General features: G+C 41.2%; 2 protein-coding genes across 3 annotated transcripts; one reads left to right on the top strand and one right to left on the bottom strand.

Annotated features, from left to right (window-relative positions):
- The first annotated feature begins 63,735 nt into the window (after positions 1–63,735).
- On the top strand, positions 63,736–84,696 carry spib.S (Spi-B transcription factor S homeolog). The gene is given in 6 exon segments (NM_001097783.1): positions 63,736–63,794; positions 70,213–70,237; positions 70,881–70,968; positions 74,959–75,161; positions 78,564–78,726; positions 82,279–84,696. Coding segments are annotated over 6 exon segments (822 nt in total). The 5' UTR covers positions 63,736–63,771; the 3' UTR covers positions 82,599–84,696.
- A 2,987-nt stretch (positions 84,697–87,683) lies between these two features.
- LOC108697267 (AP-2 complex subunit alpha-1) lies at positions 87,684–132,328 on the bottom strand. Of its 2 annotated transcripts, XM_041571640.1 has the most exons (23): positions 131,973–132,328; positions 122,813–122,881; positions 119,208–119,350; positions 114,991–115,184; positions 113,988–114,117; positions 111,551–111,652; positions 111,329–111,437; positions 110,172–110,322; positions 107,965–108,133; positions 106,970–107,107; positions 105,833–106,015; positions 105,627–105,724; positions 104,320–104,551; positions 102,679–102,843; positions 101,894–102,051; positions 99,387–99,452; positions 95,968–96,050; positions 94,520–94,609; positions 94,180–94,303; positions 93,978–94,094; positions 93,167–93,236; positions 92,131–92,265; positions 87,684–91,040 (listed from the first exon to the last, which is right to left on the bottom strand). In XM_041571640.1, exons 1-23 carry the CDS (start codon positions 132,037–132,039, stop codon positions 90,963–90,965), a joined length of 2,871 nt encoding a protein of 956 aa, XP_041427574.1. In that variant the 5' UTR covers positions 132,040–132,328; the 3' UTR covers positions 87,684–90,962. The 2 variants fall into 2 exon arrangements, with proteins under 2 accessions (XP_041427574.1, XP_041427575.1); XM_041571641.1 differs by lacking the exon at positions 99,387–99,452.
- Positions 132,329–144,179: the final 11,851 nt, after the last annotated feature.

Here is a 144,179-nt window from a genome sequence, read left to right as displayed (position 1 = left end):
AACTAAAAAAGAAACAAACATTGGTGGCAGGGGCCCCCTTATAAGTTAAAAACAAATTGGGGCCCCAAAAAAAAATTTGAAAAAAAAATTATTTTTTTTTGTAAAAAAAAAACCATTGGCGGCAGGGGCCCCCTTATAAGTTAAAAACAAATTGGGGCCCCAAAAAAAAATTTGAAAAAAAAAAAAATTTTTTTTGAAAAAAAAAACTGGTGGCAGGGGCCCCCTTACAAGTTAAAAAAATTTGGGGCCACCAAAAAGAAAATTAATTTTGTTTTTAAAAAAAAAAAAACAATGGTGGCAAGGGGCCCCTTACGAGTTAAAAAAAAAATTGGGGCCCCAAAAAAAAAGTTTTAAAAAAAAGATTGGTGGCAGGGGCCTATAGAATATTAAAATAATACATTGGTGGCCAGGGGATTAAAAAAAAAAAAAACACAAACTGGTGTTCAGTAGGATTGAACTCATGGCTTCAGTACTTCAACTTCGCCTCCTTTCGTGACTTCGGGTCTTTTCACCGCTTCAGGACTTCAATTTCGGCTGTTTTCGTGACTTCGGGTCTTTGCGCTGCTTCAGGACTTCGGCTTCGGCTGTTTTCGTGACTTCGGGTCTTTTCGGCGCTTCGTGACTTCGGCTTTTTCCGTGACTTCGGGTCTTTTCGGCGCATCGGCTTCGGCACTTCCGCATTCGGCACGCAAGAGGCAAGACGTACGTCTCGGACGCTCGTAAGGGGGGCCCGGATCTTCAAAAAATGCAGCGCTGCCGGGCCCCCCTTCATGCCCGGGCCCGGTACGCTTGTCCCCCCTGTCCCCCCCTGATGGCGGCCCTGCCAGCACTATCTGGTCAAACACAATACTTGTTTATCAAATCCTAGTCTTTTAGACTGTTGGGAAGTATCATTTCTTTTTAGGGTAGTGCACCGAATCCACTATTTGGGATTCCGCTGAATCCCAGAATCCTTGGTGAAAGATTCGGCCAAATACCGAACCGAATCCTAATTTGCATATGCAAATTATAGTCAGGTAAGGAAAAAGTGGAAAAAATTCTTCTTTTGTAACGAAAAGCATGTGATTTTCTACCAGTGTCGGACTGGCCCACCGGGATACCAGGAAAACTCCCGGTGGACCCAGGTGTCAGTGGGACCTCTTGCCTCTAACCATTTGGTCTACTTCAAGGTCATTCCCTATTTACTTATGGCAAAAAAGAGGATTAATAATGGAAGAATAGAGTATAGTATGTAGAGATAAAAGACTAGGAGAATAAAGAGGTTGAGTGAGGAGAGGAGGAATAATAGTTTGTAAAGTGGGCCCTTAGGCTAAGGTTTTCTGGTGGGCCCCTGGCATCCCAGTCCAACACTGTTTTCTACCTGCCCCTAATTTACATATGCAAATTTGGATTTGGATAGGCCAGGCACAAGGATTCGGCCAAATCCTGCTGAAAACGGCCGAATCCCAAACCGAATCCCAAACCGAATCCTGGATTCGGTGCATCCCTACTTTTTTTTTAACCACCCAGTGGGGCTGACATCACGACCGTGCTGATAAGTTCTGTATGAGTTAAGAATTAATAACAAGCAATATTTAATGTGTAAAATAAGCTCAATTAACGTCTTTATATACATCCCAGCCATACCGTAAAATTTTTTATTTTGTTAGAAAGTTTATCAGCGACATGTAGCCCTTTCCCAATTTCCATACTGTTGGTGCTGACAATACATAAGCCTCATACTCTACTTGCTGGTGGTTTTCTCAGCACACCCCAACCTAATCTGCACTATATTCACATGTAATTCTCTCACATCTTATTGTACCTGTTCACTTCCACCTGTTCCTAAAATCACCCCTTTTCCTGGAACTTTCCCTCTACTATTCAGTTCTACTTTCCACTTATCTCTTAAGTTGTACAAATAAAATCAATTGACGCTATCTTATGCTTGTTTACTTATCCCACTTATTCTCCAACTTCCTCATCTACCATATCATAAATAAATAACATATTACACCTACACACAGATTTTATATTTACATGATCCTTGAATCCCAATCAGTCAGGAAACCAATACAGGCCATTTATTTGCATTACTGCCTTTTACCATCTGTCTTCTTATAGCTTTGAACAGAAATGCCTACATCTGTGCTGTAACTATGAACCATCCCTTTTCCTGTTTACGCTTTCGAGGGCTATAGCTAAAAATTCCAGCAATCCCCACACATGGCTTCTTAATAACTTTAATGTAGTTTGGCTGGAGATTGTCAGGACTAGTGATTTCATAGTAAGGAAAGAATATATATGTCTCCCAGAGAGGCAGTACATAGGAGAAAGGACACACAAACCACTTGTGATCTTACTCCAGGTACCTGAGTTGTTTATGTGATGTCAAAACTCCATAAATAAATTAAGGGGCAGATTTATTAAAGGAGAAGGAAAAGCTAAAAGTAAGTAAGCTTTATCAGAAAGGTCTATATAAATACACCAGTAAACCCTCAAAGTGATGCTGCTCTGAGTCCTCTGTGAAAAGAAACACCACATTTCTTTCCTTCTATTGTGTACTCATGGGCTTCTGTATCAGACTTCCTGTTTTCATCTTAAACCTCCAGGGCTAGGGCTTGAGCATGTTCAGTTTGCTCCTCTCCCCCTCCCTTCTCCCATCCCTGCTGTAATCTGAGCTCAGAGCTGTAAGTAAGCAGGGAGAGACTCAGGCAGGAAGTGATGTCACACCAAGTTTATATGGCATCTTCTATCCTAAACAAAAAGAGACAGTGTCTACAGCTGTTTACTCAGATATGGTAAAGCATTCTGCAGAATAAATTTGGACGGTTGATAAATGTGCCTCTAAATGTATGTCATTTTATTGTAACTTGGATAGAGGCCCCAGCTTCCTTTCTTTTAGAAGACTCTACATTGTAGCCTGCTATAACGTGATGACTGTACTTAACTAACCTTACTTACTCTGGTCTCCATTCTGCCTGTGACTTTACCATACTTACAGTATCATTGCTGTCACTTTATCCAGCCTACTGACTTCACTGTTTGCTTCCTAAGCAATACGGGAGTCATAACTCCTACATTGTTTTGGAAGCTAATATGGATGTTAATAGCTTTTAATTTGATAGGTTAATGGTGGAGGCTTGGACTGGGATTCAGAATAGGCTCTGATGTTTCAAGTACACAGAGGCACACTTAAAGGAAAAAATCCTCCCCCCTAGCCTGGGTAGACCCCTCTCCCTCCTCCCCACCCAGACCTAAAGGGGGTCTACATGAATTGATGCAGAATTATATCCAATTGCTTCTATGAGTATGTTTGCAATTTGCACTCATTTTCTGGGATATTTGCATTATTATACTGCTAAAAGCAGGCATGCGTATATGCCAAACCTTAAAGATCTGTTATTTAGGTCTTAAGGATAGGCAGATAATTTATTTTGAAGAGCTGTCGTGTTCCTGCAAATGGCCTGTAGATGTCACTGTGCTCAGACTTATACTGGGCATACTTCCTGGTAGCTTAAAAAGTGAAAATTACTGTTGTGTAATGGCTGCAAGAGTCTGCTAATAAAGCACTGTTATACTCTACTCATCCTCGGCTACCCAAAACATAACAAGAGCTTGCTTTGCTTCTATATCCAGACGGCAACAGTAATTGTCTGGAGCTCTCCCTCCCTTGCACCCTGGAAACAATGCCCTCTCACTCTTTAAAACCATCTAAATAAGAAAGGGTTGCTGAGTCAAACTGGGGAAAATCTGAGGCCATTAAAAGCTTATAACGCTTGTCAATCAAAAAAAAAATATTGATGTCATAATTATACCCCCCATTCTTTTAAACCCTTTAATAAGATGTGATGTCTTCAGATGCCATATGATTAATTGCACTCCATGCAACTTAAGTGTTGCATAATCTCAGAATAAATACATCTGGTTCTGGAAGGTCTGGATAGGTTCTTACGGACTATCGGATTGTTAATTTATGTTGAGCAAAAACTGTGACTGCAAATAAAATGCAAATCTGAGCACAGATATGTACATATAGATAGTATAGATAGACCTGCTGTGCAAACCTTACATCTTGTAAAGTGCAGAAGATCAAACCTTTAAAGGGAATCTCCACTCAAAATCGGTTAATGCATAATGTAAGAAAATGTAATTCTAGGCAACTTTCCAATAACAGTCAGTATCTGAAATCAGTATCTGGCTGACTGATTAGAATAAAAGAATATGTCCAAGTCAGATTGGCCTGGAGGTTATCTCACTTTTGCTACGTGGTTTCAAGAGACTTAACCAGGAAAACAGAAAGGGATAAACAAACACCGCTTTTAACTATAGATTTAGATATAATAATATTGAATTACTCTATATTAGGAAGTCAGTTTTAATTGCATTTTTTTAAGTGAACTTCCCCTTTACAAAGAAAAGGGAATTTTCTTTGCCCTCACTTTGTACCCACAGCTTCCACTTTAAAATGGTTATTAATGCAGGAGAGTACTTCTATAATACGATTAATATCCTGTTTTAAAAAGGGAAATAATACCAAAATAAATGATTGAATACACATAAAGCATTACCAGTTACTATGTCTTATTTGTGTCTTCTTATTAACATCAGTGCCAACATATTCTGTAGCTCTGTACAATGGAAGGGTGTATACATTAAATATACAGATTGCAGACAATGGGTGCCCCTTAGTGCTCACTTACAGAGCACTTCTGCCCTGGGGATGCTGGTCTCTGCAGCAAGTGCTGGATCAAAAAAGGTGCAGAGATCAGCATGAGGAGGAGCAGCAGCATCAGGAGGAGCAGCAGCAGCACCAGGAGGAGAAGCAGCAGCATCAGGAGGAGCAGCTCAGCCCTGTCTTTAGGGAAAGCAGTAAGGACAGGGCCTCAATATGGGCTGCCCCTCCTGAAACTCCCTATGATGTACAAAATAGGGGTAAATAAGGGGCCAGTGTGGCATATAGGGAGTTTGCCTTCCCTCCCTCTAAGATTGAGTGCTGACTAATACAGCCAGCACTCAATCAGGTCTCTGTGCAAGTTACTCAACACAGGTTGCAACCTGCCAAATACAAAAAAAAATTGCATGTTGTGTGTATATATATATATATATATATATATATATATATATATATATATATATATATATAATATATATACACACTTCCAGCCCCAGCATGTCTGAGGGGACCAGTGATGACCTCTTCTCCAAGGGACACGCTTCAAAGAAATATTTAGCATGTGTCAAATGCCACAAACGCTTAGCAGTGGGGCACAAAGATCCCTTTGTTCAACTTGCAACCCTGCAGCTTCAGGCTTGGGAATCCCAGGACCTGCTCTCCTTCAGGTACAGCAGACCTCACAGGTGGGTACAGATTCCACGCCCACGGAATCATCACCCCCTGGGGCTCAGGAATTCCCGAATTGGGCATCCCAAGCTGGCCCATTCGCTGGACAAACTCCTAGCTCGTCTAGACAATCCAAGGAGTAAAGGTGGCCATAGATGCAATGATCCGCCAAACGAGTGGATCTTTCCCAGATATGCCATTAACAGGCATGGCTATATCGGGGGTAATCTGATCCATATGGCCGAACAATCAGATTACGATGTGCCATGAGCTCCGGCGGGATCGGTCGGGTCAAAATCAAACCTGACTGATCAACCAAACGACCGATCTCCGCCGGACTAAGATGTCGGCACACGCCACACATGATCCGAAAATCGTACGAATCCTCGATTCGTATGGCCACCTTTAGACTCATAAGCGGAGTGCCCCATCCTCCTCAGAGGAGGACAGCAACGGTAGATCTGTAACCTGAAAAACAAGAACTTTGAAAAGCTCACTATTCCCTGGCTATTAGAATTCCTAAAGGATGGGCTATCCATGGGTCTCTCCCTAGGATCTCTTAAATCACAGATCTCCGCACTATCCATCCTTTTCCAAAGACGTCTGGCTCTCTTACCCAATGTAAAAACCTTCATGCAAGGAGTAGCTCATTTAGCCCCTCCAATTTGGCTCCTGTACCCTCGTGGGACCTCCCCTTGGTTATACGAGCGCTTCAAAAGCCACCCTTCAAACCCATGGCTTAAATAACTTTGCAGTTTCTCACCTTTAAGGTTGTCTTTCTAATAGCTGTTGCTTCAGCAAAAAGAGTGTCTGAACTCAGTGCATTGTCATGCGAGACTCCATTCCTCACTTTCCATCCAGACAGGGCGTTACTTCGTACTGTACCATGGTTCCTTCCTAAAGTGGTCTCAGCCTTCCACTTAAACCAAGAAATCATAATTCCAACTTTCTGTCCTCCACCAGCCAACTCTAAAGAATGGACATTACACAAACTGGACCCCATCCGAGCCCTCAAGTTCTACCTTCACAGAACCCATCACATACACCATACGCATAAGTCGGATACCCTCTTCATTCTACCCTTGGGCCAGCCCAGAGGCACACCGGCCTCCAAATCCACTATATCACGCTGGATCAAACAAACCATCCAACGAGCCTATACTTCAAGGGGCAAACCACCTCCCCTCAGAATCAAGGCACATTCAACCAGGGGTATGAGCACTTCCTGGGCCTTCCAAAACCAAGCCTTAGCGGAATAGCTGTGCAAAGTAGCTACGTGGACTTCAATCCACTCCTTTGCAAAATTTTACCATTTTGATACCTTTGCGGCTTCTGACATCCGATTCGTGAGGAAGGTACTTCAAGCCAGCTTTCGTACGTCCCGACTGTCCCTGTGTCCCTCAAGCAGATGAAGGAGAAAAAGAGATGTTGTGTACTCACCGTTAAATCTCTTTCTCTCCAATCACTTGGGGGACACAGGGCTTCCCTCCCTGGATAGGCGTTATCTTAACCTGTCAGATGTGGTCGCGTAACCTTGGTTACTAAATTATGATTCTTTTGGTACAAACTGATTAGGTCTCTGCCTACTGGGGGGCTATAACCAGTGGGGAAGGAGCCAGATACTACATTTTTATTGTTGTGTCCTGCCTCCTAGTGATACTAGTTATACCCCACTGTCCCTGTGTCCCCAAGCAATTGGAGAGAAAGAGATTTAATGTTGAGTACACAAAATCTCCTTTTCTCTCCTCTCTGGGGTTTCTATACAACCACCTGTAATGTGAATATTACATTTCAAAGAATAAATAATAATTTAATGTTTGTATTTTTTTTTAACTTTGTATAAAATTCAAACCTAATAACTATTGCTTAAAAACAACTTGAAAGCATTGAAATGACACACTACCTTCCTTTTAAATGTATTTTTAAAACTTGAATAAAATAACTTGAAATTTGAAAATATACATTCTACATGAACTCAACATTTTTCTATTTTTTTTTTCCACTTTTTCCTTTCCTGGCCCTAATTTGAATATTCAAATTAGGATTTGGGTTTGGTATTCGGCCGAATCTTTCACCAAGGATTCGGGGATTCAGCTGATATTTGCCCCTTAGTAGTGGTGAAATTACTATGCTCTGCATGGGGAATAAGATTAAATATGGCAGCGCCCTAGAAGAAATGCTTTATTACTTGGATATCTCTAAGAAGGTTCATCCTATTTTTTTTTTTATACCATTCTAACCAAACTCTTTCTGTCTTCTACTCTTCTAATCTTCTTCATTTTAGGGTTCTTCAAAGTTTTTCTCCATATACACTCTGTCTTTTGGAGATCACCCGTTCATTTGGCCTGGCATACAGCTAATATCTATATATATATATTTTTTTAACTCCTCTTCACAATCCATGGAAATTGTTGCTCCTAGCTATCTCCTCCTGAATTGATCAACACCATTTAAAATTGAGCTTATCAAAAATGAAACAAAATCTGCCACCTCTTAAGGTGGCCATAGACGGGCAATTCAAACTGCTGATTTGGGTCCTTTAGACTGATTCTGCCAGTGTACAGGACCTTCCGACGGGCCTCCCCAACCAATATCTGTTCAAAAATCAGCCAGATATCGATTGGGCATGTTTGATTTTCCCCCTCCAATCGAGGACCTCCCTTTAATAAATAAATTAAATTAAAAACCTTTCAGTTCAGGTTAGCCCTCTTCCTGGAGTTGGCGGCACTTCACATGTTTAAGGATGCCTTGAGCTACTTTGGGTGCATGTTAAGCATCCCATGCTAGAGTCCTACAGTGGGTCGGCTAACCACAAAAAAGGGCACCCTCTGGAATGAGGGGAGGATTTTACTATAAAATCTGAATTTTTAGTGGGAAAAAAACCTAGAATTTTTCGTGATTTGTTATACCCCGAAGCTGCTAAAAGTCTGAACCTGTAATTTTTTAATACTCCATCTCCAAGCTGTCGGGGTCCTGTAGAAGTCAATGGCAACGGTCCCATTTCAAATTTGAAGATATCATGGTCATGGCCAAAAAAAAAAAAAGCTAAAAAATGTCAGCGTTTCGGGCATAAAGCCTGAAAAAAATTCTGTTTTTTTCTGCAAAAACCCAAATTTTCTGAGTTTTTTTCCGAGCCAGTATTATCAAGTGTTTTCAACGATAAATAAGGTCAAATAGTGAATTCTAGTTTGGTCAGATTTTTTACTAAAATCTGATTTTGATAAATAACCCCCTAAATGTATACCCTGTTTTGTGATGAGTTGCTGAGGAAGGATGGGTCAGGCAAATTAGGGCAATTTATACACAAACAAGGGTATATTTATATCTTGCCTCCTTTTTCCTGCTCCAGATCATGCCAATCTAAGGGTTTGCATCCCCTCCCAATGAACAGACAACATTGGGGATAAATGGAAACCAGCTTCATCTGGTCATTGGCAAATTGTTTTTCCAACCAGATAACTATCTTGCTGATCCCCAAAAGTCCAAAAAGCAGTTGTCAAGTGTTGATATTGGACCCTGTATGGACCAACTTTACACATCTACTTGTTTACTAATTAATAAACTCCAGGGAGTAAATTTACTAAGCGGCGAAAACTCGCCAGCGACGGCTTCACAGCCACCGCAACACTTCACCAGGCGAAAATTCGTTCAGACAGCACAAATTTACTAAGATGCAAAGTTTTGTCTCAGCCGACGAACAGTGGCGAATTTTCGCTAGCGTTACTTCGGCAGTGAGAGCAAATAAAAGCGAAGATGCGCTAGTGTTTAATTAAGCCTAGCGCAGCTTTTTTAGTGGTCTTGCGCTCAGGCTAATTTGCATAATTTAATTTTAATTTAAAATTGTTTGGACGTCTTTATGTTACATGGTGCATCTAATACATTACATTTACACTGATAACTACACAAGAGTTATTATAATGCCCTACACATGAGCCCACTGTATAGTTAATGTTCCATATGTTAGAAAATGTATGAAGGAACCCGGTTACTCAAAAAAAAATTTAAGGACTTTTGCAGCCTATCACGCCAGTGTTTTTTGGACTTTTTCCACAAAAATAAGATGTAAGTAACAGAAGACTGAGGAAGATCTATGCACTCCATTGCACTTCGCCTGGTCTGTGCTGGCGAAGTCAAGTCTGGAGAAAGAGGTAACGTTCAGTAAAATCCGCATCTTAGTGAATTTGCGGTGTAACGTCCATTCACCAGAGCAAAAATTCGCATGCGAATGAACGCTAGTGTCTATCTCCTTCACTAGCACCCGTTAGTAAATCGCCGAAGTCCCTGAAAGCGGTAATGGTGGCGGATCTTCTCTAGCGTTAGTCACTTCGCCCTTTAGTAAATCTGCCCCCAGGATCCTTTGTTGAACTGCATCCTCCAATATCCTGACAGGTAACAGCACAGAGATGCTAGAGAGCTACAAGTGAAGGATCTGTATATGATTTACAATGCTGAGGGTTAGTGTGCGTCATTCATTGATCTGGGGAGAGAGTTTTTATACAGTTTACAGTGTCATTAGTCACTCCCTTTATAACGCAGTTAGTATAGTAATGTTAGGTTTGTTTAGGCAGCTCATATACATGAATTTAGTAAAGAAAAGAGGAAATCCAGGTTTTTAATTGCCTCATTTCTCTAAGGGATTATTTTTAGAACATAAGAGAAAAGGCAGCTTTTAGCCCAATGGTGAAACTGCCATGTTGCACTTAATGTTCTGTAAGGCTACACATTTATTGTTATTGCTACTTTTTGTCACTCTTCTTTCTATTCAGGCCTCTCCTATTCATATTCCAGTCTCTTATTCAGATCTATGCATGGTTGCTAGGGCAATTTCGACCCTAGCAACCAGACAGCTGAACTTGCAAACTGGAGAGCTGCTGAATAAAAAGCTAAATTACTCAAAAACCACAAATAATCAAAAATGAAAACCAATTGCAAATTGTCTCTGAATATTACTCTCTACATCAGGGGTGCCCAAACAGTAGATCGGGATCTAGCAGTAGAACTTTAGCTGATACCGTACATAATCTAGTATAAGCCGAGTTTTTCAGACCCCAAAATATGCTGAAAAACTCTATCTCGGCTTATACTCGGGTCAAGCGCAAAAACGGTCGCCGGCGTCCAAGAATGGTCGCCGGCATCCAAAAACGAGACGCCGGCACCTCCAATGGGAGCAGGAACTCTCAATTTTTTGATTGAAACTTACCAGAAGCTGCTGCATTTCTCACTCTAGGCTTATACTCGAGTCAATAAGCTTTCCCAGTTTTTGGAGGTAAAATTAGGTACCTCAGCTTATACTCGGGACGGCTTATACTCAAGTATATACGGTAGATCTCAAGACTCCGCTTGTCTAAATCACCCTCCTTTTTCATGCTTTTCATTCAGATATTTATTATGTTAAAGGTGTTGTTCACCTTTGAGATAACTTTTAGTATGATGTAGAGGGTGATATTCTGAGACAATCATTTTTTATTATTGAAGGTTTTTGATTTATTTAGCTTTTTATTCAGCAGCTCTTCAATTTGAATCTTAAGCATTGCAGAGCATTTGTTTTTCAGAAGGGAGTCAGCGACGCCCATTTGAAAGCTGCAAAGAGCCAGAAGAAAAAAAAGGCAAATAACATAAAAAGCTTTATAAAAAAAAGTCATTTTCAAATTAAACATGAAAACCAAATATTTTTTTTTATGAAAGCATTCATAGCTGTTGTAAATGCATTTAAATATCTCAGCTGTCAATCAATCCAATATTGTCTGCCCTCTTCTATGCCTTAGGCAATTACTTTCAATTTCCATTCAGCACTTCCTACATGTCACTGCTCTCCCCACATTCCCAGTTCTCTTCACCATTTAATTGTGTAACCAGGACATGGGGATGGACATCAGGTCCCCCATTCTGGTGCACAAACAAGATTCTGAGATGAAACAAGACTTGTCTTAGTAACAGTGTCCACAAAATGGCTCCTGTCTGCTTGTTATAATTATGAATTCCCAGACTGAAGGAAACAAGATTCAAATAATTTATACTGTGTAATTAAAGTTAATTTTGCTTGACTAACATGATAAAATAGGATTTTGAATAATTTTTATGGGTGACGGGTCCCCTTTAAAGGTAAACAATCCCTTTAACGTTTTTTAGTTGCCTGAGACTACAAAGACATCAGTCCTTCACTACTGGGATTCACTGTGCTCTGGACCTTGCACCAGATTTCTAACCCTTTGTCCAGAGTGTGAGCAGTCAGTATGTGAGCAGTCAGTACATGGGCAGTCAGTATGTGGGCAGTCAGTATGTGGGCAGTCAGTATGTGAGCAGTCAGTATGTGAGCAGTCAGTACGTGGGCAGTCAGTACATGGGCAGTCAGTATGTGGGCAGTCAGTATGTGGGCAGTCAGTACATGGGCAGTCAGTACGTGGGCAGTCAGTATGTGGGCAGTCAGTATGTGGGCAGTCAGTACGTGGGCAGTCAGTACATGGGCAGTCAGTATGTGGGCAGTCAGTACGTGGGCAGTCAGTAAGTGGGCCAATAATAAATTGTCCATAAAGAATCTATTGACTGACTTGAGCTGTTGCCCATACATGGACCAGTGAAGGTGTAAAGCGTTGCCACTGTTTGCAGTGCCATTGGTCACAGAGCACTCACTCACTTTATGACATTTGTGACAGCTGTTTGTATAGTATTGTTGTGTTTGGGAGTTATCAGGAAGGTCAGTGGGAGCAGCAGAATGTATTGACTAGAGAAAAGGGGAAATTCTTTCTGTATAACTGAATATTATTATGACCGTATCATTGAGCGGGCGGCTTTTGCTGCTGTGTGACACTTCTCTGGCACTGATTTCTGTTTATCCAAAGGTAAACACTCCTATTACCCGTTTCCAGGGAAAAACTGATTTAAAGGGATACGGTTGTCAAAATACAAAGCTTTTCTATTTGCCTGAAAAAATACATAATATTGGCTATAGTTATATAGTATTTGGGAGGTTGGGGAAAAATACATAATATTGGCTATAGTTATATAGTATTTGGGTGTTTGGGGAAAAATACATAATATTGACTATAGTTATGTAGTATTTGGGGGTTAGGGAAAAATACATAATATTGTTTATAATTATATAGTATTTGGGAGGTTAGGGAAAAATACATAATATTGGCTATAGTTATATAGCATTTGGGAAGTTGGGGAAAAAAATACATAAAATTAGCTATAGTTATATAGTATTTGGGGGGTTGGGGAAAAATACATAATATTGGCTATAGTTATATAGTATTTGGGGGTTAGGGAAAAATACATAATATTGGCTTTAGTTATATAGTATTTGGGTGTTTGGGGAAAAATACATAATATTGGCTATAGTTATATAGTATTTGGGGGGTTGGGGAAAAATACATAATATTGGCTATAGTTATATATTATTTGGGAGGTTGGGGAAAAATACATAATATTGGCTATAGTTATATAGTATTTGGGGGGTTGGGGAAAAATACATAATATTGGCTATAGTTATATAGTATTTGGGGGGTTGGGGAAAAATACATAATATTGGCTATAGTTATATAGTATTTGGGGGGTTGGGGAAAAATACATAATATTGGCTATAGTTATATAGTATTTGGGGGGTTGGGGAAAAATACATAATATTATCTATAGTTATATAGTATTTGGGAGGTTGGGAGTTTTACTTTACCACTATAAAAATGATTGTGTAGTTTTGTGCTTTCATAGTGCCTGACACACAACAGCAGGTTACCTGCAATTCAGCTGTTTATTGTGTAACAACACGACATGTTTCGGGCCTATTGGCCCTTTTTCAAGTGTGTACAACCAAGTGTGAAATGAACATATTTATACACCACATGTGTTGCTGTCCCGCCCACCAATTAACAACAAACAGGACACTGAATATTTGGCACACGAACTTTACCACTTAAGAAATTCTCCAAGATGTAAATAAGGACTTAAGGGTTAACTACCCTGTTTGTTGTTAATTGGTGGGTGGGACAGCAACACATGTGGTGTATAAATATGTTCATTTCACACTTGGTGCCCCTCCACATTTGCACCCTAGGCACGTGCCTCTTCTGCCTACCCCTAGTTCCGGCCCTGCAATAAACAGCTGAACGGCAGGTAACCTGCAGTTTTGAGTGATTCCCACATTTGACAATACATTGGATCTATATAGGGTGCCAGAGACGGAGCATCCAGGGAACTATCACAAGAAGCGAGATATGAACGCTAATCAGTGTTAAACCCTCTTCCATTTTATCCAAATAATCTAAATTTAAAAAAATTATTTCCTTTTTCTCTGTAATAATAAAACAGTAGCTTGTACTTGATCCCGACTAAGATATAATTAATCCGTATTGGAAGCAGAACCAGCCAATAAGGATTTATTTAATGTTTACATGATTTTCTAGATCCAAATGACTGAAATATCCATTATCCAGAATACCCCAGGTCCCATTGCTCCTCTCTCCCTCCTCCCCTCCCTGCTGTAATCTGAGCCCAGAGCTATGAGTGAGCAGGGAGAGACTCAGGCAGGAAGTGATGTCACACCAAGCTAATATTGCAGCTGCTATCCTAAACAGAGAGCTTCTAGAATTGTTTACTCAGGTATGGTATATCATTCTGCAGAATAAATATAGTGTTATAGCTTGCACTATTGTGGCTAATCTATTGGCAATAATCTGCCTCCGTAGCTTTCCTTCTCCTTTAAAGTACTAGCCCCATGTGTTTGTCAGCTAATTGAAAATGTGACTTTCCAAGTGATGGTTGCAAAATGTCTGTACAAGTGATTCCAAGCTTTAGCCGTTATGGGGAGTTTGGGCTGATTTAGCACATCATCTGAGATACTGAACACATTGAGCCAGTGTCGAAAGACTTTAATTGCTTTCGTTTTTATTTTCCACTGAACTTGAGCAATACATAGTCTGAACCCAAGTACTAGGTATTCTTCTGGTTTTCTAAGAATAGGGGAAACTTTCAAAATAACCTTTTTTTCCTGTAATAATGTTGGAAAATAAAGTGCATACAATTATGTCGATATTGGAGTGGCCTCGTGATTATTTAATGGAGAGCAAAAGAGAACTGGAAGGCCTAATAGAAAAGAAAGGAACAAAGGCAGAAATAAAATAATGAAAGTGATGAATGGAGTGGAGTAAAGTATCAGGGTAACCAGAGGGAAGAGAGAGAGGTTGTCATAGTAGACAGAGTAGAGAGACATGTAGAATGGAGAAAGTGGAATTAAAATCATTTGCATATAAGATGAAAGCAGAATGTGCAAGGGGAAGAAAAGTCAGCTGAGTTGGTGGATCATGGAACCCTAAGAGCAACCTCCTGAAGGCATGCGTTATATCACTGACTCATTATATCCTGTAATTTGCACTTGCAGCACAGCAGAAGCAACAGGCATTTATAGTGCAAAGCCAAGTCCGGACTGAGATTCAAAATAGGCCCCTGGTCCAATAACAGTTGACTGTCTATGGCATCTTACATCAGCCTCGCTTGCATATTCCAGAATAAACAGATTGCCAGTCCAGGACAGGAGCAAAGCGGAAGCAGGGAGAAGTGTGTTTGGACCCAGGAGAATGGGGTTTAATGGATGCAGTTTTGTGTGCAATTTAGTGATTTGCTAAATGAGACCTTTCATCTATAAAATATATAAGGCCTTTAAAGGAATTGTTCAGCATAAAAATAAAAACTGGGTAAATAGAAAGGCTGTGCAAAACAAAAAAATTTTTCTAATATAGTTAGACAAAAATTGAATGTATAAAGACTGGAGTAAATGGATGTCTAACAGAACACTACTTCCTGCTTTTCAACTCTCTTGGTTTACACTGATTGGTTACCAGGCAGTAACCAATCAGTGACTTGAGGGGGAGGCCACATGGGTCATAACTGTTGTTTTTGAATCTGAGCTGAATACTGAGGATCAATTGCAAACTCACTGAACAGTTATGTCCCATGTGGCCCCCATTAAAGTCATTGACTAACTCAGAGTTAGAGAGCTGAAAAGCAGGAAGTAGTGTTCTGTTCTGTTTGACATCCAGTCACTCCAGCCTTTATACATTACATTTTTGCCTAACAAACTATATTAGAAATATTTTTTATTTTGCACAGCCTATCTACAGTATTTACCCAGTTTTTATTTTTACACTGAACTGTTCCTTTAAATGCCATGCCCAACTACTAGGGTTGCCACCTTTTCTGGAAAAAAATACCAGCCTTCCTATATATTTAACTTTTTTTCCAATTAGTAACATTGGGATCAACCATCATTTTTACCGGTCAGGCCGGTAAAATACTGGCTAGGTGGCAACCCTACCAACTACACCCCAGTGGGAACTGTTGGTTTACAATTTTTCTTCTATTAAGATGCCCACAGTCATGATCTGCATCTGTAGAGATGGATTGTAGTTAATGGATGCAGTTACCATTTTCTGAACTCCATAGTTACTTATAAGGGAGCCCACAATGTTGTATTATATTGAGACTAAAGGTGGCCATAGAGGTAAAGATCCTCTCGTTTGGCGATGTCGACAAACGAGCGGATCTCTCCCCAATATGCCTACATTGAGGTGGGCGATATCAGGCTGATCTGATCGAATCATAATGCATCCGATATGGGCGGATCGCGAGACCGCATAAACGCACAGATCCGAAGGGATTTTTTAACCTGCCCAATCGACATCTGCCCAACTTTCAGCCAGATATCAATCGGGGGAGCCTGTTGGAGGGCCCCACACATGGGCCAATAAGCTGCCGACTTGGTCTGTCGGCATCTTTTATCGGCCCGAGTATGGACCTTAAGCTTTGCCTTTTATATGGACATATGCATTGTGTCAGTATTGGCCCCTCGCTGATAAATGCAGAGCTTTGCCACTAGCAAGAAGTGTCCATGCAAAACAATGAGAAGCATCAGCCGCTGCAAGCCTTCATTTCAAAATACAGAGAGGAAAACCAGACGCTGAGCACATATCCTCCCAATGTGTTTCAAAAGAGGGGACAGATGATCTGTAGGGGGTTGTGTTCACTTATCTTCTCGGAACACATGTTATAGTGTTTGTGTGTCAATAGAGCAGGAACCCGACAACTGCCCGGCTGTCTCATGTATGAACACATTGGGTGCACTTCCACAGAGTAATGCCAAGCATACACTATAAATACAATAAAACAGATGCTAGATCTTCCTAGTACAGGTATGGGACCTGTTAGGTGGAAACCCGTTATCCAGAAAGCATCTTCCATAGACTCCTTTGTATCCAAATAATCGAAATTTTAAAAATTACTTCCTTTTTCTCTGTAATAATAAAACTGTAGCTTGTACTTGATCCCAACTAAGATATAATTAATCCGAAGTGGAAGCAAAACCAGCCTATTGGGTTTATTTAATGATAACATGATTTTCTAGAAAACTTAAGGTATGAAGATCCAAATTACTAAAAGATCCATTATCTGGGAGACCCCAGGTCCCAAGCATTCTGGTTAACGGATTCAAAAATCAAAACTCATATCAGAACACATATCAAAACACCTATCCAAGCACCTCCAAGGGCTTTAGGACCATCAAGAGACCAAATTGGTCCTACCAAAAGCGTTCCTTCAAAGGAGCACTGGACAAAGCGCAAGACCAATGAAGATTACTCTCCTACGGACAGGGAAACAGCGGTAGGGGGGCGCCTTTCTCTGTTCAAAGGAGTGTGGATCCGTACCACTCCAGACAAGTGGGTACACAAAGTCATTTCAGAGGGATACAAAATGCAGTTCACAGCATCACCCCCTACCAGATTTATGCGTTCCAGACCTCCAATTTCCACCGCAGCACGAGGGGCACTACAACAGGTCTTAGGGGACATGCTTGCCACCAAAGCCAACTTACCAGTACGACTACAAGAAAGGCGACACGGGTTTTACTTGAACCTTTTTCTAGGGCCCAGAAAAGTAAGACCGGTACTAGACCTAAAAGCTCTGAACAAGTATCTTCACATACCAACATTCAAAATGGAATCCCTCAGGTCAGTGATCAACAATGTAGAAAAAGGGGCATGCCTACACATACCAATCCACATATATCATCAAAAGTTTCTGAGATTCACAGTACTCGGTGGCCACTACCAATTCCAAGCGCTGCCTTTCGGACTCGCCACCACGCCAAGAGTATTTACAAAAGTCATGGCAGGTCTAGTAGTACATATGAGACTGCAACAGCTGTACATTCTGCCTAACCTGGCCGATCTTCTCCTAAGATCACCATCCCTCGAAACAGCCACCTACAACACTCAAAGGTGCCTTCAACTATTAAGAGATCACGGCTGGATAATAAACCACACAAAGAGCGTGCTAAGCCCTTCTCAAACAACCGTTTTCCTAGGGGCACAATTCGATTCCAGAACACACAATGGGGCAAATTCACTAAGCACCGAAGCGCCGAACGCTAGCGTTAATTCGCTAGCGTTTGTCATTTTCGTTACTGCGCAAATTCACCAACGAACGCTGGCTTAGTTTCGCTAGTGTTACTTCGCACCCTTACGCCAGGCGATTTTTCGCTAGTGACGTAACTACGCAAATTCACTAACTTGCGCAGTGTATTGAACGCTACCTTTTAAGCTAGACTTCCTTCGCCACCTCAGACCTGGCGAAGCGCAATAGAGTAGATAGGGATTGTTTCAAAAAAAGTCAATTTTTTTTCTAAGTCCCAAAAAACGCTGGCGTGTTTTCGAAATGATGGGTGATAGGCTGAAAAAGATCGAAAAAAATTTTTGGGGCTCCCCTCCTTCCCCCCTACATTTCCTGACTCATGGCAACTGACCTAGACAGTGGGCACATGTGTAGGGCAAAATAAAAATTTTATTTGCTGATTTGAAGGTTTTCTAGGCATTTGTAGTGCTGATACGTATTCCTCCATTGAAATTTGAATTTCGCGCCGTATGCAATTTAGCCTTCGCTAGCGTAACTTCGCTTTACATAGCGAATCAACGCTAGCGCAACTTCGCAACCTTACGCTACCCCTGAGCGCAACTTCGGATTTTAGTGAGCGCTGGCGAAACTACGCCTGGCGAAGCGCGGCGAAGTTGCGCCTGGCACAACTTCGCATCTTAGTGAATTTGCCCCAATGTGTCTCTAAAAGACCAAAAAACAAAAAAAATTGTGCTTCCATAGAGCTCGTACCATATGCCCAATTCCACATGCGCTGCCTCCAACTAGAATTCCTTCAAAAGTGGAATACAATCGGACAATGCCACAGCAGTTGCCTATAAAAATCATCAAGGGGGCACGCGAAGTGTGGCAACGTGGCAGGAAGTACATCGGTACTAAGATCGGCAGAAACCCAAACTTGCATCCTGTCAGCCGTCTACATACCCGAACAACTCAACTGGGAGGCAGACCTCCTCAGTCGTCATTTCTTGGATCCAGGGGAATGGTCCTTCAATTTGGAAGTTTTTCTCCAGATCACAGCGCAATGGGGAAACCCACAAATAGATTTAATGGCGTCACGCTTCAGTCATCAGATACCCAGATACTGCTCCAGGTACAGGGACCATCAGACATTCTCGTTAGATGCAATGGTAACGCCATGGACGTTCGACAAAGTATACTTTTTTGCACCAATTCTCATGATTCATCCGATTCTGCATCGACTATGTCTGTTCAACACCACGGCCATAGTGATCACACCATATTGGCCCAGAAGAGCCTGGTTCTCAGACCTTCTAAATCTGTCAATCACACAACCATGGCATCTACCTCTAAGAGAGGACCTTCTTCTCCAGGACCAGTACAGACATCCCAACCTAAAACAACTCTCACTAACGTCATGGCTCTTGAGAGCGCCATCTAGAGGCGTAAGGGATTCTCAGACAGAGTGACAAAAACTCTTTTGCAAGCTCGCAAGACGACGGCCTCATTTTACTACCGTATTTGGCGCACCTTTATGACCTGGTGCCAAAGTCATTCATTGTCTCACTCCACCAGCAAGATACCTATTCTACTTGAATTTCTACAAGCAGGGCTAGACAAAGAGTTAGGACAGGAGTAAATTCTCTCAAAGTACAGGTCTCTGCCCTGTCGCTGCTTTTCCAAACCTCTTTAGCATTTCAACAAGAAGTCAAGACTTTTTTACAAGCGGCATCTCATATAAATCCACCATTTCGACAGCCCACACCGCCATGGGACCTAAACCTCATGCTCAAAGTCCTGCAAACAAAGCCACTTGAACCACTGGCCACTACCAGTTTACAACTACTAACATTGAAGGTAGTCTTTTTGGTAGCTATTGCCTCAGCTTGAAGAGTATCTGGGGGCTTTGAGTCATAAACCACCTTTTTGCATATTGCACCCAGACAAGGTGGTTCTACGTACTGTGCCAACTTTCCTACCTAAAGTCAATTCAGCATTCCACATAAACCAGGAGATAGTGTTGCCCTCACTATGTCCTAAACCTAAGACAGAGGCAGAACGCAGTCTTCACACCCTAGATGTGGCTCGAGCACTGAAGTTCTACATAAACAGAACTAAAGAGTTCAGGATACCAATACACTATTCGGTATTCTGCTGGAGCAGCACTATTAACTGATACGTTTTGGAAAAAAAACATTTTTCCCCATGACAGTATCCCTTTATAGACCAGAAAAGGGAAGCAAATAGTTGTGTTGCTTGTTTGGCACATTTAAATGTACTCTACGGTTTATCCACACAAATATATTTCCCTGTATTCTGATTTTCAGTTTATTTTCCCTACCTGCTGATCAACAAAAAGCGTTACGCTGGGCTGTATTTCTCATCCAGCGCCAACACTCATGATAAAACGGACTGCAAAGGAATAGAGACTGTGCGGAGAGACAACTGCCCACTTGTGGCCAATTTGATTAATACTTGTCTGCAGAAAATTCTGATTGACCAGTATGGAGCCCAGCATTGCAGCTCTCACTGCTGTAACCAGGCCTATAAATCCTAATTTCAACCATATGTTATTAACTAGCTACAGTAGAACCCACATTTTACATTTTTCAGGGGGATCAGGAAAAAATTATGTAAAAATGGGAAAATGGAAAATCAGGGAAATGTGTTAAAGTAACTTTTTCTTCAAGTACTGAAAGGATATAAGCACAGGAGTTTGTTTTACTTTGAGATACAATATTTACTGTGTTAATAACAAGGGTTAAACATTATGGGGACATGTGCAAGACACATACACAACCTAAAGCAACAAGTGATTGGTGCAGGACTGTATAAGGGAAGACTAACTGGAATTAACCATTTACAGGCAGAACCATGGCAACATATACATCTGTATTCGAAACCTCTTTCACAAATAATAACATTCATAAAGGGAAAAAGGCAGTTTTTGGGGAACATCAGGAAATCAGGGAATATTTACTTAAATATATATACCGTATATACTCGAGTATAAGTCGAGTTTTTCAGCCCCCAAAATATGCTGAAAAACTCTACCTCAACTTATACTCAGGTCAAGCGCAAAAACGGTCGCCGGCGTCCAAGAATAGTTGCCGGCGTCCAAAAACGAGACGCTGGCACCTCCAATGGGAGCAGAAACCCTCAATTTTTTGATTGAAACTTACCAGAAGCTGCTGCATTTCTCACCCTAGGCTTATACTCAGCTTATACTCGAGTCAATAAGCTCTCCCAGTTTTTGGAGGTAAAATGAGGTGCCTCGGCTTATACTCGGGACGGCTTATACTCGAGTATATACGGTACCACTTTGATAAGATTCGTTAATATGCCACTTAATTTGATAAAACCTGTATTCATTTTGGGGGTATAGTTTTCCTTTAAGTATTCAGATATAGCTTGTTGTGCCTATGCAAGATTCCTCCTTTGCAAATATGAATTTCTGTATGTGTGAGCTGCCTTATCATTTTTTTTATCCACTAGGCTGCAACATAAAAGCCTAATAAATATAAAACTGGACATACACAAGCAAATCTTTGCCTGATTTGGCCACCCATGTGCAGGTCCATCTAGGGCTGATCTAACTTGGGTCCCTGAGTCAACTATTATATCCTAACACAGACCTACGCAGACCCAACAGAGAATCCGTGCACCCATGTGCTCCTTGCACGAAGGTAACATCAAGCCTGTGTGATTGATGTATGGCGGTTTTTAGGCCATTTGAAAGGGACCAATAACCTGGGGAATGGAATCTGGAGAGGGAAGAGTTGCCAGGTTTTATCAACCCATGTATGGCCAGCCTAAAGGGGAGCTATCGCTAAAATGAAAATTTAATATAAGCTTCAGCATACTGAAATACAATTCTAAATTCAATTCTGAATACAATCAATTAAAAAATCTGTACTGTTTCTGAAATAACCAAGTTCATCTTCACTATCTCTATCAGCATCTGTTTCTCTTTATTTCTTCATGCAGCAGTTGGGAGTCAGATATTCATTGACAGTTAGATCCAATATATCTTATAGGGGGGCTCCTTTTGCCTAGAAGATGTATTAGAGCTCACTCTATTAAAATCACCAGACATCATGTCTCTCTACATGCAGGATTTGTGCAAAAGGCAGTTATTTTGTTCCATTTTGTTGGTACTGGAATCCGTTATTTAAGTGAGCTCTAAGATATATTGGATCTAACTGTCAATGAATATCTGACACCCAACTGCTGCATGAAGACAGAATGAAGAGAAACAGATGCTGAGAGAGGAATAGTGAAGGTTAACTTGATTGTTTCAGAAACAATGCAGAATATTCAATTGATTTACAAAGTTTCTTATTTCATTATGAATATTGTATTGAATTTTTATTTTTGCGATAGTTCCCCTTTGAAGATTTCTAGATGGGGGTTCTCTTCTAGTCTCTGCAAAAAGTGACACCCAAGGAAAGCAACATGGCTGCCCCTAGCGTTACTGCAAATATGCAGAGTGGCAATGTTCACATCCAGAGGTAATTGGTATCTAATACAGAACATATACAGAAATAAACCTGAAATATAAATAAAGTACGTGTTTTCCTTAACAAAACAAAAGTACCCGTTATATGATTCTGACTCTGTGGGGACAGTGCAGCCCCATTATTCCGAAATCTTTTGACTCCACTGCGAAACAAGGCTTCAAGCAACCTCGATAAAGGCTGCACGCACTGATCTGTGACCAAAGGGAAACGCCAAAATAGCATGTTCCACCCAGGGCAACAGCTGTGTCTGTAACTGTCTGTTGTTGGGGAAGGAGGAGGTGGGGGGGGGACTGTTTGGAAACTAATATATTGCGTTGCTTTCCTGTAACACATCTCTTCTGGTCATTGCTCAACCCCAAAGCTCTCTTGCTTTCAGCATCTATAATGGTCATTCAACAAAATGCTCCTATGTTGGGCACTTGAGCAGATCATATGGGGACCACAAAACTCCTCCTGTTACCCAACAGCTCCCAACTTTTTTTATTACCCCTGAGCCACACTCAAATGTCAAGAGAGTTGGTGAGCAACGCAACAATGAAAAAAGTTCCTGGGGAAGCCAAATAAGGGTCGTGATTGTAGCCCTTATGTGGACTGGAAGCCTACAGGAGGTTCTGTTTGGCAGTTAACCTGGTTTTTAAGGGATACTGTCATGGGGAAAAAAATTTCAAAACACCAGTTAATAAAAAACAATAGGCAAAAAGTATGTTCAGCACAAGCCCTATTCACTGAACCCACGGTGAACAAGGGGTGTACTGACTTTTTATGCTTCTAACGTCTGGAAACCATTCAGGGGGTTCTCGCTCTTGCACAAGATTCCTGACAATAAACGTATTTATAAAACCGCCGGTGTGTGGCCATTGCTTTGTCTTTATCTGAGAGTTATAGACCATCAGCATTGCCGTGCATTTTAGTGTCATGTTTATTTTTTAGTCTTTTTGCAAATGCTAAACTCTGAGACAAAATGGTGTCCCATGAGGTTCCCATGATTAAGCTGATCAGCGGTGCCAGTAGTTTCCTTTGCCCAAGATGGTTTATTGCTCTGCCGACCTCGGGTACAGACGTGCTCTTTTTTCCACTCATTGCTCCTGCTGTTGATTGGGGCCACACACCCAAAATCTTGAGGGGGGCACATGTCCTTCCTGTACACACTTGGAACAGGTGTCTCTCCCCCTCCCTTCTGCGGTATGGCAAGTACCTTCAGCACCTTTCCTCTCCCACCCGCCGCTTGTGTGGGTGTGGGCCCCTTTTGCCCTGAAATTTTGCGCTCTATTGCCTTTGTGTACAGGATGAGATTCCCTTGGGTATATGTGAAGGTCTGAGCCAGATATCAGGGGAAGCAAGTGACATAGATCTCACTTTGTGAGTTACATTCCCAGACTCTCATAGTCTCCGGCTGTTGAGAAGAATTTTAAAGGGGAACTATCACAAAAATTCAAAATTAATATAAGCCTCAGCATACTGATATAAGGAACTCTATAAATACAAAAATAAATATAGAGCAGGCACTCAAATGAAGGCAAATCTTCCATCAAATAGTTGAAACAAAGTGAAAAGATTTATTACGCGTTTCGTGTTATGAACACTTAATCATTGGCTCTGTAAATACAATCAATTATAAATTCTGTACCTGAAATAATCAAATTTAGCTTCACTATTCCTCTCTCAGCATCTGTTTCTCTTCATTCTCTCTTCATGCAGCAGTTGGGTGTCAGATAATCATTGACAGTTAGATCCAATATATCTTATAGGGGGGCTCCTTTTGCCTAGAAGATGTATTAGAGCTCACTCTATTAAACTCACCAGACATCATGTCTCTCTACATGCAGAGTTTGTGCAAAAGGCAGTTATTTTGTTAGATTTTGTTGGTACTGGAATCATTTATTTGAGTGAGCTTTAAAGGAGAAGGAAAGTCTTCTTCCACTTAGGGGTGCCAAATGTTAGGCACCTCCCAAGTGATTAAATATACTTTCCTCAAACCCCGGGCAGTGCTCCTATCAGCAGAAAACTGCACAGGCGCTGGGTTCTTCCAGCGAGCACCACGGAGCGCTCCTCTTCCTGCTTCTTCTTTCTTCAAATTTCCTGGGGCAGACGCATGCGCAATAGAAGACTATAGAAGACAATAGAAGAAGACTTTCCTTCTCCTTTAATACATCTTCTAGGCAAAAGGAGCCCCCCTATAAGATATATTGGATCTAACTGTCAATGAATATCTGACACCCAACTGCTGCATGAAGACAGAATGAAGAGCTTATGATTATGATTAAGGGCGCATGCGCCCGAAACGCGTCAAGCTTGTGTGATGTGTTCTCGCTTTTAAATGGATTAATAAAGAATTTGGATTTTTACTGAAGCAGTGTGCGGAAAATACAACCTTATCTTCCTTCAGAATGAAGAGAAACAGATGCTGAGAGAGGGATAGTGAAGATAAACTTGATTATTTCAGAAACGGTGCAGAATAGTGATGGGCGAATTAATTCGCCAGGCGTCAAAATGTTTCTTTCGAAAAAACAGATGCCGGCGTCAAAAATGGGCGCCGGCGTCGTTTCGCGAATTTCGTAGTTTTGCGCGAATTTTTCGGCAAAGCGAAACAGCGCAAATTCGCCCATCACTAGTGCAGAATTTTTAATTGATTGTATTTACAAAGTTCCTTATTTCAGTATGCTGAAGCTTTTATTAAAATTTAAATTTTTCGTGAAATGATCTGTGGCTCGCATCACGTTAGCTCACATGCCATTAGTACATGACCGTAACTGCTTGGTTCCTGACTGTTTGAATCAGTAAAAAATAATATGCGAAAGAAGTTATAGGCAGCCTGAACTACAACTCCCTTTCCCTCAGCCGCAGGATACCCCTATCTGGGTCTATCCTATAAGCCAGTTCTGTCAATAGTAACTAGGATTTAAAAAGAACCCTTGCAGAAGACTCAAGAGAAGACTGTTTATTCTGTTTAGAAATAACTTCCCCATCTCAAGGTTCTCAACAGGAAAGATACTGGGGGTCATTTATAAACACTGGGCACATTTGCACCCGGGCAATTATCGATGGCAACCAATCAGATGTTTGCTTTCAGTGTTTCATATGTATGCGATCCATTATCCAGAAAGCTCCATATTACAGGAAGGTCATCTCCCATAGACTCCATTTTAATCAAATCATTCAACATTTTAAAACATTTTTTTCTCTGTAATAACAAAACAGTAGCTTGTACAGGTATGGGACCAGAATGCTCGGGACCTGAGGTTTTTCAGATAAGGGATCTTTCATACCTTAAGCCTATTAAAAAAATATTAAATAAATAAACCCAATAGGCTGGTTTTGCTTCCTATAAGGATTAATTATATCTTAGTTGGGATCAAGTACAAGATACTGTTTTATTATTACACAGAAAAAGGAAATCATTGTATTAACAATTGTATTATTTGGATGAAATGGAGCCTATGGGAGACAGCTGTTCTGTAATTCAGAGCTTTCTGGATAACCGTTTTTCTGTTAAACGTTCCCATACCTGTACTTGACCCCAGCTAAAATATAATTAATCCTTATTGGAGGCAAAACAATCCTATTGGGTTTATTTAATGTTTAAATTATTATTTTTTTAAATAATTAATGTGTAATGTCTATGGCCACATTAAGAAATATGGACACATGGGGTGATGGTACTTAGCTAATATAACCTTCATCTGCAATAAGGGATCCCCTGTTGCCCCTTCCCATGCAGTTCTGAGTTACACCTGACTGGCCATAACACTCCTAATCCTTTATTCACATCTATGACAAATGGCTGAAAGCACTGGTTGTACTGCTGCTCAGGCATGTTAGATATGTGACAGTCCGTGTTTCCAAGGAACAATCCCCTTATAAGCCCTTTAAAGGACAAGAAAAGTTTAAATAAAGAAGTAGGTCGAAATGTTGTACATTATGTTTGTGCTTCTGTACCAGCCCAAGGCAACCACAGCCCTTTAGCAGTAAAGATCTGTGTCTCCAAAGATGCCCCAGTAGCTCCCCATCTTCTTTTCTGCTGATTCACTGCACATGCTCTGTGCTGCTGTCACTTACTGAGCTTAGGGACCCACTCACAATATACAGTACACATAGAATAGAAATGTCACAATATAAGGCTGATTAGTAATTAATACAGATAATTACTACATGGCAGCACAGAAACCAGTGCAATTAGCATCAGAATTTAATAATCAGCAAACCTGTAGCATCAGCTTATATTACAGCCAGGGAAGCTCATTTTCTGCTGGATAATTAGTGACGAGCCCTAAGCTTAGCTTCTCAACAGCCAATCAGAGCCCACTGAGCATGTGAGTGTCACAGACACTTTCCAAGATGGTGACCCCCTGTGACAAGTTTGAAGTCCTGGATCATTGCTGCTATTGACAAGCTGAAACTTTAGCCTCGTGCAATAAATTCACTATATAAAACATGGCATTTTTACCCCTATTCATTTCTATGGTTTAGTTCTCCTTTAAGCAGGGGCATGACTACAGAGGAGACAGATCCTATGGTTGCATGGGGCCCAGGAGTATAGGGAGCCCAGTAAGGCCCTAATTTATGAACAATTTCAGTATATCTCGGTAGAATAGGTTTACCTATCAATGTTTTGGGACCCTAAATTTAATTAGCTGTTTGGTTCAGTAACATCTAGTTACACCACAGTAGATAACAGATAAGTACTACTATAGTTTATATAAACAAGCTTCTGTGTAGCCATGGGGACAGCCATTCAAGCACAGGATACACAGTAGATAAAATACAAGTAGTACTATAGTTTATATAAACAGCTTGTTTATATAAACTATAGCGGTCTTTCTGAAGCAAAAACATTGTTATTGCATACTATTTATATTTTTGCAATACAATTATTTGCCTGCTGCTTTTACCTCTCTGATCCCCTGTGTTCCTCTATGAGGGGGGGGGGGCTGCCATATTTGTACAGCAGGAGTCCACTAGTATATATTAGAAACTCTAACTGACAGACTGAGAAGGGACAGTCAGGTTGGCAAAACAGTCTGGTTTAGGAACTTTAAGTAACAATTACAAAAGCAGCCCTATCAGCAAAAAATGACCCATTAGTAACTTTTAATGTACATTAATATTTTGAAGAGGTTTTTTTAGTGTCAGTTCCACTTTAAACTCAATAGGAGCTTTTCCATGCCTTCCTCAGTAAACACCATGTAATAGAGTGTGAGCTCTGGAGATCCCTTTCCTAGAACTGCTGCTATGGAGCTTTATGGAAAAAAAACATTTGATAACTTCAGTCTGTGGCCTGTGAATCGGAGTCTGAACTGTCTAAAGCAGGGGTCCCCAACCTTTTTTTTACCTGTGGGTCACATTCAAATGTAAAAAGATTTGGGGAGCACCACAAGCATGAAAAAAATTTCCTGTAAATGCCAAATAAGGACTGTGATTGGCTATTTGATAGTTCCTATGTGGACTGGCAGCCTATAGGAGGCTCTGATTGGTGGTACATCTGGTTTTAATGCAACTAAGATTTGTCTCCAAATCTTAAATACAAAAATAAGCACCTGCTTTCTGCCCATGGGAGCAACATTTAAGGGATTGGGGAGCAACATGTCACTCACAAGCAACTGGTTGGGGATCACTGGTCTTAAGAGGCCGGGGGCATTTTCTGCCAGACTCCAGCAGTGGAGCAATAGTCACTAATCATGAGACAAAAAGGTTTTTTTCCCCACCACATCATCAGCCACCCTCCAGATGCTCTCACTTTATTTGCATGTGGTCGGCACAAAACGGAGCTTTTAATTATGCTTTTATTAATAGCACCATGTCAACATTTTGTTGTTTGCTGAATGACTGAGCTTGAAACACTCCATTAGCCTTTACGGCACAGCCTAGGACAGGGCCCACATTGGCTTGATCCTATCTCAGATGCACAAGTCATGTTTGTGTTAATAGGGAAAGGCTCGGAAGCCCCGGCAAGTTTCCATAGAGAGCAGTGGCCCACCTGCAAGCCTCAGGTGCACCATGGGAGAGAGTGAGCTTAAACACAAGTTGCACTTCCGCTTTTTTCATTTTTCAGAGCCCGATCTAACAGGGAAAGTGGTTCCCTCTCACCAGGGTCAGGCGGCTGCTTTCTTCTCTACAACTTCTGCAATCCACCTATTCATTGAGCTGAGTCAATATCTGACACAGACCCTTTTGTCTTCATGGTTCCCCCTGTTCCCCTGCTCTAGAGGAACTACATTAAAGGGATTCTGTCATGGTTTTTATGATGTACTTTTTATATATTTATTATAAATTACACTGTTTACACTGTAAATAATTCACTCTACGATATAAAATTTCATTTCTAAACCAGCAAGTGTATTTAGTTGTAATATTGGTGTGTAGGTGCATCTCAGGTCATTTTGCCTGGTCATGTGCTTTCAGAAAGAGCCAGCACTTTAGGATGGAACTGCTTTCTGGCAGGCTGTTGTTTCTCCTACTCAATGTGTCACAGTGGGACCTGGATTTTACTATTAAGTGCTGTTCTTAGATCTACCAGGGAGCCGTTATCTTGTGTTAGGGAGCTGTTATCTGGTTACCTTCCCATTGTTCTGCTGATTGGCTGCTGGGGGTGAAAGGGAGGGGGTGATATCACTCCAACTTGCAGTACAGCAGTAAAGAGTGACTGAAGTTTATCAGAGCACAAGTCACATAACTGGGGGCAGCTGGGAAACTGACTATATGTCTAGCCTCATGTCAGATTTCAAAATTAAATATAAAAAAACTGTTTGCTCTTTTGAGAAATTGATTTCAGTGCAGAATTCTGCTGGAGCAGCACTATTGTTTATAAACGTTTTTTTCCATGACAGTATCCCTTTGAACTTTCATGAATGCAGATTTATAGACTTGTCAGAATGTACATGTAAGCCACATCTGGAGCAAACACGAACATTCGTTTTTACATTTTATATATTGGCTTTTATTTGTCCTCAAGTCCTTCCCAAGTTTAAATTGCATTGATAATGGGATGAAAAAACAAACAAATACAATTGGTTAACAAAGAAACGCAAACAGGGTTTAGACTGGGTGGCCTGGGGCACATGACTGGGGGCAGCTGGGAAATTGACAATATGTCTAGCCTCATGTCAGATTTCAAAATTAAATATAAAAAAACTGTTTGCTCTTATGAGAAATTGATTTCAGTGCAGAATTCTGCCAGAGCAGCACTATTAACTGATTCATTTCCAAAAAAAAAAAACTAGTTGCCTCCTCAAATGCACAATGGTAACAAAAACAGCTTTCCACAATGCCTAGTGTTCAGCATAAACCAAGCGACTGTTCTGTTGAGAAGTGGCTGCAGAAAGTTCTGAAAATCCCAGAAAGTTTATGAATGCTGCCTGTGTATTTATAGGACTTTTTCTTGGCTCCATTTAGGACCCCATTTACGTGCTTGAGAATAACATCCCAATCGACAACCAGTATTATCTGGAGTAGCAACTTGCAAAACCTCTTCTCAGGATTTTTGAGCCCATTCTGGTGGAAAGCAAGGCCGAGAGTATACTTTTAAATAAGTACCACTACTAAACTGCAGCCATTCTTTATGTCTTGTATGCTGCCTGCGGCCAATCATATTACACTTGCCCTATTTAGCAACTGATCATTAGGCTGAAGACTTCACACTCACATTGTCCATATTTGGACCACCATTTGGGCAACATCCAACTTTCAACATTGTGATGTGCATGGACTACATCAGGGGGTACTACTGTACCAGGCCTAAAGGGGGGACATTTTCGAAATAGCTGGGCCCCCCTTGACTGCGCTGAAGCCATGACGCATCTTCTGTAGTCCCGAAGAGTCGAAGTTGAAGTCCTGAAGCCGTGAAAAGACCCAAAGCCATGAAAGGAGCCAAAGTTGAAGCCGCAAAAAACCCGAAGTCACGAAAGGAGCCATACTTAAAGCCGTGAAAAGACCCGAAGCCACGAAAGGAGCCGAAGTTGAAGCTGTGAAAAGACCCAAAGCCACAAAAGGAGTCAAAGTTGAAGCCACATAAAGCCACATAAAGCCACAAATCCACGAAAGGAGCCGAAGTTGAAGTCCTGAAGTCACTAGTTCAGTTCTACTGAACACCAATGTGTTTTTTATTTTATTAAACCCCTAGCCACCAATCTGTTATTTTAATACTCTATAGGCCCCTGACACCAATGTTTTTTTTATTTTATTTTTTTTAAATATTCTATGGGGCCTCAATGTAGGTTTTGGGGCGAAAATGTTGTTGTTCTAATAGCGGCCCTTGGGGTTTGCATACAGTAAGGAGAAAATGCTATGAACTGCACTGAATCCGATGCTCTACAAAGTAATAATGAACCCCTATGTTCCTTTCAGAGGGGGGGGGACAAACTCGCTGCAAGACGGTGCTGACTGCCAAGGTTGGAGGCCTTATGACATTTGCAAAGAAACGCAGAACGTGCATTGGCTACAAAGCAACTCTAAATCATGATGGTAACTGGTAAGTGACTGGGGAAATGGGAAAGTGAAGGGAGATAGAGTTGCTCCTTGTATCTTGACTATTAAAGGGGTTGTTCACCTTTAGTTAACTTTAAATATGATATAGAGAGTGTCAATGAGAGACAATTTGCAATTGGTTTTTATTATTTGAGATTTTTCAGTTATTTAGCTTTTTATTCAGCAGCTCTCCAGTCTGCAGTTTCAGCCATCAGTTTGCTGGGGTCCTAATTCCCCTAGCAACCAGGCACTGATTGGAATAAGAAACTGGAATATGAATAGGAGAGGACCTGCTTAGAAAGATGAGTAATAACAGGTAGCAATAACGATACATTTGTAGCCTTACAGGGCATTTGTTTTTTAGATGGGGTCAGTGACCCCCTATTTGAAAGCTGGAAAGAATCAGAAGAAGAAGGCAAATAAATTTAAAAAACTACAAAAAAATAAATAAATAATGAAGACCAATTGAAAAGTGGCTTGGAAGGGAATTGGCCATTCTATAACATACTAAAGTATAAGTAAATAATCGGGCAGCGTGACGCTTATAGAAACAATGATGTCTTCAAGGTTCTAATGGAATGTGGACTTTGTAAATGATTAATTAGTCCTAGTGTCAGCCCATACATGAATCACACCAGGAATGCCTTTTTTTCAGGAAGTTTGGAAATGTACGAGCACCTCGGATTAAAAACGGTACCTGGATAGAAGACCTTCATAAACCTCTTGGCCTCAGAAAGTGGCAATGGACTTTTAGACCTGATGGCGGCTCACTGGGGTGCAATGAGGCACGGAAGCTGGATCTAACACACGTACTATTGGATAAAAACTTCTTGTTTATATGTAGTGCCCAACCCTGGCCCTCAAACTATCCACTGCTGCGAGATGCAGTTCAACAGCAGGACAAGTTGCCTATTATAACCGTCCAGGCATGGGACCTGTTATCCAACATTCTCAAGATTTGGGGTTTTCCAGATAAGTAATCTTTCCATAATTTGGATCTTCATGCATTAAGTCTACTAGAAAGTCATGAAAACATTAAATAAACCCAATAGGCTGGTTCTGCTTCCAATAAGGATTAATTATATCTTAGTTGGGATCAAGTACAAGCTACTGTTTTATTATTACAGAGAAAAGGGAATCATTTTCAAAAATTAAAATTATTTGATTAAAATGCAATCTGTGGGAGATGGACTTTCCACAGATCTTTGTGTATAATAGGTTTCCAGATAACAGATCCCATACCTGTACAGTTAAGGGAACCATTATCCAGAAACCCGCTGTCCAGAAAGCTCTGAATTATGGAAAGACCATCTCCCATAGACTCCATTTTATCCAAATAATCCATAGTTTTTAAAAAAGTTTTCCTATTTTCTCTATAGTAATAAAACAGTAACTTGTACTTGATCCCAACTAAGATATAATTAATCCTTATTGGAAGCAAAACCAGCCTATTGGGTTTATTTAATGTTTTCATGATTTTCTAGTAGACCTAAGGTATGAAGATCCAAATTACAGTAAGATCTGAAAGTGCCGGTCCTGAGCATTCTGGATTACAGGTCCCATACCTGTATTTTGTTTGGATGACATGCTCTTCATTCTTGCATGAAGGCAGGAGAATTTATACAAATAAACAGGGAGTTGAGGAATTCTTCTCTAGGTATCGTTCCTCTTCACTTAATTAAAGGGGACCTGTCACCCAGACATAAAAAGCTGTACAATAAAAGTCCTTTTCAAATTAAACATGAAATTCGAATTCTTTTTTTGATTAAAGCATTCATAGCTGTTGTAAACTCATTTAAACATCTCAGCTGTCAATCACATATTGCCTGCCCCTCCTCTATGCCTTAGGCAAAGAGGCGGGGCAGACAATTACTTTCACTTTCCATTCAGCACTTCCTACATGTCACTGCTCTCCCCACATTCCCCCGTTCTCTTCACCATTTAATTGTGTAGCCAGGACATGGGGATGGACATCAGGTCCCCCATTCTGGTGCACAAACAAGATTCTGAGATGACACAAGACTTGTCTTAATAACAGTGTCCACAAAATGGCTCCTGCCTGCTTGTTATAATTATGAATTCCCAGACTGGAGGAAACAAGATTCAAATAATTTGTACAGTGTAATTAAAGTACATTTTGCTTGACAAATATTATAAAATAGGATTTGGAATATTTTTTTTGGGTGACAGGCCCCCTTTAATTAATTAATAAAATCCCACCCCCCAGATGTGGCTTTTATATGCTGAATACCGGGAATTTAATTCTGCATCGCTGTTGTTGGTCCAAAAATGGAATATCAGCGTGGGTGTTTGTTTCCCCGGAACCCCGAGCTAATTCTTGTCAGAGCTTCTACAGAGTTCCTCCTTTTTCAGTCTCTCTCTCTTATATTTATATATTTCCCTCCTGCCTTTACTCAATTTTCCGCTGACCTAAAGAAAGAAATGTGAAATATCACTGATGTAAACTTAGAAAATCCGCTCATGGTTTCAGAGGCTGCTGTGTGGGAAGATAGTCAGTTGACTGCAAAACTATGGGCACCCCCTGGCCAAAGGACAAGTAGAAAAACCTCAATTTTATATACTCTGATTTTAGGTTTTTCCTCATTTTACACCCTTTTTTGTGGTCTTGCCAATATAGCATGCATTTTCCTGATTTGATGCAATTCTTTTCTGGCCTCCTAAAAAACATAAAATGGGTGTTCTACTGTAAAATATGGGATCCATTACCAGGAAACCCGTTATCCAGAAAACTGCAAATTACAGAACGGCCATCTCCCAGAGACTCCATTTTATCCAAACTTTAATTTTTAAAAATGATTCCCTTTTTCTCTAATAATAATAAAACTGTACAGGTATGGGACCTGTTATCCAGAATGCTCGGGACCTGGTGTTTTTCTGATAACTTTCCATAATTTGGATCTTCAATCCAATGGGATTTAACCAGTTCAATAGATATCTGGCCCATTATCTGCCAACTATTGGTCTATCAGTAGGAGCTTTTATCAGGCACCTTCAGCTGCTGGATTGTAAGCTCTATGGGACTGGGACCTCCTTCGTGTAGGAAGGGAGTCACACTCACACTGTCAGCACTACCCCTGTGTGCCAGTGATTTGCATCTTTAAAGGAGAACTAAAGCCTAACTATAGAAGTAGGTAGAAATGTTGTACATTATGTTTTGGGCTTCTGTACCAGCCCAAGGCAACCACAGCCCTTTAGCAGTAAAGATCTGTGTCTCCAAAGATGCCCCAGTAGCTCCCCATCTTCTTTTCTGCTGATTCACTGCACATGCTCTGTGCGGCTGTCACTTACTGAGCTTAGGGACCCACTCACAATATACAGTACACATAGAATAGAAATGTCACAATATAAGGCTGATTAGTAATTAATACAGATAATTACTACATGGCAGCACAGAAACCAGTGCAATTAGCATCAGAATTTAATAATCAGCAAACCTGTAGCATCAGCTTATATTACAGCCAGGGAAGCTCATTTTCTGCTGGATAATTAGTGACGAGCCCTAAGCTTAGCTTCTCAACAGCCAATCAGAGCCCACTGAGCATGTGAGTGTCACAGACACTTTCCAAGATGGTGACCCCCTGTGACAAGTTTGAAGTCCTGGATCATTGCTGCTATTGACAAGCTCAAACTTTAGGCTGGTGCAATAAGTTCAGTATATATAAAAAATGGCATTTTTAACAAATTCATTATTAAGGTTTAGTTCTCCTTTAATTATATCTTAGTTGGGATCAAGTACAAGCTACTGTTTTATTATTACAGAGAAAAAGGAAATAGTTTTTAAAAATCTGGATTATTTTGATAAAATTGAGAATGTGGTAGAGGGCCTTTCGGTAATTCAGAGTTTTCTGGAGAATGGGTTTCCAGATAACAGATCCCATACCTGTATAATACTCAGTGTATCCGTGTGCATGTGTTATTGCAATGTAGGGTGAGGTTAATTTCTAGGTCTGTTTCTAGTTAGGCACATCAGCATTTGTTTCCTTTGCAGTAACATATCCATTTAACTCTAGCATGGAAAAGCAATCTGTTATATTCTACCATTCCCAGTATATGCTACTCTTTTGCAAAAACTGTTAAGAATTGGTCGATTCCTGGATTACTACAGCTGTAGTTTAAAATATATTGTAGGTAAAAGGATTCATGGGATGGTTCACCTTTAAGTTAAATTTTAGTGTCGCTAATTCTCAACAACTTTTCAATTGGCCTTATAATTTTTTATTTTATTCTTTCCAACATTCAAATGTGGGGGTCACTGACCCCATCTACAAACAAATGCTCTGTAAGCCTGCAAAATGTATTGTTATTGCTGCTTTTTATTGCTCATCTTTCTGTTCAGTTCCTCTCCTATTCATATGATGGCATCTTATCATATCAATGGATGGTTGCAGATTGCAGAAACTGGAGATGCTGCTGAGTAAAATGGCAAATAACGTAAAAATCACAATTAATAAAAAATGAAAACCAATTGCAAATTGTCTCAAAATGTCATTCTCTACATTATAATAAAAGTTAATTTAACGGAGAAGGAAAGTTCCAATCCAAGGGGGGGTACCAAATGTTAGGGCACCCTCCAAGGATTGTAATGACTTACCAGATACCCCAGGCCGGAGCTCCTGTTAGCATAAAACTGCCCCAGCCTGATGCAAATAATCCTTTTCCTCCCTTCTTCACTCTTCAAAATCCAGTGGCCGATGCAGGTGCAGTATAAAAAAAGCTCACTTTTTACAATCCTTGAAACATTTGGTACCCCACGGATTGGAGCTTTTTTTCTCCTTTAAATGTTAACAACCCCCTTTAAGGGCAGAGACACACATTGAGATTAGGGGGGGATTTAGTCGTCCCGCGACAAATCGCCTCTCTTTCTACCCAAACTGCCTTCCCGCCGACTAGAATCTAAATCGCTGGCGGGATGGCACTCGGAACGCTTTCTTTTCAACTTCGGGCAACTTCAGAAAACAAAGTGCTCCGAGTGCCATCCTGCTGGCGATTTAGATTCTAGCCGGCGGGAAGGCAGTTCGGGAAGATTAGTCGCTCGAAGAAGAGGCAATTTGTTGCCGGGCGACTAAATCTCCCTGAATCTCCACGTGTGCCCTAAAAGTTGAAAGGGATACTGGGAAAACTTGTTTTTTTTTTCAAAACACATCAGTTAAAAGTGCTGCTCCGGCAGAATTCTGCACTGAAATCCATTTCTCAAAAGAGCAAACAGATTTTTTTATATTTAATTTTGAAATCTGACATGGGCTAGAGATTTTGTCAATTTCCCAGCTGCCCCCAGTCATGTGATAAACTTCAGTCACTCTTTACTGCTGTACTGCAAGTTGGAGTGATATCACCCCCTCCCTTTCCTCCCCAGCAGCCTAACAACAGAACAATGGGAAGGTAACCAGATAGCAGCTCCCTAACACAAGATAACAGCTGCCTGGTAGATCTAAAAACAACACTCAATAGTAAAAGCCAAGTCCCATTGAGACTGATTCAGTTACATTAAGTAGGAGAAATAACAGCCTGCCAGAAAGTAGTTCCATCCTCAAGTGCAGGCACAAGTCACATGACTGCGGCAGCTGGGAAACTGACAATATGTCTTGCCCCATGTCAGATTTCAAAATCTGTTTGCTCTTTTGTGAATTGCAGAATTCTGCCGGAGCAGCACTATTAACTGATATATTTTGAAAAAACATGTTTTCCCATGACAGTAAACTGGAAATCCGACCTGATATGACCTTTGGTGATAGGATTTTTCCTCCTGGTCCAATCAACAAAGTTTCTTTTAGGGTTTAGTTCACTTAAAATAAAAAGATTATCAAGATCGAATCACTTGGCATAAGCTGTGCCGCCTGCTTTTATTTTCTGTTTTGTTTGCGACTTATCATTGGCACAGTGATTCATTGGTGCAGAATAACACGGCAGGGAGTGAGATAACATCTTCTGATTAAATATCTAAATGACAAGTGATTTGGTACTTGATATACCACCGTGTGTATAAAACTCACAACATATTATTTATTTCTGTTCCGCTCAAAAGCATTTTCCAGACCCCATGAAGCAGCTCCACTTTACACTGGTTTGTATTGATTCTTAAACCCCAATCACATCTGTTCTCATTGTTGAACGTGTCCAGGGCAAGAAAGCTCTTTTCATTGCACTGAAGATATAAAGATAATCTGCAGTATTGTCTGTGTCTGCACAATAGCAGGAAGCTGGGGGGTCCGGCACAGCCACAAAAAATTGCTGACTTTCTGCTTGGGAAATGTAACCCCCCAGTTTTGCAATACACACAGCAAAGCAGAACTGAGCAGAGACCTGGGAATGTGTGTAACGGGCTGCCTTCTAATGCACGGAACAGGCAGATATTTGTGCTGACTTTCCAGCAGCCCCTTCATGTTTTATAAATACAGTCAGCAGTGGGTCCCTAAGCTCAGTAAGTGACAGCAGCACAGAGCATGTGCAGTGAATCAGCAGAAAAGAAGATGGGGAGCTACTGGGGCATCTTTGGAGACAAAGATCTTTACTGTTAAAGAGTTGTGGTTGCCTTGGGCTGGTGCAGAAGCACAAAACATCATGTACAACATTTCTAGCTACTTCTTTAGTAAGGCTTTAGTTCTCCTTTAACATGTCACAGACAGTCTCTATCCAGTGGGCAGATGGGGTCTCTTTGGGCCTCTGTGTACCGGAGATGACAGGGCCTATTTTGATTCTCAGTCCAGACCTGCACTGGATAATTGGGTGTTCATATTTATAAGCAAGATGGGTGCAGTCACTAGATCTACAGTCAGGGAAAACCTATGGGGCAAATTTCCTAACCTCTGGAAATTCGCCAGCGACAGCTTCGCTCACATCACAACACTTCACCAGGCTTAGATTCGCCAGGAGAACGCTAATTCCGAAGTTGAGTCCAGGACGCTGAACGCTGGTGAAGTGGCGCTAGCGTTACTGCGGCAAGCGAAGCAAAGTTGCGCTAGTGTTGGCTAATTTGCATACGGCGGGAAGTTAAAGTTGAATGGACGTATATGTTGCAGCAATTTACATTACAGAAGCCCCGGAAACCTTAATTTAATAAATTTAAATACAGATGTTATATTGCCCTATACATGAGCCCAGTGTATAGTTTATGTGGCATATGTTAGGAAATGTAGGGGGGAAGCCGGGTACCCCAGAAAAAATTTACGATCTTTTGCAGCCTATCACCCTGAAAAATTAAAAGTCCCCAGCGTTTTTTGGGACTATTTCCAACTATTTTTTGAAGTCCTATCTACTCTATTGCACTTTGCAATGGTCTGAGGTGGCGAAGGCAAGTCTGGCGCAAGAGGTAACGTTCAGTAAAATCCGTATCTTTATGAATTTGTGAAGTAACTCTCTTTCACCACAGCGAAACTTTGCCTGGCGTAAGAGTGTGAAGTAGCACTAGAGTCTATCTCCTTCGCTAGCGAAGTTATGTCAGCGACCGTTAGTAAATCGGCGAAGTGTCGATTTTTCGCTAACGTTAGTCAGTTCGCCCTTTAGTAAATCTGCCCCATTTTCAGTCCCAGGCTGTCTCACAATGGCCTTGAAAATAGAACTTCATTTCCTAATGCTTCTGGCAGTCAAGCCTACATTCCAAACCTCCTGCAGGGAATCACCAAATCCAGTGGCGTAACTAGAGTGCACCGGGCAGTGTCGGACTGGGATGCCAGGGGCTCACCAGAAAACCTTAGGATAAGGGCCCACTTTACAAACTATTATTCCTCCTCGCCTCACTCAACCTCTTTATTCTCCTAGTCTTTTATCACTACATACTATACTCTATTCTTCAATTGTTAATCCTCTTTTTTGCATAAATAAATAAATAGGGAATGACCTTGAAGTAGACCAAATGGTTAGAGGCAAGAGGTCCCACTGACACCTGGGCCCACCGGCAGTTTTCCTGGTATCCCGGTGGGCCAGTCCGACACTGGCACCCGGCCCCCCTGCAAAGAAACCTTCAGAGCAGCCTGGCGCACTCCTATCTCCATGCTCATGCCCTGCTCCAACACCGCCACCTGACTCCGCCCACATCCTGCCCCAACTTGCGCCCCCTTCCTCGCCGGTAAGAGAAGGTTTTTTTTAATTAGCTATAGAGGAAGCAGACCCCACAGTCTGGGCCCCCTACGATTGCAGCGTCTGCTTGCTCTATAGTTGTGCCTCTAGCCAAATCCATAATTTTTTTTGGATTCAACCAAATACCATGAACTAAAATTAATTGCCATAATTTGTCCAGCACTTTAAAGGAGAAACAAACCCCTAATAAGAAAAAATCCTACCCTACATAAACCCCCATCCCTCCTCTCCCCCCCCATCCTAGTTGCCCCCTGGGCAAATGCCCCTAAAGGTGCCCATACATGAGCCAATAAAGGCTGCCGAATGACCGAGTCGGCAGCTTATTGGCCCGTGTATGGGGCCCTCCGACGGGCTTCCCCAATATCTGGCAGAAAGTCGGCCAGATGTCGATCGGACAGGACTAAAAATCCCGTCAGACCGCATCTGTTCATTGATGCGGTCCTGCGATCCGACCATCCGTTTACCCATCGTTATGGCCCATGGGTCCACGATCGGATCAGCCCGATATCGTCCACCTCAAGGTGGGAATATCGGGGAGAGATCCACTCGTTTGGTGACATCGCCAGACGAGCAGATCTCTCCGTTTATGGCCACCTTAACTCTTTACTTACCCCGCAGATTCTGTCCAGTTCACGGGCGCCATCTTCAGCTGCTTCAGTAATCTTCAGAATGAGACCGGCGCTTCAGCAATTTTCGTGATGCCGATTTTAGCCTTGAATCTGACCAACGATCATACGTCACTGTCTTCCGACCTGCAACTAACCATTCAGATTAAAGTAGTAGAAGACCAAATCAGACAATGTTCTGCCCATGAAATGACAGACAACAATCGTATGAAAGTTATGTCTGACAAATAGAAGTCATTCTCACATTCATACAGTTTTTTCCTCTACAACTAAAATAATGTGATTGTGTATAGCAGGAAGCAGTGCACCTTGCAGTCCTAACTTCCTGTTTGGATTCATTTCTCCCTGCAGATCTCTCAGCTTTCGGCCCTAGAAGAGAAATTCTCTCATCTTTGGACTCAGTGCCAGCGGTGCCAGGGCAGTTTGCATGAGGATGTTCTGTGTACTAGATGAGGGCATGTGATATTGTGTGTGTGTATTATATATATGTAGATATATATAGGAGCTCGTATACGTAGTAAGGGTGCCAGGCATATATAATGGGAGTTTGGGAGCCATTCCTTTGCTGGATCCATCTGATTTATGACGCAGCAGTGAGTGGCCTTGCTTGTTGTTAATAACAAGTGTGTGTCTCATCTGTTGATAACAGAATCGGGAGGAAACAAATCAGTGCAGCATCTGATATTGTCTCCAAGTTTGAACATTTACCGGCTCTGACTGCCAAATCAGAACAACCAACTTTATGAGGGATTCTTTTCCTTATTCCCAAGGGAAAAACAAATTGCTTCTTATCCAACTCCAAATCCATCCTGCGCTCACCAGCTGCCAGGGGTGTGACCAAAGGAGCACTCTGCCCCCCTACCTGGGATATGGCACCCATAGATCTCTTATCACCCAGTCTGATAGCACCCGGCCTATCTCATAGCAAGGGGGCAGACTGTCACACGGTCCCATGAAGCAGGTGCTACTTGCAGACAGCTGTTAAAAGATGGGCAGCTCAGGTGCAAAGGTCTATGGGAAAAGTACAGAGACCATGACAGGCAGAATGCTTTATGGCTGCCTTGTTTTCTCTTTCGTGGCTTTAAATTTACAGCCTCCATAAATGTTTCCTTGAAGCCAACATATAGGGTATTACTGTATTTAATATTTGTTTGCCATGGATACATCCGCCAGGATTTCAGTTACTGGTTACAGTGTCTGTGATTCACCTTCACCCTCAATTCTAACTGCCCTGGGGGAGTAGTCTTTGCTCCATTTCAACTGCCCTGGGAGAGTAGTTTCCCCTCCGTTCCAACTGCTTTTGGGGAGTAGTCTTTCCTCCGTTCCAACTTCTCTGGGGGAGAAGTCTTTCCTCCGTTCCAACTGTCCGGGGGGAATAGTCTCCCCTCTGTTCCATGTGCTCTGAGGGAGTAGTCTCCCCTCCTGTTCAACTGCCCTGGGGGAGTAGTCTCCCCTCCGTTTCAACTGCCCTGGGGGAATAGTCTCCCCTCCGTTCAAACTGCTCTGAGGGAGTAGTCTCCCCTCTGTTCCAACTGCTCTGGGGGAGAAGTCTCCCCTCTGTTCCAAGTGCCCTGAGGGAGTAGTTTCCCCTCCTGTTCCAACTGCCCTGGGGGAGTAGTCTCCCCTCCATTTCAACTGCCCTGGGGGATTAGTCTCCCCTCCATTCCATCTGCTCTGGAGGAATAGTCTCCCCTCCGTTCAAACTGCTCTGGGGGAGAAGTCTCCCCTCTGTTCCAAGTGCCCTGAGGGAGTAGTTTCCCCTCCTGTTCCAACTGCCCTGGGGGATAAGTCTCCCCTCCATTTCAACTCCCCTGGGGGAGTAGTCTCCCCTCCATTTCAACTGCCCTGGGGGATTAGTCTCCCCTCCATTCCATCTGCTCTGGGGGAATAGTCTCCCCTCCGTTCAAACTGCTCTGAGGGAGTAGTCTCCCCTCTGTTCCAACTGCTCTGGGGGAGAAGTCTCCCCTCTGTTCCAAGTGCCCTGAGGGAGTAGTTTCCCCTCCTGTTCCAACTGCCCTGGGGGAGTAGTCTCCCCTCTGTTCCAACTGCCCTGGAAGGGCAGTCAGCCCTCCATTCCAGCTGCCCCGGAGAGCGTTGAACTCCCTCAGTTCTCCAGAAGTTGTACAGATCAGACCTACAGATTACATAGAAACAATGGCCAACAAAAAGAAAGTAGGGTCCTACCAATTAAAGCTCAAGAAACAACCTGCCTTAGGGAAATGAGCCCCTCACATCAAAATAGGAAGTAGACTGGGATATCAATAGAATAAGCGAAGTCAGAAATTGAAATTAATATGAAATAAATGTATAGAGGCCCATTACACTGATCAATACCAATGTGACCATATTAATGGTATATCCCCAGGGAAGCCTCATGCAGGAAAGGGGTGAAAACCTATATTTTTGTTATGGTTTTTCAAGTGACTAATTCTTCCATATAAATAATATTTATGTCTCCTTTTTTCCTCACCTAAAATGTCAAATACTTTGTCTCCCGCAGTCGTGACTGACTGATCTTTTACATGAGAAAGAAGGTACAGTAAGACCTGGATGACCAGGAGAAGCTGATCCTTTGCTTCGGCCCCCCAGCTTGGTAGGACCCTGTCTCTTCTTCTACACTGAGACTGGATCTTTCCTCTCCTGTAGGTTCCTACTTGGGAATGAAAAAGGAATCAGGGGTTGGCCTGGCAATTCCCCAGGTGGTTTGGCAAACACAGATATGGTTAGTGGCCATAATGTCCTCTGCAGCATAAACTACTGCCATGAAACTGGGAGCATATACAGGACTGGTAATTGGGGGTTTTACCAGCATTTTGGGGGGACACATTACCTTTTTTATTTACATTACAGAGAAAAGGCACTTAGGTTATAGGTTGCCATGTCCTATGATGGTGCAAGCTACACAATATGATCATGATGAGTTTGGCATATGGCTCCATTCACATCGATTTCCTCTGCTCTGCTGACGCGTTTCATGCTTTGTATAGAAGCTCCCCTGGTTCTGCCACCTGCAGACTTGACCTTTATTACACATTCTAGTTCATCCTATTGATCGGTTCAGATTTTTTTTTTTGTACCATTAGCAAATATAAAGAAATAAAATATTTTGCAGTTACTTTTATTTCCCCTAGTTCTTTTGCTGAGGAAGGAGGAATCGTTGCCCTAAAGCTGTGGTTTCATTCTCATGAGCAGGAAGTGCACGTTGCTGTATTTATATGGAACAGACACATTCTATGGGCAGTTTCACTTTTATTCTTTTTGATATTACTTATATTTAATGTTGGCTAATCTAACATTATTACAGCTTCCTTGTCAAAGGAAATAAACCCACCTGAGCCACCAGTTTAAATTCTGATTCCGAGAGCTGTTATTTTATTAAATGGTTCACCGTATTAACTTTCACAATGTTATATAATGGCTAATTCTAAGCAAAATTTCAATTGGCCTTAATTCTAGTTTATGAATTATTTTCCACCTTCTTCTGACTGTTTCCAGCTGTCAAATAGGAGTCACTGACCCCATTTAAACAACAAATGCTCCATAAGGCTACAAATGTATTATTATTGCTGCTTTTCCTTACTTGGCTTTCTATTCGGGTGTCTCCTATTTATAGTCCAGTCTCTTATTCAAATCAATGCATGGTTGCTAGGGTAATTTGGATCCTAGCAACCAGATGGTTTAAACTGCAGAGCTGATGAATAAAAAGCTAAATAAGTCAAAAACAGCAAATAAAAATAAATAAAAACCAATTGCAAATTGTCTCAGAATATCACTCTATACATCATACTAAACATTAACTCAAAGGGGAAAAATCCCTTTAATAAATTTAAAAAATCCACAGTAATTAAAAATGCGCAATTTTCTTAGAATTCCACTGTCTATGCCGTAGGGATGCACCAAATCCACTATTTTGGATTCGGCCGAACCCCTGAATCCTTCTCGAAAGATTCTGCCGAATCCTAATTTGCATATGCAAATTAGGGTTGGGAAGATGAAAACATTTTTTACTTCCTTGTTTTGTGACAAAAAGTCATGCAATGTCCCTCCTGCACCCTAGTTTCCATATGCAAATTTCGGTTCGGCCAGGCAGAAAGATTTGGCCTTATCCGAATCCTGCTAAAAAATGCAGAATCCTAGCTGAATCCCGAACCGAATCCTGGATTCGATGTATCCCTACTGTGCCATACTGAAAGGGGTAAAACACTTCTAACTTTACCTTTCAGCTACTTGCCATTGGAATCTATGCAGTATGCACTACAACTACGTGAGCCCTTCGATTTGATGGTGAAAGTCCTTGTTGGCCACCATATTTTTCGGTGAGCTTGGGAAAAGGGGGAGGGCAGTGTCCTGAGTCCAGGGCCGCCATTAGAAATCACGGGGCCCCATACAAGAACATTTTTGGAGCCTCCTGGGCCCAGCCCCCAAGCTCCACCCCAGATCCCGCCCACACCACATTTAAAAGACAATACAGACATCAGCGTTAAAAATGGTAAAACCCCCCTCCCACACACAAGATATAAAAAGCCATTGATGGTCATGGCACCCTTTTAAGTTATAAAAAAAACTGTGGCTTGATGGCCCCCATAAAAGTTTATTTATTTTTTTTAATTTGGTGGTCAGGCCCCCCCCCTACAAGTTAAATAAAAATAATTGGTGACCAGGCCCCCCTAAAAGTAAAAAAAAAACATTGGCGCCATGGCCCCCCTTACAAGTTAAAGACCACCTGTTGGGTAAAAATGTTATCCCCAACCAGGTACGGACTAATAGAGCCTGCATTCCGGTTGGGGATAACAGTAGTTTTTTTTAAAAAATATGTTCCCGCCAGTGCTAGGCTACCCACGCTGGGAGGGAGTTCCCGTTGTGAGCAGCCATGTTGTTTCACGCGCATGAGCATAATGAGCAATTTGTGGCACATTTTCATTATGCACATATGAGTAACTGGACATGGCTGCTCACAGCGGGAACTCCCTCACAGCGTGGGTAGCCTAGCCACTAAGTAAAAATGTTTTTCCCTTCCCACCCCTAATTTGCATATGCAAATTAGGATTTGGATTTGGTTTGGTATTCGGCCGATTCTTTCGCAAAGAATTCGGGGTTCGGCCGAATCCAATAATCCTTAATAACAGGACCAGCCTTGGGCTTATTTTATATTTTCATGATTTTCTAGTAGAATTAAGGTACATTATGTTTTGGGCTTCTGTACCAGCCCAAGGCAACAACAGCCCTTTAGCAGTAAAGATCTGTGTTTCCAAAGATGCCCCAGTAGCTCCCCATCTTCTTTTCTGCTGATTCACTGCACATGCTCTGTGCTGCTGTCACTTACTGAGCTTAGGGAGCCACTCACAATATACAGTACACATAGAATAGAAATGTCACAATATAAGGCTGATTAGTAATTAATACACATAATTACTACATGGCAGCACAGAAACCAGTGCAATTAGCATCAGAATTTAATAATCAGCAAACCTGTAGCATCAGCTTATATTACAGCCAGGGAAGCTCATTTTCTGCTGGATAATTAGTGACGAGCCCTAAGCTTAGCTTCTCAACAGCCAATCAGAGCCCACTGAGCATGTGAGTGTCACAGACACTTTCCAAGATGGTGACCCCCTGTGACAAGTTTGAAGTCCTGGATCATTGCTGCTATTGACAAGCTGAAACTTTAGCCTCGTGCAATATGTTCAGTAAATAAAATATGGTATTTTTAGCCACATTCATTTTAGGGTTTCTCTTTAAATAGTATTTGTTTTTAGATGAAAAGAAAAGGGCAAGTTCTAAAAAAAAATGAAGTTGCTTAGAATTGTCCATTCTATAACATACTAAAAGTTAACTCAAAAGCAAACCATCCCAAGGAGGTCAGCAACCTTACAGCAGGGATGGAAGGGGAAACTAATGTTTCTAAATTTTCCAAAATTTTTAAAAATGGTACAAGATAAAATGCACAAAAAATGATTTCTGTTCTACTTCTTAAAAAAGAAAAAGTTTTGCGAAAGTCAATTCTACAATGGGATAGTGACAATGTCTGCCATTGTTTCTGTGCTACAGAGAATGTCTCTAAGCTAATGTAGGAAATTCAAATTCTTCTGCAAACACATAACCAAGAGCCCATGATAGAGCAAGAAGAGTTCCCATTGGCTGGTTTATTCATCTAATATTACAGAAAGACCTGAAGTAAGGAGAACACCACCAGCTCCCAGATAGACCCCAGACCTCCTAGGGACCAATAATAATAGGGTCAGCCCTATGCTTTGAGAAAATAACATCCAAGCCCTTTGTTTTTCTCCATGTTCCAGTGTAAAATGTTAAACTCAAGTGGTTCTAAGTCATGTCTTGTCTTTGACGAGGAAGGAATAGTGAAGCTGTGAAATTCTGATACAACTGTCATTTCAGTTAGTTGGGCCAACACAACCCATATCTTTAACATAGTTAGCACCAAACTAACTTGTACCAAGAAGTGTTCTATCAAATAGTTGGTTTTACCTACCTTCTACCAAGTTCTTCTATTTCATGCCAAGCATTGGTCTATCAAACAGTTGGTTCTACCTACCTTGTTCTTCTATTTCATAGAAAGCATTTGGTCTATCAAATAGTTGGTTCTACCTACCTTATACCAAGTTCTTCTATTTCTTACCAATCATTGGTCTATCAAACAGTTGGTTCTACCTACCTTGTTCTTCTATTTCATACAAAGCATTTGGTCTATCAAATAGATGGTTCTAACTACCTTGTACCAAGTTATTCTTTTTCATACCAAACACTGATATTAAATAGTTGTTCTGCCTACCTTGGTCCTTCAGAAAAGGTTCCAATTCTGCTCTTTCGAATAGTTGAATGACTTTCTTTTTGTTCTGCATCAGCCAGAGCAGAGACATCTTCCACTCCCGTAGCTAAATTAGATAATGCACTCCTGAAGCAGCAGTGCAGTCAAAGCAAAAGAAACTTTCAAATAAGGATAGTTGAACTGTCTCTTGGAGTAGTGGTCAGATTTTTTTTGAATGCCTTGACTCCCTGCCATAAAGCAAGGCAGGGCTGCTGCTCTTTTTCAATAACAGAAAAAGTTACATGAGCACAGACAAATGCACCCCCATGCATTCACAGAAAAAGAGACTAACCACCATACAGTTGTGTTCAGAATAATAGCAGTCCGACATCAATAACCTGATCAATCAAGTTTTTTGTAGATCTTATATTTCTACATGGCAAATTATCTACTAGTAGGTGTAGTAGAGTAATAGAAACCAACAGCAATGACTGCTGATTCTGTGTCATTGAATCATTAATTGAGACGTGTTCCAAATAAAAGCAGTGTGACATTCAATTAGTGAGCTCATTAATTCTGTGGAAAAATAAGCACCAATTCCAGCCCTTATTTAAGGAAGGAAGGAGCAAATATTGTGCTGCTGGTTATAGTGTATTTCTCTCTGAACATCTGAGCCAAATGGCTCCTTCTAGACATTATTCAGAACAGTGGACTGTGATTAAACAGTTGATTGGAGAGGGGAAAACATGTATAAAAAAGTGCAGAAAATGAGAGGCTGCTCAGTAAAACTGATCTCAAGTGCTTTAAAATGGCACCAAAATCTGAAAGACGTGGAAGAAAAGGGAAATTGACCATTGGAATGGATAGAAAAATATGCAAAATGGCAAAGACTCAGCCAATGATCAGCTCTTGGAAGTTGAAAGAAGGAGTAAAGTTACCTGTGATACTGTTACAATTATAAGATGCCTAGCACAAGTATCATGATATGGGGATGTCTCTCATACTATGATGTTGGGCCTATTTATCACATACCAGCGATCATGGATCAGTTTAAATACATCAAAATACTTGAAGAGGTCATGTTGCCTTAAGCTGGCCATAGATGCAAAGATCCGATCGTACGAATCATCCCCATCTCCCGACCTGCCACTAACCATTCAGATCAAATAAAGTAGAAAAGAACAGATCAGCCGATGTTCTGCCCCTGACAGCAATCGTACGAAAGTTATGTCCAACCAAAGCTGGTGACAGTCTCCCTCTGAAAATCGTACGATCAGCAATACACGCAGAGATATTACCCGCAGCCGACAGAAATTTTTTAACCTGTCTGATCGACCAAACGACCGATCTCCGCCGGACAAAAATGTTGGGACTCTCCACACACAGAAATCGTACGAATCCTCGATTTGTACGATCTGATCTTTGCGTCTATGGCCAGCTTTATGACGAAGAGGGAATGTCTTTGAAATTGTTTCAACAAGACAACACACCAGTAAATGAGCATCATCTTGGTTCCAGACCAACAAGATTGACGTTATAGAGTGGCCAGTCCATCAAAAATGGTGTTTGTGAGGCAAAAGCAATAAATGCAGAAGAATTGTGGAATGTAACAGGTTGCTGGAAGTTGGTGGACTCCATGTAAAGGTGGACATACACGGGCAGATTAAAGCTGCCGATATCGGTCCAAAAATCGGTCAAGTTTTTTTTTTCTAAGATCCAGGATCTTTTTTTCTAAGATGCAGATCTTTTTTTTTTCTAAGATCCAGGGCTAGTTGATGAGGTCCTGCGACCCGTTGGCGCCCATTTGTAGCAATGTAATCCAATCCCCAGGGCCGAACGTTCGGATTTACCCAATATCACCCAGCCGTTAGTGGACATATAGGGTTAAGATCCGCTCATTTGGCGACTTTAACACAGATGTGCAGCAGTTCTCAAAAACTCTGATCATTCAACTCAATATTAGTTCAGTCATTTAAAGGAAAACAAAATCTTGAAACATTTTTTAGTTTATACAGTGAATGAGTTCGTAAAGAAGAATACAGGGACTGCTATTTTTTCTGAACAGCCTAATATTCCCTTTTCTTCAATCACAAATTTGATAACATTTTTCTTCATGTTTTGATTTGGAGTAGAATGTGCAGTGTTTCCCAATGCATTTGCCTGGATGAAAATAAAAAGCTATTATAAGGGATTTTGAGCTGTATTCACTTTTTTAAACAGGGGGTTATTTATAAACACTGGGCAAATTTGCACCTGGGCAGTAACCCATAGCAACCAATCAGATGATTGCTTCAGTGTTCATCCTACAGCTGTCTGAAAAAAAGCTAATCACTGATTGGTTGCTATGGGTTACTGCCCAGGTGCAAATTTGCCCAGTGTTTATAAATAACCCCCACTGGGGCTCATATATAAACACTGGGCAAATTTGCACCTGGGCAGTAACCTATGGCAACCAATCAAATGTATGCTTTCATTGCTCAACTGGCAGCTGTCTGTAAAAAGCCAGTCACTGATTGGTCGCTATGGGTAACTGCCCAGGGGCAAATTAGCCCAATGTTTATAAATCAGCCCCACTGATATTATTCTGAACACAAGTGTATGTAATAAATGACACCGGTTGTCCAGGTGCAGAAATTCATAGCAAAAATAAGATGTTAGCTTTTAAACAGGGGACCAGTAAATGCTGCGTGCTTGCTATAGGTTTCTGCACCTGGGAAAACTTTTATTTTCTTTATTCCAGCCCCGTTTTATTTTCCTGAATTCAAGTAAATGTATTATTTTGACACAATATTGTTTTCAGAAACACTAACTGTCCTTATGAGCCTTCCATTCGGCAACATTTTCCCCTTCAGTTTTCAGGGTCTATACCCCTAAAAGTGACGCCATGTTCCCTGTCATTTCACTTTGGCCTTGTGCGCAAAGGTGAGTCTATCCAAATAAGTGTTTTTATGCAAAATTTGTATTCTGCACATGCACCAACCCTACAGGTCACTTTCCTTAAATTGTCTATAGGAAAATACAAGCTAAAGGGCTGAGAGGCTGCTTTTTTATATGGATAATATACAGTATGTATTTAAAGAAGTCATTAAAGGTGAGAGGCTTCCTCAAATCTCTGTTTCTTTAAATATAAAGTGGAACTGGTTTAGCAGTGACAAAAAAAACCCATAACATACAGGGAACTGAACTGTACCACTTAGTACAAGCGTGGCCACCAAAATCTAGGAGCGGATTCTTAGTGGTGAGTATTTTTATTTGGATATGGGTGATAAACTGATTTATTCTCACTCAAAATCTGTCTGAAATTAAAAGGGTTGTTCCCCTTTAAATTAACTTTTAGTAGGAAACCTGTTATCCAGAAAGCTCAAAATTACGGGAAGGCTGTATTCCATAGACTCCATTTTATCCAATAAATGACATTTTTTAAAAATGATTTCCTTTTTCTCTGTAATAATAAAACAGTAGCTTGTACTTGATCCCAACTAAGATATAATTAATCCTTATTGGAAGCAAAACCAGCATATTGGGTTTATTTAATGTTTACATGATTATTTAGTAGACTTAAGGTATGAAGTTCCAAATTAAGGAAAGATCCATTATCTGGAAAACGCCAGGTCCCAAGCATTCTGGATAACAGGCCCCATACCTGTAATAGTAGAATAAAAATGTTGGACAATACATATAATGTTTCTATCATGTTGCCTAAAGGTGGCCATACACGCACCAATGTTATTGTACAAAAATAATTTTCGGATGATATTTGGTGTGTGTATGGCGGGAGATGAGCGATATCGGCAGAAGACTTGGATATTGTCGGCTCATCGATCCAGGTGGAAAATTTTGATTTAGTTTTTTTGCCTTTGAAGGCACCAGAACATCGACCATTGTTAGGGCTCTTACTCATGAGCGTGTTTACCTGCGCTCCCCTGCGTTCCGTTTTTCGGCGTTTAGCCGCAGGGAAGCGCAGGAATAGACGCATTTCATTTTTTCAAATAGGGCTGTACTCACACAGGCACATGTAGGCGCTGAACGCAGGAAAAATGCAGCATGTTGCATCTCAACCTGCGTTCGGCGCCTACATGCGCCATTTGAAAAAACAGCCCCATTTGAAAAAATAAAATGCGTCTATTCCTGCGCTCCCCTGCGGCTGAATGCCGAAAAACGGAACGCAGGGGAGCGCAGGTAAAAACGCTCATGAGTAAGAGCCCTTAGTGCTGAATGGTCAGATACAGGTAGAATTCTATTGTTTCTCTCTGTATATCTGACAATTCAGCTCTACACGTGTATTAAAACAAACTTTCCTGGAAATATCTTTTCCAGGAAAGATCATAATTGTTACGTCTTCGGACTGTGCTCCCCCATTATTCTGCAGACCAAATTAACTGGGACTCATAGGGTAGGTTACATGTTTTTGCAACACTCTTAAAGAGGTTCACCTTTAAGTTAACTTTAAGTATATTATGGAATGGCTGATTCTAAAGAAATTTTAAATTGGCCTTCATTTTTTTTGTATGGTTTTTAAATTATTTGCCTTCTTCTTCTGACTCCTTTTAGCTTTTAAACGGGTGTCACTGACCCCAGCTAAAAAAACAAATGATCTGTAAGGCTACAAATGTATTGTTATTGCAACTTATAATTACTTGTCTTTCTATTCAGGCCTCTTCTATTCATATTCCAGTCTCTTGTTCAAAGCAATGCATGGTTGCTAGGGGAATTCGGACCCTAGCAACCAGGTGCCTGAAATTGCAAACTGCTAAATAAAAAGCTAAATAACTGATAAAACCACAAATAATATAAAAATGAAAACCAATGGCTAGTTGTCTCAAAATATCACTCTCAAGTCTACATCATACTAAAAGTTAATTCGAAGGTGAACAACCCCTTGAAAGTCTGGCAATCGCTGCCTGTTTGCTTTGGAGATGTCTGATACTGTAATTCCAGAAGCTCTACAACAAATGTAGAAGGTGTAACGAGAGGAGGAAATTAGATAAACGGGCCTACAGATTACAGAGTACAGATCCGTGAGTGCATCACAAATATATATGTATAGGTATGTATGTAAAACACCTCCATGTATACACTGTATGTAAAAGAATATGAGGAAAGCTATGGACCATACCATTGCAGACGTGTGGTGGGGACCAGTAGAAGAACTACTGGGAGACACATAGCAATGGGCTTCAAATAGTTATTGACCAGGGCGGCTCTACCACTTCTTTACTTACATATTGACAGGCATAATACTACTCTGGGGGCCCCAAGGAGTAGCAGTGATAGTCTGGAAAAATGTGTGTCTGTGTGTGTGGGGGAATTGTAGGTACATATAGACAAATACAAGAGTCCTCTGCACTCAACCCATTATCAATATATTTAAGACAGAGACATTTTGTGCATACTGCTACTGAAAAATGCCTTACCCTTTAAACAAAACAGGGATTGTTTGTCCATATATTGCAATATATTTAAGCTGAACAACTACGTCACAGTCATCCCATATCTGGCCAGTCCTATGCTCAATTTTCATCTGATTCATTAAGAATTCTATGGTTTTATTATACATTTTATAAAAGGGACGAATACGTTTTACCTGCAACTTACTAGCTGCTTTCGAAAGTAAAACTCCCAAACTTGGCTGCCCTTTTATTAGACACCAGTGGGATCACCTGACTATAGTTGGAGGGGGTGGGAGCTACAACATGGAGCTGGTCACTGCTCTTGTAGAACTATAACAAACAAGGGAAAGTTGTGCTCACCACTAGTTTTTAAAATCATTAGGCGGGGGTGCAATGAGGCTGTGACCACAAAATACATATAGACAAATACAAGAGTCCTCTGCACTCAACCCATTATCAATATATTTAAGACAGAGACATTTTGTGCATACTGCTACTGAAAAATGCCTTACCCTTTAAACAAAACAGGGATTGTTTGTCCATATATTGCAATATATTTAAGCTGGCCAACTACGTCAAAGTAAAATGTATAATAAAGTAATAAGTAAAGTAAAATGTATAATGAAACCATAGAATTCTTAATGAATCAGATGAAAATTGAGCATAGGACTGGCCAGATATGGGATGACTTTGACGTAGTTGGCGAGCTTAAATATATTGCAATATATGGACAAACAATCCCTGTTTTGTTTAAAGGGTAAGGCATTTTTCAGTAGCAGTATGCACAAAATGTCTCTGTCTTAAATATATTGATAATGGGTTGAGTGCAGAGGATTCTTGTATTTGTCTATATGTATTTTGTGGTCACAGCCTCATTGCACCCCCGCCTAATGATTTTAAAAACTAGTGGTGAGCACAACTTTCCCTTGTTTGGAATTGTAGGTACAGCATAGCAAGCTGGCAACGGTAACACTTTATCAATGTTGCTCAACCTACAGACCCTAAGGGCAGAGACACAAGCTCAGATTCGGTGAGATTAGTTGCCTGCCGACAAATCTCCTCTTCTTCAGGACGACTAATTACCCGAACTGCCTTCCCGCTGGCTAGAATGTAAATCGTCGGCGGGATGGCACTTGGAGCGCTTAGCTTTACGCAACTTCTTGTGACTTCAGAAAACAAAGCGCTCCGAGTGCCATCCCGCCGACGATTTACATTCTAGCCGACGGGAAGGCAGTTTGGGAAATTTGTCATCCCGAAGAAGAGGAGACTAGTCTTGCCGTATCTGAGCATGTGTCTCTGCCCTTAAAGCTGTTGTAGAAGAACAAATCCAAGTTTTTTTTTATATCTTCAATCCCGTCACAACTAAGCACAGCCCTACTTTCAAGTTAGCAAGTTCAAGTTTCAATGTCCCTTTGTATATTATGTCGGGGGTTATTTTAAAAAGGATAATTATAAGTCGTTGGATAAATAGCACACACACAAATATTCTTCCCCTTCCGACCTTTGTTTCTGTCCCATGCTGCATTCACACAGTGGAAACTGGAGCATCATTGAGACTCCGATGAATTGCCTCCTGGGCCTGGATATGGCTTTATAACGCCAGGTGTACAACGGCTTGAGCAAACATTGTTGAGAGGCCTAGATATGAGCTGCAGTAATTCTCACCGTGATTCAAGTGTGCCATAAAAATCACTGAATGAGGCTGTGCTGGAGTGATTTCTGGCTTTGCAAAGCATGGGAGGCTTGACCCTGGTGTGGATAACTGCCTTTTCATTTAAAGCTTGAGCTCATTGACTCCATAAACTTTATCCTTTAGGCAAACATGGAGGGACGTGCCCCTAACTTCTCTCACAGCCATCACACTTTGTGTACTAGGGAATTCCAGCACAAAAGTGTCCAAACTAAGTGTCCAGATGATCTATAATCAGTGTTGGACTGAGGTTGCTCCCCACCCCCGCCCCAAGTGCCACAACCCCCCCCCCCACAAAGCCAAGACCCTATTTATTTATGGACTGTGCCTAGGGCGGCACGGTTTTGGGGGCGGCCCTCAGGGTACCTATTTTTTTAGTTTTTTTTACTCCATTTCCCTATTTCCATAGGAAATCTGGTGAGGAGTAGGTGGTCCGAGGAACACTGCGAAGTGACGACACGCGCACGACTCGCTGACCATATCGCGTGACCTCGGGCGGCATCGGACCTAATTTCAGCCCTGCACAAAGCGACATCACAACCCCCTTCCCCCAGCACTTCAGTTACTGGCAGCGATCAGGTTGGCTGAGGCCCCACGAGGGCCGGGGCCCTTACAGATGTGTCGCACACGGGGGACACGGCACAGACAAAGAAGCAGACCTTGGTTGGTGGGGGTCCCACGAGGGTTGGTTTTTTCCCAGTGCCCCACCGGCCCAGTCGGACCCTGTTTATAATTCCCATAGTTATACAGCTCCTTTTAAGAAAGAGCCTGCTGCAACCCAAATTCAGTTCTGTCCCGTCCCCCCTATATGTACCTTCTTTTTATTTTGCCACGACCTTGGCCACAAGAGAGAGGTGCACGTACCTCAGGGTTGCCAAATTAGGCTACTAATTTAAAGTCCAGGTGGGTTTTCAAAGTACAAACTAGCCAAGGTACGGATCTGGGCTACTTTGGCTGGTTTTTACTTTGGAAACCAAAGTTTTTAAACAATTTGCCGACTGCCAAGTTTAATGTAAGACTACAATATCCAGCATGCAATGGGACTGACTTGTGTAGAAGTCAGGAGTTACCAGATTTTGGGCTCTGTATTCTCGCATTTTCGAGTGACTTTCCTCAATTTCAGACAATTTTGGAGCAAAAATTAGCTGACCACCAAAATGTCAAGAGGTTGAATTGTTTTACCAGTATTTATTGAAATTGTACATGTATTTGGGCTTCAAGGGGCCCCTATACCTCCTGAGCTCCCCTCAGTAGTGACGCCCCTGGTGAAGGGGGCGAATCTTTCCCATTCTGCTTCATGGAAAATGTGCAAATCAGTGAAAATTGAAAAAGGCGTATTTTCACATATTTTCATTTATTTTTTTAGACTTTTTTTCACTGCACATGTGTTATTTTTGGGCTACTTTTGAAGTGCCCCTTGGCTACTTTTGGGCTGGTTTTGAATATTAGATCTTTTTTTGTCGCTGCCACAAGGGAGAGGTCGGGGGCAGCAAGGACATGAGTGAGTCTGGGCTGGAGCCTAACGTTTTTTTTCCCAGTGTTCTGCTGGCCCAGTCCCACCGTGCCCCCCTTCTAGATAACTGTTGGATCTGAAAGCGTGAAGATCCAGGTACAGTGATATTCTGAGACAATTTGCAATTGGTTTTCATTTTATTATCATTTGTATTTTTTGAGTTCTTTATTCAGCAGATCACCAGTCTGCAGTATTAGCAAGCTGGTTGCTACTGTCCAAATTACCCTAGCAACCATGCATTGATTTGAATAACAGACTGGAATAAGAGAGGCCTGAATAGAAAGATAAATGATAAAAACTATACATTTTGTAACCCCACAGAGCATGTTTTTTTACAAGGGATTAGTGACCCCCATTTAAAAGCTGGAAAGAGTGAGGAGAAGATGGCAAATGACTAAAAAACTATTAAAAAAACAGCAAAGGCCAGTTGAAAAGATGCTTAGAACTGGCCATTCTACAACATACTGTACTAAAAAGGTGAACCACCCCTTTAAATAAAGAGTTTGATCAGTATCTAGGACTGCGGTCTGGTGCCAAACTCTGTTATCTCCAACTGCTGAATTACACAAAGAAATCCTCAGCTCCCCCAACCCTTGCTATTTGGCGAGCTCTGGTAAACGATGCTCTCCCAAACCAAAAACTGAGTTACATTGCCCGGGGCTGCCCAAATAAATTTGAGAAAGTCTGGGCTATGTGGCTGGAAATGGAAGATACTAGACCAGACACTAAAGCTGGCCGTAAACGCAAAGATCCCATCCTTGATTCGTACAATTTTTGTACCGTCTGCGTCCCGACATTTTTTGTCCCATGGAGATCGGTCGGCTGATAATTTCTCTGCATTTATTGCTGATCGTACGATTTTCAGTGGGAGACTGTCACCAGCTTTTCCAGACATAAACTTTCGTACGATTGCATTATGATGTAGATTGTTTAATGAGGCATAGATAAAGATATTGGGGCTCATTTATCAATACTGGGCAAATTTGCCCATGGGCAGTTACCTATAGCAACCAATCAATGATTAGCTTTTTGAAACCAGCTGCAAGTAGAACAATGAATGCAGCAATCTGATTGGGTTGCCATGGGTTATTGCCCATGGGCAAATTTGCACAGTGTTGATAAATGAGCCCCAATATAAAATGGATTATTTATTACTTGGCTCCACTGGCAAAAAACACTGTTTGTATGTCTTCTTCTTTTGTTCTCTCTTTTTCAAAGTAAAATGCAAAAATAAAAACTTTAAAAAAAAAAAAGAGAGAGTTTGATCAGTTGCCATTGGTTACTGGCCAGTTGTTCACATGTCCAGTGTTGATAAACAAGCCCCATTGTGTTTCAACTGCCACCTCAGGGCACCTCAGTATACAGTACATGTGGTACCTTCCCTTCTTTACTATACTTGGCAGCTCTACTAAAACTTCCAACTCCTGAAATAACTGCAAGTCACATGACTGGCACAGTAGTTGCCTTGAACATGGCAGTTCTGGTCACATGATCAACATGATTCAGACAGGAGTCTTATAAGGCAACTCGCCTGTAAAAAATGAAGCGGGAAAACCATGAGGTGACATTCCATGCGATCCACCGCCCTCCAGTAAACGAGCATTTATGTCCCTTAAAATAATTAACTTGTATTCATGTCTGTATTTAGTGACACAGAAAAGCCCCTGTATTTCTCTTTTGCTGGATTTTATACAGAACTTTCTTTGTTTGATTCCTGACTTCTCCTTTAGCCAGTGAGTCCCTAGCCTTTTGCAAGAACACAAGACTTTATTTATGAAGAGCAGCATCAGGCTCAGGGGGTCCAGGGCTGCCACCTCAGGGTCTCCGACACCAACACTGGGGCCCCCGCCATAGTCATTAGGTCCTCCTCCAACTCTGCACCCCCTCCCCCACATGGACCTGTTCTGTGTTGCGGCCCAATCAGAAGGGGAATTCAGGGGCCCCACACCAACCCAGGGCCTCCGCCACAGCCATCAGGTCCTCCTTCTACGCTGATTTTGTCATGGTGTCATGCCAGTCCATTCAACCTTGATGAAGAGAAGGAAGGTCCTCAAAACTGCAGGACAGCTAGGACCACAATCTGACAGGAAAATACCACAAATTGGGGGTCTCTAAAGGTGGCCATACACGGGCAGATTAAAGATGCCGATATCGGTCCCGATTCAGCAGCTTGCCTGTGTGCGGGGGCTTCCGACGGGTCCTCCTGATCGATATCAGGCCAAAAATCCGCCAGATATCGATCGGGCAAGTTTGATTTTTTTTCCAGGACCGCATCGGCTAGTTGATGTGGTCCTGCGACTCGTCGGCACCCATTCGCATCGTTGTAATCCGATCGTTCTGATTCACCCAATATCGCCCAGCCATTAGTGGGCATATCAGGTTAAGATCCACTCATTTGGCGACCTCTCAAAACGAGCGGATCTAATAGTGAATGGCCAACTTAAAGGGCACCTGTTGGGTAAAAATTTTATCCCCAGCCAAAGGTGCAGGCTAATAGAGCCCGCATTCTGGTTGGGCATAACAGTAGTTATTTTTAAAAAAAATGCCCCCGCCAGCAATACGCTACCTGCACCAGGAGGGAGCTCCCAGTTGTGAGCAGCCATGTCCGGTCATTCGCATGCGCATAATGAAAATGTGCCACGAATTGCTTGTTATGCACATGCGCGGGACGTCACATGTCATATGAATGCGAGTGACACAACATGGCTGCTTGCACTTGGAGTTTCCTCCCGGTGCGGGTAGCCTATTGCTGGCATGGGGCATTTAAAAAACAAAAAATACTGTTATCCCCAACTGGAATGCCGGCTATATTAGCCTGCACCTTTGGTTGGGGATAACATTTTTACCCAACAGGTGGCCATTACGATGCAGCTTTCCATTTTTTGATGAACTACAACTCCCAAAATCCCCCTCCAGCTTTGGAACTTGTATAGATTCCCAGCCAAGGTGGGAAAAGCAGAACAATGAAGCGATCAAGTCACCATACTGTAACATGGCTGGGTAGTTACTGGACTCTGCCCCTTGTGGGATTTTATATTAGTTGTAAATAACACAATCACTGTTTATCTTACACACAAAATCGATTCGCCCGGCCCGGCCAACGCCAGACACTGTACCCTAGGCCTGAGGGGAAGAAACAGGCAATTAGCTATCACTAATAGTTGAGGTCTATCTCATTTAATGTAGTTACTAAAACAATGCAAATCATGAACAATTTAAAGGTGCAACGTTTGCTGAAGTTCTAATCACCTATAGCAACCTATATCAACCAGCAGGAAGCATTTCCTGGTCACCTGTTTAAAAGCACACATCTTATTGGTTGATATAGGTTACAGAGCCAGGGCATGTTCCTTGTATTGCGTGTGGTGGTATAACTTTATCAAAACACCAGCACTAGTTAATTTTTTTTAATGACAGAAATATGGAAATGATGTGGTGACTAAATCCATTAAGATTCCTCCTGGGCTCCATGTGAGAACAGGATGGAGGGAGGCTGCTTATCTCTGCTCATTAGTGTGGCTGCCATGACAGGAAATTACAATTTAGGGGCTTAGTTTAATCACCAGCACAAGCTTTAAGCTCTTGTGCAACTTATCAAGTAGGTGCATGAGGCATTTGTGGTTGTTATCAATGATGGGAGGCAGTAGGTGCCTCAGCGGCCATTAATTATCTCGCCAGCAATGGTTTCCTCTCCTCCTCGGACGAGGGGCTTCTTTTTGGGATTTGGATATTTTTTTTTCTGTCAGTTTATCATTTCCCTACCATGGTGCCAAAAGCGTTCCTCCTAAGTATCACCCTCACCCCATGCCCCTTAACACTTGTGCCAGCCGGGAATTTTGTGGCGTTTTTCTGTGTCTTGTGCCCTTCAGTTTGTGATTGTGCTATTTAGAGAGAATGAGGTGGCATTAGATATAACAATGGCCTCATGAGGAAAGGGCATCTTTCATTCAGCCTGACACAAATAAATAAATAAAAATAAATATAAATATAACCTTTTTTTGGGGTTGCCAAGGGAAACTGGCTTTGTGCGATTGAGTTGGTCCCTGGCTCCTGGTTGGTAGCACCAGGGATTGGAAATCATGTAGATGTCCAGAAAGGGCAGAGACACACGGGCAGATGCAGGAATATTAGTCGCCCAGCTAATGACTAATCTCCCCAAACTGCCTTCCCGCTGGCTAGAATGAAAATCGCCGACGGGATGGCACTAGGAGCTGTCCGTTTTCCGAAGTCGGTCGAAGTTGCCTTGTGAGGAAAACGAAGCTCTCCGAGTGCCATCCCACCGGCAATTTTCATTCTAGCCAGCGGGAAGGCAGTTCGGGGAGATTAGTCACCCGGAGAAAAGGAGATTTGTCGCTGGGCGACTAATCTTCCTAAGGGCCATTTTAGTGATCAGACAAGGTAAGAACATTGCCTCAGGCATCACTTTATCAGGAGTGGCCATTAAAGGGGTTGTTCACCTTTGAGTTAACTTTTAGTATGACGTCGAGAGTGAAATTCTGTGATAATTTGCAACTGGTTTTCATGTTTTGCTATTTGTGGTTTTTGAGTTATTTAGCTTTTTATCCAGCAGCTCTCCAGTTTGCAATTTCAGCAATCTGGTTGCTAGGGTCCAAATTACCCTAGCAAATGTGAACTGATGTAAACAAGAGACTGGAAGAAGTTGCGTGATGGAAGATTCTTGCCCTCACATTATGCCGCTGCTCTCTTCTCTAGTGATGAAGCCTTGTTGGGGTGAAGGGCAACATCAGGACTGCTCGCTTAGGTGGCACTAACCCCCCTGGCCACTAACCACCCCTGGCCATTGTGGGAAGCAGGCTTCTGTGATTGGGGATGGGGTCCTGCACAAGGACTTTATTGCAGTGGTTGTCAAGCAATTCCAGTTCAAGATCCTCAATTGGGGTATACCCACCGTTTGGGAACTACTCTATAATCTGTATCTCACTTTACATTACTTCTTTAAATGCACCCTAATCTAGGTCTGCTTCAAAGGGTAATATAGTATGTGCTCGTTGTATGCAAATATTGTATTGCCTCATTCATTAATATTGGCATTTAGTTACGTCTTTTAATATTTTTACATAATATCTTGCATTTATGTATAAATATTTATTACACAAGGGTGCCTCCATGACAACTAGAGGTGCCTAGGCAGTTCCAGTATCTGGAAGGCTGTATAAGTCAGCTGACAATGATAGCAGCCTCCCATTACCAGAACAAGTGACTTAATCCTAACTTAACCATGCTAGTATCACTATACACAAAATCCTCCAAAATCCTCTATTCTTCCCTAGCACCAAGATGGTCCAACTCTTCTTTCCCCAACATCGTCATCATTTATTTTTAAAGTTACATAGTGCTTTACATTAATTTACAATCAACAGGGGTCTTATTATAATTTAACAAACAAGGGAATATGTAATTCTAATGGAGATGGACCGAAATCTCCTATCCGGTATTTGCCTGAATCCCGAATCCTTTCCATAGGATGCAGCTGAATCCCCTTCTGTATATGAACCCTTTCAGGGTTTATAATGTGTACATTAATTGCATGGGAATTTCATATTCTGTTCAGCCAGGCTCTTGGATTCGGCTAAATTTAGTTGTATCCTGCTGCAAAAAACTTCAGCCAAATCCTGAATTCAGTACATCCCTTAATTCTAATCAACATTCCAACACAAATTCAGTACATTCCAACACATTCAGTACGTTAAAGAGTGAGCTGTAAGTATAATTGCAATCGGAAGGTGCATTTGTACTTTTCTGCACAGCCTGGGTGTTTGTTGTATGTTAGAGATAAGCAGTCCCACTCATCTATAAAGTAAAATGTATTTATATTTAAATTACTGTACTGAACACAAGTCTCACCTTTCCACCTTAAAGGGATACTGCCATGGGAAAAAAACATTTTTTTCAAAAGGAATCAGTTAATAGTGCTGCTCCAGCAGAATTCTGCACTGAAATCCATTTCTCAAAAGAGCAAACAGATTTTTTTATATTCAATTTTGAAATCTGACATGGGGCTAGACATTTTGTCAATTTCCCAGCTGCCCCTGGTCATGTGACTTGTGCCTGCACTTTAGGAGAGGAATGCTTTCTGCCAGGCTGCTGTTTTTCCTTCTCAATGTAACTGAAGGAGTCTCAGTGAGACATGGGTTTTTACTATTGAGTGTTGTTCTTAGATCTACCAGGCAGCTGTTATCTTGTGTTAGGGAGCTGCTATCTGGTTACCTTCCCATTGTTCTTTTGTTTGGCTGCTGGGGGGGGGAAAAGGGAGGGGGTGATATCACTCCAACTTGCAGTACAGCAGTAAAGAGTGATTGAAGTTTATCAGAGCACAAGTCACATGACTTGGGGCAGCTGGAAAACTGACAATATGTCTAGCCCCATGTCAGATTTCAAAATTGAATATAAAAAAATCTGTTTGCTCTTTTGAGAAATGGATTTCAGTGCAGAATTCTGCTGGAGCAGCACTATTAACTCATTCATTTTGGAAAAAAAAAATTTCCCATGACAGTATCCATTTAACAAAGACAAAACCCTGCTTCCAAACAGGGCGGAGTTTTTTCTTTACACCTAAATTCTCATAAAAACTATTCCAAATTCTGGTTCACATAATTACAAAATATTGTTTCATCATAAATAACAATATGCTTTTAGAAGAATACTCCTTTTGTGTAGCTTTTTAAATGTATATATTTAATGCAATTAGAGCCCTGCAGCATGCAAGTATTGGGTGGGTAACTGATAGGTGCATTGTAGCTTGATCTATGGGTTGGGGGGTCATGTTACTGCCGCAATATCAACTTCCTGTCCTTGGATGACTTCACTTCCAATTTTATGGTGGGTGATGGTTAGCTGCTTGGGTTGTGGTTGAAGCTGTTGCAGATTGGGTAACAGTACTAGTGGGTAATTCAGTTGCAGGTCCGGCTTGAAGTTGCCATTTGGCAAGTCATTATAAAAAAAATAAATAAAAAAAGACAAATTTATTTGTTTTTTAGAAGAATATTCAAACTGTGTAGCTTTTTTAAACATACATTTACAGTATAGCCCTGCAGCATGCATTGGGTGGGTAGCTGGTACAGGTATGGGATCCATTATCCTGAAAGCTCTGAATTACAGAAAGTCTGTCTTCCATAGACTCCATGTTATCAAATAATGCAAGATTTGTAAATTGATTTCCTTTTTCTATGTAATAATAAAACAACACCTTGTACTTGGTCCAAAACTAAGATATAATCCATCCTTTTTTTAAGCCTATTGGGTTTATTTAATGTTTACATGATTTTATAGTAGACTTAAGGTATGAAGATCAAAATTATGGAAGATCTATTATCCAGAAAGCCCCAGCATTCTGGATAGCAAGTCACATATCTGTAGGTGCAGGTCAGCTTGGTCTATAGATTAGGGGTAGGGTTGCCACCTGTTCTGGAAAAAAATACTGGCCTTCCTATATATTTATGGTTTTTCCCTATAAATAACATTGGCATCAAGCAACATTTTTACCTGCCAGGCCAGTAAAATACCGGCCAGGTGAAAACCCTAGTTAGGGGTCATGTTACTGCCACAAAATAGTATACTTAGTTTTAAGACGAATATTCAGTCTGTGTAGCTATTTAAATTCCTCCACTTACCCCCCCTCACACACACCATAACTTGACTGCATACTGTATGTTTATAGTGATTTGTAAAATAAAACGTTGAAAATATAGATTTCTCACCTGTCTAGAACAGCACCCTAAATGGGTGCTCTTATTTCCACTCCAAAACATACAGGCAGTTTAATTGGCTCCTGATAAAACTGCCCATAGTGTACGTGTGCATGCGATAGGGACCTTAGATTGTAAGCTCCACTGGGGCAGGGACTAAAGTCCCCATTAAAGTGTAATCACTGGGGAATATGTTGGTTCTATAAATAAAAGATATTATTATTATACACTGATAGGGGCACATTTACTATGGGTCGAATATCGAGGGTTAATTAACCTTCGATATTCGACCATCGACGTTAAATCCTCCGACTTCGAATATCGAAGTTGAAAGATTTACCGCAATTCGTTCAAAGGAACGAATCGAAGGAAAAATCGAAGGAAAAATCAGATTTTAATCCATTGATCAAACGATTTTCCTTCGATCAGAAACTGCTAGGAAAGCCTATGGGGACCTTCCCCATAGGCTAACATTGTACCTCGGTAGGTTTTAGGTGGCGAAGTAGGTGGTCGAAGTTTTTTTTAAAGAGACAGTACTTCGACTATCGAATGGTCAAATAGTCAAACGATTTTTAGTTTGAATCGTTCGATTCAAAGTCGTAGTCGAAGGTCGAAGTAGCCAATTCGGTGGTCGAAGTAGCCAAAAAATACTTTGAAATTCTAAGTATTTTTTATTCTAATCCTTCACTCGAGCTTAGTAAATGTGCCCCATAGTGTTTAGAATGGGTGAACATGACCCCTTAAATACAGTGGCATTTCTCAGTGGTTAAAATAAGGTGCCTTTAAAATTGAAAACAATTAGCCTGTAAGGCTAGTTCAGGTAGACGAAAGTTAAAAACAAACTTAAACTATATAAAATATCGAACGTGTGTGTGTATACCAATGCAGGAGCAGACAGCAAACAAAATAAATTAAGGGATTTCAAAATCATTCAGAGTTTCAGCTGCAGACAGGAGAATCCTCCAAACAGATAAGCCTCAACATTTTTTATCTAGTTCTTTATGAGTGCAAGGTAAGCACGCTATTGTGTTAGGCAAACATTTCTGGTTAATTAACTTATAACTAGTATCAAACCCTTAACCCAGCTGCTGATAAACCATTTTGCAGGTTGAAAAATAAAAAATAAAAAAAAAAGGCTGTACTATTGTGAAATCACTGGCTCCACCCGCATCATAGGGAAATTTTGAAATGAGCTCATGTGCCCTCCCCTGGGGGAAGATTTAAAAAGCTAGCTGTAAGTAGAGACTAAAAAGAACCCTGCCAGGGTTACAAGTGCATCATTTCAGGTGTCTCCCTGCCCACAACATGCTCAGCTTGGACTCACTACGGTAAGTCACTGACTTGGTTTTTCTATTTGAAGTTGAACTGACAGTTTGTAAACTAAAAGTTTTTAGAGCAGAGCATAAAAGATACCCCTAAGTGATATTTTAGATATTAACTGTTAAATGACAACTCCTTGCATCGCTATCCTTTGTTCTTTCCAAAGATGCCAAATAATAAAAGTAAGTGACGATTCAGAGGCATTAATTGTAAAGAGGCATTCTAGCTTGTGTGCATCATATAAAAGGAAAGGCACTGGCACTTTGTTTATAGGGGATTATTGAAGGACATTTTATTTACATGATATTATTATTATGTCTCTGCAAAGAATAATATATAAAGCCATAACGGTCATGACTGCAGGGTATTAGGGTGGGAATTCAGTCCACATCCAACGCATTTCACACTACTGTGTGTCTGGGAAGACTGCATTTAAGATGAGTCATGTGACTAAGCACCAAAAAATGATGGTATTACTCAGTGATTGGTCTAGTCTAAATACAACGATTTCATATATTCTATATGTGAGCGAGTCTGAAGCAGAACAGCAATGCAGTGTTAAAACTGTCACTTTCTGGTCGTAGGAGTATGTCATTGTAATAAAAATCTTGGTTTCTGCATTATTTAGACTTAAGCACCATATGTATATTTCAGGGACAATCGTACTGGTCTACAGTTATCACACTGATCTCGGTAGATGTAGTTCTTCAAGATACAGATGTGTGAGTGTGTGTGAGCTCCATCATAAAGGATTTAGAAAGAAAGATAACTGTGAATATACTCACGTAATAATAGATTTGCTTGGTATTTGTCTACAAATGCTTAACAGAACACACATTCATAGTGGAGACTAGTGTGTCTAAGTTTCATTGTTTGAATGTGAACTCCTATACTGCTTGCTCTGAGTTTATTATACAGTAATAACAGCCTAATCCATAGACTTTAATCATTAGATCTTCCCTGTGGGACTAGCTCCATAGAGGGTCAAGACCACCTAAGCTTCTGAGATACTACTAGAACTACATCAGAACTATAGCTTTATAGGGTCCTGTTTTGCACGGGGGGTGTTTGAGAGATTCTTGTTCTTGACCAAATCTTGACTACAATGAAGGATTGAACTCAGGTCTAACCAGTGACCAATCACAAACTATGGTAGAATGATATGTTGTTCTTCAGTAGATTTTGATGGAATGCTATTGGCTTCATGGATGGGGCTAGTTTGAGGTCTGATGGGATACTGGTTTGCTTGTTGTGGAAGGAAAGTAGAGATTGTGCCATTGTCCCTACCCAGAAAATATGTCTGGTGCTGCAGAGTATGGGCATAATAATGGGGTCCTTTTCTTTTCTAATGCATGTGATGTTTGGGAATAACCCAATTACTATGACTATATACTTAGTTTCAGAAGAATAGTCTGTGTAGCTATTGAAATTCCTCCACACCATAACTTGACTGTATACTGTATGTTTATAGTGATTTGTAAAATAAAATTAAGAAAATATAGATTTATCACTTGTCTAGAACAGCACCCTAAATGGGTGCTCTCATTTCCACTCCAAAAACATACAGGCAGTCTAATTGGCTCCTAATAAAACTGCGAGTGAATCCGATGGGGACCTTAGATTGTAAGCTCCACTAAGGCAGGGGCTAAGTGTAATCACTGGGGAATATGTTGTTGCTATAAATAAAAGATAATATTATTATTATACACCCAAATGGTTTAGAAAGGGTGAACATGACCCCTTAAATACAGTGGAATTTTCTTAAAATAAGGTGCCTTCAAAATTGAAAACAATTAGGGGCTGATTCATTAAGGGTCGAATATCAAGGGTTAATTAACCCTCGATATTCGACTAGGAATTGAAATCCTTCGACTTCGAATTTAGCGCAAATACTGCGATCGTACGATTATTCCTTCAATCGAATGATTAAATCCTTCGAATCAAACGATTCGAAGGATTTTAATCCAACGATCAAAGGAATATCCTATCAAAAAAAACTTAGGAAAGCCTTCCCCATAGGCTAACATTGACTTCAGTAACTTTTAGCTGCCGAACTAGGGGGTCGAAGTTTTTTTTAAAGAGACAGTACTTCGACTATCGAATGGTCGAATAGTCAAACGATTTTTACTTCGAATCCTTCGATTCGAAGTCGTAGTCGAAGGTCGAAGTAGCCCATTCGATGGTCGAAGTAGCCCAAAAAATACTTTTTCTTCGAATCCTTCACTCGAATTTAGTGAATCTGCCCCTTAGTCTGTAAGGCTAGTTCAGGGAGAGAAAGGTTACAAACAAACCAAAACGATATAAAATATTGACTGTGTGTGTATATACCAATGCAGGAGCACTTAAAAAAAATAAGTGAAGGGATTTCAAATGCATGTGATGTTTGGGAATGACCCTTTGATGCTTGAGTTTCTTTCTTCTTCTGTGGTGAAAGGTCTATTTATTTGGGACCCTCTTAAAGTCCCTGGGTCTAGTTGAAGATTTTGAGCTGAGAGCTTCCACGCACCATATTGGTTCCAGTTAGTGACATCATCTTGACTAAGGCTCTACTTTGTGTCACCAATTACCCGTCTGACTATTACATAAAAATCACTTTATTTTGGGCCTGTATGGTAATCTTTGTCTTCTGTTTAGTACTTTTATGCGGTAGAATAGTTGAGCCTCTCTCTGTTCTTACACTTTCCCTCTTATGCAAACGCGGCCCCTTGGGAAATGAAGGTTCAGAGATTGCGTTACATCTTGTGCTGCGGCCGGAACTTTATGCCCCATGACTGTGAAGGGGAAGACAACAAAATGACAAATAAGTTACTCTTGGGCAGACGGCATTACCAAGCTGGAACTTTCCATGTGGAAAAACATGTGAGGGGCAGCTGGGTGACACTTATTGGCAGAGAAGGTCTGGGTGTAAGATGCTGAGATGTGCGGATATCATTTGTATTCAGGGAAAAAGGAAACACAAAAGTAGAAGTGAGCACTTAGGAAGCCTTAACCCTATGTGCACCGCCGATCAAAAAGGGGTTACAGGCTTTTCAAATGGCACCCAAGACACAGTAGATACAGTCTGTACAGTAACCTATTTAAAGGGATACTGTCGTGGGTAAAAAAAATTTTCTACAAAATGCATCAGTTAATAGTGCTGCTGCAGCAGAATTCTGCACTGAAATCTGTTTCTCAAAAGAGCAAACTGATTTTTATTTAATTTTGAAATCTGACATGGGGCTAGACAGTTTCCCAGGTGCCCCCAGTCATGTGACTTGTGCTCTGATAAACTTCAGTCACTCTTTACTGCTCTACTGCAAGTTGAAGTGACATCACCCTCCTCACTTTCCCCCAAGCAGCCTTACAACAGAACAAAAGGAAGGTAACCATATAGCAGCTCCCTAACACAAGATAAAAGCAGCCTGGTAGATACTCAATAGTAAAAATCCAGGTCCCACTGTGACACATTCAGTATGAGAAACAACAGCCTGCCAGAAAGCAATTCCATCCTGTGCTGGCTCTTTCTGAAAGCACATGACCAGGCAAAATGACCAGAGATGCACCTACACACCAATATTACAACTAAAAAAATACACTTGTTGGTTCAGGAATTCAATTTTATTTTGTAGAGTGTCATTTAGAAATAAAAATGACATCATAAAAATCATTACAGAATCCTTTTAAGCCAATGGACCACTTACACATTGCTGAGACCATGGCTGGAGCCTCCTTATTGGCAGAAAGGGCTGAGGGCAACACAGCTTGTGATGGGTGGTTGGTGGATGTTGGGGAGTTGCAGGTCAGGCTTCTGCTTGGATAGCCCATCTAGTGATTTCAATTGTCACTACCGTTTTTCAATGTTTTATGTACTTAGTGCCGTTTTCTGTTACTAAATATATGCAGGTTTGCCAATCTTTCTTGTTTCATTCATTCTGCATATTAAGGGCTGAACATCTCCAAGAATTGTCTCCTGCAGCTCTGTTGACTTGGCTTTTAGGCCTTAGAAAAAGTAATTTTAGGGCTCCTTTCAGCTGACATGGAAAAAGCCAGCATTGTTTTTAGACTTTTTGGGTTCATACACATCTTTGTGACACAAAATTTGGCCAGGGACTGTCTTCACTTAGACTTCCCAACAACACACTTAGATACAGATAGAGTCAACGACAGTGGGTTTCAGATCTGTAACCATTCCGATTAAAATGCTCTGTTACTAACATAGCTCGAATTTCATCCATAAAGCATGTTTGAACTGCTGCTTTACAAGAGAAAGGAAGAAAACCAAAACACAGGCTTGAGGCCCCCAAACACGGGACGATAAAAGCTGCTGATAGACCAAGTCAGCAGCTTATCGGCCCATGTGTAGAGCCCCTACGGGCTTTCCCGACCGATATCTGGCTAAAAGTTGGGCAGATGTCGATCGGACAGGTTAGAAAATCCCGTCGGATCGTGCCTGCATTTTTTCGTTGATGCGATACCACGATCCGACCGCCCATTTGGCCTTCGTTCAATGTGGGCATATCGGGGAGACATAGACGAGTGATCCCTACGTCTATGGCCACCTTAACTCTTTACAAGCATAGAAGTGACTTTTAACGGGGACCCATCACCTACACATAAAAAGCTGTATAATGATAGTACTTACTTAATTAAACATGGAACCCAAATTCTTTTTTTCATTAAAGCATCCATACCTGTTATTAAGGGTTTTTAAACATCTGAGCTGTCGATCAAATATTACCTGCCCCGCCTCTATGCCTGAGTCAATTACTTTCACTTTCCATTCAGCACTTCCTAAAAGTCACTGCCCTCCGCACATTCCCCCTTCCCCCCTCACATGCGTAGGGCACTGAGCATGGGCATTAGGTCCCCCATTTTGGTGCACACAAGATTTTGGGGTGACCCACACTTTGTCTTAATAACAAATTGCCACAAAATGGCTCCTGCCTGCTTGCTGCGATTGTATAATCCGAAGATTTAAGAAAACAAAATATAAATAATAAATGTGGTGTAAGTGAAGTTTATTTTGCTCAACTAACATGATAGAAAAGAATATGGAATTGTTTCTTAGGGTGACAGGTCCCCTTTAATGCAAGCAAATAATTAGCAATTTTTAAATAATCTTAAAATTACCGGCTGGCAAATCGCCCATGAAACACCCCTAGAATGACCCCTGGAATCTGAGTAAAGGGAATAAAACAAAGGACAAAGGAGGGAGAATAGGAAGAGAAGAAGAAGCACATATGGGATGGAAGACAGGCAAAATATAGAGCAAGATGAATACAGTGTAATTAGTTGCTAACTCTGCAATTGCCAACTACAATGCCCATACTGGTGCCAGGATCACTGGCATGTGATTTGTACATGTCAACAAAGACATGGTTGCCGCCTTTTTTGGAAAAAATATATTCTTTCCTATATATATTTATCTTTTTACCCTATTAATAACATTGGGATCAACCATCATTTTTACCGGCCAGGCCGGGGAAAATAGTGGCCAGGTGGAAACCCGAACTGATGCCCATGCGGGTGCCAGGATCACTGTCACGTGACTAAGGAATTGCCATGCACAACGAAGACAAAACTATGGCCTCCGTTTCCTAGAACCTGTGACCCCGTCATTAGTAAAACTGTATTTAGCAGCATCCTCTGCTTGGGAATGTGACTTCAGAAAGCCCAGTAAGGGCACACAACACCAGTCCTACCAGCTACATGTATGGGCATAGCCACCACTGCACTTCTAATAGACGTATATTGGGTGGTATACGGGCGCTGGATCTATTATATGGAGGCATTGCAATGTTACAATGGGGGATCTCATATGTGCTGCTTGACTTGCTGAAACTAATAATAATGTACCCCCTGCTAAACAGGATAAGGATATTAGAAGTCACCTGAATATAAACACTCCTTCAGGCCTTAAGGTGGCCATACACGGGCAGATAAAGCTGCCGATATCGGTCGTTTGGACCGATTTAACAGCTTATCTGCCCGTGTATGGGGGCTTCCGACGGGTCATCCCGATCGATATCTGGCCACGATATCGATCGGGAAGGTTGGATTTTTACCCGACTGACCCGTCGGAGCCGCTTGGCGCATCGTAATTCGATCGTTCGTCCATACGGCCGAACGCTCGAATTACCCCCGATATAGCCACGCAGTTTAGTGGCATATCGGGGAAAGATGCGCTCGTTTGGCGATGTCGCCAAACGAGCGGATCTTTAAGTCTATGGCCACCTTTATAGTGACTTCTAATATCCTTATCGTTTGCAGTAGGGGCTACATTATTGCCTGTATAAACGAGTGGATGCCTAGTATTAAGAACAGCTGTTGCCTAATTTGTTTCTATACTGTAGCTATGTAGAAATATGTAGGAATCCATTGAGATGGAAATTCCTGTAACTCAAGTGTTTGCTCTAATTCTTGTTTTCCCATTTTATTCCCCGTTAGGTTTGACAACTCTTTCAGTTGCCAGGTAAGTTTCGCCGAATTCCCCTGCGTTTGCAAACTTTCTCTTTCTATTTGTTCTCTCGTCAACACGCTCCTTTCAGTTATATTTGCATTTTCCCCTACTCCGTTATCTCTTGCTCCATTATATTGTCTCCCTTGGAGATTTGCATGCAGGTTGCTTAGTATCTCACTGTACCGGACCATGGGGATCTTTTGCTTCTTTGGAAAGGAGTGATGATTATAATAGAAATAATAGTCGCTTGTCTCCCTCCTCCTCTGTGTTAATCCTGTGAATCCGGGAGTCAGAGCACATGCGGAGATGCCTATCTTGCCCAGCACTGAGCTCAAACACGCAGGGGATGATGAGAGACAGGAAACGACAGAAAGATAATGTCCCCCCACCCATAACTTCTAGTGTCTCAGCTTTACTATCACTCAGTAACAAATCTGCTATAAATCAACATATTCATCTGCTGGGGGTGATCTTATTATGCAAGTTTTATATGGACCCTCTTAAACCTGCTATGGTGCCCACTTGATACCATCCCCCATGTCACCCACCCCTTTGCTTTGCTATTCACCCTCCTGGCAGACAATTTTTTTTTGCATTTTTTGACATTTTGTTCTATTGATGCAAGCGTCCCTAACTGGCTCTTCTTTCCCCCCAGTATCCAGATGCCTTACTCCACGATCTGGAGGCATTCAATAAACATGGCAACAATTACTCGCAGACCAGTGAGTCTGACACCCAGACAGGTAACAGTCCTGCATATCATGTCTACTGTATTTGTCATGTGATAGGCAAGGTATCTACTGCTGGGGGATGAAATGGCTATGTACATGACTATTATACTGGAATATACATACCTTAAATGAATACTGTCATGGGAAAAAAAAATTTTCAAAACACAACAGTTAATAGTGCAGCTCCAGCCGAATTCTGCACTGAAATCAGTTTCTCAAAAGAGCAAGCAATTTTTATATTTAATTTTGAAATCTGAAATGGGGCTAGACATGTCAGTTTCCCAGGTGCCCCCAGTCACGTGACTTGTGCTCTGATAAACTTCAGTCACTCTTTACTGCTGTACTGCAAGTTGGAGTCACATCACCCTCCTCCTTTTCTCCCCCAGCAGCCTAAGAACAGAACAATGGGAAGTTAACCAGATAGCAGCTCCCTAACACAAGATAACAGCTGTCTGGTAGATCTAAGAACAGCACTCAATAGTAAAATCCAGGTCCCACTGAGACACATTCAGTTACATTGAGTAGGAGAAACCACATCCTGCCAGAAAGCAGTTCCATCCTAAAGTGCTGGCTCTTTCTGAAAGCACATGACCAGGCAAAATGACCTGAGATGCACCTACACACCAATATTACAACTAAAAAATACACTTGCTGGTTCAGGAATGAAGTTTTATATTGTAGAGTGAATTATATGCTGTGTAAACAGTGTAATTTAGAAATAAAAACGACATCATAAAAAACGGGACAGAATCCCTTTAAGAATACTTTGTAACCACAAAATGACACCTTTATATAATCAGGGCGCTTCTAGGCGAAAGGGGGCCCAATAAATCCTTGTACAGGTAGGGTTGCCACCTGACCGGTAAAAATGATGGTTGATCCCAATGTTATTAATAGGGAAAAAAGATAAATATATATGAAGGCCGGTATTTTTTCCAGGAAAGGTGGAAACCCTATGTGCAGGGCATCATTATATACTTTATAAACCAACTTGCAGCTCTTCAGCTGGTATTGAACTACAGGTGTAAGTATCCTTTCCGATAACTGAAGGTTCACAATGTATTCTGGGAATTGTAGTCAAACACCATACAAACTAGCAACAGTCTACAAGTCTGATATACATGACAAGCAGCCAGTCACATACACAGGAGTGTAACAGAAAGAATAAAAAGTACAGCAGGGAGGGAATCTCCAAGAAGCGTAACTGTGAGCCAGGCACATGGAATTACTCATCAGGGCACTGTTGCTAAAGGGCCAAACAACTGCCAGAATTTTTACTCTGAAAACCTGGCTTTATGGGAAAAAATCCGCTAATATAAAACAAAAGGATTTAAAGGAAACTACCATCTCAAAATGTCCCTTTAATGCATTTTTTTTACACTTGCAGTGGTGGTGTTTCCTTGCTAGGCTTTCTTTAGCTCTGCAATGTTGTATTGTGAATGGGACCACTGAAGTCTGAATGCTCTGTTATAAAGGTAGCTAGAATCTCAGCCATAAAGCATATCAGCGCCGCTGCTTTGTGAGCGACACGAAGGAAACAACTTTATTTCCAAAACAGAAATAAATCGCTGGATGAGCTACTTTTTGAAATGTTATATTTCCATGTTCACAGCCCATTCTCCTGCCTGTAACAAAGGGCTAGTGAGCACCATGCAAATAATCCACCGGGAAATTTGCAAGATGGGTGCAAGGAAAAAGTCACCCGTTAGATATGCAGTAACAAAGGTGCTACTGTCCCAGCCCCCCCATATCTAGCCAGCCCCACCCCTAGATTTTACTATCTGCATTTTGTTAAGGAAATCCATCTCAGTGTTACCATTGTCTTCTTTGTTCAACACCTGAAATGACACTTCTTGTCCCATTAACCCACTGGGTACTGACAAAACAACACTCAGAACCAAATCCTTATACATCACCTTCTTTAGTTGTATTTATAGGAATTTATCCGGCCTCAAAATAAATAGCCCATATAAATAGATCAGTCTTTGAAATCAGGCCCGGACTCGCAATCTGTGGGTTCTGGCAAATGCCAGAGGGGCTGCTATAAGGTCCCATAGAAAGTCAGTATTTAGTGGGCTGGTGGGGGCTGTTTGGGCCTCTATGTGGGCTGATTAGGCCTCTGTGTACCTGAAATGCCAGGGCCCAGATCCGGACTGAGAATTAAAATAGGCCCTGGCATTTCAGGTACACAGAGGCCCAATCAGCCCACATAGAGGCCCAAACAGCTCCTACCAGCCCACTAAATATTATCTTTCTATGGGACCTTACAGCAGCCCCTCTGGCATTTGCCAGAACCCACAGATTGCCAGTCCGGGCCTGGTGCAAGATTCTCTATAAACCTTCACAGACCCTAGTGGTCACAAATAGAATGCATCGTCCTGTTGGTGTTTATTAGGAGCATATGAAATGAACGCACACATTTTTCCTTAAAGGGATACGGTCATGCGAAAGAAATGTTTTTTTCAAAACGCATCAGTTAATAGTGCTGCTCCGGCAGAATTCTGCACTAAAATCCGTTTCTCAAAAGAGCAAACAGATTTTTTTATATTTAATTTTGAAATCTGACATGGGGTTAGACATATTGTCAGTTTCCCAGCTGCCCCCAGTCATGTGAATTGTGCTCTGATAAACTTCAGTCACTCTTTACTGCTGTACTGCAAATTGGAGTGATATCACCCCTCTCCCTTTCCCCCAGCAGCCAAACAAAAGAACAATGGGAAGGTAACCAGATAACAGCTCCCTAACACAAGATAACAGCTGCCTGGTAGATCTAAGAACAGCACTCAATAGTAAAATCCATGTCCTACTGAGACACATTCAGTTACATGGAGTAGGAGAAACAAAAGCCTGCTAGAAAGCAGTCCCAGTCATGTGACTTGTGCTCTGCTAAACTTCAGTCACTCTTTACTGCTGTACTGCAAGTTGGAGGGATATCATCCCCCTCCCTTCCCCCCCCCCCAGCAGCCTAACAACAGAACAATGGGAAGGTAACCAGATAGCAGCTCCCTAACACAAGATAACAGCTGCCTGGTAGATCTAAGAACAGCACTCAATAGTAAAATCCATGTCTTACTGAGACACATTCAGTTACATGGAGTAGGAGAAACAAAAGCCTGCCAGAAAGCAGTCCCAGTCATGTGACTTGTGCTCTGCTAAACTTCAGTCACTCTTTACTGCTGTACTGCAAGTTGGAGGGATATCATCCCCTCCCTTCCCCCCCCAACAGCCTACAACAGAACAATGGGAAGGTAACCAGATAGCAGCTCCCTAACACAAGATAACAGCTGCCTGGTAGATCTAAGAACAGCACTCAATAGTAAAATCCATGTCCTACTGAGACACATTCAGTTACATGGAGTAGGAGAAACAAAAGCCTGCCAGAAAGCAGTCCCAGTCATGTGACTTGTGCTCTGCTAAACTTCAGTCACTCTTTACTGCTGTACTGCAAGTTGGAGGGATATCATCCCCTCCCTTCCCCCCCCAACAGCCTACAACAGAACAATGGGAAGGTAACCAGATAGCAGCTCCCTTGCACAAAATAACAGCTGCCTGGTAGATACAAGAACAGCCCTTAATAATAAAATTAAGGTCCCACTGTGATACATTCAGTTACATTGAGAAGGAGAAACAACACCTGCCAGAAAGCAGTTCCATCATAAAGTGCTGGCTCTTTCTGAAATCACATGACCAGGCAAAATGACCTGAGATGCACCTACACACCAATATTACAACTAAATACACTTGTTGGTTCAGGAATGAAATGTTATATTGTAGAGTGAATTATTTGCAGTGTAAACAGTGTCATTTAGAAATAAAAATGACATCATACAAATCATGACAGAATCCCTTTAATTATGATTCATGGTTTCAGAATTATTCTTACAGGTGGAAATTCTAAGAGACATAAAACAGTCATGCCATAATAACTGCTTGTGCCACTAATATGTAACAGGAATTATCTCTATACGGACATGGCACTGACTTTGGTTTTTGGGTTTGCAGACCTCCTGTGGAATTTCATGGAACCAGAGGATCCTTGTTATGAGACATATGAGAATATACATTTGACTTCCCTGCAGAATGTCCAGCTGCCCTACATCCCGAGCACCTATCCCCAGTACTGCCCAGACACTGTTCAGACTCTAGATGGAACAGTTCCATGCCTAGCACAATGTCCAATGCCTGATGACCTATATGTTGCTGAGGTAAGTACCCAGTGAACTCAACCCTCATATACTAATATGCACCAGCTTGTGGAACCTGCTCATGTACCCACACATGCCCCACAGCATTCCAGCTTCACCCTGATCCATTTACATCACCCCAGGTAACACCTACCTATGCTCCAACCCACCACAAACTCCACTTTCAGTTAAGCCTTATTCCATCCCAGGCCTGTGATTCTTGACTGCCCCACCTGGACTGGAAAGACTGACCTCAACATCTAAGATTATGAAGTGCATTGCCAGCACTATTAGGTTAAGGGCACACGAAATTGACTCTTCTTCGGGGCGACTATCTCCCCGATCTGCCTTCCCCCTACCTTCCTGCCGGAGCTTCGTTTTCCGAAGTTGCCTCATGAGGCAACTTCGAGTGATTTCAGAAAACGAAGCGCCGCGAGTGCCATCCCGCTGTCGATTTCTCGGGGAGGAAGATCGGGCAGATTGTTGCCCCGAACAAGAGGCAATTTGTCGCCTGGGCGACTATTCTCCACGAATCTGCCCGTGTGCCCTTACCCATAGGACAGAGACATGTGTTCAGATTCGGGGAGATTTAGTCAGCCGGCAATTAATCGACACTTCTTGGGCGACTAATTTCCCCAAACTGCCTTCCTGCCGGCTAGAATGTAAATCGATGGCAGGATGGCACTCCGAGCACTTCGTTTTCCAAAGTCGCCTGAAGTTTCCTCGTGAGGCAACTTTGGAAAATGAAGTGCTTGGAGTGCCGGCGATTTACATTCTAGCCAGCAGGAAGGCGGGGAAGGCAGTTCGGGGAGATTAGTTCCCCGAAAAAGAGGAGATTTGTCCCCGAATCTGAGCGTGTCTCTGCCCTTAATGTGGCAAAACAGCTTGCATTCACCAGGCACATAAGTCCTCATCAAGCGCTACACGGGGAGGCACATTTATCAAGGGTCGAATTTCAAATTCATGTGAGTTTTTTAAAACTCCCTTAAATTCGACTGAAACGAAAATTCGTCTGGGGGAAATTTATTAATAAAATAGATTTTTTTAAAACTCTGTCAAATTTAACCAACCCGAAAATTCTAATCAAATTAGATTCAAATTAAAAAAAAAACTCAAACGTCAGGAAGGCTACAAACATCACCAAATTGACCCCTGGACCTCCCCCATTGACTTATACAGTAATTCAGCTGGTTTTAAGTGGCGAATAGTCGAATTTGACTTCTTAAAGGGTGAGAGTATGTTAAATCTCGAAATTCAAATTCAAACTCGAATCGAGTTTGGATAATTCACAATTTGAATTTGAGAGTTTTGACTAAAAAAAATTTGAATTCGACTTTACAATTCTACTCTTATAAAATCATCTCATGAGATTGCTTGATGGTCTGTCAAACTTGCGGACTATTTCATGGTCTGATGAAATAATAAGCCATGCTACCTGAAGTAATCCGAGTATGGAAGGCCCCTTTCACATCTGATCTGATGGAAATGAAGCAGAATGAGGTAATAGTACTTGCCCATGAGGTAATAGTATTTAGTGCCCATAAGTACAGAGATACTACCTGATGTGGCCCTTCTATGACAAGTTCACACACGTTGTCATATATCGTTCCTGTCCTTCTACAGAGTACATAATAAAGGTTTCTTTGTCATACACATACTAATGCTCTGATACTAATACATATACTAATGCTCTGGTACTAATACACATACTAATGCTCTGATACTAATACATATACTAATGCTCTGATACTAATACATATACTAATGCTCTGATACTAATACACATACTAATGCTCTGATACTAATACACATACTAATGCTCTGATACTAATACATATACTAATGCTCTGATACTAATACACATACTAATGCTCTGATACTAATACATATACTAATGCTCTGATACTAATACATATACTAATGCTCTGATACTAATACACATACTAATGCTCTGATACTAATACATATACTAATGCTCTGATACTAATACACATACTAATGCTCTGATACTAATACACATACTAATGCTCTGATACTAATACATATACTAATGCTCTGGTACTAATACACATACTAATGCTCTGATACTAATACACATACTAATGCTCTGATACTAATACACATACTAATGCTCTGATACTAATACATATACTAATGCTCTGATACTAATACATATACTAATGCTCTGATACTAATACATATACTAATGCTCTGATACTAATACATATACTAATGCTCTGATACTAATACACATACTAATGCTCTGATACTAATACACATACTAATGCTCTGATACTAATACACATACTAATGCTCTGATACTAATACACATACTAATGCTCTGATACTAATACATATACTAATGCTCTGATACTAATACATATACTAATGCTCTGATACTAATACATATACTAATGCTCTGATACTAATACACATACTAATGCTCTGATACTAATACACATACTAATGCTCTGATACTAATACACATACTAATGCTCTGATACTAATACATATACTAATGCTCTGATACTAATACACATACTAATGCTCTGATACTAATACATATACTAATGCTCTGATACTAATACACATACTAATGCTCTGATACTAATACACATACTAATGCTCTGATACTAATACACATACTAATGCTCTGATACTAATACACATACTAATGCTCTGATACTAATACATATTCTAATGCTCTGATACTAATACATATACTAATGCTCTGATACTAATACACATACTAATGCTCTGATACTAATACACATACTAATGCTCTGATACTAATACACATACTAATGCTCTGATACTAATACACATACTAATGCTCTGATACTAATACACATACTAATGCTCTGATACTAATACACATACTAATGCTCTGATACTAATACATATACTAATGCTCTGATACTAATACACATACTAATGCTCTGATACTAATACACATACTAATGTTCTGATACTAATACACATACTAATGCTCTGATACTAATACACATACTAATGCTCTGATACTAATACACATACTAATGCTCTGATACTAATACACATACTAATGCTCTGATACTAATACACATACTAATGCTCTGATACTAATACATATACTAATGCTCTGATACTAATACATATACTAATGCTCTGATACTAATACACATACTAATGCTCTGATACTAATACATATACTAATGCTCTGATACTAATACATATACTAATGCTCTGATACTAATACACATACTAATGCTCTGATACTAATACACATACTAATGCTCTGATACTAATACACATACTAATGCTCTGATACTAATACACATACTAATGCTCTGATACTAATACACATACTAATGCTCTGATACTAATACACATACTAATGCTCTGATACCAATACATATACTAATGCTCTGCCTCTTTCTCCAGCCATATCCTCCTTATGCCTCATATCCAATGCCGGGAAATGTGCCAAGCCCACCACTTTCGGAGGAAGAAGATTTTCACCATGGAGAAAGCCCACCTCTAGAGGTGTCAGAAAGTGACTCTGATGAGAACTTCTCTCCAGGGGAATGCATTGGTTATGACCCAGGTACTCTCTCACTTAAAGGGATTCTGTCTGTGATTTTTAGGATGTTGTTCTTATTCCTAAATTACACCGTTTACACTGCAAATAATTCACTCTACAATATTTCAATTTCATTCCTGAACCAGCAAGTGTATTTTTTTAGTTGTAATATTGGTGTGTAGGTGCATCTCAGGTCATTTTGCCTGGTCATGTGCTTTCAGAAAGAGCCAGCACTTTAGGATGGAACTGCTTTCTGGCAGGCTGTTGTTTCTCCTACTCAATGTAACTGAATGTGTCTCAGTGGGACCTGGATTTTACTATTGTTCTTAGATCTACCAGGGAGCTGTTATCTTGTGATAGGGAGCTGTTATCTGGTTACCTTCCCATTGGTCTGTTAGGCTGCTGGGGGGGGGGGAGGAGGATGATATCACTCCAACTTGCAGTACAGCAGTAAAGAGTGACTGAAGTTTATCAGAGCACAAGTCACATGACTGGGGGCAGCTGGGAACCTGACAATATGTCTAGACAAATATCAGATTTCAAAATAAAATATAAACAAATCAGTTTTGAAAAATGGATTTCAGTGCAGAATTCTGCAGGAGCAGCACTATTACCTGATGCATTTTGAAAAAAACATTTATTTCCCATGACAGTATCCCTTTAAAGAGTCATATGTGGGGCAATGAGAAGAGAAACCTTCTAAGGCTCCATCTGTTTATTTGTCATTACATAATAATCCTTTATGTATATAATGATGTGGCGCAGGGGAACTTACAGTCTAAGGTCCTTACCACATACACACACAAGACTCACTTTTATCATGAACCAGTAAACCCAACGGTGGGTTATTTTGGGGTAGACATTGAGCTTCACCTCATTTCATTGGAACTTGTGTTTTGTCTTGGGTTTTGGGCTGACGACATGCAGTAATCAGCCCCATGTAGTAAACAGGGTTATTTAAAGCCCAGGCCCAAATATTTACTCAAATTAAAGAGGAAGAACATCTATGAAACATTTGCAAAAAAGTGCAGAGTTCAACCGATCCCTTATCAGTGGGTGTCAATATAACAGGAATGGTCAGACCCAACCTTATTCCCAAACAGCCTTTATCTTAAACTGATTGGCTGCTGGTTAAATGGGGGTGCATGTAAGGCAGCTGAATCAAGCAGTGAAACAGTGGATTATAGAGCTGGGACATAAATCAAGTGATACAGGGCAATATAAAGTTCACGAAAATCAGTCTCTAAATATATTGGGACCATAAAACAATATCTCAATAGCAATGCAAGGTCTTTCCACGGGAAATAACTAACCCTGAATCCTACCATTCCAAAAGAACGAGCTGAAGCCAAGGAAAGACAAGGGAACAAAGCATGTGCTGCTGTCACATGATAATCTGGAGATAATCCACCTCCAACTGGGTATAGTCCAGCCATTACATGGAAGATTTTGTTTAAACGGAGTAATTTAAAGGGATACTGTCATGGGAAAAATTTTTTTTCCCAAAAACGAATCAGTTAATAGTGCTGTTCCAGCAGAATTCTGCACTGAAATCCATTTCTCAAAAGAGCAAACAGATTTTTTTATACTCAATTTTGAAATCTGACATGGGGCTAGACATTTTGTCAATTTCCCAGCTGCCCCAAGTCATGTGACTTGTGCCTGCACTTCAGGAGAGAAATGCTTTCTGGCAGGCTGCTGTTTTTCCTTCTCAATGTAACTGAATGTGTCTCAGTGGGACCTGGGTTTTTACTATTGAGTGTTGTTCTTAGATCTACCAGGCAGCTGTTATCTTGTGTTAGGGAGCTGTTATCTGGTTACCTTCCCATTGTTCTTTTGTTTGTCTGCTGGGGGGGAAAAGGGAGGTGGGTGATATCACTCCAACTTGCAGTACAGCAGTAAATAGTGATTGAAGTTTATCAGAGCACAAGTCACATGACTGGGGGCAGCTGGGAAATTGACAATATGTCTAGCCCCATGTCAGATTTCAAAATTGAATATAAAAAAAATCAGTTTGCTCTTTTGAGAAATGGATTTCAGTGCAGAATTCTGCTGGAGCAGCACGATTAACTAATTCATTTTGAAAAAAAAAAAAAAAGTTTCCCATGACAGTATCCCTTTAAATTGGATTAAAGATAACTCTACGACCTGAAAGATGTACTTTCATATTTATATAATTGGTCTTCTTATATTGCAACTTTAGAGGATAACGAAAATAAATTCATTTATAAACTAATGGGGAAGAAAGGAGACCCGAAATGTAGTTATAATATATAACGTCTAAAACCATTCGCATAACTTGTCGATTTATTCTTTAATTCTTCTTAATGGAGTCTTGGAATTTATATTGTCAGGCTTGAACTAAGGGAAATGAACAGGTCTATTTGTATTTGTTTTAACATTTTCTTGTTCTATTGATTATTGTTCTTATTGTCTTTTTCAACTTCATCTGTATGAATCTGCATAGACGTGTGTTTGTTATTGCCAAATAGACACGTCAATTTTATTTATTTAATTTATTGCAAACTCAATAAAAAGAATTTAAAAAGGGTATAGTCTGGCAGGTTGAGCAGTGGGGAAAGTTATCGAATGTCCAATTCTAAGCAACTTTTAAATTGGTCTTCGTTATTTTTTTTTTTATATATAGTTTTCAAATTATTTGCTGTCTTCTGCTGACACTTTCCAGCTTTCAAATGGGGGTCACTGACCCCATCTTAAAAAACAAATGCTCTGTAAGGCTAAAAATGTATTGTTATTGCTACTTTTATTACTCGTCATTCTATTCAGGCCTCTCCAATTTATATTCTAGGCTCTTATTCAAATGTGTGTATGGCTGCTAGGGGAATTTGGACCCTGAATAAAAAGCTAAATAACTCAAAAACCACAAATAATAAAAAATGAAAACCAGTTGTGAATTGACTCAGAATATCACGCTCTACATCATACTAAAAGTTAATTCAAAGGTGGACAACCCCTTTTAAATTTTAGTACAGGTATGGGAGCTGTTGTCCAGAATGCTCGGGACCTGGGGTTTTCCAGATAATGGATCTTTAAGTAATTTGGATCTTCATACCTTAAGTCTACTAGAAAATCACATAAACATTAAATAAACCCAATAGGCTGGGCCTGGGGTTTTCCCGGATAATGGATCTTTCCGTAATTTGGATCTTCATACCTTAAGTCTACTAGAAAATCACGTAAACATTAAATAAACCCAATAGGCTGGTTTTGCTTCCAATAAGGATAAATTATACCTTAGTTGGGATCAAGTACAAGTTACTGTTTTATTATTACAGGGAAAAGGGAAATCATTTTTAAAAATTTGGATTATTTGGATAAAATGGAGTCTATGGGAGACGACCTTTCCATAATTCGGAGCTTTCTGGATAACGGGTTTCCGGATAACATAGAATATGTTAGAGAATAGCTAACTCTAAGAAACACTTCAATTGGCCGTCATATTTTGTTTTTTATCGTTTTTGAATTATTCTTCATCTGACTCTCTCCAGCTTTCCTACATATACTGAGACCCTCCAGTCAAATACATGCATTAAATATAAAACGTTTTGTTTTTAGGCGTACGCAAGAAGGTCCGTCTGTACAAATTCCTTCTGGAACTTCTGCTGAATGGAGACATGAGGGATTGCATCTGGTGGTTGGACCGGGAGCGGGGGATCTTCCAATTCTCCTCCAAACACAAGGAATTGCTGGCTCACCGCTGGGGCCAACAAAAAGGCAACCGCAAGAAAATGACCTACCAAAAAATGGCCCGCGCTCTGCGCAACTATAGCAAAACCGGAGAGATCCGCAAAGTGAAAAAGAAGCTGACGTATCAGTTTGACAGTGTTCTGCTGGGGGAGAGGAATGTGGAGCCAATGTTACAGGCTCTCTCCTAAACCTGCCCACATCTTCTGGGTGAATGGGACCTCCCCAAAATATTCTCCCTTATCATCAGCCTTTGCTTTGTCTTTTTTGAGATTGTGCGGGACGGGAGCAGGGTTGCGTTTCATAATCTTGGCCTAAATTTGCACTGAAGACCTTGGAAAGGAGCTTGCACAAAGGACAAGAGTCAAGAAGGCTTTAAATCATTCATCATCAATGGACCCGTGTGAGCTCCTCATACAGAGGGTAGTGATGTTGATAGAAAAACATAGTTTGCGGGTTTAGAAAGCGAAGAGGAGACAGAATGTGGCAGAATGATGGGGCGGGTAGCAGACGTAGAGGCCCATTTATCAAAGTCCGAATCTATTTCAATATTTTCACTCTGACCAAATCGGTACGGGTTTGTTCTCCTTATTTATCAATGCACTTTCCCGAAAATTTTCTTTGCAGGAAAAAACGGGGGAAAAAACAAATTGTATGATTGTTACAGATTTTTCACCAGAACTTTTTGCCTGTACACCACAAAATCTTCAGATTATTGCACTAAACCCAGCGCATATCAAGATATCTTTAGGACCTCTCTCATTGACTTATATACAACCTCGGCAGGTCTGAGATGCTGGATTTTCGGATTCTGACTTTTTCCATCTTCGGGGTATAATACATCCTGAAAAATTCATGGTTTTTTTCCACTAAAAATTCAGATTTTATAGTAAAAAACACGCAAATCTTTCGGGTTTTTGGCATTGTGTTTAATAAATAACCCCCGTAGCTTTGCGTTCTGATCACGGACGGGCAGCTCTTCAGACGTCTATATATCCACCAGCTGATGATATCTCTAGGCCACCGTACCCTCTCCAGTCTGTAGGGAGATCACTTTGTCATCAGTTCTCTTTTGCTTCTGTTTTATTTCCTTTCTGTTTGCTCTAATGTTTCTTTTCTTCCATATTGGATAGACTAAAGTGGAGATACATGAACAGAGCAATGTTATCAGCGAGTGGACACTGAAGCTCTGTCTCTCAGTTTAGCAATGGCCGGTGCTTAGAGCACAGACTCTGCTCTTCCAGGAGCCTTTACGAGAACTCTTAGATAACGGTTATTTTCGAATGTACAGAACAATATGTAGAATGCTCTTTTTTTTTATCATTCAGTCAGGTATTCGCACTTGACAATGTCTTTTAATGATGTGGGACTTTATTTTGCAGTGTGTGCTGCAACACTGGTAAAATGTTATTCCTATGCCAAATTATAGGGATTCTGTCATGATTTTTATGATGTCATTTTTATTTCTAAATTACAATGTTTACACTGCAAATAATTCACTCTACAATATAAAATTTCCTTCCTGAACCGGCAAGTGTATTTTTTAGTTGTAATATTGGTGTGTAGGTGCATCTCAGGTCATTTTGCCTGGTCATGTGCTTTCAGAAAGAGCCAGCACTTTAGGAGAGAAATGCTTTCTGGCAGGCTGTTGTTTCTCCTACTCAATGTAACTGAATGTGTCTCAGTAGGACCTGGATTTTACTATTGAGTGTTGTTCTTAGATCTACCAGGCAGCTGTTATCTTGTGTTAGGGAGCTGTTATCTGGTTACCTTCCCATTGTTCTGTTGTTAGGCTGCTGGGGGGTAAAGGGAGGGGGTGATATCACTCCAAACTGTTAGCTTCTAACAGTAAAGGGCGATTCTTACAGTTCTGCTCAGCAGAGGTAGTTTGTAGATATGCACCGAATCCAGGATTCGGTTCGGATTTCAGCCAGGATTTGGCCTTTTTCAGCGGGATTCGGCCGAATCCTTGTGAACCAAATCCTAATTTGCATATGTAAATTATGGGCGGGAGGAAAATCACAACTTTATCACAAAACAAGGAAGCGAAAAAAAAAGTTCACACTTTTTCCTTTCTGCTCCTAATTTGCATATGCAAATTCAGATGTGGTTTGGTATTCAGCCGACTTTCACAAAGGATTCGGCTAAAACCCAAATAGTGGATTCGGTGCATCCCTAGTTGTTTGTATATAATTTTGTTGTTTGTGAATGTTAATATATATATATGTGTGTGTACAAACGGCTGTTAATATGCTTTTATTCATTTTCAAAATAAAATTAATGAAATCACGTTTCTCCGACCGCTTTGGGCCCAAATATCCATATTAACGTCATAATAATCACCTACAGTTATAGAGGCCGCAGCTCACAAAGGCATCAGTTTACTAAGGTGCGATAAACATATGAGAAAAAGAAGGGGGGATTGATCAATGCACATTCCCTGGTCCCGTCTCATAAGAAATTCAGTATAAATGCAGGTGCAGCACAAAAACAGGGGTTTTTAGTAACAAAGTGATGATCATCAAATTGGTAAGTAGAGTTGCCATCTTTTCAACCGGTGGAGACCAAGCAGGGGGTGGGGCCGTGACTTTGGAGGATGGGGCTACGATGCAGTGATTAGCCAATCTCACTGTCAAGGGAATCCTGCCCATTTCCTTTATTTGGAAAACAGGCCAGCCCTTCAAAATACAGGGCTGTCCCTTCAAAACCGGACAGATGGCAACCGGTAAACCCCATATGGTGGTCCCCAATTATTTACCTCCGTTCATAGTATTCATATGCATGGTAGCATTCCTTGCCATTCGGGGGGGGGGGGGGGAGAGAGAGAGAGAGAGAGAGAGAGAGAGAGAGAGAGAGAGAGAGAGAGAGAGAGAGAGAGAGAGAGAGAGAGAGAGAGAGAGAGAGAGAGAGAGAGAGAGAGAGAGAGAGAGAGAGAGAGAGAGAGAGAGAGAGAGAGAGAGAGAGACTGCCCAAACCAACACCTATTTTTAAAAGCATGGGATCACCATTTAAAGGAACAGTTCAGTGTCAAAATAAAAACTGGGAAAATAGAAATCGATAGGCTGTGCAAAATAAAACATGTTTTTAATATATTTAGGCAAAAATGTAATGTATAAAGGCTGGAGTGACTGGATGTGTAACATAATAGCCAGAACACTACTACACAGACTTTGATTAAAAAGTTTATTGGAGAGGGGAAACAAAGAAGTGCAGAAAATGAGAGGCTGCTCAGCTAAACTGATCTCAAATGCTTAAAAATGGCACCAAACCCTGAAAGACGTGGAAGAAAAGGGATAACGACTATTGGAATGGATAGAAGAATAGCCAAAATGGCAAAGTCTCAGCCACTGATCAGCTCCAGGAAGTTGAAAGAAGGAGTAAAGTTACCTGTGATACGGTTACAATTAGAAGGTGCCTATGTGAAGCCAAGATATCGGAAGAATCCCCTGCAATGTCACATACCAGGATCACGGATCAGTTTCAATACATCAAATACTTGAAGAGATCATGTTGCCTTATGCCGAAGAGGAAATGTCTTTGAAATGGGGGTTCAACAAGACAACGACCCCAAACTCACCAGTAAATGAGCAACATCTTTGGTTCCAGACCAACACGATGGACGTCATGGATCCCTGGACCTTAATCCAATAGAAAACTTGTGGGCGACATCAACAATGGTGTTTGTGAGGCAAAAGCAAGAAACGCGGAAGAATTGTGGAATGTAACAGTTGTTGGAAGTTGGTGGACTCCATGTAACACACAAACACTGATTATACAACTCAATATTAGTTCAGTCATTTAAAGGAAAACACAATCATGAAACATGTTTCAGTTTATCCAGTGAATGAGTTTGTAAAGAAGAATACAGGGACTGCTATTTTTTGAACAACCTAATATTCCCTTTTCTTCACTTTCTGTAAAGGAATAACAAAAGTTTGATCCATTTTTTTCATGTTTTGATGTGGAATAGAATGTGCAGTGTTCCCAATGCTTTATTCACTTATTTTAAACACACTGTGATTATTCTGAACAGAAGTGTATGAATGAGCTTGAAGTACATCACATTCACTCACAGTCTCAACTCTAAATACAGTAGAATGTGCAGTAATGGGTGCAACGTTTTCTTGGGACTAGTAATCCAAAGCAACCCAACTCCCCCTTCCCTGTGGTACAGGTATGGGATCCATTATCCGGAAACCCATTATCCAGAAAGCTACAAATTACGGAAAAATCATCTCTAATCAAATATTAAAATTTTTAAAACAAAATGATTTTTCTGTGTAATAGTAAAACCGTAGCTTGTACTTGATCCCAACTAAGATATAATTAATCCTTATTGGAAGCAAAACCAGCCTATTGGGTTTATTTCATGTTTACATGATTGTTTAGTAGAATTAAGACAATGATCAAAATTATGCCCTTATCATAAAGCCCCCAGGTCCCGAGCATTCTGGAAAACAGATCCCATACCTGTATTATTTTTAGTGAATCCCAAGCTGTGAGTAAGCTCTTTGAAGCAGGGACCTCATTCCATGGCGCTCTATTTCTCCTCCCTGGCTATCTCCTATAAGGAAGGCAGGGAGGAGAAATCAAGTGCCGCACGATGGATCGCCCGATTGCTTTCTGAAGAAGAGCGCAAGTGAAGCTTAGGTAAGTTATTTCTTAATAAAGACTTAGCGATTTCAAAGTTGAATTCGTTTTTCCACCAGTTAGTAGTTATAAGGCAGTTTTAGGCACTTTGAGAAAGGCCTTGCAGTGGGCCGAAACGTTAGTCCTAAGCGTTTTTATAAATAAAACTTTCTTCAGAATTTTAAATCCTGTGAGTGCTGATCTTTTTGGGATGGAGATATAGGGAGGACCCGCACTCCTTGGTTAGTGAACCAAAAATATTTTTAATTTTTGAAACTTAATAAAAATATTTTTTGTTCACTAACCAAGGAGTGCGGGTCCTCTTGAACTATATATATATAAATGCTTTGACCCTGCACCCACGCTTATGGAAGACTGGTTCAGAGTGCAAGCGTCTGATTCAAAATTTTTTACTTCCTTGTTTTGTGACGATTTCCCTTTCCACCCCTAATTGCATAAGCTAATTAGGGTTCGGATACAGTTCAGCACAAGGATTTGGCCCGAATCCTGGTGAAAAAGGTTGAATCCTGGATTCGGTGCATCCCTAATAAAATATATATATTTATATGTCCAACTCTCTGAACCATTCCGAGCCTTCAGTTCCATCTTTTAAACAAGACAAAAAGAATTAAAACATCAGCCGCGGCTCAACTTTTTCTTTTTTTTTTTATTCCAGGGCTTTTGGTGGGAATGATACAGTTTATAAAATACACAGATAGAAAATACGTAAGTCTAATATGATACACAACGCACCAAGCTACGAGACAAGCCAAAACGGAGGGGCCCTCTGGCTTCTGCTCAACTCCAACCCTAGAAATTGTAATTCGGCAGCCGCCGGGCCCTTGCAGTCCCCCTCCCCCCATCATTGGCTGCAAGTTCCACTCACTCACCCACTGCCTCTCACATGGACTTTATTCCAGCAGTGCACTACACAACATAACCAGCGCCCACCTCACTCCAGAACTGAGACAAGTGCAAATAAAACCAAAAATACACAAAATAAGCTGTAAAATAGAAATGATCCCCTTCATACAATAACTTCAATAGCGCCACAACACTGCCCAGCGCAAGGACAATAACTTCTTATAGGGATAATGGACGACACAACATTCCGTCTGCTCCGATTTGGGGAATTCAGATTCATTGAAGTACCATGGTTAATGATGGCAGCAAAGCCCTGGTGCTGTATATGCAGTGGGATTGTCAGTGAGCAAAGAGCTGACACCTAGAGGTGACAGTTGGGTATTGCAGACAGGGGTGAGAGACGGTGGGGAAGGAGCGACGACTTTACTGGGCTGTGAATGTAATTGAGTTCTGAGATGACGGAGTTCCGAGGGATGAATTCATGTGTATCTATGTACCTCTGGATTATGCATTAACATTTATATAATATTTTATATATTTATATATACCTATATACAAAGGCAGGCAGGCAGCCTACCGTTTCCAAAGACATAAAAAATGATTAAAAAACCCATATATATATATATATATAGGCGTGATATTTGCAAGTCAGGTCAAGAATCTCCCCCTAGGGAAAAAAGTCATCACTTGCATCTGGTTAATAAAGGCGGAAGTAACCTGAGCCCCTCCGAGTATCATTTGACTATAACTCCCACCGCTGCACTTTCAGGATGTTGAGAGATGTAGTTAACCATTGGGAAAGGCCACAGGTTGCCCAGAATGGATTTCGGGTTGGATTTTGTAACTTAAGGTTTGTTCTGAGATCAGTTTAGTAAACAGAGCCCCTTGTAGAGAGGAGAGTGAGACCTAAGAGAGATGCATATTGGGGGACATCATGGAATGATGGGACGAGGCACATGGAATGTTGGATACAATAACAGCCGCACACAAACACACGACAAGGGAAAGTTTCCCATATGAAAGACACTACAGCTTCCCTATGAGGCGAGTGTACATGTATTTTCCATTTTGAATTAATTTCCCTGAGCTGCTATGAAGGTGTTAATGGGCAGTTTTGCCTTAGCAGCCATTGTCTCTCTGGCAGGCTGGCAACTCCCATAGACTCCCTTGTGTGTTATAATTGCATGAAAAGCAGCAAGTAGGAACATGATCTAGCGGCAGGGCATAATATACTCTGGGTATGTGGCCAATGAAGCTGAATAGCAGGGACTGCTCGCTAGGATTTCCCATTGATAACATATAAGAATGCAGCACAGATATAATTCTGCTGGGATAGAGGGGCCCTAGAAGGGTCCCCAGAGAAGTAAAAACGAGGACATATCAGGGATGTACAACAAGAGGGGGGTTACTTTGAGTAACTCAATAGCATTGGGATCTTCCTTATTTAGAAGTAAAATGATAAGTTAAAAAAAATAAAAATGAAAATGAAAGTGAAATAAAAATGATTGGTAGTAATTCACTATGAAACCACTGAAAGGAAGTTCTTCATCAGCCTTGTGCTTGTTCCTTAGAACACATACTGGAAGGGAAAACCTTTTGCTCAAACATCTACCGCAGCTCTAACATCTACCGCTTCTACTGCAGCTCTAACATCTACTGCAGCTCTAACATCTAGTACTGCTACTGCAGCTCTAACATCTACCGCAGCTCTAACATCACATTAGTCACATTTCCAGCTCTGGAATCCAACCTCACAGATACCAGGATGGGCTTTAACCAATAAAAGATGCAAAAAATGAGTTTAGGGTGAGAGTCAGTCCCTGTCGTGGGCTCATTAGTTAGGCATAAACCAGTAAATCGAATCCCTTCTGTTTTCTTCTGTTTTTCACCAGCCAGAGGTACGTTGCACCTGTGTGCGGCCATCTTGTTTCCTTTTCTCAAAGATCTCTTGTGTGTCCCAGGGCCAGTAATGTGCAGTAAAGTAAGGTTGTACAGTGTTGCACAAGGGTGACAATCAGCAGGGCCAGTCCAAGAGTCACCATTTATGAGGGGTCGAAGCAGGAGAAATCAAGGAAGAACCATCAGGGCTCTGGTTCCAAATACAGTGAATGAGGGGTACAATGGAGCCGCACTCATTGCCTATAAAATATTTTCTATTACTGGGCAGAACCTGCTAATTGGCAGCTTACTGGTCTGTCTATGGGTCTATAAAGGAGCTGTCCTCCTAACTCACATCTGGTTGGAGCTCAGATGAATATGGATCTCAACTGGCCAGTTTCTCATTGGGCCATTACAAGAGCATATGATACACTGCCAGCTTCATTCCCACGACAAATCCTCTGCACGACTCTAAGCTCTTTACAGAGAAATGATATCAATTAAAACAAATCTGCACATCTGAGATGACAGAGAAATAATCCACAGAACAAGTTAAAGGAATTATTTCATAAGCGGCCGGTATTCTGGTGCTGCTGCGTAAAATCACTGCAATTACCCATAGGACTCGAGTGATTCTATTGGCCAATAAAGCAACGTTGCCCTTCCACTGCAGACATAGGGGAGATATTACATTTCCCTTCATATTCCCATTGTAGAGTCCGTTATGTTTCTGGTTGTAGAGTTATTTTCTAAAACAAAAAAAAGCAGCATTTCCACAGGTGAGAAACTGATCAGGATTTTGGCCAGCATGCTCACAATTAGATCCCTTATCAAGAGACTGCATGAAAGAGGGGCGGCCTCTCTACAGATCTGAGGTGGGGGGGAGCGTTGCCTCGTGAACCCCAGTCACAGCATGAACAACAAAACAATCACACGTCTTATAACAATAAGAATATTAATAATTAGACTTTTCTTGTTTCTTATACAAGTCCTAAGTCTTTTTGATTTCACTGGACGCAGTAAACACACACACAATGAGACAAACTGCATAGACGTGGCACCGGGAGGCCCCACCCTTGCGGTCGCATGCACACAGACTCACACAACTGCTTTGATGGGTGGGACACCCTCCATGTAGTGTTTAGGTTTCCTTCACTGCCTTCAGGGGACACATTCGGGTTGGCTTAAAACTGCTTGGACAAGAGTTCACAAAGGTGCTTGGATACGGCTTCTTTGCTGGTTCTCAATGTCAGACGATACATCTGAAAGGAAAGCGCCAACGTTTGAATCATTATTATCACTTGACAGTGTCGGACTGGCCCACAGGGATACCAGGAAAACTCCCGGTGGGCCCAAGTCTCAGTGGCCTCTTGCTTCTAAACATTTGGCCTATTTCATGGTCATTCCCTATTTCTTTATGGGGAAAAAATACATAATAATGAAGGCTATCATGGAAGAATATAGTAAGTAGAGATAAAAGACTAGGAGAATAAAGAGGTTGAGAGAGGAGAAATAATAGTTTAGAAAGTGGGTCCATGGTTTTCTGTTGGGCCCCTGGCATCCCTGTCCGACCCCGACTTGACACAGCCTATATAAATACATGGAATCTGTGAAAACACTTATTAAACTTGTTAAAAAAAACCCCTTCAATGACGCAATAAGAGAAGGAGGTTGGTAAGGCTGGTGGCACACGGGGAGATTTGTTGGCAATCAATATTTGCGGGCGACTAATCTCCCCGCGGGCAAGAATGTGAATCTCCGGTGTGATGGAATTCACGTTGCTCTGTTATCCGAAGTCGTCTCGTAAGTGAAGCAAATGCCATCCCACCGGCGATTCACATTCTTGCAGGAGGGAAGGCATTTTGGGGAGATTTTGTCACCCGCAGCACTGAAGGTTTATCTCTTGGCAACTAATCTCCAGCAGCCTAAGGCTTAGTCCACACCAGGCGATTCGCGGAGATTTAGCGCCTGGCGACTAATCTCCCGAACCGCTTCCTCTTCTCCTGCACCGGTTGTAATGAGAGTTGCCTGCGTTATGACACACGTGGCGCTTCATTTTCCGAAGTCGCCCAAAGTTGCCTCACGAGGAAAATTCGAGCAGCTTCGGAAAACGAAGTGCCGCGTGTGTCATAACGCAGGCGACTCTCATTACAGCCAGTGCAGGAGAAGAGGAAGCGGTTGGGGGGGGGGGGGGGGTTTGGTCGCCTCAAAGAAGAGGCGATTAGTTGCCAGGCACTAAATCTCCCCGAATCGACTGGTGTGGACTAAGCCTCAATAGAATGCAAATCAAGTCAGCACTGGAAAACAGCATTGTCTAATACTTTTTGAAATTAGAGAAAATAACTGCATTACCTGGGCTTGGATGTTGGGTTCTAGACGCAGGAGGCAGCCCACCTGGATTGATTTTGTTTGGATGATGCCGGCTGCCACATAGTTGTCTGGATTTGGATCGACTTTATCTAACAGCGCTGAGCCAAAGCCCAGAAGCTAAAAGACAGGCAACAAAAACTCTGAGCTGTAGCCCTGACACCAAGTATAAAGACATAAAAGACTTTGTTTTTAAACATGGTAAGAAGTCAATAGCCCATAGTTATGAGTGTTCCCATTATATCTAGGGTGGGGATGTCCAACTGGAGGCACTGTGTGACCACCCAAAGTAAATGTATGGCCCTGGATTTGCCTACACTGTTGTGCATCATTTTGATATATCTGAGCACACAAACATGTCAGTTAATTACAGATAATTAGCCGACTTCATGGAATGAGTTGGACAGGGCTGATCTAGGGCATGCCACTATTTCCTGGGCATCTCCCAGCAGAGGACGCCGGGTCTCTTAGTTTATAGGAGAGAAGACGGAGAATGACATACTCATTCTATTTGATAGGAGGGTGACTGAGAAAAGTCTTGTCTGCTGTAAAAACAAACAAAGACAATTAACAGGGGATTTGTCCTGATATCTCTGGTAATGAGGATAAGGGCAGAGACACACACTGCAATTTGGGGAGATTAGTCGCCCAGCGACAAATTTCCTCTTTTTCGGGGGGACTAATATCCCCGAACTGCCATACCGCCGGCTAGATTGCACTCAGAGTGCTTTGTTTTCCGAAGTCACCCGAATTTTCCTCGTGAGGCAACTTCGAGCGACTTCGGAAAACGAAGCACTCAGAGTGCCACCCTGCCAGCAATTTTCATGCTACCCGGCGGAAAGGCAGTTTGGGGATATTAGTTGCTCAGAAGAAGAGGAGATTTGTCGCTGGGCGACTAATATCCTCGAATTGCAGCGTGTCTCTGTCCTTAAAGGGAAAAGTACACAGCCCCAGAGGTAGAACACAATAGGTCATATGCAGTAGTCATAAGAATTACATGCTAGCCTCCATTAGCAGTTACCTTTGCTTTAGTGACTTCAGAGTCCATGGGGTGGTTGGCTTTAAAAATCTTCTGTGCTTCTTGCTGTGGGCTGGAAACAGGTAATTTAGACAAATGTAAAATATTTGTATTTAGCAAACAGCGACACGTCTACACCTACATGAACACTTTCATGTTCTGATCTGAATCTGTTCTAGAACCAATACCAGGTACAATGGAGTGAGCAACACTGGGGAAACTACTGCTCTGGGAATAGGTTATGTACCAGGGACTGCATTTTAAAGATAACGGGAAACTAATCCTGTCACGTGGTTTAAGGGCAGAGACACGCCGCAATTAGGGGAGATTAGTCGCCTGGCAACAAATCTCCTCTTCTTCGGGGCGACTAATCTCCCCGTCGGCTAGAATGTAAATTGCCTGGAGGAGTGGCACTCGGAGCGCTTCGTTTTCCCAAAGTCATCCAAAGTTTCCTTGTGAAACAACTTCGTAATTTGAAACGCTCCAAGTGCCATCCTGCTGGCGATTTACATTCTAGCCGGCGGGAGGCAGTTCAGAGAGATTAGTCGTCCCGAAGAAGAGGAGATTTGTCGCTGGGCAACTAATCTCCCCGAACTGCAGCGTGTCTCTGACCTAAGACTCGCTTGCTCTGGTTATTGGAGTAAATCTAGAATCAGTGTGGTAAAGCAAGTTGGCACCGATTTCTGGTTTTCTGTCAGAGAGCAAAAAAAATAAATGTCTTCAGGTTTTTTTGGTATGAAAAGTTAGTCTACATTATAAGTCTCTACTTAAAGCTAGGCCTGGTCATCAGACTGGTGGGAGAAAAGCAACATACAGACTGAGCTGCTTCCAGCGCTGGAAGAAGTCCTGGGATGGCATTTCTGTAGCCTGGAAGAACTTGTTGATGGTAATTGGCAGTTTTAAGGTGATGTTCTGTAACGTCCCTCCGTACCTACATTAGGGGAATCAAAGAGTGCAATCAGTGGGATACAGACAGAGAAAAATGATAGATCCATCGAGCACCAATAAAGCCTCACCTGAATTTAATATTAATGAGAGGGACTTCGTCAAAATCAGACAAGCACTCAGTGTTCAACACCTGCTGTACCTGTGCACCCCCTTCTACGACTGGGTCTACTGGTTTAGTCTGGATGTTAAGCTGTAAGCACACATGTTAAGGAAGAATCACTCGAGCAACAAACTCTTAACCAAAAAACATGCAAGCCGACAGACTCCCTTATAATCCACACAATTTGAGCAACCATGGGAAGCCGAACTGCCTGGGAATTTTGTGCCATTAGCCTAGATCTCTTGTACTTTAAACCTAATACAATGTGTTTTTTACACCCCCAAACACAGAGTATGCCCAAAGGATATGGTTCTGCAGTTCTCCTGGATATGAAACTGTTGGTGCAAAGCTCTGGAGCTGTACAGATGTTTTGTTTCCATAGAAGAGATACATGCGCCCTGCAGGACATTAAATGTGAATACAGTCGTCATAAAACATGCAGCCAATAATGCACAGGTCCAGTATTAAACAAAGTCACAGACTCCTATTGGTAAATTTCCTTCCATTATGACCAGTGCCCCTGCCATTTTTCTGATCACTTATATTTTGTCCCCCCTGATTCATCTATTCCTCTCGTTCCTTCTATTCCTCTGTATATACTATAACCTCTCAGCCCATTCCCTGAGTCGCAACTATCTTTCATTCTACCCTGTGCCCTTATATTCTGCGCACCCTGTAGTGTTAACTTCCTTTTCTTGTGCCTTTTATTCTATACTCCCCTATCTCACCATCTTATCAGTTCCTAGTCTTCAGTCTCTCCATCTCAGCTCAGTTAGATTTTAATCTACCCAACCAGATACCCAATATTGTTTTTTCCCTACACCCTTTAAATTTGCTCCTTCTCATTCTGTCATTTCCACTTCTTGATTTCTTCACTGCCCACAAGCAAACAGTACATCTGTTCCTCTACTCCCTTTCATTCTGCCTGTAGATTTCATAATATAGATTTCTCCAATGACGTCTTGGGGGACACAGGAAACAGTGGGGTATAGCTGATACCACTAGGAGGCAGGACACAACAAAGTAAAAAACTAGCTCCTCCCCTGCCAGCTATATCCCCCAGCAGGCGGAGCCCAGTTCAGTTTTTTTGTTGTGTCCTCAGGAGGAGGAGGACGTGATTATTCTTACTTCATTCTGCCTGTAGATTTCATAATATAGATTTCTCCATTGAAGTCTTGGGGGACACAGGAAACAGTGGGGTATAGCTGATACCACTAGGAGGCAGGACACAACAAAGTAAAAAACTAGCTCCTCCCCTGCCAGCTATATCCCTCAGCAGGCGGAGCCCAGTTCAGTTTTTTTGTTGTGTCCTCAGGAGGACGACGTGATTATTCTTACTTCATTCGGGCTGTAGATTTCATAATATAGATTTTACTTGGTGCTTGTGCCATCGTTGGGCAGGGACAATAACCTGTGTGCACATTATCTACTACATGCACACCGCCCAAAGGCTGCACAGTCCTCAGCTCCTAAACTGTACCATGAAGAATAAGGGAAAGCAGCACAATCATAAAAAGTTAGTCTTTATTTGCTCTGCTTCAAAAAGGTAAGCAAGGCCAGGGACTTGTGTGAAGTGGTTTGGGCAGTTCAGTGTTTAGTCATACACACTTATGAAACCACTAAGACCCCTGTCTTGCAGAGCAAATAAAGACTAACTTTTTCTGATTGTGCTGCTGTCCATTATTCTTCAGAAACAAGAAAGGTTTGCATGTCTACAGGCAGACCTACATAAAAACAAAATCATTCCAATGCTTACCCAAGTTCTGTCGGAATTCTGATTTCACTCCGATCTGCAAGAGCTGGTTTTCAAACAGGACTCCATTATTCTTGCACACAAACCTGAAGCGACAATTATAAGATCACAGTTATAGGATCAATTCCCCTGAGGCAAAAACCAGCAAATATTTCTCACAAACATAAAACAAAGCTGAATGCAGTGTAAATGAGCAGACTTTTCAGCTTCAATTGCACCTTTAGGGTTGATTCACATGGGAAGATTTGTAACCAGCGTTTTTAAAAATCGGCGTAAAGTCGTTCGTTTTGTCGTAACATAGAAAATCCAGGAAATCGCCAGGTACCATGCACACAATACTATTTGAAAGCGCCAGTAGCCTGAAAACACACAGAGACCCTTTTCGGAGCGATAGATCAGAAATTGTATAGTCATAGAGAAGTATAAAAAAATGTCAGTAACAAATAGTCGAGGAGACAAGTAGCCGCGATAATATGCAAAACTTAGAACACACGGCATGACATGAGCGGAAGTGCGTACAGAAGAACGTAGATTCTACGGCGTCAAGTCGTGAGCCTGCTATCCCATGATGCAGTGTGGTATGCCCTATGGGCGGAGATAGTCTTGCAATGCACAGTGGGACAGAAATCACTCGGGAGCCAAAATCGCTAGGAATATTCGCCTGTAAAATAAGCGAGCGACTTGTCGCCGAGACTGGCTTTTTAAAAACGCGGGCGACAAATCTTCCCGTGTGAACCAACCCTTACAGCAAATCAATTCATTACACAGAATAGATACAAACTGCAGGAAAACAAGGACGACTTCCCCATTACTTTAGGCTGTACAAAGTTAGGCCAATCGGAGCAGTGGTGAGTATTTCTCTATTACTACTCGGAGAAGAGCCAACACAGAAGTCCAACGATGTGGTCAGGGAATAGAAGTAGGCTGAAGTACTGGCAAATGTCATAACTCTCTGCAGCTTCTGTGATCATTATGAACAGGGCTTTGTCACCCTCAGATAAGGGAGGAACTCCACGGGCGATTTCAGCACAACCCGACGCGCAAAAACGCAGGCGTCAAGTCGGAAACAACGAAATTAAGGTAAGCAACAGGATCATCGGATGGTGTTGCAGCGGTCGTCCGGCGAGACATGAGTGTTGGATGCAGATGCTGCACGCTTTGTCTGTATCCGACAGTCGTGTCATATGAGCGATGTGACTTCATCCATTTCCATCTATTACCTTATTTCTGTCACATCCGATTTGACGCCTGCGTTTTTGCGCAGCCCGTCGGATTACGACAAAATCGCCTGTGGAGTTCCTCCCTAATCCGTAACACTTTTTGAATCAGGGTTTATTTATAACAGTTTTATTTATAACAGTACTGAACTCGTTTCTGCCCAAGTCAGATGAGATGCAGTTTTTGTATTCTCTAAGAGCAGCAGACAATACAGACCCACAGCAAGAGCAGCAACCATTCTACTAAGGGTTAGTTGCATTAGTATCCCTGTGTAGCTTCAACTATTGCTTGTTCTGTGCCAGAACATGGTTTTTATTAGTAAAGACTTGTCCGTACCATGGGGGGGGGGGAAGAGAAGGAAATTCTTCTGAAAGAACTAACTTCAATAGAGGAGTCGTTTTCTGGTGATTTACTGGATTGAAGTACATAGTGTCTTTACAATTGTGTGTGGTTCTTCTGTACTTGTATACTCACTATTGTTTATTGATAATCTGCTAGCTCTTCATACTGCACTTGTATCAGTTTATTTCTTCTGAGCCAATTATAGGCCTGAGTATTGGTGAAGCGTTAAAGGGATTCGGCCATGTTGTAGTTTTTTTCTTTTCAAAACTTTATTGGTTATATACACAGTATTTGTTTTTAACCCAAATAAATTTTTCTTTATTTACTGTTTTCTCCTTACGTTTACTTAGGGGTCCCTTAATAGATATAATTTCAAGGTTTCAAACCTCACTTAAAAAATAATTTTAACCTTTATATCTTTTTTTTATGTAGAGGCGTTAAATATATATTATAACCTAGTGATTACATTCTGGTGTATGTTACCCTATGTGCCCAGATTTTGGCGTAGGTATTATACGTATCTGAGGATTTACTCCATAATCTCTCATTTACCATTTATGGTTTAATTTTTTTTCCTAAATTACACTGCAAATAATTCACTCTACTATATAAAATGTAATTCAAATTTTTTTTATATTGGTGTGTAGGTGCATCTCAGGTCATTTTGCCTGGTCATGTGATTTCAGAAAGAGCCAGCACTTTAGGATGGAACTGCTTTCTGGCAGGCTGTTGTTTCTCCAACTCAATGTAACTGAAGGTGTCACAGTGGGACCTGGATTTTTACTATTGAGTGCCGTTCTTATATCTACCAGGGAGCTGGTATTGGTTTACCTTCCCATTGTTTTGCTGATGGGCTGCTGGGGGAAGAGAGGGGGGTGATATCACTGGAACTTGCAGTGCAGCAGCAAAGTGTGAATGAAGTTTATCAGAGCACAAGACACATGACTGGGGGCACCTGGGAAATAGACAATAAGTCTAGCCCCATGTTAACTTTCAAAATTAAATATAAAAAAATCAGTTTGTGCTTTTGAAAAACGGATTTCAGTGCAGAAGTCTGCTGGAGCAGCACGATTAACTGATGCATTTTGGGTGACAGTGTCCCTTTAACACTTAGCAGAGCTTTCCCAGAAGTCTGGTTGGTTGAAGGGGCAGTAAATATATAATAACATTGTGTCCTAAGCTTATCTTTAAATTTATATCTAAAGTGCTGGTCCTTACAATACAACCGGATCCTACAGTGGCACTATCGGGCCTTAGAAGAGGTCTTGTAGACGCAGCAGAAAGTAGAACCTTACTCCAACTTTTAATGTACTATTCTAAAAAACAAATTATTCTAAAGTGAAATAGACCTGATATACCAACACTGGAGGCCTGGAAGGAACTAGTAAACAAGGCCCTGCCATGCTATAAGGCTGCCTATTTCTCCAGAGGGTGCACAGACAAATTTATCGCTATATCGATGCTGTGGGTGCTTAACTGTGATACAAATACCCCTCATATATTTTAGAAACTGCTCTCTATAACAATGTGGTACTTAAATGCGCTTTCCTTTCTTTCTTTATTTCTTATATTATTTATCTGTACCTATATTTTGTTAATTTATCTATGAACATAAAACTCAAAAAGGAATTAAAAAAAAAAATATATAACAACAATTCAAGCTAGTGATGGCTGCGGACTGAGACTTCATTTTGGTCATGGATTTGATGCAAGGCCCAAAGTGATGTTCCTACAGCAAAGCAAGGACGTGCATAAGACTCAGGATTATCCATGGAAATGTTGGGTGTCCTTGCTCCACAGTTGCATTGAACCCAACCCAAGAAAAACTGCTGTACAAGAGGAGGAATGCAACACACGCTTACTTGTTTAGAAGCTCATCAGCCTCAGCAATAGGCAAAGCAGGATCTTCGGAAGCAGCAGAACCAGAGCTAAGAGCAAGGAGGCGCATCAGAACATGGAAAAGGAAGGAAAAGGAAGCGAGGACCATAATAAAAAGAAAGGAGAAACAAAATAAAATCTGTTAAAATGATAAGTAGTGTTAGTTTTACCAACAGACACAAGGACACAGACACAAGGGAAGACAAAGTAAGACAGAAAACCTCCCCTTTAAACCAAACTTCTCAATATCTTAATATTAGAAAGGCAACTGCCCTTTAGATTTTTTAACTTTTTCAACATATAATTACTATATTTATGTAGATCAGTGCTGCTCAATTTTGGGCCCAAGGGCTAAATGCAGCTATCCAAGTCTGCCTAAAAATTCCAGACTGAATTGAGTCAATGCTTGTTGTTTACAATGAATCCTTTCTAATATTCATATGATCGTTAAGTCCACAATTGTGGAGGTGGGGTCCAACCAAAGAGAGAGTACCCAGGTTGGGCCTGAATGGGCCTAACAACATCCGCCGGCTTTCAGTTTAAAAATAAGGGGCAGCCTGCATGTGAACAATTAAAGGAGAATTAACTCTAAAAATGAATGTGGCTAAAATGGCATATTTTATATAGTGAACTTATTGCACAAGGCTAAAGTTTCAGCTTGTCAATAGCAGCAATGATCCAGGACTTCAAACTTGTCACAGGGGGTCACCATCTTGGAAAGTGTCTGTGACACTCACATGCTCAGTGGGCTCTGATTGGCTGTTGAGAAGCTAAGCTTAGGGCTCGTCACTAATTATCCAGCAGAAAATGAGCTTCCCCTGTAATATAAGCTGATGCTACAGGTTTGCTGATTATTACATTCTGATGCTAATTGCACTGGTTTCTGTGCTGCCATGTAGTAATTATCTGTATTAATTACTAATCAGCCTTATATTGTGACATTTCTATTCTATGTGTACTGTATATTGTGAGTGGGTCCCTAAGCTCAGTAAGTGACAGCAGCACAGAGCATGTGCAGTGAATCAGCAGAAAAGAAGATGGGGAGCTACTGGGGCATCTTTGGAGACACAGATCTTTACTGCTAAAGGGCTGTGGTTGCCTTGGGCTGGTACAGAAGCACAAACATAATGTACAACATTTCTACCTACTTTAGTTAAGCTTCAGTTCTCCTTTAAAGAGCATTGACCTAAATACTCTTTTTCTGAGCTGGTTATTAGTCTAAATCTTAATATTGCAGTAAAGCAATGTATGAGCAAGGTATCATAGCTGCAGAATTAGCAATGATGATCATGGATTCTATTAAATCTTACTAAATCTGCCCTTACTCTGAAGGCTGGGCTGCCTCGACCAATAGAGACGCAGGACACTCAGAGGGCGGGTCCAAGTCACTGCCCCATCCAATCACAGGCGGTCACAGCAAGACAGACAAAAACAAGAAACAATCCCACCAGAAGCAAGACAGGAAAAGAAAGACCAAGAAAGGAGACATAAATCCTACATGCAATTAAGACAGTCAGCAGGGGACACAGAAAGAAGAGCAAACACAAGCAGATCAGCAGAGAACAGTGGGGTTTTCTATTATAATCATATGAACACAACACTTGGAAAAGATATTGGGCAGAGGGGTAATATGCAAATATGTCTGACTCCAACCAGCTGGCAGTTTTAGTTTTGCAAAATGTCTGCCACCAATGCTGGAATTTAATAATGTATTTTACTGTCAAACGGCTGGTTATAATCACCATGAGCTACTTAAAGGGATTCTGTCATGATTCTTACAGTGTAACTTTTATTTCTAAATTACACTGTTTACACTGCAAATAATTCACTCTACAATATAAAAATTTCATTCCTGAACCAGCAGGTGTATTTTTTAGTTGTAATATTGGTGTGTAGGTGCATCTCAGGTCATTTTGCCTGGTCATGTGATTTCAGAAAGAGCCAGCACTTTAGGATGGAACTGCTTTCTGGCAGGCTGTTGTTCCTCCTACTCAATGTAACTGAATGTGTTGCAGTGGGACCTGGATTTTTACTATTGAGTATCTACCAGGCGGCTGTTATCTTGTGTTAGGGAGCTGCTATCTGGTTACCTTCCCATTGTTCTGTTAGGCTGCTGGGGGGAAAGGGAGGGGGTGATATCACTCCAACTTGCAGTACAGCAGTAAAGAGTGAAGTTTATCATAGCACAAGTCACATGACTGGGGGCAGCTGGGAAACTGACAATATGTCCAGCCCCATGTCAGATTTCAAAATTAAATATTAAAAAAAATCGGTTTGCTTTTTTGAGAAACGGATTTCAGTGCAGAATTCGTCTGGAGCAGCACTAGTAACTGATGCATTTAAAAAAAATGTATTCCTAGACAGTATCCCTTTAAATACTCTTTGTACATTCTCACAATTGCCATATGGTGCAGTGGCATCACAGGAGACTGTGAGTGGAGTGAAACTGATGAAGAGCAGCGCACATTAGAAAAACACCCCCCCCCCATACCTAAGGAAGTTCTCTTCAGCCCCGGGGGCAACAGAGGCTGAAGACGTAGGTGTGTCTGAAAATACATCAACCAGTAAGCTTCCGGCACTCGGTGCCGCCAATCCTGTGACAGCGGCAGCTCGCAGCCCGAGAAGATCAGCAGACGGGGAAGGAGTGGACTATAAAATAAATAAATAAAAACATGCAGCAGAATGAACAGAGTGATAGTCTCAAAGGACCTTATATTAAAGGGTTGGTTTGATTTAACGTTTAGTATGCCGTAAATGGCAAATTCTAAGCAAATTTTCAATTGGTCTTCATTATTTATGTTTTATAGTTTTTTCATCATTAGCCTTCTTCTTCTGACTCTTGCCAGCTTTTGAATGGGGTCGCAAATCTGTAAGACTATATATGTATTGTTTTTGCTACTTTTTATTACTCATCTTTCTATTCAGAGCCTCTCCTAGTCATAGACTAGTCTCTTATTCAAATCAATGTATCGTTGCTAAGGTAATCTGGACCCCAGCAACCAGACTGCTGAAACTACAAACTGCAGAGCTGCTGAATAAAAAGCTAAATAACCCAAAATCCACAAATAATAAAAGATGAAAATCAATTGCAAATTGTCACAGAATATCATCATACTAGAACGTAACCCCTTTAATATATCCTTCTACATGATGTATTTTTGAGTTGTTCGAGAATGGGGGATGTGTACAGTAGGAGTAGGCAAGGTACATAATTAAAAGAAACAAAACCACAGTAATTATAAGGGAGAACAGAAATCAAACAAATACATTTCTTACGGCAGTACTTGGCGTTGGTTCCGCTCCTCCATTAATTTCAGAGTTCTGATCTTTCTTTCCTTCTTCTAATTCACTGACAGCACCTGGTCCCTTCTTCTTCTTTAGTTTCGCCAGGATGGAGGATTCCCGTTCTGGGAATGGAGGCATCTCCTCCAACACTGTTGCCTGTGGGAATTAAAGGGACACAGATGCTGACGTATAAGAGGAGAACAGAACTGTATATTTAGATCCTTTCATCTGTAGAAAGTAGCATATTTTTTATCATTAGCCTATAGATAAAAACAGAATTCATAAAGCAGTGATCCCCAAGCAGTGGCTCATGAGCAACATCTTACTCAAAAACTCATTGTATGTTGTTCCCAGTGGCCTCAAAGAAGGTGCTTATTTTTGAATTCCAGACAAGTTTTGGTTGTATAAAAACCAAGTGTACTGCAAAACAGAGTCTCATGTAGGCTGCCAGTTCATATAGGGGCTACCAAATGACCCATCACAGCCCTTATTTTGAACCACCCAGGAACATTTTTAAATGTGGTGTTGCTCCCCAACTCTTTTTACATCTGAATGTGCCTCGAGGATTAAAAAAAAAAAAATTAAGGACCCATGCTATTTCAGGACAAGGGGCATCAGCAGTATAACAGCCATCACTGATTAGTAAAAACAACCCGCAGAGAAAGAATGTTTCATACACAGTACTCAAGTATATGTCATCGATATACCCTAAATGGGACTGCACTAGGCAAATCCATAATGGAAAAGGACCTTGGAGTCCTTGTAGATGATAAACTTGGCTGTAGCAAGCAATGCCAGTCAGCAGCATCAAGGGCAAATAAGGTCTTGAGCTGTATTAAAAGGGGCATAGAGTCAAGGGAGGAGGGGGTCATTCTTCCACTGTATAGAGCACTGGTAAGGCCCCATCTAGAATATGCCGTACAGTTTTGGTCTCCATCACTCAAACAGGACATTATTGTATTAGAGAGGGTACAGAGAAGGGCAACTAAGCTGGTAAAAGGTATTGAAAATCTTAGCTATGAGGAAAGACTGGCCAAATTGGGGATGTTCACGCTGGAGAAGAGGCGCTTAAGGGGTGATATGATAACTATGTATAAATATATAAGGGGATCATATGATAATATATAACTAATGCTTTATTTACCAGTAGGTCTTTCCAGCTGACACAAGGTCACTCATTCCGATTAGAAGAAAAGAGGCTCCGCCTAAATATTGGGAAGGGGGTTTTTTACAGTGAGAGCTGTGAAGATGTGGAATTGTCTCCCTGAATCAGTGGTGCAGGCTGATACATTAGATAGGTATAAGAAGGGGTTGGATGGTGTTTAGCAAGTGAGGGAATACAGGGATATGGGAAATAGCTCATAGTCCAAGTTGATCCAGGGACTGGTCCCATTGTCATTTTGGAGTCAGGAAGGAATTTTTTCCCCTCTGAGGCAAATTGGAGAGGCTTCAAATTGTTTTTTTTGCCTTCCTCTGGATCAACTGACAGTTAGGCAGGTTAAAATAGAGTTAAAAGTTGAACTTGATGGACGTGTCTTTTTTTCAACCTAACTTCCTATGTTACTAAGATAAATGGAAGGTATCCTCTAACAATGAATCAATATTTCCACTAAATGAACAAGGGGCACTTACAAGCACATCTGTACTGGCGATGGAGCTGAGTTTCAAATATTCGACGGCCCTCTGCTGCAGTTCCACGTCGGCATTTCTGATCTGACTGTCCGAGCGCAGCACATCCTGAATCGTAGTCTTGGTCTCAGGGAAGAGGTTTATGAATTTGATGTAGGTTGAGAGGAGGAGGGCTCGGGTTGATACGCTGCACAGATGGAACTTGGAGTGAAGCAGGTTGAACTGCACAAGGGGACTGAACAAGACAATGAGTGTTAGTGACGCTGTACACAAAGCATTGAATTCAGATGAGCAACCATCCAGCCAAATAGAAGCAAAAAGAAAGAATACTAAGGATTTGCAAGAATCCAAAATCAAATCCCTGATTAACTGCATCCAAATACATTAGAACCCCCATTTTACATCCCCTGATTTTAAAGGAATACGGTCATGAGAAAAAAAAAATGTTTCAAAATGAATCAGTTAATAGTGCTGCTCCAGCAGAATTCTGCACTGAAATCCATTTCTCAAAAGAGCAAACAGATTTTTTTATATTCAATTTTGAAATCTGACATGGGGCTAGACATTTTGCCAATTTCCCAGCTGCCCCAAGTCATGTGACTTGTGTTCTGATAAACTTCAATCACTCTTTACTGCTGTACTGCAAGTTGGAGTGAGATCACCCCCCTCCCTTTTCCCCCCAGCAGCCAAACAAAAGAACAATGGGAAGGTAACCAGATAGCAGCTCCCTAACACAAGATAACAGCTGCCTGGTAGATCTAAGAACAACACTCAATAGTAAAAACCCATGTCCCACTGAGACACATTCAGTTACATTGAAAAGGAAAAACGGCAGCCTGCCAGAAAGCATTTCTCTCCTAAAGTGCAGGCACAAGTCACATGACCAGGGGCAGCAGGGAAATTGACAATATGTCTAGCCCCATGTCAGATTTCAAAATTGAATATAAAAAAAAAAACTGTTTGCTCTTTTGAGAAATGGATTTCAGTGCAGAATTCTGCTGGAGCAGCACTATTAACTGATGCATTTTGAACATTTTTTTTTTTCCCATGACAGTATCCCTTTAAGTTTCCCCTCATTTTACAATGTTGTTTTGTGGTCCCACTTATATATTATGCATAATACATTTCCCTGATTTTACATTTTACTGGATTCTACACCATTTTTTTGTGGGGGTTCTACTGTAACTATATTTTACCGGTTCCACTTGCTAGAACAGGTAATACAGTGAACTAAGCAAAATCCTTAGATAAGAACATTTTGTCACAGTGATTTTAAATGGCAGTTTTCTTTCTGAACAGAGCGATTTTACCTAGACCGAGGATCTCCAGCAATAAGGTTACCAAACTCGCCCAGGATATATCCTCCCACCTTCACCATGTTTTCATGGCAAGCAGGTGCTTGTAGAGCCTAGGAAAAGCAAATACAAATTTTTGGAGGTAGTAGCCATTGTCTGTGTTTGTACTATACTATCCAGGTGAAAGTGCAGATCCAGGATGAGAATACTCCACTAATTACCTCAAACACTGTTTTGGCGGCGTAGCCTTGTACATCATCACGGTTAATGACGATCTGGATGACGCGGTACCAGACCTCTTCACTAACGTAATCCCCAGCTATACGGATCAGATTCAGGATGGTGTCCACATACCAGCTGTAGTCCACAGCATATTTCTCAGCCAAGATGGCAACCTTCAATACCTAATTATTTAAAGCAGAAGGAAAGCTACTGAGGCAGTTTATTGCCAATAGATTAACCACAATAGTGAAAGCTAGAATGCTTTACCATACCCGAGTAAACAGCTCTAGAAGCTCTCTCTGTTTGTTTAGGACACAACTGCCATATTAGCTTGGTGTGACATCACTTCCTACCTGAGTCTCTCCCTACTCACTCATAGCTCTGGGCTCAGGTTACAGCAGGGAGGGGGAGGAGGGAGGGGGGAGCAAACTGAGCATGCTCAAGCCCTAGCCCTGGAGGTTTAAGCTGAAAACAGGAAGTCTGATACAGAAGCCCATGAGTACACAATAGAAGGAAAGAAATGCTGTGTTTCTTTTGACAGAGGACTCAGAGCAGCATTACTTTGAGGGATTACTGGTGTATTTATATAGACCTTTCTGATAAAGCTTTAGCCTTTCCTTCTCCTTTAAAGGGGTGGTTCACATTTAAGTAAACATTTAGTATGTAATAGAATGGCCAATACTAAGCAACTTTTCCATTGGTTTTCATTATTTATTTTTGATTGTTTTAGAATTATTTGCCTTTATCTTCTGACTCTTTCCAGCTTTCTGATGGGCGTCACTGACCCCCAAAGCTGATGCTCTGTAAAGCTACACACTTGTTATTACTGCTACTTTTTATTGCTTGTCTTTCCAGTATGGTCCTCTCCTATTCATATTCCAGTCTCTTATTCAAATCAATGCATGGTTGCTAGGGGAATTTGGACCCTAGCTACCAGATTGTTTATAATGCAGATTAAAGAGCTGCTGAATAAAAAGCTAAAAAACTCAAAAACCTTAAATAAGTCAAATTGTCTCAGAATATCACTCTCTACATCATACTAAAAGTTAACTCAAAGGTGAACAACCCCTTTCAGACGACAAACAGAAACACATGAGCAAACCTCTATATACAATGGCATACACCCATTCACATACAATTTCTTCCCGAATCGAGTAGTCGGCTGTTTCCAGGTAACTGAGCATCTCAGCTACAATCTGCTTGGCGTTGGTGCGGTCGCACATGGCATAAAGGAGATCTGCTGCTCTCTGTCGAACACTGACATCTCTCTCTGTCTAAAGGAATATATGCACAACAACAAAACAAACAAAAATCCTTTAATATCAGTTCCTCCCACAGAAGGGGATGATGTAAATGCTGTATTTTGTATACTAAACATAAACTCACTGCACCACAAGCCTAATCAAACAAATGATTTATGCTTTCAAAGTTGGCCACAGGGGGTCACCATCTTGTAACTTTGTTCAACATCTTTGCAAGACCAAGACTGTGCACATGCTCAGTGTGGTCTGGGCTGCTTAGGGATCGTCATAAATTATCAAAACAGCACAAGTCAAATAATATCTGCCAGAAGCCAATACAGCAAGACTGATTAATAATCAGAATATACAGACTGCACTGGGTCCTGTGTTGTCATGTAATCTAATGTGGATTTTATAGTTTTTGTATTGTTTAATACAAACTTTCTCCAACTCTGCAGAACATCCTCCAAATAGAATCCCAGTTTATCTGTTTAAATCTGGCTCCATGATCTTTCTCCCTGCAGCTGCGGTTGGAAACAATAAAGGGGACGTAAAGGCAAAAATAAAATCCAATACAAATCTCTACATAGTCGCCGACTGCTCTACAGGGAAACAAACAAAGCTGCTTGAGATCTGGGAAGTAAGGTGAGGGCTCCCCCTGCTGTTTGAAAATATGTATGATCCTTTCCCTGCAGAGCAGTTAGGGACCGTCTGAAGTTTCCTATCTTCAGCTGTCAGAGCAAGTAAAACAAGGTTTCTTATAAAAACTGTACACATTTTTTAATTAAATGAAAAGATTTCTTTTTCATTAAAGAAAGTAAAAATGGGATTTTATTTTTTTGCCTTTACATGCCCTTTAACCAAATTTATTTCAGGATTATCCTACTCACCTTTAGGGCATTGATGACTGTTTCAATGTGGGTTTTGACGGCCTCGTGTGAGAATTCTGAACTGGCCAGCGTGCACATACTCTCCAGCGCAAGGTAACGAAGGTTGGTCTCACGGTGCTGCAGGAACTGGCCGAGCTGGTTGCAGGCTCTCACCAGCAAATTAGGTTCACTGATAAAGAATAAAACAGATATGAAATGTGGCAAATACAACTTAGCCCTAAATATAGGTAATGGAAGAAACACTGACTATTACCACGCTTTAAAGGATAAACAAACATTTAAAATAAGTGAAAGCAAAATTGATGAGAGTGCTATTCTAAGAAATGGTGCAATATACATTATTTATATTGTTTTTATTCCAAGATATTAAGTGATACATGTACTGTTAATATGAATGAATTTTGTTACAACAGCACCACCTGCTGGTCAGTTTCCCACCAGTCTGACCACCAAGTAGTCAAGGAAGTTGTCAGGAGAAAGAAAGAGGACATCAGAGCAGCTTTTCTGCTGACAATTTCCTTGACTACTTTGTGGTCAGACTGGTTGGAAACTGACCAGCAGGTGGCGCTTTTGGAACAAAATTCATTGATATTTACAGTACATGTATCCCTTAATATCTTGGAATAAAAACAAAATAAATAATGAATGTATATTACAAAAATGCTTAGAATAGCCCCCTCATGAAGTTTACATTCACTAATTTTAAAGGTTTACTTATACTTTAATTAAAAATAAGTTCTGTTTAGAAGATTCCGATGACTGTAATGTACCACATGGTAAATATGATAAGCAATTAACCTAGTACAGCATATGGACATATATTGCCAGTCTAGATCATGGCTGACAAAAACACAGACAAGGTACTGGCTGATTGGATTTCCTGTTTTCGAGGGATCACTTCCAGTGAGGATCTGAAACCATTTGTCACACATACACTTATATACTGCATTTGTCATTCAGTTTGGTTTAAACAAAGCAAAAGATATCAAAGCATCGGTCTGGCAGCTACAGACTGCTGGAAGAGCTATTTTGGGGCTTTACAGAGGTCTACTATAACAACTGCGGTTTTAAGTGCAAGCGTTACAGCACCTGGAACACCATTAAGTAAAAAATATTTTGTCTGTTGACGCAGCATACAAATAAACATTTCTATAATCCTACAGGTTTTTATTCTATAGTTCTGTAGAGAGCCACAAATAACACATATTTCCGTGTTAGAGCTTGAACCACTGAAGCACCTTATCCATGATATACTATATAAATGTTTCCTCTAGATCAGTTCACACGGTCTCATATCAGCTTTGCAACCTACTCTCAATGTTGAATCAACCTCAGGCATCTCCAAGCAGCAAGGCAGTTAATGTTAATGAGCCTTTTAGATATAGGGTAATTGATTTTACTTTGTTTTGCTAAAGCATATTTAGGCCACACAGGCAGATTCAGGGAGATTAGGCGACAAATCTCCTCTACTTCGTGGCGACTAATCTCCCTGATCTGCCTTCCCCTCCCTTTTGCCGGCTAAGATGAGAACTGCCTGGGGGCCCATAATTGCCTCATGGGGAAATTTCGGGCGACTACGGAAAACGAAGGGATCCGATTTTCATTTTAGCTGGCAGAAGGCAGATTAGTCGCCGCAAAGAAGATGAGATTTGTTGTCTGGAGCATAATCTCCCCGAATCTGCCCATGTGACCAGACCCTTAGAATCACTGCAATTAAGCAAGATAAGAGCCCTTCTGTTTGCCCCTATGCAAGAACAACAAGTCTTTTACCAGTTAGGATGGTGGCAGACTGGTAGATTAGTTGCCCAGTGACATATTGTCACTACTTCGGGCGACTAATCTCCCCAGATGCCTTGCCGCCGGCGATTCGTATGCTATCCCGCCATGATTCATATTCTTGCCGGTGGGAGGGCATTTGGGGAGATTAGTTGCCCACAGTAGAGAGGATTTGTCGCTGGGTGACTAATCACCCTGTCTGCCACCACCCTTAAGCAATTTCACAAAGTCTACATAAAAAAAGAATGTTATGATTCAGGATCATGATTCAAGTTCCATATGCACCAGTTTGCACCACAGATGTCAATGAGGTAACATGGGGTGATTTTAAGTGATGATACTGAAGGGTGACATTACCCTTAAATAGCACAAGTATGATCTACCTTCTCAATACCCAGCTTTCTTTGTGTGTTAATGTGTGTATTACCTACCTGTCATAGTGAATAATTAGGCTGATGGCCTCAAACAGTATAGCATTCTTTGCATTGGAATGTTGCACTTTCTTGGATTTGGGAGGCTCCTGTGCTTTGTTTAGGATAGTTTCAAGACACTCCACTAGGCGGCCCTTCACAGCAGCATCCTCTGAAACAAAGGTGGCACACAGACAAGTGAGAGAGAGAGAGAGAGAGAGAGAGAGAGAGAGAGAGAGAGAGAGAGAGAGAGAGAGACGAGAGAGAAGAGAGAGAGAGAGAGAGAGAGGAGAGAGAGAGGAGAGAGGCCAGAGAGAGAGAGAGAGAGAGAGGCAGAGAGAGAGAGAGAGAGAGAGGCAGGCAGAGAGAGAGAGAGGCAGGCAGAGAGAGAGAGGCAGGGCAGAGAGAGAGAGAGAGAGAGGCAGAGAGAGAGAGAGAGAGAGAGGAGAGAGAGAGAGAGAGAGGAGAGAGAGAGGCAGAGAGAGAGAGAGAGAGGAGAGAGAGAAGAGAGAGAGAGAGAGAGGAGAGAGAAGGCAGAGAGAGAGAGAGAGAGAGAGAGAGAGAGGAGAGAGAGAGAGGAGAGAGAGAGAGAGAGGCAGAGAGAGAGAGAGAGAGAGAGAGGAGAGAGAGAGAGAGAGAGGGCAGAGAGAGAGAGAAGAGGAGAGGAGAGGAGAGAGAGAGAGAGAGAGAGAGAGGCGAGAGAGGCAGAGAGAGAGAGAGAAGAGAGGAGAAGGAGAGAGAGGAGAGAGGCAGAGAGAGGCAGAGAGAAGAGAGAGAGAGAGAGAGAGAGAGAAGAGAGAGAGGAGAGAGAGGAGAGAGAGAGAGGAGAGAGCAGAGAGAGAGAGAGAGAGAGAGAGAGAGAGAGAGAGAGAGAGAGAGAGAGAGGCAGAGAGAGAGAGAGAGAGAGAGAGAGAGAGAGAGAGAGAGAGAGAGACGAGCGAGAGAGCCGAGAGAGAAGAGAGAGAGAGAGAGAGAGAGAGAGAGGCAGAGAGAGAGAGAGAGAGAGAGAGACAGAGAGAGAGAGAGAGGCAGAGAGAGAGAGAGGCAGAGAGAGAGAGAGAGAGAGAGGCAGAGAGAGAGAGAGAGGCACAGAGAGAGAGAGAGGCACAGAGAGAGAGAGGCACAGAGAGAGAAGGCATGCTTTCAGGGGAGTGCAAGAAGACCCCATTGAGATTTACCTGGAGGTGGGTAGCACTGGAGAAGGCGCAGCAGTTTTACGGAGAGCCAGGGAGCAGGTACAAAGTAATATGTGTAATCCTGCAGGTCTGTGGAGGCCGATGAGACAATCTGTAAGAGGGAATGTAATCCAAAATCAGACAGTAGCAAAAGAGAAAACATATGGGCACTTAATGAATGAAATATTAACAACAAAAAGAAAAGAATGCAGAAAGAAACTTCACCCGGCTTAGGCGAGACACCGCCAGAGAGACGCAGGTTTTGAAGTCATCTGGGTTTTTGCGGCAGAGGCAGGTGATTAGACTGACAGCTGCTGTAACCACTCCCTGGAACAAAGAGCAATACCTTAGTCAGGTCTATACACAACAGAATGATGGAGCACAACAGAGCTAAATGGCTAGCAGGATCCAGCTTACTGACCCAGACTGTGTCATTTCCAGCACAATCACAACAGGAACTGTGAATCTGACCTATGGCAGCTCAGCTAAGAAAATATTTTATACGTTAGGCTTTATATACACACACAAACACACACTTATTTTTGTGTAAAAATAAAAAAGTAGCTTGTATTTGATTGAGCTAAGATATAATTAATCATTATTGGTGGCAAAGCAGTCCTATTGGGTTTATTTAAAGAGAGACTGCTCACCTTTAAATTATTTTTTAATGATGTAGAGACAACTTGCAATTGGTTCTTTTTTTTTTATTATTATTATTATTTATTATTATTATATGTGTTTTTTGAGTTATTTAGCTTTTTATTCACCAGCTCTCCATTTTCCAATTTTAGCAATCTGGTTGCTAGAGTCGAAATTACCCTAGCAACCATGCATTGATTTGAATAAGAGACTGGAATATGAATAGGAGAGGCCTGAATAGAAAGAGGACTAGTTAAAAAGGCAATAACAATACATTTGTAGCCTTACAGAGCATTTGTTTTTAGATGGGGTCAGTGACCCCCAATTGAAAGCTGGAAAGAATCAGAAGGCAAATAATTCAAAAACTATCAAAAACTAACAATGAAGACCAATCGAAAAGTTGCTTAGAATTTGCCATTCTCTAACATACTAATGGTTAACTTGAAGGTGAACCACCCTTTAAATGATTTTTATAGTAAACATAAAATATAGAGATGCAAATGAGTCTAAACCCAGCAATCTGGTTAACGGGTCACATACCTGTAGTAATAATGCAATACCATTTAACTCAGGGGTCCCCAACCTTTTATTTTTTTGCAAGGACCGGGGGGGTGGGGTCGGCAGCAAGTTTGGACGTGCTAGCATCCAATTTGGCCGTGCCGCGTTTTTGGGCGCTGGGCAGCCCAGTGCAGAAGTGTCCGCGGCCCGGCGGTTGGTGACCCCTTATTTAACTGATGCTGAACACTAGTATAACTTTTTTTTTTTTTTTAAGGTTAAAATATCTGTTTTAGTTCAAACATGCATGACGCAAATAGCAATATTACCTATTTCTATACAATGTTTTATAACAAGCCCTAATAACTTCAACACAGAGCTGCTCACTTCCTGTAACTTGATTATTAATTTTATAATTAAATATGAAGTTATTTAATTAAAAGATTTATGGGCTGAATAGCAGTTCTGGGTGTGTGGCCAAATCCAAGGTAAATAACAAATGTATTGTTAAACACCGGTGACCTGTAGCTGCAGTGTTGCTCATTTGAACAATGAACCCGTTTCACTCACTCAACAATCCTGTAAAGATATGTACATGTTTCTACTCTCGTCTCAGCCATGCAGCATTTTGCTATGTAGGAAACACACAAGGCCCCTTTATTTATTTGATGAGAAAAAGAATGTGAATAAAACTCAAACAAGGGTCCTGTAGCCAGGGCCGGAACTAGGGGTAGGCAGAAGAGGCAGCTGTCGAGGGTGCAATGATAGGGGGGCGCTGGGCAGCTACCTCTAAAATTGGATTCTGCCTACCCCTAGTCCTTGTTCACACCCCTTACTCCACTTTTTCCCTCCGTCCCTCTCCCCATCCTCCCCTCCGTCCCACTCCCCTTTTCCTCCCTCTCCCCTTTTCTTTCCCTCTACCCTCCCTCCTCTCTGTCCCTCATCCCTCCCTCTTCTCCCCTCCCTCCTCCATTCCTCTCCCCTCCATCCCTTCGCTCTCCCTTCCCCTGACCCTCTCCCCTCCATCCCTCTCCTCTCCCTTCCCCTGTCCCTCTCCCCTCCCTTCCCCTGTCCCTCTCCCCTCCCTCACTCCTCTGTCCCTCACCTCCATCCCTCCTCTCCCCTCCTGCTCCCACCTCCTATTCGCTTTCCCGGTGCTTGTGTGGGTTTCTGCTAAGTATTTCCTCCTACATTCCAAAACATACAGGTAGGTAAAAGGAACAGTAAAACAAAAAAAATAAAGTGTTATAAAGTAACTGAAATATAAGGTACAGTTTCCCTGGTAAAATTCACTGGTAAAATTGATCCGGTTGCTTCAGAAACACTACGATAGTACAATAGTTCATATACACAAACAGTTGTGTAGCAATGGGCCGCCAATTGAAATAGGGCTAAATAGCACATTACAGATAAGCTCTGTAGACCACCAACCTACCTGCCGTCTGCTATGTAACCTGAGCCTTTTCTATTTTCAGTGGCTCTCTCATTGCTAGTGCTACACATACAATAATATTTGGGAGAAACATACCATGTGTTGATCATTAAGAAGATGAACAACCCGAGATGTCCATTCCCCCATAGGTACAAGATCCGGGGACGTTTTGTATAACCTCAATAAGCAAAGGGCTGCACTCTGCTTTACACTGTCCATGGTGTCCCTACAGAGGAAGCACATTTCATATTAAAAAACATTATTACAAAGCCTGACAAGGTAAAATCCATTGTCTAGAGAGGTGCTGAATACAGATTCTTATTAGGAAAAAAGTCAGTTCTACTGGGCTGACAGACACACATTGAGTACAAGAACAAACATATTGACAAATACAGAAGTGCTTTAATTGCTTAGCTGATCCAAATATCCTCACCTGTATCTAATCAATAAGATGTGACTGGGACCTTTATCATGACTATAGTTCTGATATTTTGCAGTCATCCAATTGATGTCATGTCAACCAGTTGCTTAACCACAGTAACTTTGTTCACCTTTAAATTAACTTTTAGTATGATGTAGAGAGTGATATTCTGAGACAATTTGCAATTTATTTATTTTTTATTATTATTTGTGGTTCTCAAGTTATTTAGCTTTTTATTTAGCAGCTCTCCAGTTTGCAATTTCAGCCATCTGGTTGCTAGGGTCCAAATTGCCCTAACAACCATGCATTGATCTGAATAAGAGACTGGAATATGAATAGGAGAGGCCTGAACAGAAAGAGGACTAGTTAAAAGTAGCAATAGCAATACATTTGTAGCCTTACAGAGCATTTGTTTTTAAATGGGGTTAGTGAACCCCATTTGAAAGCTGGAAAGATTTAGAAGATGAAGGCAAATAATTAAAAAAAGTACTAAAAATGAATAATGAAGACCAATTGAAAAATAGCTTAGAATTCTATAACATACTAAAAGTTAACTTAAAGGCGAACCACCCTTTAACAGGGGTCATTCACCTTCCAATAAACTGGTCTGAGGCTGCCAGAGTAGAGACACTTGAGAATACCAGTCCAATCTGGCACTCAAAGCCAAAGAGTCCTTACCCGGCTACCAGAATCCTTGGGATCTCAGAGGCAAATGCTTCAGCCATTTCTCTGCTCCCCACATTTGCAATGCAGTGCAGGGCCAGGCACATGAAAGTAGGGTTACGGCTGGCCAGGTCGTTTTTGATGGCGTTATTAATGAGACGAATAAGTTCGCTGTTGGAATTCACAAGAACGGAGATGAAAAGGTAGCCCTAGGGAAATAAAAGAATGTTAGTATTGGTTACATTACTTCTTTACATCAGAATAAGAAATCATTTGTTGTAATATTGTATCCAGAATTAAACAGTAACCTCAGATCTTACTTATTGTGTATATTACATTATTTAGCTGAGGTTTTGTGGGGCAATGTTAATATTTTCTTACAGGGCCCAGAAACCTTTACAAGACAGTTACAGAGATGTCATTGTTATATTAAAATGTGTCTGTCTGGTCAACTCCACTATTTCCCTCATCAAACTGACCTAGGAGGCCAGAGGTACTTACAAAAAATTTGATAAAACCTGGAGTCCCTGGTGGGAGTCTGGACTGGGAGCCTCAGTGACCTTCAATCTTGCTGATGTTAGGACTGCCAATGCCTTCAGATCTATATGGGAATTCTAGGATCTCCGTGTTAAATTAAACCAGGCTATCAATCTGCTCCCTACTTCTAGATCAGGGGTCCCCAACCTTTTTTACCCGTGAGCCACATTCAAATGTAAAGAGTTAGGGAGCAACACAAGCATGAAAAAGTTCCTTGGGGTAACAAATAAGGGCTGTGTTTGGCTAATTGGTAGCCCCTATGTGGACTAGCAGCCTACAGGACACTCTACTTGGCACTATACTTCGATTTTATGCCATTAAAACTTGCCTCCAAGCCTGGAATTCAAGAATAAGCACCTGCTTTAAAGACAGAGCAACATCCAAGGGGTTGGAGAGGAAAATGTTGCTCACGAGCTACTGGTTGGGGATCATTGTTCTAGATCGATGATCAAGACCTTCTGTACTTAAAGGGATACTGTCATGGGAAAAAAACATTTTTTCAAAATGAATCAGTTAATAGTGCTGCTCCAGCAGAATTCTGCACTGAAATCTATTTCTCAAAAGCGCAAACAGATTTTTTTATATTAAATTTTGAAATCTGACATGGGGCTAGGCATATTGTCAATTTCCCAGTTGCCCCAATTCATGTGACTTGTGAAACTTCAATCACTCTTTACTGCAAGTTGGAGTGATATCACCCCCTCCCTTCCCCCCCCCAGCAGCCAAACAAAAGAACAATGGGAAGGTAACCAGATAACAGCTCCCTAACACAAGATAACAGCTGCCTGGTAGATCTAAGAACAAAACTCAATAGTAAAAACCCATGTCCCACTGAGACACATTCAGTTACATTGAGAAGGAAAAACAGCAGCCTGCCAGTAAGCATTTCTCTCCTTAAGTGCAGGCACAAGTCACATGACCAGGGGCAGCTGGGAAATTGAGAAAATGTCTAGCCCCATGTCAGATTTCAAAATGGAATATAAAAAAAATCTGTTTGCTCTTTTAAGAAATAGATTTCAGTGCAGAATTCTGCTGGAGCAGCACTATTAACTGATTCATTTTGGAAATTTTTTTTTTCCCCATGACAGTATCCCTTTAATAACACACTTTCTTTTTTTAATGTTTTCTACCTGTGTTCTTTGTTTGTGTTTTTTATTATGTTTCACTGTATAATCGGGGAATAAAAACATAAAAGTTTCCTTTAAAAAATGTCACAGGTCATAGGACGGAGCGGTTCGGATGTTTTGGGTTCAGGCCCTCTTGTGTGTTTGAGTGTTTACTTCATAACACTCTTATGGGCCTTCAGGATCCCACCATTATACCTGGTTTGGGAACCACTTGCGGGGGGGGGGGGCAGCCCCAGAGTTTGGGAGTCATAATCTTAAACTATTGCTACCCCAGCAAAGGATACTGGGGGAAGCAGGCAACGGTGATTCAAGAAAAGGCTGAGGGACACATGCTGGACATAAATGTAAATGAGTAAGAAGTAAAGAATATAAATAGTTACTCTGTAGAGTGTGAAGTAGTAGGTTCTATTTGACCTAGCAACAAAACAGCTGCAAATGTAGGAGAACAAACACTAAAACTTGTTTGTTCTTTGTAAATCCAAGGACATATTTTGTACTTTTTTTTTTGTTTGCGCACAGTGAAAAAAAGCAAGGGTAATAAAAGGTTAAAAATCCAAGTACTTATCGCTGTGCTGACACAAAAACAAAAATGTTTGCTGGACCTGTTCCCAAAAAAGCAGTAGCATAGCACATTGCTTAAAGGAACAGTAATAAATGAAAGTATCAATGTAATCACAATATAATGTACTGTTGCTGTGCACTGGTAAAACTGGTGTGTTTGCTTCAGAAACACTACTATAGTTTATATAAACAAGCTGCTGTGTAGCCATGGGGGCAGCCATTCAAGCACAGGATACACAGTAGATAACAGATAAGTACTACTATAGTTTATATAAACAAGCTGCTGTGTAGCCATGGGGGCAGCCATTCAAGCACAGGATACACCGTAGATAACAGATAAGTACTACTATAGTTTATATAACCAAGCTGCTGTGTAGCCATGGGGGCAGCCATTCAAGCACAGGATACACAGTAGATAGATAAGTACTACTATAGTTTATATAAACAAGCTGCTGTGTAGCCATGGGGGCAGCCATTCAAGCACAGGATACACAGTAGATAACAGATAAGTACTACTATAGTTTATATAAACAAGCTGCTATGTAGCCATGGGAGCAGCCATTCAGGCACAGGATACACAGTAGATAACAGATAAGTACTACTATAGTTTATATAAACAAGCTGCTGTGTAGCCATGGGCACAGTTCACATAGCAGATAAGACCTGTAGAATACAATTGTGTTTTATTTGTTATCTGCTGTGTATCCTTTTTTGCAGCTTGCATGGCTGCCCCCATGGCTACACAACAGCTTATTAATATAAACTATAGTTGTGTTTCTAAAGCAAATACAGAATTTTCACCAGCGCAGAGCAACAGGACATTATATTTTAATTACTTTGATAGACTTTTTTTTGGTGTACTGTTCCTTTAACCCGTTTGCTATTTGAGAACTGATAGGGCAAACAGAGCTGTTGTGGAAATTCAGTTGCCGGTTTTGGAGAGGAGGGCGGCCAATACAGCGCTCTTAATTAAGTGCACAAGTTTAGTTTTCCTTTATAGATTTGCAATTCCCGTGCATCCAGACGAACAACACTTTAACCTTCTCTGGGGATTAGGATGGGGGGGGTCCAGTCTTCAATAATGGCCTCTCCTCATATTAATCAGTGTTTAAGGAATTGTTTCCCCCTTGCAAGTCAATGCAAGTAACACAAACCCCTGGTTGGCTTTCTTATTTCACTATATGCACACAGTAAGTCCCTCTACCTGAAATTATCATATTTTAGAGCCCTGGGATAGCGAGGCTCGCATATGGTCACAAAAACCTGGCACATACATCTTCCCTAATTTCACGTTAAATATATAAGCCACGCCCTCAATATAAAGGTAAATATCCTGCAGCTCTCATACGTCTTTGGCTAAAATAATAATGTCAGCCACTGTTATTACCGAAGCCCTTGCCACGCTAAACGAAGTAAAGTAAAATATTCTGTATTTGACACTACTGAAGAAGAAGCCATATCAAAACCTTAATTTAGTAGGCAATTACGAGTAATATATGGTGTTGCTTTTACATGGTGCTTAAAATTTATATCTTTAAAAATAGCCCCTTTATTGGAGCTCCCTATAGATGTTCTCTGGTCTCCGTTTTAAATGAGAGGTGGGCGTGTCCTAACGGTCCCTGCCAGAAGCACAGTAGGAGGGGGACAGCCAATCACAGCCCTGCAGTCACACAAGCAAAGACAGACTTCAGTTCCCTATCAGGTCCTGCTAGCTGCTGATTGGTTGCCGCCGACTCCCCTGCACAGCCTGGGAATTCAGGGAACAGGAAGTGGAAGAGAAAGGAGGGATTATTAGGATTTTTATAGAAATATTCAATAAATCAGCCTGAAACACTTCTTTTTTTAAGCACAATTCTTCTATCTCTAAATGAGTATAATGCACTGGTACGTTCTTATTTTGTACACAATATGTCTCCTTTAATCTTGCTATAATTATAGTGAACACGGGGCAGGGTGATCCATCTGGGTAGGAGGCAGTGCCTCTCACGCTGTTCCTTAGTTACTTACAATCTGTTTCTCTGTGTATTTATTGGAGCTCAGCAAGTTCACAGCTTCCATGTGCCCAAAGTCGATATCATGGCCCAGCAGGAAGATAAAGAGCAGCTTACAGACGTATTTCTTCTTACTGTAGCCATCGAGTGCTTTGTCACCTGTTTATAGTAAAGGCATAAGACGACATGGGGAAATCAAACATCTGTGACACAAAATATATTGATATGCAATCTCCCGACATGTTCTGCACACAGACTAATAAGCACATGGCTTGTGACGAGGCATTTAGTTATTTTGCCCACAAACAAAATGAATCAGCAGAAGCAACTGGTTCCAGGAACATTATCATTCAGCCTCGTGTGATTATGGGGCATAGCAGATTTTTTTTTACATGTCTGTTTAATTCCAGCATCTTCTGGACTGGTTTTTCCTCTATTAGATACAGGTATGGGATCTGTTATCCAGAAAATAGTTATCCAGAAAGCTCTGAATTAGTGTAAGAGGACACCCTAAGATTTAGTCGCTTGTCAACAAGTCGCCTCTTTTTCGGGCTACTAATCTCCCCAATAAGCCTTGTCGACAGCTAGAATCTAAATCGCCGGTGGGATGGCACTTTGAGCGCTTCTTTTACCAAAGTCCCGGGCGACTTCGGAAAAAAAAAAAAAATCGATCTGAGTGCCAGCCGGAAGGATAATTAGATTCTAGCCGGCGACAAGGCTTATTGGGGAGATTAGTCGCACGAAGAAAAGGCGACTTGTCGACAGGCGACTAAATCTCCCCTAATCTTAGTGTGTGCCCTGACCCTTACAGAAAGGCGGTCTCCCATAGACTCCATTATATAGTGAATTAAGGATATTATAAAAATATAAGGATATTATAAGTTACCAAGGAGTTTCATGACCATATAAAAACATGAGACCGAAGGCCGAGTGTTTTTATACAGGTCATGGAACTCCGATGTAACTTCTAATATCCTCATATTTTGCAACTGGGGGTACTTTATTTATTATAACACACAAGTTTCAGTGAGTCATGTGACAGAAATGACATCAGAACTCACCGTTTATAAGGATATAATTTACAAAATATTCATGGCTTTTGTGCATTATAATCAAATAATCCAACATTTTTAAAAATGATTTCCTTTTTCTCAGTAATAATAAAACAGTAACTTGTATTTGATCCCAACTATGATATAATTATTCCTTATTGGAAGCAAAACCAGCCTATTGGGCTTATTTAATGTTTACATGTTTTTTTTAGTAGACACAGACATGAAGATCTAAATTATGGAAAGACCCCTTATCCGGAAACCCCCAGGTTCCGAGCATTCCGGATAACAGATCCCATACCTGTACAATAATTATGTAAGGGATTTATAAGAAAATCCTGTGAGATTAGAAGTATGCACACTGTTCTGAGCCTCCCAGTAACTGTGTGAAACTTTACTTATTGCATAATTATTTATTGCTTGTTTCCTCACAGTGACCTTTGCCATTCTATAGGAAGATTCAGCAAGGTGAAGGGGTGCTGCACACTCGATTAATTCTCAGGCTGCAAATAAACCCAGGCCAAATATCAGCCCCCTACGCTTGAATCGGTGCAGACAAAGAAGAGTCAGGATTGCGGGTTTGCGGGAAGTCCGAGAATCAGCCCAGTGTGGCCGTAGGCTTAAAGCCTATTGTTACTTGTGTGATGATCTGCTTGTGATTCAGGCTGCAAACTGCCAATAGCAACACATTAGCCAAGTCAACCCCCTCCTTAGCAGCTAAAAGCAGTGCAACCTGCAACTACTAAGCTGCAATTGGCATCAAACTGACGCGCTGGTCAAGTCCAAAAAGCAGGAAATCCTAAAAGTACATGGGAAATCTGCTTCCATAAGGGCACATTTTAAATTACTTAAAGGGATACGGTCATAGGTTTTTTTTCTTTTTCTTCAAAACACATCAGTTAATAGTGCTGCTCCGGCAGAATTCTGCACTGAAATCCATTTCTCAAAAGAGTAAACAGATTTTTTTATACTTAATTTTGAAATCTGACATGGTAGACATATTGTCAGTTTCCCAGCTGCCCCAGTCACATGACTTGTGCTCTGATAAAATTCTGATAAAAAAACTCTTTACTGCTGTACTGCAAGTTGGAGTGAAATCACCCTCCTCCAATTCCCCCCAGCAGCCAAACAACAGAAAAATGGGAAGGTAACCAGATAGCAGCTCCCTAACACAAGATAACAGCTCCCTGGTAAATCTAAGAACAGCACTCAATAGTAAAAATCCAGGTCCCACTGAGACACATTCAGTTACATTGAGTAGGAGAAACAACAGCCTGCCAGAAAGCAGTTCCATCCTAAAGTGCTGGCTCTTTCTGAAATCACATGACCAGGCAAAATGACCTGAGATGCACCTACACACCAATATTACAACTAAATACACTTGTGGTTCGGGAATAAAATGTTATATTGTAGAGTGAATTATTTGCAGTGTAAACAGTGCCATTTAGAAATAAAAACTACCAGCTAAACTAAAGATAGACAATCTCTGTCCAATATTCGGTGCGTGTATGGCAGGAGACGATCGGCCTAGTCGAAAAATTTTGATTTGTCGCCTTTGAAGGGTCATTATTGGTGCTAAATGGTCAGATACAGGTAGAAATCTTTTCTATGGCCACCTTTAGAGCATCTGGGAAACTGAAATGTGCAGCCCCATTTCAGATTTCAAAATCAGTTTTTTTTTTGAAAAATGGATTTCAGTGCAGAAGTCTGCGGGAACAGCACTATTTACTGATGCAGTTTGAAGTGAAAAAAAAAACATGTTTTCCTGTAACAGGCACATGATGTGTGAGCTTTGACAGACAGGAAGATTGAACTATATTCATATCAGCTGGTGCAAAAGTGATCCAAGGAAATATCCCCCCCCCAAAAACAAGAAAAAATATGAAAAAAAGTTGAGTCTATGGGAGATAATTCATAATTCGGAGCTTTCTGGATAACAGGTTTCCAGTTAACGAATCCCATACCTGTACTCAGGGGCACATCTTAAACTGATGGATAAAGCAGAGCAGCAGCCTATCAGTCTCCAGTTTGCAAGTGTCCTAGAATGGAAAGTTTTACCCAAGTGCTCTCTAAGGGTATTGTTATACAGGTATGGAAATCTGTTATGCGGAAACCCGCTATCCAGAAGTTTCTGTATTACGGAATTAACATCTCCCATAGACTCCATTATCAAATAATCCAAATGTTCTAAAATGATTCCCTTTTTCTGTGTAATAATTAAACAGTAGCTTGAACCTGATCCCAACTAAGATATAATTAATCCTTATTGGAAGCAAAACCAGCCTCTTGGGGTTAGTTAATGTTTACATGATTTTCTAGTAGACTTAAGGTATGAAGATACAAAAAAATAAAGATCTGTTATCCGGAAACCCCCAGGTCCTGAGCATTCTGGATAACAGGTCCCAAACCTGTACAAGAAATCCAGCAGAGCTATGGTTTATATAGTGAATGAGGTTAAAAAAAAGCAAACTTGGTTTTTATTTGATGAAAGTGAGATTAAAACAAACAAATAACATATGAAGGGAATGAAAAGGTGCATAATTCTTACATACGTATAATATCTACTCACCCTTAAACTTTGATCTGATATTCGCTAATTCCTTGTTGATTCTTTTTATTTCTGCTTCTTTACTTTTACCTGAAAAAGTGGAGAAAACAAGCTGTGAGATGCAGTTCAGCGTCATAAAACCAACATGGCTGCCCAAAAAAGCCCCCCGTGTCAATTTGAATTCAGAGGCTGCGCTTATATATAAACACTGCACCTGTGTGTGCGCCCCTCTTATAAAAGGGAGTCACGGGAGGGGGATTCAAGAGAAAGGCCTCCCTCTGTGACCCAAGCATAACCATATACAAATAAAAGAGGACACAGAGGGAGACATCACACAACTGGAAATACACCACATAAAAGGAAACAACTAAGCCTTAAAGGGGTGGTTCACCTTTAAGTTAACTTTTAATAGAATGGCTAATTCTAAGCAACTTTTCAACTGGCCTTCATTTTTTCTCTTATAGTTTTTGAATGATTTGCCTTTTTCTTCTGACTCTTTCCAGCTTTCAAATGGGGGTCACTGACCCCATCTAAAAAAATAAATGCTCTGTAAGGCTACAAATGTATTGTTATTACCGATGCACCGAATCCAGGATTCAGCCTTTTTCAGCAGGATTGTGCCTGGCTGAACCGAATCCGAATTTGCATATGCAAATTAGGGGCAGGGAGGGAAATGGCGTGACTTTTTGTCACAAAATAACGTGACATATGCAAATTAGGATTCGGAACGGTATTCTGACAAATGTTTTGTGAAGGATTTGGGGGATCGAATAAATCCAAAATAGTGGATTTGGTGCATCCCTAATTGTTATTGTTACTTTTTATTACTCGTCTTTCTATTCAGGTCTCTACTATTCATATTCCAGTCTCTTATTCAAATCAGTGTATGATTGCTAGGGGAATTTGGACCCTAGCAACCAGACTGCTGAAATTACAAACTGGAGAGCTGCTGAATAAAAAGCTAAATAACTCAAAAACCACAAATAATAAAAAATGAAAAGCAATTGCAAATTGTCTCAGAATATCCCTCTCTACGTCATACTAACAGTTAACACAAAGGAGAACAATCCCTTTGAACCTTAAAATGCTGCTTCTAAATGAAAAGACATTGAAGTGCAAGAACCAAAATGATAGAAAAAGAGAACAGCAACCATCGCTACAGAATGTTCAAGTTTTTGGGGTAATAACTGCAAAAATTCAAAACCAGTGAAAGCTCACAGGGCAGGACAGAGTCAGATGAGCAGAGCTGCTAATAAAGTAAAAACAGATGCTTCACAAGTGTAGCTGATCCTCCCAATCTTCCTGCTTCCCCCTCTGTAACTGCCAACGTCTGCTCTTTTCTCTTCTTCTGTTTCCTGACCCTGTTCTCAATTCCTCTTTGTTCTGTCCCTTCTGGGCCACTGTATTCAGGTCTCAGCACAGTCCTAATAGCAGTACTTCATTCAATAAAATATGTTGTGGCAAAAGACTATTACTTAGTTCTCCTGTTCTGCATCTGGAAAATCTGTCTCTAGATGCCATTTAAATGTCTGCACTTAATATAAAATAGTTATGTGGTTTATCTAAGACCTTCCATAACCTGCATTACACTTTATTACAGGTCTGCCCTTCTTCTACGTTCCTACACATGCTTTGTTGAGGGCTAACCTTTTAACAAGGCACAATCAAAGCCAACACTTTTGTTTAGGCAGCTCCTAACTCGGGATCTCCCTCAACAAACTCATCAAGCATTTACCCCCCCCCCCGAACTCCCCAATCCTTTGTAGTTTAAAGTCTCCATATCATTAAATAATTTCTGAAGCTGCCCTTTGCTTACACTGATACCAAACACAATCTGACTAATCAGCGGGGGGGGGGGGGGAGAGCTTGTTTATATAAACTATAGTAGTACTAGTAGTAGTATCTGTTATCTACTGTGTATCCTGTGCTTGAATGGCTGCCCCCATGGCTACACAGCAGCTTGTTTATATAAACTATAGTAGTACTTATCTGTTATCTACTGTGTATCCTGTGCTTGAATGGCTGCCCCCATGGCTACACAGCAGCTTGTTTATATAAACTATAGTAGTACTTATCTGTTATCTACCGTGTATCCTGTGCTTGAATTGCTGCCGCCATGGCTACACAGCAGCTTGTTTATATAAACTATAGTAGTACACAGCAGCTTGTTTATATAAACTATAGTAGTACTTATCTGTTATTTACTGTGTATCCTGTGCTTGAATGGCTGCCCCCATGGCTACACAGTAGCTTGTTTATATAAACTATAGTAGCGTTTCAGAAGCAAACCCAACCGGGTGTACCAGTGCAGGACAACACTACATTATATTGTCATGAATTCAAAATGCTTTAATTTTTAAAGTGTTACTTTTCCTTTAAGTGATGCCAGGCAAATGCCATTAACTTGAAAGAGCACATCTGAGCCCCTCCAAGAGACAGGTTCCAGTAATAACACAACTAAACCATACTGCCTGCTACATGACATACTGCCTGATTAGTATTCACCTTAACACATCTATAACGGCACAGAGATAATATCTCTCCTGGCTACAATATAAAAAGAACTACCCTTTCACGCTCTGCAAATGTGCAATTTTGATTTCACAGTAAGAAGTAAAAATATGTAATACCGGTCACTCTCTGTATTTGAAAAGCAGCATCCCAATACACGTTATTAACAATTTCTATTATTACATAACCCCCATAGAATATTACCAATAGCCGAAGAAGAGAGCCTCCCCTTCACCCAGTAGTAATTGTGTTGTCCCATCTAATCTTTACACAAGGCAAGATCCAGTTCTTCGTCCAACCCCACACTGACAGGTTCAGCCTGTGCTGTTTTCAGTAGGGATGCACCAAATCCAGGATTCAGTTGGGTATTCAGAGGATTCGAACCGAATCTGAATCCTTAAAATCATGTGACATTTCGTCACAAAACAAGGAAGTAAAGATTTTTTTTAGCCGTGCACTTATTGTGTGGCTCTCTTTTTCCCTCCCGCTCACTGATTTGCATATGCAAATTAGGGTTCAGATTCGGTTTGGTATTCACAAAGGATTCAGGGGTTCAGCCGAATCCAAAATAGTGGATTCGGTGCATCCCTAGTTTTCAGAAAGACAAGTTACCCCCCCCCATACCTTGCTACAAACTGTAAAACGTTAACAAGCCTCCAGCTCTACCTAGTTGCATGTGTTGCCCATGTGCTGAGCAGGAATAAACTCACTCAGGTATCATTACCAATACAATTGCTACTGTGTAACATTATTTCCTTCCATACAATCACTATAGTGTCACTGGTTTGCCAGACCTTATCCCGTGCTAAAGTAAAAGGCCCCCATAGGCCGATAAAAGCTGCAGCTTATTGGCCCATGTGTGAGGCCATCGACATGCTTCCCCGGAACGATATCTGGTCGAAAGTCGGCCAGATCTCGATTGGGCAGGTTGTGTAAGCGGTCCCGCGATCTGACCGCCCATATCAGATCCATTATGATCCGATCGTTGGGCCCTAGGGCCACGATCGGATCAGCCCGATATTGCCCACTTCAATGTGGGCATATTGGAGAGATCCGTTCGTTGGCGACATCGCCAAACTAGCGGATCTCTACGTCTATGGCCACCTTAAGGCCCCCATATACGGGCCGATAAAAGTTCCGACAGACTAAGTCGGCAGCCAGTGGCGAAACTACCGGGGGAGCAGGGGGTGCGATTGGGCCAGGGCCTGCACCCCCTCAGGGCCCCACGGCAGCTCACGCGCCACTGACTGTCGGAGATCCGGGCTTATTCCGGGTGTACGGAGGGGGACCCGGCTGCACGTCCTGCGCCAGGGCCCGCCCCCCTCTAGTTACATTACTGTCGGCAGCTTATTGGCCCGTGTGTGGGGCCATCCAACGGGCTTCCCCGGAACGATATCTGGCCGAAAGTCGACAAGATCTCGATTAGGCAGGTTAAAAAAACCCGTCAGTTCGCGGCCACATCTATGCGAGTATGAGGCCCCGCGATAGGACCGCCTGTATCAGATCCATTATGATCCGATCGTTGGTCCATAGGTCCCATGATCAGATCAGCCAGATATCGCCCTTCAATGTGGGCATATTAGGGAGAGATGTGGCCAAACAAGTGGATCTCTATGTCTATGGCCACCTTAACAAGCTTCTCCCATACTTCCATTTCCTACTCCCACTCCATTTACTCTAATCTCTTTTAATTCTGAGAATGGCAGTTCCCATCATTGTGATTGGTTCCCTTTTTATGGTCTCTCCTCAGCATTCACCCTATTCACCCAGTAGAACAGGACCAGTTCCCAGTCTATACAGACATGCAGTGTGACAGGTCCAGTTTACTTCTATAGACATAGCATTACAGGCTTATCTTCCACCATCAATTCCCAAAGAGATTTATTTTCCCACCTTCTTCTCTGCATAGAAGTATTTAGGCTCATCCACCCTCTACCAAAGAAAATATCATTACTATAAACTGTTACTGGTTCATTTGCCCCCGTGTGATTATTTATTATACAGAATAAGAAATCACGGAGTCCCTTAAAGGGGTTGTTCACCTTCAAACACTTTTTTTCAGTTCAGTTGGTTTTAGATTGTTCACCAGACATAAAGACTTTTTCCAACCACTTTCTATTTGTGAATGTTTTTCTAATATTGAAGTATAAAGTTTTGATTTTCACCTTCTAAAGCAGCTGTGGGAGGGGGGGTCGCCGACTCTTTAAAGGGGAACACCACAAAAACATAACTTAAGCTTTTTGAAAAGTAAACATCATTTCATGCAACTTTGCAATATACATAATTTAAAAAATATGCAGACTTTTCATGATTTTTAATGGTTTCTGACAGTTCCCTAAGACTAGTCCCCTGCTCTCCTGCTGATCTGTCTGACTTCTTTGCTGAGCTGTCTGACTACTGTTACATTGTATCAAAAGCCACCTGTCCTTAGATCACATCCTCCAAACCCCACAATTCCCTGCACGTGTGATTTACAACAGAACATCCCAGTGCAATGCATTGTGGGTTATGTAGTTCCTGCATGTTGTCTGTAAGCTGTGGAAAATGTATTACAATTTGTAACATCAGTGTTTAGTCCCTCCTTCCCTGCCAGGATTTCAAATGATGCAGAAACAGAACAACTGTTAAACAGCTGGATTTCGGCATTTATTCATACTTTCTGAAAAAAAAAAGGTAGCTGTGATGGATAAATTAGGGGTTTATGGGTTATGTGGGCCTCTTTGATCAAATTTTGGTTTGGAAGCTGGAGTTCCCTTTTAATTGTTCTAAACTGATACATTTAATTGATACATTTGTTATGTTTGTCCCTGCGGAGCAGAATCTCTGGGTTTCATTAGAGGCAGTTACAATTGATACAATAGTTGCTAATATTCCACAGATACTGCTGAGAAATGGATCAACTAAATGTGTCAACTAAATGTATAAAATTATAACAGTGCAGAATCTGCTCCTGCCAGACTGAAACACCAGGGACAGGAACATTAAACTCTCTAAACTTAAATTTTGGGAAACCGGTAAAAAATAAAAGATGAAAAGCAAATGAAAAAAGTCTTATGGTTTATGGTGAATATTCTGAAAACAACTGAACTTGAAATAGTGTTTGGAAGGTGAATCACCGTGGTTCACCTTTACCATAACTTTTAGTATGTTATAGATTGGCTAATTCTAAGCAGCATTTCAATTGGTCTTTTTTCTTTTTTAGTTTTTTTAATTATTTGCCTTCTTTCCAGCTTTCAAATGGGGGTCACTGACCCCATTTTAAAAACAAATGCACTGAAATGCTACAAATTTATGGTTATTGCTAATTTTTATATCTGATCTTTCTATTCAGTCCTCTCCTATTCATATTCCAGACTCTTATTCAAATCAGTGCATGGTTGGGTAAATTTGACCCTGGAATCCAGATTGCTGAAACTGCAAACTGGAGAGCTGCTGAATAAAACCCTACTCAAAAACCACAAATAATAAAAAATGAAAAACAATTGCAAATTTTCGCTATCTCTCTCTGCATCATACTAAGCGTTAATTCAGAGGTGAATTAGTTTGTGCTTTCATTGCTGCAGGGTTGAAGATAAACCTCCAACCATTGCCAGCGAGTGAAAGGCTCACCTCCCCACACAGTTACAGGCTGAGCCATGTTTCTATTTCCACAGAGTTACAGGTTGAGCCACGTTTTTATTCCCACACAGCTACAGGTTGAGCCACGTTTTTATTCCCACACGGTTACAGGTTGAGCCATGTTTCCATTCCCACACAGTTACAGGTTGGCCCACATTTCTATTTCCACAGAGTTACAGGTTGAGCCATGTTTCTATTCGCGTACGGTTACAGGTTGAGCCACGTTTCTATTCCCACACAGTTACAGGTTGAGCCACGTTTCTATTTGCGTACGGTTACAGGTTCACTCACGTTTTTATTCCCACACGGTTACAGGTTCACTCACGTTTTTATTCCCACACGGTTACAGGTTCACTCACGTTTCTATTCCCACACAGCTACAGGTTGAGCCACGTTTCTATTCCCACACAGCTACAGGTTGAGCCACGTTTTTATTTCCACAGAGTTACAGGTTGAGCCACGTTTTTATTTCCACAGAGTTACAGGTTGAGCCACGTTTCTATTCCCACACAGCTACAGGTTGAGCCACGTTTTTATTCCCACACAGTTACAGGTTGACCCACATTTCTATTTCCACAGAGTTACAGGTTGAGCCATGTTTCTATTCGCGTACGGTTACAGGTTGACCCACATTTCTATTCCCACACAGCTACAGGTTGAGCCACGTTTCTATTCCCACACAGTTACAGGTTGAGCCACGTTTCTATTCGCGTACGGTTACAGGTTCACTCACGTTTTTATTCCCACACGGTTACAGGTTCACTCACGTTTTTATTCCCACACGGTTACAGGTTCACTCACGTTTCTATTCCCACACAGCTACAGGTTGAGCCACGTTTCTATTCCCACACAGCTACAGGTTGAGCCACGTTTCTATTCCCACACAGCTACAGGTTGAGCCACGTTTCTATTCCCACACAGCTACAGGTTGAGCCACGTTTTTATTCCCACACAGTTACAGGTTGACCCACATTTCTATTTCCACAGAGTTACAGGTTGAGCCATGTTTCTATTCGCGTACGGTTACAGGTTGACCCACATTTCTATTCCCACACAGTTACAGGTTGAGCCATGTTTCCATTCCCACACATTCACCCCACTTCCACATTTAGACAAACGTGCATTCTGTAGTTTATTTCTGTGAGGACAGGTTTTCAACCAACTATTCCCTCTGCTTGGTGGCCACTTGAGCAGTTTCCATTGCCAGAGAATAACAGATACAGAACACCCTTCCAAACTTACAGTACAACAATAATTTTGGGGCATTGGCTTTAGATGAACCTTTAAACAGAATCTAAAGGTCAACAAGGTATTAGGATAGTATGATTTAGGCCTCTAACAGGCCTAGGCCATTAAATGCCATTGGCAGGGAAGATCTTCTCACAATATACTGCACACAGCCAATATAAAGTTCACAACACAAAATAATTTGCATTACATGCCACTAGAGAAACCAGTACATTGTGCATGAAAACAGAATAATCAGCACAATTGTAAATCTCTCTGCTGACAGTTTGTTGATTTTCCATAAGTGCAGCCGTCCTGAGCACACTGAGCATGTGCAGTGCCACTGACACTCAGAGGATGGCCTGACAGGAGCTGCTGCAGACAACTGAATTGCTGGGTCAATAGGGTTGTAGGACTGATCTGGTATAGTCACTTCAGTATATGACAAAAAAAAGCTTTTCTTACCATATTCTCTACAAGGTTTTGGTTCTCTTTTAGGAAACACTATTCCTACACATCTGTATGATTTCAAGTGACAGTTTCTCTCCATTATTTCTGTCTGCAATGCAGGGTTGCCAGGTTGGCGATTTCCAAGTCAAATTGGGCTACTAATTTAAAGCCCAGGCGGGTTTTGAAAGTACAAATTAGCCATAGTACGGATTTGGGCTACTTTTTGGGCCTTTGGCTGGTTTGTAATTTGGAAAGCAGCCAAAGTTTTTTTTCTTGCCCTAATGTGCCAAGCCTGTGTCTCCCAATGCATGTTGGGTATTATAGTTTTTGTTTAACAATTTGACAAGTTTAATGTAAGACTACAATATCCAGCATGCAACGGGACTGACTTGTGTAGAAGTCGGGAGTTACCAGATTTTAGGCTCGGTATCCCAATCTCTCGTCACTCTTAAACACTTTTTTCTGTGACTTCCCTCAATTTCAGGGCAAAAATCTACTGGCCACAAAAATGTCTATAGGTTGAGCGGTTTTACCGATATTTACTGAAATTGTATATGTATTAGGGCCTTATGGGGCTCATTTATCTCCTGGGCCCCCCTCTGTAGTTACACCCCTGGTGACGGGCGAATCTCTTCCCATTTTGCTTCATGAAAAAGGCGTATTTTCATATATATTCTTTATTTCTTAGACTTGTTTTCACTGCACACATTGTGTTATTTTTGGGCTCGTTTTCAAGCATCACTTGGCTCGTTTTTCGGCTGGTTTTGTAGCTGAATTTGGCTGGTTTTGAGAATTAGACCCAGCAACTAGTTATGCACCGAATCCGGGTTTCGGCCTTTAGGCCGAACCGAATCCTAATTTGCATAAGTAAATTAGGGGCGGGGAGAGAAATCGCTTGACTTTTTGTCACAAAACAAGGAAGTAAAAATGTTTTGCCCTTCCCACCCCTAATTAGCATATGCAAACTAGGATTCAGATTCGGCCAAATGTTTAGTTAGGGATTCAGGGGTCGGCTAAATCCAAAATAGTGTATTCAGTGCATCCCTACCAGCAACCCTGCTGCAAAGCCACATGATCCTGATCTTGTCACATCATGAGCCCACCACTATACACTGCAGATCCCCCCTTGTTTGCCTCAGTCACAGTGTAAAGTGCCAAGCCCAATCATTGAAGAACATCTACAGTCATTAGGTCAGGAGCACTGGCACTGTGTCTGTCAGAGAACTACAACTCCCAGCATCCCCTACGAGCTCTGGTAGGTGGGAGGAGTAGTTGTGCAATTGCAGGAATGCCCAGAGCAAAGGAATGAGTGAGAAATACACAGAGGTGCCCATGGGTAGCAGGACAGGCCTCTCTTATAACGCCACACACTTACAGTTCCTGATGTCGGAGATGAACACGGCCAGTCCCCGCATCCCGTCACCCTTAGAGACAGCCGGCATCTTCCCTGGAGTGAGCGGTCCCTTCCCACCCTGAAGCTGAGCTGATCAGATGAGCTTGGGCAGCTACCCTACACCTGGAGAAGGAAAGCGCCGATAAGGGGGAAGAAGCTGGGAGCAAGGGGCAGCAATACACGGGTAATAAATGCCCCTAAATAATGTCTAAATGCGCCAACCAAAAGGGGAGAGAAAAAGCAGGGGAACAGCAGGAAATCCGCAGCAGGGGTTGGCCCCGCCTCTCCAACACAACCATTGGATCCCAGAAGGGCTCCACCCCGATGAGTGGTCAATAGCTCCAGTCTATCACACACGTCTGGAAAAGGCGGTGACAGAAGGGTGTGGCATGGGAAATGACGTATTCCGTCCAGCTCAGAATCCGCGAATGAGCGCTAGATTGATGCTGAGCTGTGATAGGTTGTAGCCTAATCAGTGAGGCGGGACCAATCAGAGGCCCGCCTTCTATTAGCTTTCACACAGAGTAACGGTTCTTATAGACTCCAAACTACCAGACTCCGCCTCAGTGCGAACTGATCCAATTGGAACGATGTTATATCCAGTCAAAGCTTATGAGACGGGTGTCGTCGTGTGGTGGAAGCTGTAAAAAATAAATATATGTGAAAAATATTCCCCAGTATCTGTCTATGGTTCTCTCTAACATTATCTGTGAGGAGAAATATGGGCAATTCCATGAGCCCGTTGTTAGGAAACAAAAGCAGCTCTCAGGCTTTCCTCAGTATTTCTACTACTTCACGTTCTCTTGTGGTTTTATAGTAGACTTCAGCTGTGAAGATCCACATTGCACAAACGTCTGTTATCTGGAAAACCCCACGTCCCAACCGTTTTGGCTAACTGTCCCCATACCTGTAGCCTTCTTACAGGGGTTGTTCACCTTTAAATTAACTGTTAGTATGAAGTACAGCGCGATATTCTGAGGCAATTTGCAATTGGTTTTTATTTCACTAGGGTCCAAATTGCCCTAGCAACCCTGCACTCATTTGAATAAGAAACTGGAATATAAACAGGAGAGACCCACTTGAATAGTAAGAAGAGTAACAAAAAGTAGCAATAACAACCCAGACCCCGCCCACTCAACATCACAGTTAAAAGACCACTCAGACATCAGCTCTAAAAAAGGTAACCCCCCCCACCCAAATGATAAAAAGCAATTGATGGTCAGAGCACCCTTAAAATTTAAAAAAAAACTGTGGCGCCAGGGCCCCCCATTAAAGTTTTTTAAAGAGGTGACCAGGGCCCCCCTATAAGTTAAAACAAAACATTGGCACTAGGGCCCCCCATAAAAGTTTTTTAAAAAAAAACATTGGTGCCAGGGCCCCCTTACAAATTAAAAAAAAATTGGGGCCCCGGAGAATATTTTTTAAAAAAAGATTAGGCAGGGGCCTATAGAGTATTAAAATAATACATTGGTGGACAGGTGATTAAAAAAAAAAAACACACACACACACATTGGTGTTCAGTAGAATTGAACTTCTGGCTTCAGGACTTTCATTTCGGCTGTTTTCGTGACTTCGGGTCATTTCGCCGCTTCAGGACTTTCATTTCGGCTGTTTTCGTGACTTCGGGTCATTTTGCCACTTCAGGACTTTCATTTCGGCTGTTTTCGTGACTTTGGGTCATTTCGCCATTTCAAGACTTCAGTTTCGGCTGTTTTCGTGACTTCAGGTCTTTTCGCCACTTCAGGAATTCAACTTCGCCTCTCTTCCTGACTTTGGGTAATTTTGCCACTTCAGGACTTTCATTACGGCTGTTTCTGTGACTTCGGGTCATTTCGCCGTTTCAAGCCTTCAGTTTCATCTGTTTTCGTGACTTCGGATCTTCAATTTAGGCTGTTTTAGTGACTTTGGGTCTTTTCGACGCTTCAGTACGTCAATTTCGCCTGTTTTAGTGACTTTGGGTCTTTTCGACGCTTCAGTACGTCAATTTCGCCTGTTTTAATGACTTTGGGTTTTTTAGCCAATTTTTTAGCCGATTCAGGACTTTAATTTTGGCTGTTTTCATGACTTCAGGTCTTTTCGCCGCTTCAGGACTTCAGGGGTTGCCCAGCTCTTTTGAAAAGTGCAACACAGCCGGGCCCACCTTCAGGCCCTGGCTGGTACAGGAGTACCCCCCTGAACATGCCCTTTAAAGTCATGTGACATTTTGGGGGCATGACTACCTTAAGGCAACAGCTACTTTTACTTTGTGAGATACAAGTCTTGCCTACTAGGTATTACTATATATTAACAGTTACATCTCATAAACATTATGGCTCTTTTCCTTTTCTTCTGATTTTATGAGGTAGTTCACCCTTAAACAGGGCAGGGCCAGGCAGACTGGGCACAACAGACAATCCAGCCTAACTTGTTGCCCCACACCGTCACATACGTGCAGACAAAGGCACACATCAGCTTTTAGTATGATGTAGGCTGAAATTATTTGACTGAAAGATAAAAAGGTGAGAGCCTGGATAGAAAAATCAGCTCACAAGATTGTCTCACATGCGCCGCGAGGTCACCAATCAAACAGATCTTTCCCTGACATTCCAAATTTTTAGATCACAACAATGGGAATATCTGGATGATTTTTGGTCTTTGTTTGAAGGGGTTGAATGGTCAGTTTAAATCTACCCATGAAGGGCCACCTTAAAGGGCAAGCCAACCCCAAAATAAATTTGCCTAATAAAAGAAAACATAATTCTTTACATTATACATTCAGTAAAATTTTTCTATGGTTTATTAGTTAGTTATTTGTATATGTATTGCTAGAGTCCTGCGCGGGTCTATTTTCTTATAACTGTACCGACCCATACCCGCTACCCGTGACCCTCAATTTTTCCCCACTGATTCACTACCTGAGCCAACCCGAAAGAGGCCAACTAACCTTCTGACCCGGGGACACGTGAAACTGGAAGTGACGTCACTTTGGGGTCAAATCTGCACAAATATACCAGAACCACAGGGAAGGATGGGAGGGATCAAGCCTGCATCTTTGTTGGGCACAGAGCCGTGTTACCCGCAGACCAGTAGCGTTCCTAGAGGGGGGCGGGCCCTGGTGCGTGATGCGCAGCCGGCGCTGCCGGGGGGCCCTGAGGGGGGTGCGGGCCCTGGCCCGCTCGCACCCCCGGTAGTTCCACCACTGCCTCAGACTGCTTGCACAATCAGAGAATCAGGGAATTTTTGCCCAAAAGCTGACCGTGGGTACCCGACCCGGTGCAGAACTTTATGGGGTATATATATCAAAAAGTCCACTAGAGTGAAATACTGCCTATGAAAGGGTAAACTTTCACCCTTTGATGTATATGTCTTTAAAAATCCCATAGAAATGAATGGAGAGAGGCGGTATTGCACACCAGCGGACTGTGGTGATCTCTAACTTCACTCTTTAAAATATAAACCCCTGTATTGTTATTGAAAAATTAGCAAAATGATATATTGCAAACTTCCTTAGAATGATGTTTTCTTTTATTTTGATTTGCCCTTTAATACAAAGTAACAATAAAATTGTAGCATAGAGCAATAGATTTTGGGCTACTGTGACCCCATGTGAAAGACGTAAAGAGGCAAAAGAAGAATTCAAATAATAAAAAGCATAAAGCATCCAGTCCTTTATTAATAATAGCTGAAACTAGGGATGCACCGAATCCATTATTTTGGATTCGGCTGGACCCCCCAATCTTTCGAGAAAGATTCGGCCGAATACCAAACTAATGTGAATCCTAATTTGCATTAGGATTTGGTTCAGCCGAGCAGAAGGATTAGGCCGAATCTGAATCCTGCTGAAAAAGGCTGAATCCTGGACCAAATCCTGGATTCCGTGCATCCTTATCTGAAACCACAATAATGATTGCAATAGTCACGTATATTTGCTAGGGCATAGATCTGGGTGTATGTAGCGCTATAACCCAGTCTCACTTTAGACTCTGGACCAGCAGTAAAGCTTCCCTGGATATTATCTGGAAGATGCCTTTGTAGGAAAAGGTTCTTGTGGAAGTTGCCATGCAGCGTTCCTGGTGTGACTATGCAGAGGAAATAACTGATAAGCCATTTAGAAAACAATAGCTTTGCAACTGGATGGTGAGCTATGAGGGTCAAATGTCATTCCATGGCTCTCTACACTCCCATAGGATGAAAAATATTATTGTACAAAACAGGAAACAGGACTCGTCAGCTACAAAGAAAGTTTTTTTTTTTCCTGTAGCAGTGTATTTGTATATTTTTTCAGCTTATGATAATTTTCCCACTTTCATGCTTAAAAGGGTGGTTCACTTTTGGTATATTATAGTGTGGCTAATTCTAAGCAACTTTTCAACCGGCTTTCACTTTTACTTTTTTTTTTAAATCGTTTTTATAATTATTGCTACTTTTTATTACTCACATCTCTATTCAGGGCATCTCCTATTTATATTCTAATCTCTTATTCAAATCAATGCGTGGTTGCTAGGGAAATTTGCAACCAGATTGATGAAACTACAAAAAATGGATATATGCTAAATAAAAAGTTACCCAGAAAGCTCTGAATTATGGGAAGGCCATCTCTTAAAGACTCCATATGCAAATAAATTCTAATTTTTAAAAATAATCACCTTTTTATCTGTACTCAGGGCAACCATCAGGCCCGGACATGAAGGGGAGCCGTCAGTGCTGCACTTGTAGAAAAAGCCGGGCCCCCCTTGACAACACCAAAGCCGTAGCCCCGCCGAAGTCCAGAAACGGCGAAAATAGCCGAAGCCATGAAAATACCCGAAGCAACGAAAAGACCCGAAGTCACGAAAACAGCCAAAATTTAAGTTCTGAAAGACCCAAGGTCACGAGTTCAATTCTACTGAACACCAATGTGTTTTTTTTAATTTTTTTTAAACCCCGGGCCACCTATTTATTGTTTTAATATTCTATAGGCCCCTGCCACCAATATTTATTTAAAAAATATTTTCTGGGGCCCCAATGCTTTTTAATTTGTAAGGAGGGCCCTGGCACCAATGTTTTTTTTTTAAAAAAAAAATATTCTCTGGGGCTTCAATTTTTTTTTTACTTGTAAGCAGGGCCCTGGCGCCGTTTTTTCTTTAGCTTATAGGGGGCCCTGGTAACCAATTTTTTTTTTAACTTGTAGGGGAACCCTGACCACCAATTTTGTAATTTTGTGGGCGGGATCTGGGGTGGGTGGGGCCGCCCCAAATTTTATTGTACGGGGCCCCATGATTTCTAATGGTGGCTCTGTTTTTACTAATAAAACAGTACCTTGTACCTGATTCGAATTAAGATTAAATTTTTCCTTACTGGAGGCAAAACAATACTATTGGGTTTATTTAATATTTTAATGACCTTTTTTTTTTTTTTTTTAGTAGACTTAAGGTATAGAGATCCAAATTACAGAAATATCCCTTAGCCAGAAACCCCCAGGTGCCAAGCATTCTGGATAATAGGTCCCATACCTGTGTACATTTCAGTTGCTGTCTCTTTTTTGTGGACATGATTTGGCAGCTGCTGAGTGCGGAATTCTCACTCTGAGCCATTTCTGTCCCACTGGGAGCACGTTCAGTAGGAAAAACACAGATCATAGAAAATATGCAGCATCTGCAGACCAGCACAGCCAGGACCCGTTTCTGCAGCCTCTTTTAGGTTGTCCATTTGTTCTTAATAATGAAAAAATGCAAAGAATTTTTATTTCACTTGGAACATAAAACTGCACTTTATGTACTCTTAGGGCAGAGAGAGACACACTTGGAGATTCGGGGAGATTAGTCGTCGGCGACAAATCACCTCTTCTTCGGGCGACTATCTCACGAGGAACTTCAGGCAACTTTGGACCACGCCCATTTTTGTGGCCACACCCCCTAATTTCCATGTTCATTTTACAAAATCTGGCAATTTATGAAAGTTTGAACATATTTCTGTGTCTTTTTCCAGTTATTACAGTTTTGCTAATGAAGGTGAATTGCCCTTTAAGCTAACTTTTCCCAAGGGACCTGTTATCTTATATTGTTACAATTACTTATCTCAAAATTGTTACAAAAGTATTATCTGCAGCTGTTCTGGGCTCTCTGCCAAAAGCCAATTAAGTTAGAAACATTATTTCTTTTTGTGCCTGTTCAGTGCAGAGAAAATCAAGAATTTCCATTACAAACGAGGGACTGTGGGTTGAGCTGTCGAAAGAGGGAGTGTCCCTCTAAAAACAGGAAAGCAGGGAGGTATGAGATTAGTCGCCCGAAGAAGAGGCGATTTGTCGCCGGGCGACTAAATCTCCCTGAATCTCCACGTGTCTTTGCACTTATGGGCAGATTTATCAAGGGTTAAATTTCAAATTTTCTCGTTTTTTTTTATGGCCAAAACTGTCAAATTTGACTAGGGAATTTTTAAAATGTTTTTCAAAAAAATTTGAATTTGATTTTCGATATTTATCACACTCTGGCCCCTTAAGGACTCATATTTGACTCTTCGCCACCTAAAACCTGCTAAATTGCTGTTTTAGTTAAAGGGAGACGTCCTGGAATCAGTATGGAGTTGTTTGCAGCCTTCCTGACATTTGAGTTTTTTATCTGAAGAAAAACTGGAATTGAATTCGATTACAGGTTTTGGGTAGATCCCATTCCCCCGATTTGAAAAAAAAAAATAGATTTTTTTAAAATAAATTTCGATTGGTCAGATTTCGAGTTCATGGAAGTTTATGGGAGTTTTTAAAAACTCACATGAATTCGAAATTCGACCTTTGATAAATGTGCCTCCGAGTGTATCGTACAGCAGCAGGCGTACTAAAGCCTGAGTGACACCAACCTTCACAGAACCATAACTCGCCCAAAATTTTCCCAGAAATCAGCCCTGGGATATTATTAAGGAATCTCTATACCTTCCCCAAACACAAACAAATGCTTATGTGTAATACAGAAGAATTTAGGGTCAGTCTAGGACAGTGTTTCATCCCTCCCAACTGTCCCGATTTTGACAGCTCAACCCGCAGTCCCAGATTGAAATTACTGAAATGTCCCGACTTTCTCTTTGATCTCCTGTACTGAACAGCCAGAAAAAGATACAAAGTTTCTAAATCTCAATTGGCTTTTGGCAGAGAGCCCTGAATACGTTGCAGGTGTACTTAGATACTTTTGTAACAATTTAAGATAAGAAACAATTGTAACAATTTAAGATACAGGTCTCTTGGGAAAACTGTGACTTGCAGCTTAAAGGGCCATTCACCTTCATTAGCAAAACTGTTAATAACACAGAAATGTGTTCAAACCTTCAAAACCTGCCAAATTTTGTAAAATTAACACGGTAATTAGGGGGTGTGACCACAAAATGGGCGTGGTCAAAAATGTTGCTGTGCCTCGCACGGCAAATCTTTTTGTCCCTCTTTCTATTTATAAAATGTTGGGAGGTATGGATTATTTCTTTTCTATTAATAACATTGTGTCAGACTTGGGAAGGGCTGACGGTAAATCCCGATTCCTTTCAAAGGCTTATAGCAACTAGAGTGTACTAGGTAGCCACGTAGAGGGCATGTAAAGGCAAAAAAATTAAATCCAATTTTTACTTTTTTTAATGAAGGAGAAACCTATCTCCAATATAAATTAATTAAAAAATGTGTACTGTTTTTATAAGAAACCTGACTGTATGCAGTGAAATTCTCTCTTCATTTACTGCTGTGGATAGAAATTGTCAGATGGTCCCTAACTGCTCTGCAGGGAAACAATCATACTTATGAACAGCAGGGGGAGCCCCCGCCTTACTTCCCAGCCATGCAGAACTCAAGTAGCTTTGTTTGTTTCCTGTAGAACACTCAGCGACTGTGTAGAGATTTGTATTGGATTTTATTTTTTTAACACTCAAATGGCATTACTGGGCCTAATACTGTGTGATGAGACCTGGTACAGATAAATCCAATAATATCCAGACAGGCAAAAATTGAGCAGAATTCTTCTAACAGTTTGACCAGCTTAAAGAGATTCTGTCAAGATTTTTATGGTGTAGTTTTTATGTCTAAATGACACTGTTTCCACTGCAAATAATTCACTCTACAATATAAAATTTAATTCCTGAACCAACAAGTGTATTTTTTAGTTGTAATATTGGTGTGTAGGTGCATCTCAGGTCATTTTGCCTGGTCATGTGCTTTCAGAAACAGCCAGCACTTTAGGATGGAACTGCTTTCTGGCAGGTTGTTGTTTCTCCTACTCAATGTAACTGAATGTGTCTCAGTAGGACCTGGATTTTACTATTGAGTGCTGTTCTTAGATCTACCAGGGAGCTGTTATCTTGTGTTAGGGAGCTGTTATCTGGTTACCTTACCATTGTTCTGTTGTTGGGGAGGGGAAAGGGAGGGGATTGATATCACTCCAACTTGCAGTACAGCAGTAAAGAGTGACTGAAGTTTATCAGAGCACAAGTCACATGACTGGGGGCAGCTGAGAAACTGACAATGTCTAGCCCCATGTCAGATTTCAAAATTAAATATAAAAAAACCTGTTTGCTCTTTTGAGAAACGGATTTCAGTGCAGAATTCTGCTGGAGCAGCACTATTGTTTATAAACGTTTTTTTCCATGACAGTATCCCTTTGAGCTTTCATGAATGCAGATTTATAGACTTGTCAGAATGTACATGTAAGGCACAGCTGGAGCAAATACGAACATTCGTTTTTACATTTTATATATTGGCTTTTATTTGCCCTCAAGTCCTTCCCAAGTTTAAATTGCATTGATAATGGCATGAAACAACAAACAAATACAATTGGTTAACAAAGAAACGCAAACAGGGTTCAGACCAGGCCGGCAACCCCACCGCCGTGCATGTGGGCATGCGCGTCAGTACGCATGGGCATTAGTGTTAGCACTTCTTTTTTGCCACGGCCTGTTACTTGCGTCAGGAAGAAAACCAGGGTGCGGATATGGGCCCACTAGAGCCGGGGGCCCACCGGGGTTTTTTCCGGCCCAGTCCGACCCTGAATGCAAATGACACCAAAAAATCAAACCGAATATGATATAGTAACAAAAGTGATTGTTCTTAGAAAGAAGAAAGAAATAACAGTATTGAATATTGCGCCACTTTTTTTGGATTGTGTAATATATTGCGCTGGAAAATCCATGACATACCTTCACCAATAAGTCTGCCCTATTATAGAGTTGCAGGCACCACTACAGAAATGAATTGGTCCGAACTAGACTGAACTTTGGTCAGATTTGGTCAATGTGAGGACAGCCAGCCCTAAATGGTCAAGGTCTACCCATGTCTGTCGCTTAAAGGTGAACTATCACGAAAATTAAAATTTTATCATACTGAGATAAGAAACTTTCTAAATACAATCAATTAAAAATTCTGCATTGTTTCTGAAATAATCACATTTATATTCGTTATCCCTCTCTCATCCTAGCAGATGTATTAGAGCTCACTCAAATAACTGATTCCAGTACAAACAAAATCTAACAAAAAAACTGCCTTTTTGCACAAATTCTGCATGTAGAGAGACATGATGTCTGGTGATTTTAATAGAGTGAGCTCTAATACATCTTCTAGGCAAAAGGAGCCCCGTATAAGATATATTGGCTCTAATATGGCTTGATTGGACTGTACTGTTATCTTAGAGATATCTTTTATTCGTCTCCCGGTGTGTTCCAGTATTTATTTTAAATATATTTCTTTACTTTTTTCCTGTTTCTGTGGCATGTTAAGGTGGCTTTTTACCATTTTCAATTGTTTCTCTATTAGATGCTTTGAATAATAGTTACCTTTTGTACGATTTTGATACATGTATTTATATTTACTGTTATTGTTCATATATACATATTATTGCACAGCTACAAGGTTTATCCATTACACTAGTTCTTATATATTTATGTATTTTGTACTGTATATTTATAAACACTATAGATTAAAGCTTTTCTCGGGTGCACCAAGATGTTACTCCATATCTTAAAGGGTGTACAAATATGGCCACTGATGACCCTTTCCCTTTCACCCCTGTTCTGACCTTTATTCAGTTTGACTGTGTTGGAGTCTCATTTGATGCACCTGGGTAGAGTTTCGTGGGATTGGGTGGACTGGTAATTGGGGTGTTGTTTTGATTGGATTTCTGATGTATAAATATTTGAGGCATGGCTCTAGGATTTTAGCCTATGATTAAGTGTTTGGAACAGGAAACGCGTCAGGCTGTTTTGACACATTAAACTTTTTCACTTTTTGAACATCTGCCTGGTGGAAGTTTTTGCCCTTGAGTGCCTGCTTCAATTCGAGATTTCGGTTTATCCGCCCCTTGTACTGAGGGCCCAGGGCGGTGCACCTGGGCCACTTCTTTGATGTGGTGAGTAACCATTGTACTACTAAGAGACCCTACAATATAGAAGATTTTGTCATATTGGCTCTAACTGTCAATGAATATCTGACACCCAACTGCTGAATGAAGAATTTGTAATCGATTGTATTTAGAAAGTTTCTTATTTCAGTATGATTATAATTTTTTTTTATTTTCGCAATAGATCCCCTTTAACAAATAATATAAGAGAATTGTCTGATTAGCGTGGTAGCCGATATGCCATGAGAAAAAATATAAGCAGGAGAGAAAATAAAAAGGCTGTATATTGGAATAGGCATACTTTTGAGAACGCAAAACCATTACGGAAAGCGTAACGGGAAAATAAAATGCTATAAGTGCTCCGCTTATGATGCAAATTAAAACCAGATAAGGAATATAATAAAAGTAGCTTCCACTGTACGGGATAATGCCAGTGTGTGTGCGTGTTTGGGGAGAATGCAATAGTGCAACACTAGCACATTTCAACAAATATCAACGATCTAAAAGCAAAACATGTCAGACAAGTTCAGCTAATGGCTAGGATCTGTTAACTACACAATACAGAAGCCAACAAAAGGAATAGCAGCAGAGAAAATAAAAATTAAATGGCAAAAACATGAATGTGTATAAGGGATCATTCACATTTGGCAAGTATCAAATGCTTGGAAAAATTGCATTGCTTTACTAAACACATCAATATATTAAGCTCTTAAAAAAAAACTGCACATAACCATATAAGGCACCAACACACAAGAGGAACACATTTGTTCACTCACCACCAAAAGGAACAGTCACCAAATAAGCAACCCCCTTCCCATTGGGATTTGTAGATTAAATCAGCTGGAGGTCTGCAAATACGACATCCCTGCTTTGCGCTCTACAGCATAGAAGTCCAATCTGTGACCTGCCAGCAGCATGGCAGCTCCCAATATCCAGATTGTATTTAAATGAGAACTATCGAGAAAATGAAAATTTTATATAAGCTTCGGCATACTGAAATAAGAAACTTTCTAAATACAATCAATTCTGCATTGTTTCTGAAATAATCAAATTCATGTTCACTATTCCTCTCTCAGCATCTGTTTCTCTTCATTCTGTCTTCATTCAGGAGTTGGGTGTCAGATATTCATTGACAGTTAGATCCAATATATCTTATAAGGGGGCTCCTTTTGCCTAGAAGATGTATTAGAGCTCACTCTATTAAAATCATCAGACATCATGGGGGTTATTTATCTAAGTCCGAATTTATCTCAATATTTTCTGCTACCAACTCCGATCAAATTGGGGTATTGCACAAAAACCCAGCGTGCATCAAAAAATCATTGGGACCTCTCCCATTGACTTATATGCAACAGATCTGAGATGCCGGATTTTCAGATTCGGACTTCTTCGTCCTCAGGGTTTAATAAATTCCAAAAAATTTGTGATTTTTTAAAAGTCAGATTTTATAAAAAAAAAAAAAAAAAAAAAAAAAATCACGATTTTTTTGTGATTTTTGTAATCGGGTTTAGTATATAACCCCCTAATGGTGGCCATAGACACACAGATCCGATCGATTGGTTTAGTATATAACCCCCTAATGGTGGCCATAGACACACAGATCCGATCGTACGAATCGAGGATTCGTACGATTTTCGGATCGTGTGTGGCGTGTCCCGACTTCTTTCGTCCGGCGGAGATCGGTCGTTTGGTCGATCGGTCAGGTTTGATTTTGACCCGACCGATCCCGCCGGAACCCAGGGCACATCGTAATCGGATCGTTCGACCATGCGGCCGAACAATCAGATTACACCCGATATAGTCATGTTTGTTAATGGCATATCGGGGAAAGATCCGCTCGTTGTTGCCAAACGAGCAGATCTTTGCATCTATG

This window comes from Xenopus laevis, chromosome 7S (assembly GCF_017654675.1).
Source record: "Xenopus laevis strain J_2021 chromosome 7S, Xenopus_laevis_v10.1, whole genome shotgun sequence".
In the NCBI taxonomy this organism is placed as follows: domain Eukaryota; kingdom Metazoa; phylum Chordata; class Amphibia; order Anura; family Pipidae; genus Xenopus; species Xenopus laevis.
This window is presented reverse-complemented; position numbering and strand designations above follow the sequence as displayed.

What these genes read in the sequence shown, in the direction of transcription:
- LOC108697267 (XM_041571640.1), bottom strand. Translation starts at nt 132,039, where the DNA reads ATGCCGGCTGTCTCTAAGGGTGACGGGATGCGGGGACTGGCCGTGTTC. An exon ending in CCAAGGATTCTGGTAGCCGG is followed by an intron (nt 114,118 to 114,990) that starts GTAAGGACTCTT and finishes CTTCCTCTGTAG; the next exon opens with GGACACCATGGACAGTGTAA. An exon ending in CCAGTGCTACCCACCTCCAG is followed by an intron (nt 110,323 to 111,328) that starts GTAAATCTCAAT and finishes CCTTTGTTTCAG; the next exon opens with AGGATGCTGCTGTGAAGGGC.